Raw genomic sequence first — 143,822 nt, 5'->3', positions numbered from 1 at the left:
AGAGCTGTTGTAGGGAGCACTGAAGTTCATCTCTACAGTGGTGATGCCTAGAAGAGCTGGGCATAGGCTTCATGGCTGTAAAAGATTTCTGCTCTTGCCAGCTAATACCCAGTAAGGGGGTTATCCATGAAGCCTAAGGCAGCTGATGTCCCCCTTCAAGGAGCTTTTCTTAACTGATTATAGAGGGACCCTGGAGAAACCAGCTTTCTTATCCTACCTGCAGTGTCCATGCTGTCACGAATTTAGTGATTCAAGCACTCATCCTCTGCTGGAGTGATGTTTTCCCCCTTGCTGCACAGATAGCAAATCATTATCTGATTAGAGCCACTTTTTCACATCTCATCAAGACTGGAAACAGCAACCTAGATATGAAAGAGTTTATTGTTCATGCTCAGCAGTGCTACTTTCAGTCCTGGTGTGTGCCCAAAGGCACAGGTGAGCAGGGCATACTGGAGCAGAGAGGCTCAGTGAAAGAGCTGCAGTATCTCTCTGATGGTGTTTTCCTCTGAAAAGAGTTAATTCCCTACCATGGCATTCCTGATGCGCTTATCTATTTCCCACAAATATCTGAGGAAAGCACATAAAGGAAAGCTTGTCCAGAGAAAACATGCATCTATTTGTGCAGGGCATATTCCAAAACGCTTGGAGAGAGGGGAAAATGATGTGGGTATCACGCTTACCTGGGAAGAAAAACAATAGCACTCCCACATTCCAACAGCGCAAGTGCTTGAAAGTCATTAATCAGCACAGTTAGGGACTGTCTGTGTTGAGAGTGTCCACGCTGATGTGCTTGAAGGATCCATTTGGCAAGCATTTCAAAATGGGAGGGAAAAAAGGCATTTACTTTTTGGTGTTTCACAAATCCAAAAGGAAACTAAATCCTGCCAATAAATGGATCTTAGAAATTAGCTTGGGCTTCTCTAAGTCCATTCAGCTTTCTGAGTTTGTTATGCCCAAGGGCTTGGGAAAATGCCTATGAATTTCTCCATGTTGGAGGTAACTGAAAAGAAATGGATTTGGCAGAAAGGGCTGAATACAGTCACCCTGAAAGTGAAGTCCAGTGAAGCTCTGTTTGCTAGGAGCCTCCAAATTATGGGTCTCTCCAGCTTTGGCCCCCCCACACTGAACAAGGGCAGCAGCACCTGTTCAAGGGGAGCAAAGCCCCTGCTTGGAAATGGCTGGTGGAAAACTCCCTCCACATACTCACCTCTTCATGTTATCTTCCTGCAGATTTTTTCTTTATTTAATTTTATTTAATTAATTTTAATTATTAATTTTATTTCATTTTATTTCATTTTATTTCGTTTTTAACTCTTTTAGTAGGCCTAAAACCAATCAATTGCCTGGTATTATAGAAGAAGATGTTTATAACCACTAGAAATGGAATGTTTTATGAATATATGAGTAGTATATGAGTACTATGTATATGAGTAATGGCTTCGCATGAACATCTTACATCATCCTTGCTTTAGTTAAGCTAAGTGGAGTTTAGATGATGGACGAATACTGAGGTGAGAGACAGAGTGAGTCAGGATTTTCCATGAGAAAAAGGTCAAAAGAGCCAGCTTGCTGGCAAGTACTAACAGACATACTCTTCACCTTATTTAGGCCAAGGTAGGATGGTAGAAACATACTTAATTACCTCAACTGGAGTCCAATATTTTGTATTATTGATTAAGATCATAAAAAAGGGGTCTCGCTGAGTTCCTCTGGCCTGTGATCCTGCAGAGGTTCTCATCTGCAGCAGCTGAGCCCTTTCTAAAACCTAATTGCTGAGTTTAACTGAGATAACACTTCCTTCCTGTGCAAGGATTCCCGTTTAGCATTCTGAATTAATCCTTACTTTTGATTATTTTTACATTTCTTTCTTATTTGCATTATACAGCCATATAGTCTCCATTTGCGTCAATTCCCAACAGACAAGCACATGAACCTGCTGTGCCACGTCTGCAGCACATTGCCCTTTGCTCCTCAGCTTGCTATGCAGTCGGACTGTTAGCTAATCTTCTACTCACCTGCTTCCATGAAAACCAGTTGTCTTTGAGGTGGCTTATGTGAACTTTTGTGGCTTTCCATCTAATGTCTGAGAGTTAACACACCTCTCCTCCTGAAGGCAGGAGACAGACTTTAAATGCTGGAGTCTGCGATGAACACACAGCTGCATGTTTCTATTTATACAGATAGGCTGTCTGTCAAATACAGAAAATTGGCTATTTATCCATACATTTGCATGAGGAATCCGAGGAACTGTCTACAGAAGCAGAGACCCTGAATTTCAGGGACTAGCTTAGATCCCTTCTTCCTTTAAGATGTCTGTCCCTGGTAGCTTGCCAGAGGGTGACTCTGTACCCAGAGCAGTTACAGCTACAGATTTGAGCTAAAAGTTAATTATGAATAATTAAAAGAATAGAGGAAAGAACTCTGTACTCTGTCCTTTTGGCATTAGGCAATTACTACCTAGCTCATTTCAGAGGCTATGCTTTTTTCATTCAGCAGTGCCTGGCTGATTTCTCCTCATGTGGAACTAAAGAACACCATATACCATCAGTATTTACCTTTTAGCTCAAGAACCCTCTTTTAAACCTGGTGCTTGTGGCTGCCTCTGGTACATATGTTTAATAAATATTTAAATTCTGTAAGAACTTTATATTCTGTGCACTTAATATTTTAAAATCATGTTGTTGTCAGAATGCCCCTCCCATGAAGTGCTGGTGGCAAAGTGCCTCATCTCTGAAAGCTTTTTTGACTCCCAGCTGTACTCTTTTGTTTTTTAGCCAGGCTTTCAAAATGACTTACACAAACAACCAGCTGCTAGATATTATGGTAGACATTAGCCTTGTAATTAAAGGGAGAGAAAAGGAAGATTTACTTTGGGGTCCTTCAGAGTTTCATTATTGCCTGTTCTGATCCATTACTGCATTTCTTTGAAAAGAGAACCGCATTAGGGGGCCCAGCTGCAAGCAGGTCCTATTGATCACCAGCTGCCTAAGGAATTATCCATGCTAAGCAGGATGAGTAAAGTCATGCTGAAGGATATGAGTGACTCCCCTATCCACAGCTTCTTCCTTCTGGTCAAATGAGCATGCTGAAAAAAATGTCCCAGGCTGGAGATGGAGCCCATCTACAGACACAGAGGCTACACTGTCATTGTCCTGCTAGTAAGGTGCTTATCTATGTCTTAAGCACAAGAAGGCTGCAGTGTTGGTGCCTCCTGCTAGGATCAGACCAATCCATATTCCCAGTCCTGCCATTTCAGCCTGTATCTCTTCTGGGCAGGATTTAGCTTGCCAAATTTCAGCCCATGCTGTTGGAAGCAATTTAAAAGCACTTATCACTCAATCCTAACCAAGGTCTGGGGGTTCCAGCAAGCAGAGGTAGAAGGAATTAACTTTGAGGAGCAATGACTAGCAATGAAAATCCTATAATCTGAACCATATACCAAGCAACAAGAGAAGGCTTTAAAAAAATAATAAAGATTGTAAGGATTAGGATATTTTTCAAAAATATATGGTAACTAGTTGCTGTGATGCTGTAGCAATGGCTGAGGGATCAGAAGTGAACCCTTCTCCCAACAGTGGTGTGTATTCTGATTTCAGAGAGAGCTACTGGGGGAAAGGAGTGCCACTGCCTTGCTCATTACACTGCCTCCAGTTGATGAGCAACCAGACCTAGGCAGGAAAGGGATCACCAGGCCAGCAGAAGGGGCCAGTTTGGTGTTGTGTATCTGGCATGCAGAAGGAATTCTCCCATCACCCACCCAAAAGATGCTTGACAGGCTCATTAAGAGTAGCTTTGTGGCTGGCAGGAGTTCATGGCACCCAGTAAGAATTAGAAATGCAAATTACACATTTCCTTAGGATGAGAGACGTGAGGGTACCTTCCCATTTGCTGTGATCCATGGGGGAGAGCCAATGCTAACCTGAGCATGGGAGAAGAATATGTTTTCCTTGCAACTTTCCAAAAAATGTCACTACCAAAACCTCACAATGCTCCTGTACTAATTTTATTATTTCCATTTCACACATGAGGAGGATGAATGACACAGTGACACACAGAGTGAAAAATAAGTTTCCTGGTTTCCATTTCTAGCTTTACATCTAGCTGTTTGTCTGATCTCCAGACTAGATACTTATCCTGATCAATAGTACTTCACACTCTCTCTCTGCAAAATAGGAGTAAAAAAGAGCTGACCTGTATGGGAACTGTGAATATGCCCTTTGTTGCTCTTAAAGCAGTTGCTGATCAGTTTTGAACAACAATGTATATACAAAAATAATTTCATTATTATGAATCTATACATTGTAAAGAGGGAGCTCACATGGCAAATCAATGCAGTCAGGAATTCCCACACCTGCACTTGAGATCTCTCTTTGTTGGGCTGCTTTCTGCCTAGACTGAGAAATAGCTGGGATTTGGACTCCAAAAACTTTGCCATCTGACAGGATTTAATTAAAATCTGCTTCTACACAACAGGGTGGCTGCCCCCATCCCCACCCACCATCAGCCCAGGCCACAGTGCTCATGGGAGAGCTGCGCAGGGCCGTGCTGGGGACAGATCTTCTGCTTTCTCCCTTGGTCCAGGGCATAGATGTGTCCCCAAATGACTGACAACTGCTGAGGAGGTTCTTCACTTGCAGCAAGGCTGGCAGGGCAATTCAGGCTTCCATTCAAGTTGTAGATAGACAAACGGAGTTGACAGTACAGCATCAGAAAACACTGCTGCATGAAAACTGAGATACTTTGTGGGAATACTTCATGGCAGTTTTAAGAAAAATGTTGACCAAAAGTGTTTCATAAGCAACTTCCTGATTTCATTTTGTTTTGATTTTTGTGAACTACTTTGCTGTCTTTTCAAAAAGTTTTAGCTATTAATTTATTTTAATTGTGTGCACATATTACAACACATACAATGTTTATTAATAATTACATGTTATGTTTTTATCTATACTATGATACGTGTTCACATTGTGGAAACAAAGTATTTTAAAATTTTAAAATGCAACTGTTAATTGAAGGTTAGAACCTTTAACCACTCTGTGGTTAGAAAATGGAACAGCTGGGATTTGCCTTTCCAAAATAAATTTTGAAAATACATTTTGCTCCAACTCAGAAGTCCAGATCTCCAGCTGTAGAGCTTCCTTGGTTCCAGGCAGCTCTGCATTCAACCCTTTGTCCTCAGCAGGTGGGGCTTTCAGAAGTGATCTGTGATTATGAGGGTGTGACAAACACAAATCAGGCATCCAAATTCCCACAGGTTTTACGTCTACATACCTGGGCTACAAAACCTTTAGTAACACTTTGTGATGCTTCCACATCCCTGGCCCACTAATCATTTAGCTGGGGCATAGAGAATGCATACTCTTCAGATGTGACTCCAGTGAAAATCTGAAGTTTTTAGCAAGCAAGTTTCAGGACAGTAATTGTTCTGTTTGGATTCCCTTTGCTTTCTTTCAGAGTCGTTCTCTCCAATTTGTGTGTGGAAGGCAAAGCTTCTAATTATACACTGCAATAAGTGCATTTTTTATAAATAGTACCAATTGTTCTGCTGGGACATTCTCATATGAATTGGCTCCTATTCAGCTTTGCAGTCTCTGTCATCCATGTGCAAAGATAATGTATTTTTACTAACGAAACCCAAGTGGATCACACGTGACACAAAGGTTGAGGCACTAGAATGGTATTTGGGAAATCTGGATTCTGCTGCTGGCCAACAATGATTCCACCTGCTGTGTCATCCTGAAGTCACTTCAGTTCCCTGTAATTCTGCCCCTTAGACACTCTTGAGTCCCTGGTATCCCTGGTACAGAGCCCTCTGGATTAGGGTTGTTGCTACCATGACTTGTCTCACTGCTCATGGAGGTGTTACTTGTAATATAAAAAATAACTATTTCAGAGCAGTCTTTGGTACGCTCCCCAGTTGTGTTGTCCCACAGCAGATGTTAACCTCAGGGCTGGCAAGCATCAGCCCTGAAAGATTTGAGTCGTGGGGTGCTTTGCTTCTCACCCCGCAGGACAGAACAATTTGTGTGACCCCTTGCCAATTCTGGCTGATGAGAGAGGGATGCTACTGGGCTGGCAGGAAACCCTGATGGTATGCAAGAGAAGTGATGACTTTCAAGTAGAGGGGTAAAATGATACGAGAAAGAGGGTCTAACCGGGACTAATTTGGGAGATAATTCAAGACAAGATGACAGAGGTATTCTTATTTGTATTTTGTGTTACCATATTCCTGGCCTGCAACCTTCTTCTGATTTAACTAGCTGCATCCTCAGCTGTCAGCTTTCTGCAGAAAAACCTCATGGATCCATACAGGGAAGAGGGGCTCTGGACACCCACCCAACTACACACAGGCTGTTAGCAGAGGGCTTCTTGTGTGCCACCATGGATCACTCTTAGCCACTGCCTGTAGGCAAAGGCCCTGGATGTGTCCTGCTACTACATGGAGCTGTGAAGAGAAAAGCATTTCTTAGCTCTGGTCAAATGGGACACAGATGCCTGGTTTCACAGCAGGGACTGTTTTCATCCTGGTAGAGGGCTTTTCCTCCCCTCCCCTCCCCTCCTCCCCTCCCCTCCCCTCCCTTCCCCTCTCCTCCCCTCCCCTCTCCTCTCCTCCTCTCCCCTCCCCTCCCCTCCCCTCCCCTCCCCTCCCCTCTCCTCTCCTCTCCTCTCCTCTCCTCTCCTCTCCTCTCCTCTCCTCTCCTCTCCTCTCCTCTCCTCTCCTCTCCTCTCCTCTCCTCTCCTCTCCTCTCCTCTCCCCTCCCCTCCCCTCCCCGTCTCCCCTCCTCTCCCCTCCCCTCCCCTCCCCCCTCTCCCCTCCTCTCCCCTCCCCTCCCCTCCCCTCCCCTCCTCCCCTCCCCTCCCCTCCCCTCCCTTCCCCTCTCCTCCTCTCCCCTCTCCTCTCCTCCTCTCCCCTCCCCTCCCCTCCCCTCCCCTCCCCTCTCCTCTCCTCTCCTCTCCTCTCCTCTCCTCTCCTCTCCTCTCCTCTCCTCTCCTCTCCTCTCCTCTCCTCTCCTCTCCTCTCCTCTCCTCTCCTCTCCTCTCCTCTCCTCTCCTCTCCTCGCAGATCAATAAGGCCTCAGTGTATATCACTGCTTTGTTTTTTTTTCTCTGAAGATTATGGCTAAGGTTCAAATGCCAAAACAGACAGACATCCTGGCTGTGCTGCAGTAAATGTAAGTTACTCTCTCCCCATCGCCCTTAGAGCTTCACCCCAGCCATGGGGCCTAGACGCCACTGCCAGTGTGGGAGCCCATCTACAGAGGCTGAGCCAGGTTCCACCAAGAGGCTTTCACAGTCCTCTGGTCAGCCACTGTGTCCCAGCTGGGCACTCAGCAGCACCCATCCCAACAGCACAGTTGTCTGCACAGGTGGAACCTGCCCATAAACAGCCATGGCTGTTTGCACAGCCTGTGCCTGTGTGCACAGGAGAGGGGACAGGTGTCTAGGGGACACCACCCAGGCCCTGGCAGCCACTGCACCGCTGGGTGGCAGCTTTCCTGCAGCCAAGGGCAGGGGAGAATTGCCCAGCCTGGGGCCAAGCCCATCCCACCCTGACAGGTCCCCAGAGCAGTTCTGCAGAGTCCTTACTCTGCTTGAAAGCCAAACCATCCTTGATGCAGCCCAGTATCAGAGGCTGTGTTTATGTGGCAGTGAATATGTCATGGAGATGACATCTCAAGTGTGCTTGAGGCGAGTGATTCACAAGCTGCTCAGTTTATGAACACAGCTCAGCCAGAAGCGTGTGTTTAATTGCTCAATGTACTGTAACACCCATTGCTTCCTGCATTATCCACTTGTCCCAGTACTAGAGCTGTCACCTTCTCAAAATAGTAATTTCATGAAGTGAATTGCCTTTCTGTGATTATCTTTTTATGCAATTAATATTTTCTCAGCAAATCACAGCTTACTCTGCCTCCTCAATATCTAAAGCAATTAATGAGGCCCAGATGGCAGCCTTGGCTGAATGAGTCACTCTGCTGGAGAAAAAGATATCTCTATTGCATATTGTCCCCTTGTGCTGTCATTTGCTGGTTGATATTTTGGACTGAGGGTACTTGTCTGTCATTCCCATTATGGAGCTGGATCAGCTTTCCAAACTTGCCAGGTCAGGAGGCTGTGTGTTCAGAGGACTTGGTCCCCTCTCCCCCCTTGTCCTGACTGTCACCTCTGCCCCAGCTGTGGCTGGTAAGGAAACAATGCTGCAGACTTGCTCCTGGACAAGCAATAGGTGGGGAAGGCGCTTCCTATAAAATCACAGCCCACTTTACTTCCCTAACAGGGTTTATGAAGTTCAGAGAGCTACTTTGTGCTCCATACTTTATGAAATAAAAGCACTTTTACAGCCTTCAAAGAAAACAAACTGGGACATTACTGGGGCAAATTCTGGGCCATTCTTGAAACATATATATGTCAGCCCTATATGCCTTTCAGCATGTGTGCCACAGGCATGTTTCTGTACTTTCTTCCATCCCATTACTCTTACAGCCTGCCACAGTTAGCTTTTCTGACCAAGGTCAAAAAAGCTTTTTTGAACTGTCTGTGATGATGCCTTGGTATCTTCCCTATCTGACAGAGCTAATGTGGAAACTTTTTCCGTGTACAAACAGTTGAAGTGCCTTCTTGCACTGAGCCTTTAAAGAAAAAAAATAATGCTGAATTTCTTTTGTCTGATTCTACATGAAGTTGCTTTGAGTACCCTTTCATCTCCACTGACTAAAGAGACAGCTTTGTCGTCAGCATGTTGTTTGGTCTTTCTGTTCACTTACTGTCTTTCCAAACAGCAAGAAATGTAATTTGTAGGGGGGCACCTGAAGGAGATGAAGGCTCCTGGCTTAGCTCAGGAAAGCAGCTGTATGTCTATATCTCAAGAGAGCTGGAAACCTTTGTACATCTGCAAGAAGCAGACAAGCAAAGCATTTAGGCCAGCATAACCAGCAAAGAGGACAGACAGTCTGATATGTTATGATTGCTGATGAGTGGGATAAACAGAAGTGTTAGAGGCCCTGGAGGTAGAGGTCAGGACTGGGAATTTGAAACCACACAAAATAGGACCATGGTGGGGAGCAAGCAGCAGGGGCAGGTCAGGAGAGGGAGAGGTGACCAAGTGTGGCTGGAGAGTTCAGGGAGAAGCATCACCCAGGCTTTAGTAAAGCCTGAGAAGGAAATCCAGCAAGAAGAGGCACAGGTTGCTGGATGTCAGTTTAGCTGGGAAGCAGAGGAAAATCCAGAACTAGAAAAAAATAACAATGAAAAAACCAAGAATCCAAGGTCTGATGGTGTAGAGCTGTAGAGATAGAATATATTGGTTTGCTAATATAGACCCTTGACATCCATAGACATTTCCTAGGACACAAGAGCGTTGTATTCTTGTACTGCTTATGTCACCTACAAATCCAGGAAGAGTAAAGAAACCTTCTTGTGTGTCTGCTTGAGTGTAACTTGATTTATTTTCAAGGCAGACAACCCAGCTGCAGGCTGCTGGCTTTCTGACACTTGTGAGGTTGCCTACATTGTTGTCAATAACTCTTATCTCTCTCCTCCAAATGGCTCCTGAAACATTACCCAGCGTTTCAAGCCAGCATCGTATATGCTCCTTTATTTTGTGTTCAGGAGGGAACAACTGAGGGCATAGACTTTCATTTGAGCGCACTATATTTCCTTTCCTGTGAAGGTCTAGATACTGCTGCTTCATAAATACTGCCCCAAGGGCTCTCCCTAGCAGCGCCTGGGATAAATTAATTTCCTTCCTCACAGGGGTTCCCATATTAAGGAAATAAACATGAGGTTTCTATCCAGAGTCCTTTGCTTTTCTTTTTGGGTGTTCTGGAAGCTCAGATGAGAGGGGGTTAGAAAGTGGTCCTCTCCTCACTGTGCTGCTGACAGCCTGAACTTCTCTCTTTCTTCTCTCTGTCACATCCTGCAATGTTCATTGACCCAAAACCCCTCCAACTGCTCCATCAATAAGCTGTTTGCTGCCTGTGGCTCAACATGTCACCATGTTGTTAGGAGAAAAAGGTGGCCGCATATCCCTTTAGCAGGCTGGTTTTTTCAGTGTCTTAACTGTGCACAGAGATTCCCTGATTAGGTTAAGGGATTATGTCCATCACCCAGTGAGGGTTGCAGATAAAGTCATAACTGCAGCTAATGGCAGTGTAAAGAGGGGTGGACAGGCAATAGATAGGAACTCTGTTCTCTGAAAGCAAAGCAGGGGAATAATCTTTCAGGGCTAGATCACAGCTTCAAACTTTTGCCTCTTTTGGAGTTAGTTAAGATAAATGATGTGGTGGGAGCAAGTCTATGAGGAACTGCAACAAAATGCCTCCAGGAGAAGCATGTTTTGGGGGCTGGCAGCCTGCACGCTACCCAGCCGGGCAGGTCCAGAAGCACTGTGTATGGCAACGGCAGGCCTTCTCCATGGTGGGAAACACAAAGCGTCAGAAATTTTCTCTTTTTGTGGGTTTTCCAGTCCTGTTTTGCAGATGCATCAGTTTGAGCCAACTTGGGAAGACCCAGAGAAGTCTCAGAAGCAGACCCTGGTTTGTTTGGTGTGTAGGCGTGGAGCTGGTTCCCCTCCTCAGCTCCAGGCTTTCTGCCCCAAGCCAGCAAGGCTGCAGCACCTGGGTATCAGCTTCTGAGAGCTTGCTGAGGTACAGTGGAGGACTGTGGAAAGACCAGCTACCAGACAGCCAGCACCCCAGCAGCTTGGGCCTCACCTTTGCAGAGTCTTCTCAGGAAGGACTCTGAATTGCTCACAGACCTTCACACATCACATTGGCCCCAACACTTTGCAGTGCTGGAGGTAAAAATAACCAGTGTTAACACAGACTGGAAATAGAAATGCAAAGAGAGAAAGAGGCTTGGTAAAGGTCAAGGTAGTGACAAGTAGCAGAAAACTCCACACCACCTCCTTACAGTCTTCAAGGAAATCTGACTTCCAGGCCTGAGTGGTGCATCTTCTCCCTGCTTGTCTAGGCAGCCTCTCCACTGATGCTCCTTTCCCTCCCAGCCACCTCCTCCCCACCCTTGCATGCCTGTACCTTCCCTCACTTCTGCAAACTCAGTTTCTCTCTCGGTCAGTGCAATTTCTCCCTGCACCCAGAGATCCCCATTGGGCCCAGAATACAATTACCAGCCCGAGGGAGCAGGCACTTGCCCAGCCACAGAGCACGCAGGCTGTAAGAAACTGCAAGCAGATAAATACAAGAAGTACCATCCATCAGAGCACACAAGCCGTTAATGTCTGATACAGGTCTGTGCTTCTGTGCTTTAACCCAAAAGCAGATGGTTAAACATGTGAATGTTGGATATGGCAGTTCCAGTTCAGACCTATTCTCATTTCTGAGAATAACAGCATAAGTGTTTGGCTGAACAATTTCCAGACCATCATTTCTTTTCAGATTGTTTTTGCTTCCATACATCACTGTTCATGACTGCGGATGTGTAACTTGTCAGTAGGTGTTTTTTTCCTTTCACTGATTGTATGCTTGAAATGTTTAAACTGGAGAATAATGACTAGCAGAAGGTGAATATTTGGTATCAACTTCCAGGCAAATAATAACTCCTACTAAATATAGTGGATCTCCAAGAGTTTCTGAATATTTTCACCAGTTTATGCACAAGGATATAATTGCTTGGGCTTTGGGGGTTTTGGTGTATTTTTTTAGTGTTGTTTGTTTGTTTGTTTGTTTTCCCTGAGAAGTCCACGTTTCACTCAGTAGGTTCCAGGTGGAAAGCAGGGGTTTGGAGTTTTCCTTACCACCACTCCTGCTCCTTCTACAAACTAAATCTAGAAAATATCCAGATGAAAGTAAATATCTTTCACAGGATTTTAAAGAAATCCCTTGGTTATACTGCACATGGACCACTGCATGTATGCAGGGGCCATGGCTCCTGTGGCCCACTGGCCTCTTCGCTGTGTGTTCACACAGACACACATGCATGCATGCACACACACACAGAGAGCTGCTCTCACAACAAGCCATGGCTCAGCTCTGTCTCTTGTCCCTGTTCCCATCTCATCCCCTTACACCACAGCCTGTTAGTGCTGCTGTGGTGGGGAGCGAGCCTGGCTCCCCCAGGGGAGGAGAGCCTCTTTCAGCTCTCTTCTACAGCCCCAGCAGGTGAGGACAAACAGTGCTGTAGCATGAGCATTGCTGCACATGCCTCCCCTAGTGATGGGTGCCTGAGGAGGACATGGAGGGACTGCATACCTTCCCCCATGGCAGGGTGGAGGCTTCAAAGTACTGAGCTGTGTGACACCTCTCTTCACACTTCAGCCACCCCCTACACCTCTTAAAGATATCCCCATTTCTTCCACTGCAGAAGCTCACTCTTCTTTCAAAGGGAAACAAGGGCTGAGCTCAGTGCTGAGGTGTCCAGTGCTACCCTTCCAGCTGAGTGCTTGCATTCAGGAATTTGCTCACTCTTTTTTCAGGGATGCCACCAGTGGCTGGCTTCACTGAGTTACTGCTGGGTGGCCCTCAGGGACCAGGAAAGAAGACACCAGGCCACGCGGTAAAAGCCCTGTTCCCCCTAGCCTGTTTCCTACAGATGTTCCTACAGACAACAGAGGCAGGATGCTGGGTTAAGGGCCAGAATATTGTGTTAGGTCTGGATGGTACCATGGGGAAAATTAGCAGAGTAATTGTAACTGCTTCAGGTGAAACAGAGCAAAATATAAACCTTTTTTTCCTCTTCCCTTCTCACATATGTACTTCGTGTTTTTAATAAAGACCAGCTTATTTTTTAATTGTCTTCTACTTATTGACTAAGCCTAAACCTCTACAGAAAAATGTGTCATCCAGACAAGACAACCAAATGCTGCCAGCTGTATTTATGGCTCCACCACCCTTTGCTGAGATGCGGCTTTGGAACAGTGCTGTCCCTGAAGAAGCTGTTACCTAGTCTAGCAGTTACGGAGGCAAGCTTTATTGTGTCTGCCCAGAGGTGCTGGCACTTGCAGAAGGAGGACAACTGGCATCCCTGGAGAAGGATGCTTGCTCCAACCCCTGTCTGTCACCCCCACACATGTGCCCTCTTCCTTTTCCCCAGGGAGACATTGTGCAGACACTGAAGGTGCTAGAGCAGAGGCAAGACTATATGGAGGGGAGGGAGCATTGAGCAGAGTTGTTAAATACAAAGAAGCATCTTGTGGTGGCTATAAAGTGCCACTAGTTGAATATATAACCACAAGCTTGTCAGGCCTTTATTTATTTTGGTTGTCTGCCTGATGCTAAAAACATATACATCTGTTTCTTAAATTACCACATGGTAAAATGCCACTGTCCTCACCCTGATTGTATGGGAAAACTAATTGACTTCAAAAAAGAAACTCAAGGCAGGGCAGAGACCACATCTCACAAACTCCCTCCCCTGAGCTGCAGTGGGATGTGAGGGACCCAAGGGCACTGGCAAGCAGTCCCTAACTGTACACAAGGCCAATGAGATTGTTAGCATGGGTCGGAGTATATGTTCTTTCCAAAGTCCTAGCTGTCCTGGGGCCTTCTCTGCATTCAGCTCCTGATGGTAGGGCATTCAGGGGCTTCAGGACTGCCCGGGACCCTTAAGGTTTAGAAGATTAGTGTCCATTACATTTTACGTGTGGGCTGGGAATGGAAAAACCTCCATCTATCTTCCCCAGAGGAAACCTATTGCATCAGCATACAGTCTTCCTTTGTCAGGGAGTGAACATGAAACAGCCCTAGTAGGCCCCTTCTGGACCATTTCCCTGAGAAAAGCCGGGGGGGGGGAGTTTGTTTTTTCTGATGCTCATTTTTTCTGACACTCTTTCAATCTTGCTTGAAATTTGGCTTGCCACCTTATCCCTGTGATACTGTCTCACAACTACACATCCAGCATCCATATGTTCCTTCCTAAATCTTCCCTGTACTTCCTTGCTTTAGTGCTGTCATTTCCAGATGGAGGTTTCCCTTCAATTCAGCTAGATGCTCTCCCTCCTCCCCTGCTTTCCATTGACTGATGGATGCTGTACCAGTGCTCAGCTATAGCTTACACAAGTGTTGTAACTTGGCCTCTCTTCATCTTACTTCATCTACATCTTATGGCTGTCCCTGAAATGCTTTTGCAGCTGCTCTCTAGACTCAATTCAGGTTGCCAGCACGCTTCTGCTTCTGGCACCACATGTCTTGGACTGTCCTCCTTCTCCCTTCCCTCACATGAGTGTGGCCTCTGCCCAGAGGATTTAATTTGGACAAGTCCAAGGAGGAGGCTCTGAACAGATGCCTGTCATCCCTTCCCACACTGGGAGTGAGGCAATAGGACTGCTGTTGGCTGCCAGACTGATATGACACATAACCAATAAACCCAGTGATTGAAGAGATTATGAGCAAAGGGGGTTAGCTGGGAAAGAAATCCTTTGTGGATCAGAGGCCGCTCTGTTTGCTTGTGTGTGATCCATTCAATACCATGAGATCCTGCAGATATATAACTCCTTTGCCACCATCTAACACTCACAACATACATAGACAGTTACTGCTTTGGGCAGAAGGATCCTCCCTGCAGCTTGAGAAAGGTGTGTGTTGGTCCCCAGGGCACCACCTCTTAACTACCTCTGCTAAAATAACTTAAATGAACTCTGCGGCTTGTAGAGTTGAGGCTCCTAAGGATGCTGTGATGAAGACATGGTCAGGGAAATACTAAGACAGCAGCAAGGAGATGGCACTTTCCTGCTTGGAAGGGAGAGAAGAAAACAAAGAAATGGAGCTCCCAGAGGCAGCTGAGATGCATAGGAGAGGCCACCAGCTGTGGGCACACACACACACCCCCTCACGGACATGGTCCATCGCCCATCTAAGGGCACAGCATCTTCCCACCCCTCAACCTTGCAGGAACAAGGTGGGAGGTACTGACAACCAGTCACACCTCTCCACTGCTGGCACCAACACCACACTCTACTGCCAGATGCTACCAAGTGCAGAGCTGGTCATGTGTCACCAGCACAGTGGGGGAGGTGGAATTGGTGCTTTGATGAGTTGCCCCCAAGCACAGTGATGCAGGGCAGGGATGAGGACCATACCGGCAGTGCCCTCGCAGTGGGCTGCTCAACCGGGGAGTTTCATCTTTTGGATGCATCAAGGCCTGAAAGCTTCAAAGCAACCCAGGAACGTGGTCATGTCTCATGCAAAAGTTTTAATGGTAGCTGTGTGGATAAACCCCTGGACTGCTTTGAATATAACAAGAAAAATCTGGAACAGTGATTCATCAAAGGGATTATTGCATTTCCCACAAGAATTAATTGTCCACCAAGAATGGGCCCTGGCGACATCCACCTGAGGGTGTTGAGAGAGCTGGCTGACGTCATTGCAAGGCCACTCTCCATAATCTTTGAGAAGTCATGGAGAATGGGGGATGTCCTAGAGGACTGGAGGAAGGCAAATGTTACCCCTATCTACAAGAAGGGCTTGAGGGAGGATCCGGGTAACTATAGGCCCATCAGCCTTACTTCAATCCCTAGGAAAGTTATCGAACAAATCCTCCTGGGGGCCATCACAAGTCAAATGAAGCACGTGATTGGGAAAAGCCAACGTGGCTTCACTAAAGGCAGATCACAAGCCTGGTGGCCTTCTATAAAAAAGTGACTTGCCTGGTTGACATGGGGCAGGCAGTAGACATTGTCTCCCTGGTCTACCAAGACATTGTCTACCAAGGCCTTTGATACGGTCTCCCACAGTCTTCTGGAGAAATGGATGCGTTATGGCCTAGACAAGTGGTCTGTGCAGTGGGTGGGGAACTGGCTGACAGGCCGCACCCAAAGGGTGGTGGTAAATAGCTCTTTCTCAAACTGGCCACCTGTCACTAGTGGAGTCCCCCAGGGATCGATATTGGGCCCAATGTTATTCAACATCTTTGTAAGTGATCTGGGTAACAGGATCAAGTGTAGCCTGATGAAGTTTGCTGATGACACCAAATTGAGTGGGGAAGTAGACACTCCAGAAGGAGTGTCTCCCCACTGCTCTGCGGGGAGATCTGGATAGGCTGGAAGAGTGGGCCAGCAAGAACCTTATGAAGTTCAACAGGGAGAATTGTACAGTCTTGCACCTGGGAAAACATAATCCAGGAGTGCAGCACAGACTGGGATCCATCTGGCTGGAGAGCAGCTCTGTGGAAAGGGACCTGGGGGTCCTGGTGGACAGAAAGCTCAACATGAGTGAACAGTGTGCTGCTGCGGCCAAGAAGACCAACAGGCTGCTGGGTTGCATCAAAAAGGGCATCACCAGCAGAGGTAAAGAAGTCATTATCCCGCTCTACTCAGCACTTGTCAGGCCACACCTGGAGTACTGTGTACAGTTCTGGTCCCCGCTGTACAAAAAGGATGTGGACAGGCTGGAAGGGGTCCAGAGAAGGTCCACCAAGATGATCAAAGGATTGGGAAGCCTGCCATATGAGGGTAGGCTGGGAGAACTGGGTTTATTTAGCCTTGAGAAAAGGAGGCTCAGAGGGGATCTCATCACCATCTACCAGTACTTAAGGGGTCGCTACGAAGAAGATGGAGACTCCCTTTTTACAAGGAGTCCCATGGAGAGGACAAGGGGGAATGGACACAAGTTGCTCTTGGGGAGATTCCGACTGGACATCAGAGGAAAATTTTTCACAGTGAGGGAAGTCAACCATTGAAATAATCTCTCCAGGGAAGTGGTTGACTCGGCCACGTTGGACACCTTCAAGAGTCGTCTGGACAGGGTGCTGGGACATCTTGTTTTGACTGTGCTCTTCCTAGAAAGGTTGGACTAGATGATCCCTGAGTTCCCTTCCAACCTAAGATTCTGTGATTCTGTGAATTCCAGATCAAGAAACCACATTTTGCTTCCACTTCTCATGCTAGACGCATGCAAGATCTAACTCATATTCTGCTCTGAACCTCTGTTGGGTACTGTTAGCCAGCCTCTGTGATGTGCTCCAGCTGCAGAGGATGAAATAGTGCCAGTGTATCTCCTACTTTCCCTTTGGGATGTCGAGGCTTTGTTCTGGCAGGCTGCTCTATGGTGGTGAGCAGTCCTGCTGAAGTCAGTCTGACCACCCAGCTGTGGCAGCAGATGCTCTTGCAGCTCATCCCAGCTCAGCAAGCAACTCTGAGCTTCTTCAGGCTGAAAACTGCTCAGAAGGGGGTCAAGTGCATTACTGATACTGCTGCGAGTATTTTTATGAGTTGCTTCCTGCTAGAGCCCCATCCCCCTCCATTAGCCTCCAGGCCACTGGCAACAAGAAATGTCTCCCATTTCTTCCATCTTCTGCAAGAGTTTCACTCAGTATGAGCAGGGCAAAACTGCTTCTAAATCCCTTTACTGTTCATGAAAGTGGATTACATCAAAGATAACCTTCCCCTCCATTTCTGAGAAGGAAATGCTATCACCCTGCAGACTGGCTCCTTACAGTTCTTTAAATCCTCAAAGAAAGGACCATTTTTCAGTCCTTTCCACACAGTGTTTCTTGCTTTTCCACCACTCCAGATCTCTAGCCCCTAAATATCTTCAGTTGGCAGGGCAGAGAGCTGCACAAAGAATTTAGGCATTGCCTTGGCTTAGTTTTCCTTTGCTTCCATTCAAGGGTCCCACAGGAGCAGACCATGAAGTTCCATATGCCTGCAGACCCCAGGCAGAAAGCACAATTGTCCTCGAGCATGACAAATGCTAGTTTGGGCCATATATTAGCAGGGTCCTTCACAGAGCGTATCTAGGCCTCTGTTTCTCAGAGAATAGGGAACTGTAAAGGCTAAAACTTACTTCTACTTCCTTTTTAATCCTATTGTAATTCCAGTAAGAGATTGGGAAGCAGAAAAGAATGGCTCTCTTTCCATTATAAAAAGCTGAATAATTCAGACACCTTCTTTAGGCCTCCTTTTCTCTTCCCAAGGTAATAATCATCCCACATTTTAGTGCTGCAACAAAACCAGCCACCCAGGACTTCATCATAGTCACTATGTTTTTTACTAACAGGAAGAGAAAGCATAGATCCTCTGCCACTGGAGTGAAAGGAGAATTTTATTTAATTGCTGGAATGTGAGACTTGTGATGTAGTTGCGCATTTCTGGTTCCCGTGGAGGATGGGCAGTGGTGGGTACCCACATGTCCAGATATCTGCTCACACGTGTCACATTAGGGAGGATGTCCAAGCAGCCCAAGACTGGGGACTCAGCTGAAATGGGAAAAAATCTTGCTGCAAATTTCCTCTGTGATTTTGGCCACATCACTTTGTCTGTGACTCATTTCTCCACCTGCAAAGAGAGCAGTAAAAGCACTGCCTGCCTGCAGGTGGTGGCTACGAGAAGCAGCATATGCAATGAGTGCCAAGGACTCGACCACAGTGATGGAGAGTGTTAAAGTTATTCCTCACCCTGTGTAACTTGTCCCCAAACCTCCAAGCAACAACACTGCCCTCCTCTGGGACTTGCCAGCAGTGCTGAGGGCCTTGCTGATCCCTGCCTGCAGCCCACATGGCATGGATTGGGCTAGGCAGGTTCTGCTGTGGCTGCCCTCACTCCTGCATCAGGCTTTAAACCTACACAGCTGGAGATGAACACAGCAGGTCCAGCTCGGCACCCTGCACTCTCTATATTCCTGAAATGGGAACTGAGAAGCATGGATTAATTTAGCTGAGGAGATGAAAGTTTAGGGGCCATTAAATTATATGTAATCAGAACCAGGTTAAGTTGTAACAGTGTACAGACTACAGTCCTTATCCAATAATTTAAAAACAAGTGATGCCTCCAGGATAAAGTAATTATGAGGAACAAATGAGAAGGAACAAGGGAAAAGTGGCAGTTTAAGAAAAGAGCACACCTTCCCTAGCTATTACAAAAGTTACCATAGCTTTACAGTAACTAAACAACTTCTTGTTCCTTTAAAAATATCCTGACTGAGGGGAGCTCTACAGACAGGCAGTTTCAGTAATATGTATATAGGGAGTCTGCGAGTACCTGTGCAAATGCATAAAAAAGGGAAGACAAGACTCTAAAGGGAGTGGAAGAAGCAGTGAAAAATCTATGACAACACTATTGTGACAGATAATGTGGAGAAAAATGTTCTGAGAACAAAAGAAATCCTAAAATTGTTATAGATCTTTTATCAGATGGAGACAACGTTGTATCTAATATCTAATATTCCTGCAGAAGAAAACCCAGCAGCATCAAATATTTATCTTCTGTATTCTGGCAGAAACTGGGTGGCATATTAGTATCCCATGAGATCAACGCATTATTCTACACAATTCTACATTAACAACAAAAGTTGTTGAATATCCTTTACTAGAGATAAATATTTCTAAATCAGGACATCTAGATAAAGCTCAAGAGGTTTCTAAAAGCTGTCTGAAGACCTCTCTAGATAGTTAATGTCAATTTTTAATAAAATCAGGGAAAACAGAGAATTGTCTGCAAACTGTAAGGAAGGTGGTGTTCTCTTAGAACTTTTAAAGTATAAATGGGACAGCAAAGCAAGCGGGAGAGGGAGATGAGAGGGAGATGAGAGGGAGAAAGAGAGGGAGAGGGAGAGGAAGGCTGTCCCCAGTGCCTTTCCCTAGGCCACCAGCCCAGCTCTGGGGAGAGGGATGTGAGGAGGAGGCAGAGACTCGTGGGGCTGGGTTATTATTGCACAGAGCAGGGTACAGAAGAGAGTTTACAGATACCATGATGTTGCCTTTGTATCTGAAGTCATTTGGAGGAGGGAGAATCGCAAATGTTCTTTTGTCCTGGAACAGAGCCATCACTAAACTGGCTAAATTATACCCGATCTCTAGGGCCGATATTTCTTGCATTGCAAACTCACTAACTGATAGACCTCAAAGCATTTTCACCAACCAGGAATGGTCAACATGATGTCTACTATCTCAAGAGGTTTCACAGAGGTGCATTCCTCACCTGCTGCTCTCCCACACTCCAGCAGCGATCCAGAAAGGAACCTAAATTCAGTGCCTACAAACTTCTCATCTCCCACTGCCTGGTAGGCTAGTAAATAATGAAGTTGGTGTATTTACACAGGTAAATTTTGGTTACACTGACAGAGAAAACACTGCTCTCTTGAAAACAATATGTTTGATCAGCACGGTGGGAGCATGAACACACACGGTGCAACAGTGATGAGCTTCCAGAGCACTACTGTGACCAGAGGCAAAGCATGGTCTTTGATGCACAGGCATGATCCTGCTGAGCAGGTGCGTTTGCTGGGTAATCCTGCATGTATCTGTGCAAGATACTGGCCAGACCCGCAATTACTGGGAAATGTGGGCAGCTGAAAAGCCGGCAATTTTTCTGCCAGAGAAGCTCTTCAAAAAAGCTCTCCTTGTTTCAAGATGTTCCTGATGTGAATTTGAAGAAGGCACATCTTTTTAAGCATTGCATAATCTGAGCCAGCAGGAGAAGCAGTCTGTGTCCTGGGAAGGACACATACATAGTGACAAGTTGGTATTTTGGTTCCCTAGTACCAAGCAAAGCCGAAGCAGCCCACATCAATGTGCACAGTGTCCACTGGCTGGAGAGCAGCCCTTGCACAAGCACCTCTGAGGAATGCCAGAAATTTGGTGTCACATCTTCTTTCAGTATTAAGACTTCCTCTGGTTATTGAGACCAGCCACTTCTCAAGCCAGTCGGGGGTCTGTATCCTTCCTTGTGACCCTTTTCTTCTCCCAGCCACCCTTCTCACAGGTATCTGACCTTGCATGTTCCCTCATAAATCAGAATGTCTGGACCTGGGCCCACTGGTTAAACCAAAGGTAAACACAGGTAAATAGATTACCCTTGGTTTCACTGTCTAGCCTGAAACTCTGAACAGGTGAGATTAACCCTTGCCTGCCTCTATCCCTTTGTTTGGGTTGAATCCATAGTGATCATCCCCTCTCCTTACTCAAAGTTTCTTTGGTAGCATATGACCACAGAAGAGGCAGAGGTTGTGCACTCAGGCATGAGAAAGAAGATGGTCCTTTCCTCATTTTTCCATGATGCTGGGAGTAGCTTTTGCTAATGGAGGAAGACCTGGACACTTGAAAAGTCTGAAAGTAGAGATATTCTAATGCACTTGCCCAGAAAAGAGAAAACCTCAAGTTTCCTAAGCACTGGGAGGGGCGCAAGGAAATAATCTCTGTGGGTGTGTCTGTGTGAGCGGCACTGCCTGAGAAGATGCATTGCTCTCTTTCATGTACGTGAACACTTCCTATTTCTTTTGATACTTGCTCCTGTCAAGCTCCCAGTATAGTTTTTTCCCTTTGAATGCAGTTTCCCTGCTCCCTTCTGGGTATGAGGGCTGACTTGTCTACCCACTACATCAGCTTCTCCAGGCAGAGAGATAAACACAGGCCTAGGGAAAAAGCTGTCAGCTTTTGACAGAAAGATTAAATGCAAGTCATTACTGTACCTAAGGCAGTGCCAGTGCCCAACTTGTGAATCTCAGTAAACAACACAAATCCCTCCATTTCAGAGGCTCCAGTAGAGTGAGAAATATGTGCCACTTAACTGTGGCAATCGGTCTGACCCCTGGGGAACTGAAGATCAGTCAGCCACAATGCTCCTTATTCTCTTTCCATAAGTATTGTTTGCATGGTCTCTCCTCTCTCAGCAGTTGCTCAGAAAGTGGCTACAGAGGAACAGCCAGCTGGTCCAAGCTATCTCACTGTCTGTCTGTGATGGGAGAGAGAAGAGTAGTATAAAGTCAGAGAGGATCAAGGCATTGCAAAGAGCAGGTTCAACTTCTCCATCCAGTGACAGGTGAAATCAAGTTCAATCAGAATATACAAAAAAGCATCTTAACAGGAAATCCCCCTCCATCCTGGAAAAGGGCTGGAGAGATTTACCCTGGGAACAGTGAAGCGCTAGCACCAGACGCAATGACAGACCTGCCAGCTCTGCCGTTGGCTGAATCCTTCTGCTTTCTGCTGCACAGGCTCTTACACAGTACTGTGGATCAGAATTTGAGTGATTACACCATGTCTTGGATACCACAGCTGGCAGCAGAAACGCAGAAGCAGCGCAGCTCTGGTTTGCTCTGCAGGCCCTGGGTGAGCCCTCAGTCAGCAATGCCTACCCTACACCAACAAACTTACTGCAGTAGCTGAGACTGTACCTTCCTCTGCCACCCAACCTAGTGCTTCTAACTGCATGGTGGAGAGATGCCTGACCCTTTGCAGTTCCCCCATCATTCATCACCCCTGCAACATCATCGAGGCTTGAGCTATACACACTGTACTCTGTTGATGGTGCATGTGAAGGCAACCAGCAAGCAGGTAACACATACCTATGTCCTTGGATTTGGTGATTGTATTTTCCAGGGCAAGTGTGTCACTGGGGAGCTTGAAGGACACAAAGAAAGGAAAAACTGAAACAAACCTTCCATGAAATATTGCTCATAGCGGGAACATCCAGGGCTTTCACAGTGTTCGCTGAGTCCACTTCAAGAGGGACTGCAACTGATTTGAGGCTACAGAGGTCAGCTTGCTGCTCAGAAAGTGAAAGATATCATCCTTCAGTAACAGTGCCTGTGAAATTGTGCTTTAAGATACACACTTACAAAATGGTATGTGTTATGCCACCACAAGTACCCAGGAAGCCTGTAAATGCATAAACAGTAAGGAAAGAGGAATACTTTATTTTCACATCTACTCCATATCCACCAGTTTTTGACCCAAACTGGTATAAATGATAGCATGTGGGTAGCGTCAGAGAACAGCCTGCCAAGGTATCTTGAATATTGATTTCATTCAGTGGCTCAGAGATGCACAGAAACACGCGCTCTCTGGACTTCTAGAAATAGCTTTTCCAAGAACCCAGCAAGCCACGGTCTAGTGGCTCAGGCTTCAGCTGAAGATCTCCCACTCCCCTTGCTGGAGAAATAGTGCAATAACAGAGCTCCAGACAGCACAAACTTTGTGAAAACAGTAAAGTGGAGAAATACAGAGGGCAAAGAAAAGCCAAGTACATCATGGATCTATATCACCATGGATAAAAGGGTTGCCCAAACCTCATTTCCAGTAGTAAAAATTAACAAATAAAACAATACAACTTAAAATGTAAAATAGGACAGGCCCACCACTATATGCCTGATGAAATACAGTGCATATTCTCCTGTTTTTAAAACTAGAAGGAGCACATCAGAGCCTGTGGTATACAGGAAATTATATTAGATGCTCTAAGGAAGATGTCATAGAAATTACTGTGTTGTAATATAAAGGCACCAACATTAGCTTTGAAATAACTACCTGGCACCCTGATAGCTCTGCATTGCCACAGACTGTTTCTATTGCTCAAGTTAGCAAGCTCCAGGCCAGCTCAGGAGCCTCCACTTGGAACCATGTGTAGTGCTGTGACTGCAGCGCAGAGATACCCAAACTTTCTAAGAAGCTCTTGCACAGAACCAACACCCCCCAAGTCCTTCTCCGCTGTGGAGCTTTCCAGCCACGCTTCCCCAAGCCTGTAGCGTGGCATGGGGTTGTTGTGACAAAAGTGCAGGACCTGGCACTTGGCCTTGTTGAACCTCATACAGTTGGCCTCAGCCCATCGATCCAGCCTGTCCAGATCCCTCTGCAGAGCCTTCCTACCCTCGAGCAGATCAACACTCCCGCCCAACTTGGTGTCGTTTGCAAACTTACTGAGGGTGCACTCAATCCCCTCATCCAGATCATTGATAAAGATATTAAACAAGACTGGCCCCAACACTGAGCTCTGGGGAACCCCACTCGTGACTGGCCACCAACTGGATTTAGCTCTCCAGGCTCAGACATCCAGCCAGTTTTTTACCCAGCGAAGAGTACACCTGTCCAAGCCGTGAGCTACCAGTTTCTCTAGGAGGATGCTGTGGGCGACACTGTCAAAGGCTTTGCTAAAGTCCAGGTAGACAACATCCACAGCCTTTCCCTCACCCACTAGGCGGGTCACCTTCACAGAAGGAGATCAGGTTGGTCAGGCAGGACCTGCCTTTCATTAAGCCATGCTGGCTGGGCGTAATCCCCTGGTTGTCCTGCACATGCCTGGTGAGTTCACTCAAGATGAACCGCTCCACAACTTTCCCTGGTAGTGAGGTCAGGCTGACTGGCCTATAGTTCCCTGGATCTTCCTTCTGGGCCTTCTTGTAGATGGGCATCACATTGGCAAACCTCCAGTCATCTGGGACCTCCCCTGTTAACCAGGACTGTTGATAAATGATTGAGAGCGGCTTGGCAAGCTCCTCCACCAGCTCCCTCAGTACTCTCGCATGGATACCATCTGGCTCTATAGACTTGTGAGTGTCCAGGTGGAGCAGTAGGTTGTAAACTGCTTCCTCCTGGATTATGGAGGGGAATGTTGAATGTTGTATATATTTTATGTATTATATGTATGACATACTACATTAACAGGAGCCAGCTGCCCACGTGGGCAGTTGCAGCTCTGTGACTGCCATCCAGAAGGTGGAGGGATCAGTGTTGCTGGGTAGAAAAGGGCATTGCAGGGTTCAGCATTACCATGTGATGTGAAACTATGTCCACACCCTGACCTCTCCTGTCAGTGCTTTTGTTTCCCCTCTCCTCTGCTCCATACTTCTTGCTCTGCTACAGGCTGTCCCTGTCCCAAAACACCTTCCTGACAATTCCCTGTTGCTCTGGCTTGGTTTGTGTCCTCAGGAAGACACCTTCCTTGGAAATGAGCTTGAGTAGGAAAAATAGGGAAAACCCCATATTTAGAGACACAACTTTGTTCACAAATTAATTTGCACCTGATGATTCACCAAAGGTAGGAGAAACAATGCCATCCTTTGCAGGAGGAATACTGTGCTTTACTTGCTGTGATTCAGGTGAAGGAGGAGCTCCAGGGAAAGCCTTGCAAGATCCTGCACCAAAGCTGCCATTCTGCCTGCATAGTCTTCAGGAAGCTTGAAGAAAGCCCAGTTTGGGTTAGAATATTTATTTTTAAATTATTTGGCAAACATGATTATTCCTATTTGTTATTTAATGTGTTCCTAATGGAGCATAAAGTGATGGACTCATTTTTAAATATTTCCTCCTTTATGCTTTTTCTATTGGTAGTGAAGGCAACCAAGTGGTCTAGAGGGAACTGGTAATGAAACTTCTGTAGCAGTCCAAACAAAAATTGATTTTAACCTAGGTCCTGTGTAAACCAATGGCTAAATTTCTGTCATCCTTTGTTTTAATTTTCCAAAGTTAAAAGCAGCATCAGCCATACATTTCTGACAACTGCAAAGGCAAAAAAAAAGGACTTTTACTCTCAAAACAAAACTTCTGCATTGTATGAGAAAATAACAAATTTTCTAGTTTTATCAAATAATAAAAACTTAAAGAAATAAATAATAAAGACTTGTCTCTGGAATAAGTATGTCAAGCAAGAAATTGGAAAGGAGAAAACACATTTTAAAATGGCACCAAAAACCACCCAGATGCAAACAAAAAGGAAATGTTTAGAAACTTCCAGAGATGTCTCCTGTATAAATGGTTTCAAATCACTACATGTTGATCATGAGAGAGGGACAATTCCAGGGATGGGGCATCCACAACTTTTTTGGGCAACCTGTTCCAGTGTCATCACGCTCATAGTAAAGAATTTTTTCCCTATATCTAATCTAAATCTACCCTCTTTTAGTTTAAAAGAGTTACCCCTTCCCCTGTCACTACAGGTCCTGGTAAAAAGTCTCTCTCCATCTTTCCAAGCCCCCTTTAAGTATTGAAAGACCATGATAAGGTGTCTGGATCAATGGACATAGAGCAATGGAAGTTACAAGATGATTACTCCTGCTTTTTGTAAAATGAACGCCAAATCAGGCTTGGTTTTGTGGCTCGCTTTTCAGCATTGCTGAGCCAGCTGAGCCTCCTGACACCACCTATCCCTGGCACAACAGAGAGTGCTGAGGGTGCCCAGCTGTGCGTGGCTCCAGGGGCACCTCCAAGTGCTGGTGGGTTTTGGGCATCAGGTGCCAGTAAGGTCAACACTTTGCCTCCCCCGCATGCTAACAGGCACCTCTCCCTCCTCACAGTCTGCACCCCAGGTCCCACTACTGGCAGTGCAGGCTGCAAGCCCAGGGATACCTGGCAGATGGAGGGGTCTTGCCGACTGTGGCAGCCCCCCAGCTCCACAGATGGGCCGGGGCGCAGCCAGAGCCTCACTCATGGCTGTCACATCTGGAGGGCTGGCATGGAGCACAGCAGCCACTCAGAGGCAATGGCACAGTGGGTGAATATACAGCACAAAATTCCGGATGGTAAGGAAAGTTAGGAATATATGAAAAATAAACAACATAGGACTTGAAAAAGTTGGGACTGGCTACGGCAAAGCTGGACCCCACACATCTGTGAGTGCCTTGGATGGGAGTGTGTGCCTGGAGGGAGGGTGAGCAATGGGCACCTGCAGTCTGGCCCTGGTGACAGTGTGGGTTTTGCTAGGAAGGAGCCAGCCTGCATCCCCAGCTGGCAGAGTGGGAAAGAGTGAGAGGCATCCTCGCTGGTGGCCCACTGGCAATGCCTCTGCATGAGAGTTGTGGTTGATGAAACTGACAGGTATATCAGGATCTTTCCATGGACCTTGGCTTCATGGCAGTGATGGGGTTGGATTTTGGGCCCAGGTGGGCAGTCTTCAGTTCAGCAACATTGTGGAACCAACACGGCAAGCAACGCAGGTCCACAAGAAGGGTGTTCAAAACCTTTGGCCCTGGCCAGTTTGAAAAAATCACAGAGTCACAGAATCACAGATTTGTAGGGGTTGGAAGGGACCTCTGGAGATCATCTTGTCCAAAACCCCTGCTTGAGCAGGCACACCTAGAGCAGGGGGCACAGGACTGCATCCAGGCAGGGTTTGAATGTCTCCAGGGAAGGAGACTCCACAACCTCTCTGGGCAGCCTGCTCCACTCTGTCACCCTCACAGGAAAGAAGTTTTTCTTATGTTTACATGGAACTTCCCATGTTCCAACTTTGCCCATTGCCCCTTGTCTTGTCATTGGGAACCACTGAAAAGAGTCTGGCCCCATCCTTTTGACACCTGCCCTTCAGATATTGATAAGCATTGATAAAATCCCCCCTCAATTTTCTCTTCTCTAGGCTGAACAAACCCAGGTCTCTCAGCCTTTCTTCGTAAGAATCATAGAATCATAGATTAGAATTATTAACATTGGAAAAGACCTCTAGGATCATCAAGTCAACCCAATACTACCATGCTTCCTAAACCATGCCCTGAAGTGCCACATCTCCACATATTTGGAATACCTCCAGGGATGGTGACTCCACCACCTGTCCGGGCAGACTGTTCCAATGCCTGACCACTCTTTCAGCAAATAAATTTTTCCTAATATCCAGTCTAAACCTCCCCTGACACAGCTTGACGCCATTTCCACTTGTCCTATCACTAGTGACCTAGGAGAAGAGACCAACACTCACCTCACTACAACCTCCTTTCAGGTAGTTGTAGAGAGTGGTAAGGTCTCCCCTCAGTCTCCTCTTCTCCAGGATAAACAACCCCAGCCTGTGAGTGTCCAGGTGGTGTAGCAGGTCATAAACTGCTTCCTCCTGGATTATGGGGGGTTTATTCCGCTCCCTATCCCTGCCTTCCAGCTCGGGGGGCTGAATACCCTGGAGATAACTGGTCTGACGGTTAAAGACTGAGGCAGAGAAGGCATTTAGTACCTCAGCCTCTTCCTCATCCTCGGTGGCAAAGTACAATAGAGGATGGAGATTCTCTTTGGTTCTCCTTTTGCTGTTAATGTATTTGTATAAACATTTTTTGTTATGCCTTACAACAGTGGCCAGATTGAGTCCTAGCTGGGCTTTTGCTTGTCTAATTTTCTCTCTGCAAGGCTTAACGAGATCTCTGTACTCTTCTTGAGTTGCCTGCCCCTTCTTCCAGAAGTGGTGAACTCTCCTTTTTTTCTTGAGTGCCAACAAAAACTCCCTGTTCAGCCAGGCTTGTTGTCTTCCCCGCTAGTTCGTCTTGTGGCACATGGGCACAGCCTGCTCCTGCGTCTTCAAGACTTCCTTCTTGAAGAATGTCCAGCCTTCCTGGACTCATTTGCCCTTCAGGACTTCCTCCCAAGGGACTCTTCCAAACAGTGCGCTGAACAGGCTAAAGTCAGCCCTCCAGAAGTCCATGGTGGTTCTTCTGACCCCCCTCCTTACTTTGTCAAGAAATGAGAACTCAATCATATCATGCTCGCTAAGCCCAAGACAGCCTCCAACCACCACATCTACCACCACAGATGCAGAAAGATGCTCCAGAGCCCTGATCATCTTCATAGCTCTCCGCTGGACTCTCTCCAGTAGTTCCCTGTCCTTGAACTGGGGGCCCAGAAATGAACACAGTACTCCAGATATGGCCTCACTAGGGCAGAGTAGAGGGGGAAGATAACCTCCCTCAACCTGCTGGCCACACTCTTTATGCACCCCAAGATACCATTGGCCTTCTTGGCCACAAGGGCACACTCCTGGCTCATGGTCAGCCTTCTGTCCACCAGCACTCCCAGGTCCTTCTCAGCAGAGCCACTTTCCAGTAGGTCAACCGCCAACCTGTACTGGTGCATGGGGTTGTTCCTCCTCAGGAGCAGGACCCTACACTTGCTCTTGTTGAATTTCATGAGGTACCCCTCGGCCCAGCTCTCCAGCCTGTCCAGGTCTCGCTGGATTGCAGCACAGCCTTCTGGTGTATCAGCCACTCCTCCCAGCTTGGTATCATCAGCAAACTTGCTTAGGTTACACTCTATCCCATCATCCAGGTCATTAATGAATATGTTGAACAGGACTGGACCAAGCACAGACCCATGGGGAACACCGCTAGTGACAGGCCTCCAACTAGAGATAAAATAATAAAATAAGAGATAAAATAATTGGAAGCCAGTAGAGGCTTATACCTGCAAGGGTTTGTGGGCTGGCTTGGGCATTTTTCTCAATTCTTCTTTAAAATAGGAAAGACCCACACAAACAGGGGAAATTGTCTAAATGCCCATACTGGGGAAACAATGACAGGGAACATGCACAATGTACTACCATATTCACAAAGTAAATTGGAAAAAAAAACCCAACCTCTTACTTATTTTTTTCTTCCCACTTGAAGGGCTAGTTATAAAAACATGAGACAAAAGATTTTCAGACAAGTCTGGATGAAACCGATAGTGGAAATTTAAAATGAAATAAAAATATTCTTGGTAGGAAAATCCACTGAATCTACCCCACACTTCTAAGGCATTTCTTTATCCACATGTTCTCAGAACTGATCAAAGCATGAAAATCCATTTGGGTGAAAATTTTTAAAAATGTTGATGCTGTTTTAATTTTGAAACAGTAAAAGAAAAATTCTGAAGCTTTTACTGATTTCACCTTCAGTTTGAATCTATTTTTATTGAAATAGTTATTAAAAACACTTTTGACACTTTCTATTAGCCAGTCAGCCTTTTCTTTGATAAGCAAGTCATTAACAATGTTACTAGCTAAAATAAAAAAACATTTGAGGGAATCTAAAGCTTTCACTTGGCAAAACCATGATATTTTATCTCCGAAAAATTTCATTTAAAAAAATCAAGTTGGCATTTCCCCCTACTGATACAAGGTGAAACACACCTAAAAATGAACCTTGTGTGCTAAAAAAGAAAAGTTAAAGAAAATCAGAAACTAATCTTTTCTCATTTTGCAAAAAAGATATTTTTTGAAATATGTTATCCATGCAAGTCTTATCCATGGAAACACTCTTTTCAGCTCAGTGGGACTTTTTTGATTGAGTTCTTCATTTGAACAGGTTCTGCATTTTTAATGTTCCTTGCTTTTGATAAAGTACTTTGTTTTGCTTTAAAAATATCCTGCATCATAGCCATTGTTATTACTGATATTAGTCATTAATATTATTTGTATTAATGGAAGATGTAGAGACTGTAAAATGACCCAAGTGCTACTGAAACACAGAATACAGAAAGGTGGTTCTTGACTTAAACATACTGTCGTTAGGCAGGAGCGCTCGTAGCCTGGGGAGTTCAGGAGAAAAAAGCCAGCCACTGAGCAGCCAGAACCAACTTTAAAATCATGACATTTAAAGTAGCAATAAAAAGGTGGCTGCCTTCTATTTACTTCTAGCTCAGGAATCTTTATTTTGTCCATAAACTCAGATTTTCTGCAACTTCTTAGCCAGAGGACAAATGAAAATGAAAGCTGAGAAACTAATGTAATCAGAAGCTTTAAGGAAAATAGCAAGTGTCATGAGAGTTGGCAATGCTGTAGCTCCCTACCACTGCTTTTCTTCAGATCCTGTCTTTAATGCAAAATTAAAGGCTATTTTCCCCTTACATTCTTCAATATTATAGTTAAGTGCAGTGTGTTGCCCTTTAAGAAAATCCTCTTTTTACAAAACAATTTTATTCTCTTCAATTATGTTATTATCAACAGCTGAGATCAGTAAAAGAATCAAAGGTTTATAATTGCATATAATTTTCTTCTCATTACAGAAAATAAGGTCTGGACAGTCGTTTTGCTTTTTGTTTATTATTAGCTTCCAGTTACAATAATTTTTGGACTCTGTTGCATTAAAACAACATGAAATAGCTTGGACTGCAAAAAAACCCAGGTGACAAATTACTTGCTGTAAAAATCTTTTTTTTTCTCTAGGACATTAAAACCACACAGAAGTATTTATTTGATGTAGAATAATTTCCTTACTTGAAATAAAACTTTAATTCAGAGCTAAATTTGATCTATGCACCTCTAATTTGGAAGAGAACCCTGAGATTTATAGATCATGTCCTCATGATGTAGTGGTTGTAACGTAACACACCAGTGCAGCAGTGAATAGCGGAGGCTCCGCCTGCAAAAATCTACTGGAACTATTTGCTTTGGAGCTCTCTGCTCCGGTCATGCAGTTGAATTAAGTTATTTTAGTAAAATGGCCTGTTAAGGATAACATACATCTAATAGATAACCAGTACAGACTGCCTGCAACATACCGCGTTAGCATTTGTGGAAGTACAATACTCCTGCTCTCCCAATAAAATTAAATATTAATAAATGATGTGTGCAGGAGGCATTCAGTCTGGTTGTCTTAAAGTCAAACTGTAGGAGCTGCCTCACAAGGGCTGTCCTCTCACGATAAAGCAAGCAGCAAAGGGAGTCCCCCAGCCTTCCCAAAAGCAGCAGGGAGTAGCTGCGACTCCCTGGTAAGTAGAGCAGGTAGAAGGTTCAGCAAAGGTGGATGTGGCACAAAACTAATACGTGTACTGCAAGACATGGGCTGGAGAGACAACCACCTCTCACAAATTGTGTCCATCCCTCCCCCCACTCAGGAGCTCAGCCTCAAAGGTACTGTGATAAATAAACAACTAGCACTGAACTGATAAATGTCCCTGGGAGAGGATATGCAGCTGAACAAATGATGCAGCAGCATCTGGATCTACCCCCATGCCAGAGATAATGCCATGGATCTCAGGAGGGAGCTGAAAGTGTTCCCAGCTCTCTTTGCAGCGATGTGCTGGTCCTGTGGAACAGAGGAGCAGAGTACTGGGGTGCTACCACTTGGGGTGCAGTTGGAGGGAAGCAAACGTCGAACAGCACCCAGCACCAAGCTAGACCTGCAGTCATGCACAGGTGCTGAGCCCGGGCAGTTGGTAGCCAAATGGTTCAGGCAGGGCGCCGCTATGCCAGCTGCATGGAAAGAGCAGCTGGGATATGCACTCAAATTCGGCATATCCTGAGCAGACAAAACCCACATAGCCGTGCATAAGAGAAGAACTAGCTTCTCTCTAGCTCAGAAGCCAGTCAAGGAGTTTGTACCAAGAAATCCTCCAGGGTAAGAATAAACTGCATATTATCAGCATTATAGAAACCTCCTAACTTAGTATGATGATGTTTTAATCAATGCAAAATAGCATTATTTATGTTAATAACATAACCATTAACTAGATTAAGAACTGGTTCCTTTTGGGTCTCAAAACTAAATTGTCAGTGGAGAATCCCCAGCAAACAGAGATGGTGGTGTGGCAGGACTTTCCAAGAAGGCGTATTTACACCTAACCTATTCAGTATTTCAATCAGTGACCACAAAGTTAAATATAAAGTTACTGCTGATAAAACTCACAGGTGACATCAAGATTAGGAAGCTAGGGAGGAGGAGGTGTTACACTATCTGATCTGAGAGCACTTGATGTCAGAAGCATGGGCCCATTCCCAGAAAGGGGTTTTGCAGGCAGTGCCATGCACGCTGATGCAGGCACAGGCCATTCCCACGGAGTGATGGAACATCCCCTGGGCAACCACAGCTCTGGAAAGGGTAAAAGGATAAACAGTTCATGGGGAGCTTGCAGTGTCGTGACATGACAAAATACTACTGTGATCCTGAAATTGTAGCAGTAAGTGAGAAATGTTTGTATGCATGTGTATTTTTGGTTAGGTGGACCCCATGCTGCCAGAGGCAGTTCAGGCAACAATATTTTAAAAGGGATGTTGAAAAACTGAGCAGGGTTCACGGGAAAGCAGTATAAGGACTAGCAAAAAAATATCTTTAGTTGAGAGGTTTAAAGAGATCGGTTTGTTAACTCACCCAGAATGAAATATTTTGAGTTGACTAGACTACAGCATAGATGTATCTTCCCAAAAAGAAAATATCAAGAACTTATCGAAGTATACGGAAAAGCATAAAAAGAGCCAGTTGCTAGGTGGATGCAGCCAAATTCATACAGAGAATTCAAGCCCACATTCAGAATGAGAAGGGTGAGGACAAAGGGAAAGAGAAATTATTTATCTCTTGACTTCTTCAGATCAGAACTCTGTGTCTTAAAGACATCTTTATAGTTAAGCACAAGTTTTTTGGCTCAAGACAGGGTAGCTGCTTGTGATATACAGAAGTGCGCATTCCTACGGACTGCCAAAACATGTGACTGATGCCTAGAAACAAACCACTAAGTTTTGAAGTGCTTGTGAGCGGAGACATTCCTCACTCTCCCGTGTTTGGGCTAGCTACAGAGAGACTATTTCATATGGAAAAGCAGTTCTGATTATTCATTAAAAAAACACCAGTGCAGATTCTCAAACCCCAGTGTTCGAAAAAGGCACTATTTGTATGTGGCTCATCTTGTCTGTAAGATTTCAGGACTGCTCTTGGGCAGGTAATCTAATCTTTGGGTTTCTGGCTACAGTTTGAGTGCTAATTCCCGCTGCCGTCCCTGCAGCCTGAGACATGGACACCAATCTGGGTAAAAGGCAATCCACATGCATGCACCAATGCTACAGTAACTAAGCAGCTTTCTTCTTTTTTTTGTGGATTATTCTCAACCCAGTTCAGCTCTCTCCTCCAGTTCACAGCCTGCAAACAGCCTTCTCAGCACTGCCAGGGATGGGCAGCCATGGCAGCACCATCCACCACAGAGCAGGAAACCCCAAAGCCAGCACTGCTGGGGACACAGATGCTGAGGCTGATCTGGTGGCTCACTGTTGTCATTGAAGAGGTCTGGATGTCCTCCTTTCCCCCCACAGCACAGTCCCACCACCTCCTTTTACTGGTGTTGGCAACTATCTGGCTAATTCTCTGCTCAGCTCTGAGCCAGCTCAGAGAGGGCAGCAGTAGCAGGCTAGGGGACTGTGCCTGCTGGAGCAGCTCTACCTACCTGCTGCATCACAGCATCTTTATCATCAAACCATACCTCAAATGCTCATATAGCTCTACACTGTTCCCAGGGAGAGCTCCCTGGCTCCATATGCTGATCTAAACCCCAGGAAGGATCATCCCACCCTCCCCACTGTCTCTAACAGTGCCTTTTCTTCCTCTCCTTTTAGCACTGGAGCTGCTGTGGCCAGGGGGTGAGCAGGCTTGGGTTAGCTCCCGAGACAGGCTCAGCAAGTGGTGGCACAACTGCCAGGGCCCAGAGAAGATGGAAAAGGAGAGAAAGTTGCACTCAGAGGTTTCCTGCTTTCCAGTTGAACTCAGCAATGTTTATCTGCCTCCTTGGGGGATGGTTCATTGGGCTTTATCCAGTGACATCCATAAAATTCATGGAGAGCACTGCATCACTAAAGCATTCATATTCTTCTACTGATAACGGTGAAAGACTCGTATAGCACGATGAGGAAAAAGACACAGTGCTGCTAGGTAAAGGTCATTGTCAGTTCTACTGTACAGCAGAAATAAACACACGCTGCAGCTCTTGCACAGTTGTGCACCCTTCAAAGAGCTCTTCCCCCGCACCTCTTTTGGGGCCAGTCCCACCCTGCTACAGTAATTTGTAACTATGGGTTTCTGGCTGAGTTTCCTTTTCAGTCATGTAATTTCCTTTTTCTTTTCTGCTGTGGGACATTTTCAGATTTTCAAAGGGAAAAATCTTGTATTCTGATTCACCATCCAACAACCCATAAATGTGGAAGAAAAATGTCCCTAATTTTGTCGTGGCTTCTTACCAGTGTTTTTAACACAAAAAGCCGGTTATCAGACTTAACAGCCAGTGAACTTCACACTGATCATCAGTGCGATGGTCCTGCAGATTCGCATCTTTTCCATGTGCAGGAAAGGTGTTGTCTGGGTAATGGCAGTAGGATTTTCTTTTTTTGCTTGCAACCGAGCAACCTTTCCTGACGGAAGAGACAGTCCGGCCCCAAGCAACTCATTCCTCAATGTCTGGGAAGCAGACACCAGCCTTTTGGTATTGATGTGGTTATGTAGGATATTGATAATCTTAAACGAGAGAATATTCAGTAACGTGATGGCTGCTGCGCCTGTCACCTTGCAGAAGAACCTAAATGCTTTGCTACCTTTCCTTGGGCACCCCACTGAAGGCAGCCAGGCATCCCCGCAGGAGGCAGCCCCTATCACCCCACCTCCAGCATGGGTCCTGACTTCCCCCCTCTTCACTGTGTTGTGCCTGAGCCACTGGACATTTTTAGGCAATGACATGGTCATTACACAAAATACACACAGTTGCTTCTGCTGCAGGTAACAGAGGTAACCTGCCAACTCCAAGCACCTTGAGCTCTGGAGACCATTTAAGCGCAGTTGTTGACAAGCTGGATTCTGTTTTATCCACTTTTGCACACATTATTTTTTATCCCATTGGCTAAAAGCTCAGTGTCAGTAGAAGCAACCTTTTACCTCTCTGGGAGACTATCCAGCATTTCAGGGAGGAACAGATTTGACAGTCTAACACTGGAAAGTCGACACCTAATTACCTCATTCCTAATTGATGTTGTTGTTTGTGAAGTTTTTTCTGGGACCCTGGCAGAGAGAGGGGAATAGCTGTGGGGCTGAAAGCAAGGAAAAAGTGCTGAAGGACTCATTAAAAAAAAATAAATCCTATGTCTTCTTAATTAATGAGGGGGCAGTTTGCTGAGGAAGGGGGACCCTTTGCAAGCCCCAAAGGTAAGATTTTTGCAGAGAGAGTACAAGTTTGCACTGTCTTCCTTCTATAACTAGTTTCTAGACAGAAAAGACACAAAATCCTTTTCATGGGGATTTTATCGCCCGACTATTAAACATCTAGAGATAACAGGCACACATTAAGACAAGGCAACTCCCTCCCAATAAATTAGCATGCCCCATTTGCAAGGAGACATAATAGCTGTTATTTATATTGTACTTACATGTTTAATTTTCTTTATAAATAAAAGCTTTATGCCTCCCTTTGAGCCGGCTCTTACAGCCTTAGACTACAACAAAACTATTACTCCAAATTAGCACGGCATTCGGCATGCATTTTTATAACTTCCATGATTTTTATTGTGTTTTTTAATTATCTTTTTTTCTCTCAGTTCTTTCATCAATCATATTTACAAGGCCATTGTTGTACTTGCTGCCAGTTTAGTGTTCTCACACATTTCAGCACACAGAAACTGCAAACTAGGGCAGCTCTATTAGGATCTCTAATATTTCTGAGGAGTCTGAAGGTGCTGACAGCATATGGTATGTCTTTCCCAGGCAAGTGCAAGTGCCTTTAAGTCCATCTATCTGCGATTACCGGGAAGGGTAAAATTACACAGCATGCTTACCCTCCGAGTAGAAATCCTCTCCCCAGAGGTTAGAAACAGGGAAGAAACAAAAACTTTTAGAAACAAGAAGCATACCACAGCTGGAGATCTGACAAACAATAGAACAATCATCTGTGCCGCGCTGGCTGCCTTTGCAAAGACAGCTTGTTTTGAACTCGAATTGATTACCTTCCTCGTTGTTTTGCCAGACAAATTATCTTTTGCTGAGTTAAGTGATATATCAAGACCTGATCCAGAAGCCCTGCCACCCCCCAAATTCTCAGTGAGGGCAGCAGAAGCAGATCAAGGATGGCAGAAATTGGGCTTCTATTTCACTCGGGCAACATTCTTTTTTACCTTGTGCCCTCACTGATTTTTCTCCACTCCGCACCATCCTTCTATAGTAGGCACCTCAGGGGGTGGAGGATATTAGGAAACAATTTTATACTTTTGGGACTGCAGGAAAGGGTATTTCTCAGGGCTGCAGAAGAAGGGAAGTAGTTCCAAGCATCCAAGAATGCACATTGTCACCGCAGCCCTGTTTGCATACAAGCCCATCGTGAACTGGAAAATTATGGCTATTTATCCGTCCCTCTCTTTACCCCCTGCTGCGCCTCATTTGGCAAAGCGGCTAAACGGTTTGCATTTTTGAAACCTAACGCTCGCAGATGGTTTTATTTAGAATATGGTTTATTGGTGAGACATGCTTCCTCCGTTTATTAAATTATGCCTGCTTTTTGTCATCCGTCATGTTGCCCGTAATTTCTGCACAAAGCTCGAGGGTAGGGTTTGCTGTTCCTGCTGCTTGTCGGGTGGGGGTTGCTTTTTTTTTTTTTTTTTTTGGGGGGGGGGGGAAGTAATTTGAAACACGAGGGAGCTGCGAGCGCCAGGGAAGCACCCCGCCTCCGCGATTGCTTTTTGCTCGCTGAAGGGGCATGTGGCGGCAAAGCGGCGGCGAGCGGCGGGGTCCCGGTGCGGGGGGGGGGGCCCTCCCTGGCTCTTCCCTCGGGGGATGGCGGAGCCCAGGGTCGCGTTCCCCGGCTGGGGGGGCCGGCCTTGCCGCCGTCTTTCCCCCCAGAGGCGGGCGGGCGGCGGCTCCGAGCTGGGCGCCCGGCTGCTCCGCCGGGCTGAGCTGGGCCGGGTCCCGGGGCTGGTAGCTCCCCCACGCCCAGCCCGGGCGGGCTATGCCCTGAGGAGCCCCCCCTCGAGGGACCGGCGGGCGGCGGAGCAGGAGGTGGGAACAGGGGGCGGTTTGGGTTTGCTGGCCTTTTCTGGTTTTGTGGGTTTTTTTTTCCTCTGCTTTGTGCGGCTGTTGGGTTTAATTTTCTCCCCCCCCCCTTTCCACCCCCGGCGTTCAGAAGTAAGGCGGGAGTGCGGCGTCCCACAGGAGCTCCCCAACGGGCCGAACGGGCCGGCGGCGCCTCCCCCCCGGTTCAGGGGGTCCCCGGGCTCGGCCCCCGAACGCCCCTCTCTTCCGTTCGCCATGTCATTTCCTGTGCTAATAAGATGGTGGTCACGGCCGGGAGGGAGGGAACCGCCGCTGCCGCCTCCTCCGCCAAGCCCGGCCCGACCCCGGGACTTGTCCTCGCCTCGGAATAGGCAGCGGGGCTGGCGGGGAGGGAGGGCGCAGCCAGCTGGGCTCTCCCCGCCGCTCCCCTCCTCGGGCGGAGCGGGGCGCCCCCCCCCCCCGCCCCCAGACACCGAGGCGGGCCCCCTGCGCCCGCAGCGCCGAGGTGAGTCAGCCCCGTTAGTAGCCACGGTGGCCACGAAAATGGCTGCGGAGGGCGGAAGAATCTAGGGCGGGTGAGGGGTGCCTGGGTGAGGGGTGCCCGGGGCGGCGGTGGCGACCGATATCGCCCCCCTCTTCTTCCTCCTCCTCCCCCCCCCCCTCCCCCCCCCCATCCCGGACCCGTAGTCGGACCCGTCTCCGTCGCTCCCGCCCTTCCCCTCACGTGTGTGTCGTCGTACGCCCTCCCTCCCCCCGGCGGCCGTTAGTGGTGCCGGTGAGTGACGTGGCCAGCGGCCAATGGGCGGCGGGGGTGGGCGGGCGCGCGCCACATTGGCACGCGGCAGGGGGGAGGGGGTGTGTGGGTGGCCGCCCATTGCAGTGCCGCAAACGGGGCGATCGTTCGGTGGGGATCGGTTGTTTCGCTGTGGGTTTCCCAGCGCCCCGGGCTTCCCCGCGGCGCCCGGAAATCCGCAGTAGTTGCATCCTGCTAGCAGGTATCACGCCTGCAGCGTCTCCCGGGTCCCTTGCAGAGTGCAACGAAAGAGTTGCCCTTGTACCACTTAGCCAGGATACTTTCTTGACTTGCGTGGAAAAACTTCACTAGATGCATTTTTTTTGTGTGTTTTTCCTTTTTTTTTTTTTTTAAGTTACTGTATTTTTCTGGCTTCTTTGCGAATGCTCCAGAAGAGCATGAATTTTATATATATAACTTTAACCAAATTCCTTTATCTCTTGGCGTATTCCAAAGGGAAAAGGAAGATGCCTCCGGCGCCCTCTTTGCGAATGCTCCAGAAGAGCATGAATTATATATATATAACTTTAACCAAATTCCTTTATCTCTTGGCGTATTCCAAAGGGAAAAGGAAGATGCCTCCAGTGCCCCACTGCAGATACTGGAAAAAAGAAGCCAGGCCATGAGCAAAGCTCTTGGCTCGTTGTTGCTTCCTCTTCTTTCAGTGACTAATGCTTCTCATTAACAGGAGGAGAACTGGCACAACCAGCTTAAAAAAAACCAACCCTGACCATAAGAAAGGGTTGTTTTCCAGCACTGCAGGTGTGCACGGTGTTTTGTTGAGTGGCATAGCAGCCCCAGTCCCAAACATCCAGCAGCCCCCTGGTCCTGCCAGTGAGGTTTGACTCCCCGTGGGACTGGCAGAGTGTGAGCGTGCTGCTTGGGTTGGGCTTCATGTTGCTTGAATTTCCGTTTGTGTGATCAACAAGATTATAAGCAATGAAAGTGGAAAGGGAAATTACACTTTCAGCTTTCTAATGTATTGTGTATAAACCCCACAATAGACACACATCCCTGATGAGGATGGTGCATTTTTTGTTTTCAAGCGCAAGCTGCAGTCAGAAACGAAAGTATTCAGGTGATGTGTATTTGCTTCCTGCAAGGGGTGCATTGAACAGAGGTACTCCTGCTCCAAAAATAATAGCTTAGTATAGGGCTGAACGATGAGGGCTCTGGAATCGTGACGTTTGCAAAGAGTTCAAGCGTCGGGGCTGTTGGTGTGGCAGGTGGAAGGACTGTGTTAACGAAGCTACCGTGCCCCTGTGGTATGGAGTAGCAGGACCAGGCGAAGCTGTTGTTCCCTCCTGCTTGGGGGTCATGTCAAAAACTGCTGCTCCTTCTGGCTGTCTGTGGGCAGCTCCTGTGCTCCCAGCTTGGTGCCAGCTTTGGTGTAGAGCTTGCTGGTTTCAAGAGAGCAGCCTGTTGCTTCTCTAGCATCTTTGGGGGACCATGCATTAAGGACAATGCTTTCCAGGCTGGTTTATGGGGGGTTCTCTCATTCCAAGCCTTAGTGGTCGCTGGTAGCAATTACTTATGATTGTTGACGGTCATACCTGGTTTTAAATAATAAGGACAAAAGCAAGGACTCCTCTGAAATCTTATTTCTGATATACTAAGGCAACATTGGTCTTATTGGGATGGGGTGGATGCCCATTGTTTGCTTGTAATGCTTGCTGGAAAGGGATGGAACTGCTCAAAATGGGTAGGAGGGGGGTAAGGTTGTGTCCATGAACACTGCAAGAGGAGCCTGAAGTGGGAGGGCTCCTCTGCTGCAGCAGGCTGGCACTGCAATTGGGGGAGCTGCAAGCACTGCAGTGAGTGCAAGTTGCTGCCCTGAGTCAGGAATCGGAGTAAAGTATATGTATTGAGGAGGAGAAAAATTACAAATCGGGACAAGAGGGGTATTTGGTCTTTATGTACAGAGTACCATATACACTTTATCCTTCCGGGTTGGTTTTTGGTTTTGTTTTTTGTTTGTTTGTTTTTTTAAAAAAATATTTTTCCCCTTTTGTAACTTGTGTCTCATACTGGTTAATTCGCAAGCAAAGCTTGTGTTTTTTGGAGTTTCCCCCCCCATGTCCATTTATGCAAGAAAAGCGTGTGCTTTTACGTATTTATTTGTTCTTAAAGTTGCTATTAGCAGGGCCTCTTTTGCTATAAATGCTACTAGCCATTTCCAAAGCTCTTAAAATACTGCTTTGGCCATCACAAAAAGCCTGATATTCATGACATTTCAGAGTAGCCAATTTAAAATTGTTATTGCCAATCCAGTGTTGTTGGCATGTGTGTGAAGGTTTGCATGGAGAAACTAAACATAGTCCCAATGGAGAAATGTTTTTGGTTTAGTTTTTTTTGGCAACCAACTAATAATACTGTAGATTAACTGGGGGGCATCCAGAAGGAAGAAAGAAGCTGCTAACACTTGATCTGAAGATACTAAGCTCTGTAGCTGTAAGAAGTAATGGCTCCTGTTCCCATTGGTGTGACGCAGGTGAGAACTTTTGATGCTTACTTTGCATTGGGAACATGTAGCTGAGACTTATGAACAACTGGTTTTCCTAAGAAAGCCAAAACAGGCAAATATTGCTGCCTTTTTTTTTTTTTTTTCCCCTCCTCAGTTTGGATTGCAGCTTTTTGCCGTTTTAGGAAATCTGGAGTCAGTTGGACACACATCTGGGTGGGCTTGACACATCCTCTTGCATCAGTGTTAAGTTCTCTCATCGGGGCTCTCACCTGAGCGTAGCCCAGGGCTGAGACTGCTTAGGGCACAGGCGTAGCCAATGGCAGAATTCCTTGTGGCCTGCCACTGAGCAGCACCACCACAGGATGCTATTTTTCCTGCTCTGCATCTTGTCATGTTTGTCGCATGTTTCATCGCGAGCACTTCTGTATGGCGCTCCTGCCAGAAGCTCTGTCATACAGGGTGAGATTTCTTGGATCAGAGCACCTGTACAGCTGCGGACAGTTTTAGTGCCTGCTTTTGCACCAACCTTTCTATAGTAGTGGAGTAAAGAGGGCTTTAATTTCACAGGCTGTTACATTTTTCCTGTGACCTCTTCTCTGCTATCGAAGGTGTTTTTAAACAAAGCCTCTAGAGCAGTGGTCCTTCTAAAGCTACATAGTGAAATCTTATTTTTCAGGAATCCCTGATAGTTAAACTTGCCCATGCAAGGGGATTTCGGTAGCAAGCCCAACCTCCTGAAGAAAATGCAGAGAGGACAAGGTGAGAGACTTGCATCGCCATGTGTGGCATCTTTAGAAAGAAGGTGAGGGAAAAGTGCTTCAGAAAGGGAGGAAGCTTGTAGGTAAGAGAAGCCAAAGAAAGAAAACACAGAGCAGGCCTGTAGCTTCTTTGGAAGGTGGGAGCAGCCAAGGTGGTTGGTGAAGAAACCTGGTGATGAGGGCAACACAAGCATCCCATGTTAGGGAAGTTTTTCTTTAACATACCTACTGCATGATAGGCACCACTTTACTAATAGAAAAGACCAGGAGGATTGAGAGCAAGGAGGGAAAAAAGCAGAGGTGAAGGAGGTAAATTTTGACTTGACACCTAGACTCATGCTTATAATATGGGCTTTTAGAGGTCTCATCACTGCCCTTACCATTTAGGCTTTGGACTTCAGCTAGAGTCAGTGAAGGTGGTACTAGTGCTGGTGTTTTGCCCTTTTCCATCCCAAACTCTGCACATAGTTGCAAGAACCCGTGTTTCTGCTGAGACAGACAAGCAATTAAAAATGTTGACACTTAAAGCTTTGCTATAGTGCTTACTGGTCATTGGTCCATTTTTGCGAGTGGGATAGCTAGTATCCTTGACAGTTGTTGTTCAAAGGCCTTGTCTCTCTTGCAAGGCAAGGAGGCAGCACTCTGCTGTTTCAGATTCGGAGTGGTTTCTGTGCAGTCAGAAGGTAAAAACATTACACGTACAATTTAAGGTTTAAGCTGCAGAAACTGGCAGCCTCCAAAGACAGATCAGTAATGCATACTGCAGAAGACCGTTTCAGTGCAGTCCTTTGCTCATGGACAGCCATCAATAAGAGGCCCATCAGAAGGGTATTGTAGGCAAAGTTGTCCAATTTGAGAACACTCTGATAAATGGCTTCATCTCTCTGCCCCCTTTCCTCTCTTCTCCTTAGGCTTTGGCTTTTCAGCAAGACTAGTTTTGCTTTGAATGTAGTGACTTGTCCTGGAGGAGGGACTGCCATTCCAAAATAAGTGCTGGTGTCGAGCCTTGTCAGGGCCAGCATTCCCAGTGACTGAGCCAGGCTGCCTGTGCTGCAGTCAGCTGAGGGCTGGGTTTTGCTGGTGGAGGCTTGACCGTGGGTACTGGGGGTGATGGTGAGAGTGCATGGGAGGCGACGTGGGGGAGTATCTTTTGTGGCAGCTCTAGAATTGCTTTAATTAGCTACACCTGAGAGCCAGTGGTGCTCCGGCCTTGCACAGTGCTGGGTGGTGGGGGGAGCTGATGCACTGAGCGTCCTTTGCCAGTCCCCAAGCCAGGTTATCGCTGTGTGCTGGGGAGCACTGGCTCCAGGCTCCTGAGTGCAGATCTGGGTGCTGTGGGCACGCAGCTCCTGTGGCTGCCTGTGAATGCCCTTTCAGAGTATTTTGGAGTATTGAAGGCTGGTAATTGGAACTGATGTTGGTCAGGGACATCAGCTGTTTCCAGGCTGATAACGAACGTGAATTATTGTCCAGTACATTCCTTTTCAGTACAATGAAGCTTTATTTTGAAAATTATCATATAAGCAGTGTCATGCTGAGTGGAGTTAAATGTGGTCCTTCAACTGCAGACTCAAACAGCTGAGCAGGCTAAGTGTACATAGCATCTTCCTCGAAAGACGCCATAAGTTTGGCTGGGATTACCTTTCTACTCCTAGCATGCTCCTCTTTACACGTTTCATTTGGATAAATCTTGACTTCCTCATGTCTCTGTATATTGGGGGATTTTGCTGTTTGCTTGGTTTTTTAAAAAAATTTCTTTAGTTCTGAGCCTGCTGGAGTACTTCATGTGGTCTCTTTAAATTGGAGACCTTTTGCCTGGAAAGACTAATGCAAATGTTAAATACACCACGGTTTGCAGAGTCCCGTCCTTTTATCCCTTCAAAGGAAATCAATGAAAACACTTGGAAACTGACTGAAGGAAAAATCGATATTGATGACACACGAACATACTTTTGTGGACAATAAAATACATTCTAGAGTTGTCATGAGTACATACCTAGGCATGTAGATTATCTTTTTTGAGCTCAAATGGGATCAATTAGCTCTTGAAGAATAGAAGCTTTTTAATTAGTGAATTTCTCTTCCCTTCATGACTGGGAAGGGAGCTGTCTTACATACGGTATGAGTGTAAGTTGCTTTGTTCCTTGAGAAATTTTTCCTAAATCACATAGTAAGTGACCACTGGATGGGTATGGTGGTACCTGACCCTCAGTGCAGAATCCCACCAGCTAACTCTACATTGCTGTTGCAAAGGCAGTACTTCCAGACAGGTGGATCAACTTACTACACCTCCTGGATGTCTTGAGAGCTAGCAGCCACTAAATCACATGCTAACATATCCTCTTTAGGTCTGAAGGACTAGTGGTTGGGTGGGTTTTTTTAACTAGGTCTCTTTCTGTAGTCAGTTGTTGAAATGCTGCTTTTGAACTCCCTTGGAGGAGTTGGTGAACTTTTGTAGTCCCTAGGTGACTTACATATGTGAAGTCCCTGTGATGTCCTCCCTCTTCTTTTTGTACTGGAATTGAATGGGTTCTTGGGCTCTCTCCATGCTTCTAGTAATGAGCATTTTTAAAACATCCACAGCATAGAGGACCACGTATTTCTGTACAATCCAGTACCTTTATGTAGAAGACACATTTGAGGAGCAGGAGGCTGAAGGAATGGACCAGAAGTGCTTGGCCCCTGCTGGAAGGTTGTTGTTTTTTTTTTTCAGTTAGCTGTATTAGGATATACAAGGTCTAAACATACCTCTCTCTGTATGGAAGGCAATGTGCAGATCAAATGGTGGTGGTGGTGAATTCAGCACATGGATATCTGATTTCTTGGCAGATCTGACACTGGGACTGCTGCCTGCCCCAAGGAAAAGGGGGTCAGTGTGATCCATGCCTAGCCAGTACTTATCCAAGTGGTGTAACATGAGCCCCGAACCTGTAGACAGATTTACCAGCCCTGAATAATGTCTGCTGTACTGTGAGATCTTATCTCCCTAATGGCCTGCAAGAGGGTACAAATGAGGAGAAATAAATATGGTTCTTGCTTTTGCTTCCTCTGCATTTTGTAGAACAGTTGATTTGTTCTCGATCTGGCTGGTATGTTCATTAGTGCTTTTAAAGGACTGAGCTAGTTTATTAGACTTTTAGGAACAAATGAAAATATAATTTGCTCCTACCTTCTTGTCCCCTCCCTCCCTCTCCCCCCAATATTCTTTCCCTTTTTGCTGAACAAGTAAGAAAGGAGTCGCTTGCTGTGTCCTGAAGCCCAAGTTAGAGTCAAACCACTGTTACAAACATAGAGGAACCATCATGTAACGTCCTTCAACAGAAATGAACAGGCACCAACTGGAGAAATTGTACAAAAGCAGGATTTAATCTTTATTTTGTGTCTGTACCTATAGGTCCCAACTGAATGAGGATCCCCCTGCAGCTGAGACTGCCTGCCTAGAGGTGTTGGTGCTGCAGAGGCTTTACAATTTGACTGTAGATTCCTGAAGCTTTTGAGTTAGGTGGCGGGAAGGGGTATTGCTCAATACCAAGTGCCTACTGGAAGTGCAGAGATCTCTAGGAGAGGTGGGGGTTTCTCATCTGCCTTTGGGGTAAAGAGCTTTGGGTTGCGATTTGTAAGTAATACCAGCTTCTCAAGAAACTTGCTGTCCTGTGTCTGTATCAAGGGTGAAACTGTGTCTTGTGGTTCATGCTTTTTACGTGACAGAATTTAAGGGTAGTCTTGCAAAAATCACCAATGTGTGTAAAGGCAGACCAGCACTCATTTGTCGCTGTTGAACACGTTGTTGGCTTTGTGCAGGAAAAGGGCACTCTGGTGAAATCCACTGATCTTTCTGACTTAGTGGGGCAGTTTGAATTACATGCATAGCTTGGCCATGGCTTACAGATGTGTGTGCAAACCTGTCCATCCTGTCAGTCCATCTCTCTAACACCAGTGGAAAAAAAGACAGAGTACTTCAGGTAATCTTTTGTTTTGTTTAAAAAAAAAAAAAAAAAAAAAAAAGAGAAAAAGCTGGAACTTCTAGAGAAGTGTTGAGTGAAAGGCTGTCTCGTTAAAAGATGGATGTGCTCTCCAGAGGGGCTAATTTAGACACTAACAAAATATATGTGGAGCTGATTGCTGGCCGGGTGCCAGCCACTGAAGGGCACCGGAGGCTGAAATGCCAGGCAGCACTGGTAGTGCTGGCACTTCAGCCCATGATGGTTGGGTTGCATGAATTATCTCTCTGCCTTCCAGCTAATTTTATCCTGTTGGTTTTTCATGAATCATTTCCCATTTCTGTGGGTAAGAAATGAAAGTGGAAGTTTGCTAGCCAGGATAGCCACATCTGCTATTTAGAAAGTAGCATCTGGGGTTTGCTTCCTGCCCACCCCTACGCCTTCCCTTTCCCTTTTTACCTCCGTTGATGTTCAGATACATGAATCAATGGTGTCACTCACCCACAGAAATTTTTAGGCTGGCCAGCCTGTACAATGCAGGGGTCCTCTGGATGCATGTGAGCTCGTGGTGGGAGGCTGGGCGACATTGGCAGTGGGTGGCAGGCAGGTGCTGAGCGCTAAGTGGCAGGGTCCCAGGCTCATAGCAAGGCTGGCAGGACTTGACCGGGGTGTGTTGAATATTCTGTGCATGCTGTGTAAAACATTAAAAGCACTCCAGTATCTTTCCCTCTCCCAGCACAGCAGAAGAGCAGGAGCACTGTGGTAGCCCAGCCTGCTGCATGCACTTCCTCACTCCAGCCTTTTTATCTGACCACGGATGGGAGCAGAAGGTCATGTAGGCAGTAAATTCACATCTCTGCTTTTTATAAAAGCATCTAAGTGGTAAAAAACTTAACTTTTCCAGACCCAAACATAGCTTCTCTTTGTTGAGTTGCATGCTCTTGATTGTCGTTGAAGCTTCCACCTGGGCCAGCAGCAAGGAAAGGATAAGCTGCCTATCCAAAAGCTGAGCCCTAGAAGAAGGGATCCAGGGACCCACATAGCAGTTGTGTAGCACAGATCCTGTGGGTAAGCAAAGTTTTGCTGACGGCTGCACTTAGGAAAAAACACATTCCCTTGAAACAAAGTGAGCACTAGGTAAATGAGAGGAGGTCTTTAGCTCGCTGATGTTCATTTTTAATTAGTCTTGGTGGATCACAGCAAATCCAGGAGCCTGGAAGAGTGATTGCTTTGGGGCCATTCTGAAAATGGCCAAGTGGATGGCCTGGGAAGTTATAGGTTGGGTAGCATGACACCAATCCTGGGTAAATATAAAGCAGGTCATGCTTGAAACTTGATGTTATGGAAGGTGTCCTGTACTTCTCAAATGGGTTTGATTTTGTTCTTTGAGAAGCTTACCGTTGGCTTAAAGAAAGATCTGTAGATGTGATATACTTGGGTATAGAAGGCAGTTAACTCAGTGCACAAGAACCCAATTTATATCTAATACCAAAGAATATCAAGAAAATATGAGTGACTTAGGAAGTGAATGTGGTGATTAATAGAGGGTCAGCATGCAATAAATAAACTGAAGCGTCAGTATGAACAGTAAGGAGAATGAAGGATACTCTAAGCTAAAGGACAGTATTAGCACACTAATGAATCTGGATTAACTTTAAGTTGAACATAGAAGATGGTTTTTCAGCATCAAAAGATCAAGGCTCTGGCATTGCTGCCTTAGATGAGGGGAGCTATAATCCAGCTATTTTAAGCTAGAGTTTGATAATTTGGCAGAAGAGTCTCTGCAACATGATATGTGGAGACTGTGTTTTCAAAGAAGTAGACTTGATGACTCTTCCCTTCAAATGAGGGGAAGGGAGAAGTCAATGCTGCCTGACACTTACTCAGTGATGCAGAAGAAAGCATGTCTCTAAACTGGCAAAATGTGTAGATGAAACAAGTTTGGTGAACTACAGGTATTGATAGGGGCAGGATGGAGTAATGCAGTTTGTTTAATAAACGAACCCATTGAAACAACATTGTTTTCATTCAGACAAGCAGAGAGTTATGAACCTGGAAAGACATGTCCTTAATGTGATCTGCAAAGGGGGCCTGGGTCCCGACCAGTCCCATGTGAGAACATGAGGGTCGGAATGGACAGGCAACTATGGGGAGCTTTCTCTGTCTGGTCCTTGCTGGAAAAGATGGCTGTGATTTTGGACACACAAACAGGGAGGTAATGAATCAGGGTGATGAGGTAGTTTCACCATCTCTAACCCTTATATTTACTCCAGACGCAGTTTTGTACCAGTGTGGCTTTCTGGTGCCAGCATCTTAAAATAACGTAGAGAAAATTGGAAGAATTACACAGAATGATCAAAATTGTTGGAAAGCTGAGAAGGTACTGCATGGGTGCATACCCAGGGGTCTGCTATGTATGTGTTTTTACTCAGTGCTTATCACTATTGCTATCCAAACACCTTTCATTAGTGCCTTAAGGAACAAGGCTTACATCTTCTCCTTGGTTGTAGTCTTATTCTGTCCTTGGGGAGAAAAACGGTAGTGGAATAGGATCTTGTTTTAGTACTGGGGTTTTGTGCCGGTTTGTTTTATCTTTAAAACTGTAGGTATATATATTGAAGAAGCCAAAGGCAAAGAAGTGCAACTGGCAGATCAGACCAAAGATGGTGAGGTTTGTTACAGCTATTAACCTGGGAAGCGATTCTTTCCATTTGCTCAAAGCAGCGTCCCAACATGCCGGGTATTTCAGCTTTTCCCACAGGGTTGCAGGGCTTTTTGAAAGAACTGCTGACTGATGCCCAGAACTAGAGAGATTCACATATAACTTGTCCATGATGGGGATTGGCAGTTGAAATAAACTGCTGGTGAAGTGTTGGCTTCTTCTACCCTGGCTAGATTCAGATGAAGATTTTGCCCTGTTTGTCGGCTAAAGGTAAGGGCATGTGAAGTGCAGGGGATCTGGTTGACCTAATTCTCCATTCCACCCTTATGCTGTGAATCTGTGAGACCAATGCAGAGAGCTGAATACAGCAAAAATGAGAAATTTCTGGTTCAAGGGAATTATTTTTAACGTATTTTAAAAATGCAAGTCACTTGCTTATTCTTTCAGCTGTAGTGAGTAGCTGCCATGGCTCCATGGCATGCCGCACTGTTTCAGAGGCTTAGGCTTCACAGGAGCTTTATGTTGTCAGCATCCCGCTGTATTAAGTCGTTATTCAACACTCAATGTAGAGAAGTTGCACCAAATAATACCCAGGCTGCAGAGGCTTGTGCTGATCCATGACACTAGCTTCCTACTCTGACATCAACAAAGGGCAAATGCTCCGAACTGACCATAACACAGAATTTTGTGTCAAATCCTGTATAAAGTCAGCAGCATTTTGTACCTTCACTAGAAGCCACCATAAGACAAACTTAAGACTAGTTCAGGGATTATTTCAGAGGTTCTTTTCCTTCCTCCCCCTCTGAAATGCATCTGTCATAAAGTAGATCATGGCAGCTTTTAATGGCATGTTTTGCCAATGAACCATGTAGGAGTTGACAGTGTGAACACATCTTGCATCCCCTTGAAATGACAGGAGGAGTTCCAGGTCGGCAAATGGGAATTTCCCTGTCCCTGGCCTGTCTGCAGTTGGGATGACAGTGGGAACTTGGTGTCGTGGCACCCCAATGCCATTTATTGTGTCAGTTGCTGGTCTTGAGCAAGTTGTTGAAACCAATGGGAACTCTTGGCCCTCCCTGTTGTAAAACAAGTTTAAGTCTCGTGGTTTTGAAGCTTGCTCTCTAAGCTTCTTCAGAAAGCTGCAGCAAAACTGGTGGTGCTTCCAGGTATCTTTCTTGTTGTCCTGAAATTCTTCAGTGTTTTGAGAATTTGAAACTGAAGTAAAATATTTTATCATCTCTTCTGGTGTATTTATGGCTACTGACTGTAGTGGAGTAATTGGCAATGATTTAAACAAGTCCTAGTTGCAGCCCATGTTGCTCAAATCCTGCATCGTCCATGCCCTATAATTTTCACTGATTTTTAATTCTTGACTGCCCCAGCCTGTCTCCAGCTGTGCAGGCTGCATTCAGCTCTGCTCTGCAGTTGTTGGGGAAGAGCCCTGGCCTTGGATCAAGCTGGGAGGCAGGTCATCAGGTTTTGCCCTGTTGCCAGCCTTCACCGTGCTGGGATGCTGCTCTGCTGCACCGCCGGGTGGGGGACAGCTTCGCCCATAGGAATCCTGTACTTTGGGGGGGAAAGTTAAGCCAGTGCTGTGGCAACTGTCAAGGTGAAAGTAATTTTTGCTTTCACCTAACTGGAGCATGGGGTTAGTGTCTGTCTGTGGACAGTGGTCCTCCTCTGAGCAAACTGGTTCTCCCTCTTATTTTGTGGGATCTGCTGGTATTTGCACTGGTTGCGAGCATGAGCTGTGTAGCCAGATGGTACTTCATAAAGTGACCTGAAATGGTTGGCATGGCTGAGGGCTGTGGTAAGTGAATTCACCTTGGGGAAAACAGTTAGCTGGGTCTTTTGTGTCTGTTTAGGGAAGAACTTGGAACTTTGAATACTGTGCTTTATTCCCCATTCTCAACTCATCAGTAGCTGACTGTTCTGGATTACTATTTCTGGCAATAATATGCAACTGTACAAAAAGCATATGAATTCAAGTCTATCTTTCACCATGGGCCTGCACTTTAAAACTAAAATGGGGTATAAGCTACACAAGATCTTTCTTAAGAGGGGATGATATCCAGAAGGCTGGCAGTGAGAAACTGAGTGAAGGAGCTGTGTGCTGAGGACGGGATGGATTCCTATATGGCTGTTTCACATGCAAGAATGTCCCAATCTGGGAAACGTGCCAGTAAAATGTAAAATTGAAGCTCTGTTCTGGAGGCTGATCTACGCAGATAAGAGTCTGTGGCTGTTAACTAATAACTACAAGAGGGGCAGTGATAAAGGTGGCATACCTGAGGACAGGAATTCACAGGTTTATTCATGCTTAACTCCATTTGGACATTTTTTTCCCCACATTAGAGATTAACAGCTCAGATGTTCTTGTGTTTTCTACTTCCCTGGTTGTGAGCAACATGGTAAAGCCACTGGAGATCTTACTGTGTGTCATGCAGAAACATGGCAGGTGCTTGCCTACTTTGTAAAGAAAATGGGAGAGGTTATGTGACACTGCCTGTGAACCTGGGGATGCCTCTTGGGATTTGTTGCAGTCAGGCTGGTGTTCTGGGCCTGCCGAGGGGCATTGTGCCTCATACCACAACTGGCTTTGCTGTACAAAAGACTTGATGTTGTGTGCAAACAGCACCTGGATCTTCACAGCATCCGTCTCACCTGGGGATTGTCCTCTATGACATGCTGCTAGGACTTTGGAGTAGGCTGTGTACACACTGACACTGGGAGGACTGGCTGTCCTGGTGGCTGCAGGGACACACACACTGGAGGCCAGGCACCCCATGGGAATACCTTCAGCAGTAACCGAGGAGCCTGCTCTGCTTATGCTTACATGGTGCTTCTCCATATCATCTGAAATCTTCAGAGGATCTTCATATTTAGCTATTAGAACAAACACCACTATAAAACACCACTATAAAAATCCCGGCCCCCCCCCCAAAAAAAACAAACCCAAAAACAAACCCCAAAAACAAACCAACAAGGAAGTGGAGGGAGTTAAAAGTGCAGAAAGTGAACTAGAACTCTTGCAGTTGTGGAAAACTAAAGGGGGAGGAGAAGGGGAAAGAAACAGAAACTAATGGGCAGTGAAATTAGGAAAAACTAAAAGCAACTTTAAATACATCAGAAGCTAAAAGAGTCCTAAAAGCACAGTCGTCTACTGATGCCTAGAACTGGAGAAATGTTGAATGTTTCTTTTCTGAGGCTGCTGGAGAAGCTAGATGATGGTATCAGTTACAGCAGCAGTGTAACATGCTCTGTTGTAGCAATGGCTTGGGAAATTACCAAGCAGCAGCTACTATAGCAGTACATTTTAAAGATTGCTGTTCTGGCTAACTTGCATCCATGGATTTTAAAAGGGCTGGGTGAGCAGTGCTTTCTGGGCAGTAAATGCTAATTTTTTTAAAAAGTATCCATAATGAGTTAGACTGAAAAAAATATTGTGTGTTAGTCATAAACAAGTAAGCTACTCTCAAGTCTAATCTGGGCAAACTAGAATACTAGGCTACCTGCAGTCTGATATTGACTTCCAGTAAAATAATGTAATAGCTGATAGGGATTGGGTCGATCATGATTTAAGGGGGTGTTAATTGTAATAATCTGTCTGTATGGATTTTTTAAAAATAGGTCTTTTCTAACACAGTATGATTTTCTGATGTTGCTGTAATTTTGCTTGATATAGGTAGAAGTGTTCATATATCTTGCATGTTTAATGCACTGATGTCATGGTTTAGCCAGCGACTCAGTCCCGCACAGTTGCTCACTCACTCCCCCACCGGTGGGATGGGGGAGAGAATCAGAAGGGTAACGCTCATGGGTTGAGATAAGAACAGTTTAATAATTAAAATTAAAAAAAAAAAAAAACAAGAAAAATGCAATGAAAGGAAAACAACGAGAGGCACGAAACCCGGGGTGGGCAGGGAGAGGATGATAAACCACTGAAACAAACCGCACGCAATGCAGCCACTCACTGCCCAATGCCGCCCCTCCCCCAGCAGCAAACTGCCCCCCTTAATATACTGGTCATGGTGTCACATGGTATGGAATGAACCTGCCATTGGCCAGTTGGGGTCAGCTGCCCTGGCTGTGGCCCCACCCCTCCCAGCCTCCCACTGAGACAGCAGAGCACGGGAAGCTGGAAAGGTCCCCGACCCGCACAGTGAAGAGAATTAACCCCTTCTCAGCCGAAACCAGCACAACTGAAGTTGTGCCACAGGTCATCGGAATAAGCAGCTAGGATGATTCAGTGTGTCATGTACTGTTAAAGTGGGTCCAGAGGACGGCCACAAAAATGATCAGCAGGGTGGAACAGCTCTCCTACGAGGACCAGCTGAGAGGGTTGGGGTGGTTCAGCCTGGAGAAGAGAAGGCTTGGGGGAGACCTTATTGTGGCCTTTCAATATTTAAGGGGGCTTGTAAGAAAGATAGGAACAGGCTTTTTAGTAGGGTCTGTAGTGATATAACGATGGGTAATGATTTTAAACTAAAGGAGGGTAGATTCAGACTAGATATAAGGAATAAATTTTTTTCGATGAGGGTGGTGAAACACTGGCATGGTTTGCCCAGGTGGGTGGTAGGTGCCCCATCCATGGAAACATTCAAGGTCAGGTTGGATAGGGCTCTGGGCAACCTGGTCTAGTTGAAGATGTCCCTGCTTTCTGCAGGGGGGTTGGACTAGATGATCTTTAAAGGTCCCAAACTATTCTGTGATTCTATGAATAAATGAAAACCTGACTGAATGACAGGTCACAGCGTGACAACAAAAGGAGAGCCATTGCTCATAGTGTATTGCTAGAAGTGTCAGCTGGGAATTGTTCTTTTGGCTTGATGCTAATCAAGAGGTGGGTGTCAGTCTCTTTTCCCAGGTAACAAGCAATACAACAAGAGGAAATGGTCTCAAGTTGCACCGGGGAGGTGTCGTGGTTTAGCCAGCAGCATAGCCCCACACAGTCACTCGCTGACTCCCCCCACCAGTAGATGGGGGAGAGAATCAGAAGGGTAATGCTCGTGGGTTGGGATAAGAACAGTTTAATAATTAAAATTAAAAGAAACAACAACAGAAATGCAATGTAAAGGAGAACAATGAGAGACGCAAAGCCCCGGGGGAGGGTGGAAGGGAGGGGAAAGGGGGAACGAACCGCCGAAACAAACCGCACGGGACGCAGCCGCCCACCGACCCGACGCCGCGGCGCTCCTGAGCTGTAACCTGCCCCCCCCTCAATATACTGGTCATGGTGTCACATGGTATGGAATGAACATCCCATTGGCCAGTTGGGGTCAGCCGTCCCCACCATGGCCCTGCCCCTCCCAGCCCCCCCCCGCCACGCAGCAGAGCGCGGGAAGCTGGAAAGGTAGCCGACCCCCACAGTGAAGAGAATTAACCCCTCCTCAGCCAAAACCAGCACAGGAGGTTTAGATGGGATGTTAGGAAAAATTTCTTCACTGAAAGGGTTATCAAGCACTGGGACAGGCTGCCCATGGAAGTAGTTGAGTCACCATCCTTGGTGGTATTTAAAATACGTGTAGATGTGGCCCTTAGGGACATGGTTTAGTGGTGGACTTGGCAGTGTTGGATTTACAATTGGACTCGATGATCTTAAAGGGCCTTTCCAGCCTAGATGATTCTATGTTTCTAAGTTTGTCGGTGTCCTGGAAGAAAACACAAAGGTAATTTGAATCGTGTCTGTGGGCAACAGAAAGTTTGGGCAAGTCACAAGTAATAAAAAGAGGCAAGTTAGTGGTGGAGTTACGATCGCATGTATACTGGGTGAGACAACAAGAAGTTGTGTGGCTGTCTTAAAAGTGGGCACCTAGTCACAGAGCAGGTGGGAGGGCTGGCAGGGGCTGTGTGGTGGCCTGGGAGCTGTTGCAGGAGCTAAGGCTCTTACGGCAACATGGTGGTTCACTGAACACAAAACCCCAGCTGAGGCATGGTGGCCAGAAAGTAAACGCGGTACTTGGACGCACCTGTGGAAGTCCTGAGCATGGGCAGGGAGGGTGTTATCTTGGCACAAGGTGCCACTCCCATCAGCGCAGGAGTGCCACAGCCAGTGCTGCACAGGAATGTTGCTGATAAGTTGGAGGGAGTTCAGGGAGGACCATGAGGAGAGAACTGCAAAATGTGCTGTACAGTAAAATGAGGAGCTCTGTGTGTAAAATAAACACTGGATTTTTTTTTTTTCCTTGTTGGAGGTCTGCTGTAGTTGAACCAGGAGTTCACTGAAGGAAGCGTGGTGGCCTGCCTTGCACAGGAGCTCAGACTGGGTCATCACAGGGTCTCTCTCGCTCCATAATGGAGGAGTCTTCTTGAGGGAAGAATGGGAAGGGAAAAGCCATTTTCTCTTCTAACAGATGTTTGCATCTCTTCCTACTTGGGGGTTGTGGGTGTTTAAACTCCAGGTGCCTTGTACATCAGGCTTCCCAAACTGGTGGGTTTTCTGACTGAGCATCTGCCCCGCAGCCAGCATCCGTCTCTGCTGTGCCAGCACAGGTCCCACAGCTAACCAGCTCTGGGGCAGCACCTTTACTTCTTTTTTAACATTTCCCCCCTCCCCCAACTGCTGGTTTTTTCCCTGCTGAGCTGCTTTACTGCAGACTTTTGAAGAAAGTCCTTTGCTTCTCCTCTGGGAAGGGCAGGTAGCCCCTGCCTGCAGCACTGGCTGGTGCATGGGGACAGGACTGGAGAGCTTCCTTCTCGCTCTGGAGAATGAGACCATGGGCTCAGCCTGCCAAAATAATGAGACTCTCCTTACCCTTAATATTACTTTCCTTGTGACTGGCTGTGGTACTTCTGAAAGAAAATGTGTCTTGTTTGGGGCATCTTGTAAAGGCTTGAAAGTGTGTGTGTGTTTGCATGTATCTAGCTGTACTTATGCTGAGGCTTTGCTTTCAGAGCACTATATGAATATTAACTAGTGCTTCCTTGACACAGGCTCGTTAAAGGTCTTTCAGGCTGCACATTGGCATGTGAGAAGCTGGGCTAAAAGAACTAACCATTTGTCCATGGCACAAAGAAGAACCACAGAGGCTGAGAATAGTATTCCTTCTTGCTGTAAACAGGGCACAAATGCAGACCAGACTTCCATGGTGCTCAGTCCCATACAAGCATGTGCGGAAGAAGGAAATTCCTGTCTTCAGGGGTTTGTGACCTCAGAACGTGAATTTCAGGATGCCTAGAGCCAAGTTGCAATGGGGATGGGCTCTTCCACCAGCTCCCCTGACAGAAGGGGTCTGCTCAGCTGCTGAGGCTGTTCTATCAGGTGTTGCAAGTATGCAGTGTAACAAAGTGTGCCGTCAGGCAGCAGACATGGAAAGTGGGATCACAGGGGATGTTTGGGGGAGCAGCTGTGAAGCCTGTCTGATCTGGTATGGTGCCTGAGGCAGCCAGTCTGTGTGCCTTGGAAGAAGACTTAAGATGAGTGCAATGAAGAGATGAGCAGCGCTCTGCTTTATTCCTTGTCTCAAGCTGGGATGATCTGAAGCTTTGTGGCCCTTCCAAATATCTTAATATTAACTAAACCAATTCCAAATTATCATCACTTGCCTTATCAATATTTTCTCTTCCACACCGTCCCATGTCATCATTTTGGAGCTTGCTGTCCTTAGACATCATTGGGTGACAGAGCAGTGGAACAGGCTGCCCAGAGAGGTTGTGGAGCCTCCTTCCCTGGAGACATTCAAAACCCGCCTGGATGCGGTCCTGTGCCCCCTGCTCTAGGTGTGCCTGCTCAAGCAGGGGGGTTGGACAAGATGATCTCCAGAGGCCCCTTCCAAACCCTACCGTTCTGTGATCATTGAATGGTTCCTGGCTCTTGCATTGAGCTGAAGGAGAAGTGTTTTCACCACTCGCTTGCATACCAAAAAGGTGGTGGTAGCTCAGCTCCTGTCATCGCAAGAGACAGGAAGGTGGAGAGCATGACTCATGCAATTTTGGTGGAGTCTTCCAGGGGACTGTAGGCCCCTACCTGTTTGTCAGAGGTGTCTGGAGCACACAGAATGCTCCATCTGCAGGGGTGTGGTACACCATACTTAGTTCCTAGATGGAGACTGGCATATGTTATATTCAAAGACTGATCCTGGTTCGTGCCACAACCTGTGTACCTCTTTCCTGTCATATGTCCCCAAAGACCTGCTCTGAGGTCATAACGCATCCCACCCATCAGTCTTAAATTCCATGCGCAACATTTTTATTCGGTGCTGTGGAGCATACTTCAGATTTCCTGTGCTTCAAGTTGCTCCATGGTGTCTCACGCTCTTCACCTGACCTGCAACTGAACTGCTTTTTCCTCCCTGGCGGAGGAAGGGGTTTCCACCTGTGTGCGCACGTAGGTGCCCCAGCACATGATGGCGGCACTTGGTGCTGGGAGGGAGCCTGCTCTGCTAGCTGCCTCTTGGACTGGGGGAGGAAGGTTGTAATTTCCTGGCCACTCATTTTTCTCCTCCCTTCATTCTTTTTCAGAACATGAGTGAAAACTTAAAAGACTGTTTGATCCAGACCCAGGCTTCCTTAGGAGAGATGGTGACGATAAAAACAGAGGCCTGCTCTCCACGCCAGGACCAGGAGTATGGACAGCCTTGGTATGTGGCTGAGCTTTGGTTTGATGTACTTTAACCCCTTCTCTCCACTTCTCTCCACAGCTTAAAGTTGGTTTTGAGGGATATACTTGAACCTCTCAAAGTTACTAAAACCCTTCCTTGTAAGGTCTGCCTTGAGGTGCATGACAGGGGTGCTCACCTACTCGCGTGTTAGGCACAACACATGCTATGTATGCTAGCTCACATCAGGCCTTGCGGTTCTGGTATGCATTGAGGGTCATGCCTTGCCTTTGAGCAGCACATTTCCCAGGCTGTAGCAGAGCCTCTCTGCTGGTGGGAGTCCTCTCTGCCACTCTCCTGCCCAGAGTGGGACGTGCTAGGTGTGTGCCACTGTCGTGGTTCAGCCTCAGCTGGCAACTGAACACCACGCAGCCACTCGCTCACTTCCCCCGCCACCCCTGTGGGATGGGGAAGAGAATCGGATGAGCAAAAGAACTTGTGGATTGAGATAAGCACAGTTTAATGATTACAATAAAATGATAATAATAGTACCAATGATTATGATAATAATGACAATAATGTTAATATAATAAAAGGGAAAAGGAAGGGAAAGGGAAAAAAAGGAAAAAAAAACCATGGAAACACAAATGATACAACCGCTCCCCACCCACCGACCGACGCTGCCCATCCCCGAGCCACGATTGCTTCCTCCTCCCCCGGCCAGCCCCTCCCAGGTAACATACTGGGCATGACGTTACATGATATGGAATATCCCTTTGGTCAGTTTGAATCCGCTCTCTTAGCTGTGCCCCCTTCCCTCCCGGCTTCTTGTGCACCCAGCAGAGCATGGGAAGCTAGAAATGTCCTTGACTAGTACAAGCGCTACCCAGCAACAGCCCAAACATCTGTGTGTTATCACAACAGGTTTTTTTTCCATGCTAATTTCAAAGCACAGCACTATACCAGCTAGAGTGAAGAAAATTAACTCTATACCAGCTAAAACCGTGACAGTATCCACCCCTTATTCCATATCATTTACATCATGCTCAAATCCCATACTATTCAGTACAAATTCAATAATCCCTACCCATCTTCTTATCCTTTAACAGTATATGCAGATTTTTCATTTATCATTCCCCTAGTCTATGGACCACCCCTGTAAAATGCCTGTGAAATGTCCATTGAGTTCATTTAGTCCATGACGTTGGGTTTCATCTATTGTAAGAGTCTTTCAGAGAGGTGGTGTGTGTGGGGTCAGGTTGTTGCACATCAGTCCTTGTTCCATCACCGCTGCACTGGTAGTTCTTGTTCTCTCACTGCTGCACTTTGCTCGGTTCCATTGAAAGTTCATTTGCTATTATTATTAATTGGGAGATTCACACCATGATAACATTCCACTGATATGGCATATAGCAACCATAGTAGTGATGAAATACAACATCATATAGCAATTAACAGCATATTATTCAGTTCATTGGCTGTTTTCACCCAAAATTAAATCCCCCTGAGGTACACACCGGATTTCTCCATCCTCCCGCATCACCCACCAAGTGCACCCAGGTCCTCAAGCAAAAGTAGTCCCACAAATGGGTTTGCCTTTGCCTGAGGCAGGAAGAACCCAGACTGTTTTGCCCAGCATACTTTTTGTGTGCACTACAGGGACTCTGTCCCTTTCCACAGTATGTAGGATTTCTGACTGGGCAGGGCCAGCTTGATTGGCAGACACCCTCATGTTGGCTAACCAGGTGGCTTTTGCTAAATGTGTATCCCAGTGTTTAAATGTTCCACGCCCCACTGCTCTTAGCGCAGTTTTTAACAGTCTATTGTACTGTTCAATTTTCCCAGAGGCTGGTGTGTGACAGGGGATGTGATACACCCACTCAATACTCTTTGGGCTCTTTGGCCCAGGTGTCTCTGAGGTTATTTTGGAAATGAGTCCCGTTGTCTGACTCAGTTCTCTCTGGGGTGCCATGTCGCCACAGGACTTGTTTTTCGAGACCCAGGATAGTGTTCCGGGCAGTGGCGTGGGGGACAGGATATGTTTCCAGACAGCCAGTCACTGTTTCTACCATTGTAAGCGCATGGTGCTTGCCTTGGCGGGTTTTGTGGGAATGTGCTGTAGTCAATTTGCCAGGCCTCCCCATATTTATATTTCAGCCATCGTCCCCCATACCACAGAGGCTTTACCCGCTTTGCTTGCTTGATTGCAGTGCACGTTTCATATTCATGGATAGCCTGTGCAATAGTGTCCATGGTCAAGTCCACCCCTCGGTCACAAGCCCACCTGTATGTTGCATCCCTCCCTTGATGGCCTGAGGTGTCATGGGCCCACCGAGCGAGAAATAGTTCACCCTTATGTTGCCAGTCCAGATCAACCTGACCCCCTTCAATCTTGGCAGCCTGATCTACCTGCCGGTTGTTTCGATGTTCTTCAGTGGCCTGACTCTTGGGGACGTGAGCATCCACATGCATACCTTTACAATTAGGTTCTCTACTCGGGCAGCAATATCTTGCCACAATGTGGCAGCCCAGATGGGTTTGCCACTACGCTACCAGTTGCTCTGCTTCCACTGGTGTAACCACACCCACAGGGCATTTGCCACCATCCATGAGTCAGTATAGAGATAGAGCACTGGCCACTTTTCCCGTTCAGCAATGTCTAAGGCCAGTGGGATGGCCTTTACCTCTGCAAACTGGCTCGATTCACCTTCTCCTTCAGCAGTTTCTGCGACTTGTCGTGTAGGACTCCATACGGCAGCTTTCCTCTGCACCTCTGGTGCTTTCCCACAAGGCGACAGGACCCATCAGGGAACAGGGCATACTGCTTTTTGTCTTCTGACAGTTTGTTATAGAGTGGGGCTTCTTCAGCACGTGTCACCTCGTCCTCTGGTGATATTCCAAAGTCTTTGCCTTCTGGCCAGTCCATAATCACTTCCAAGATTCCTGGGCGACTGGGGTTTCCTACTCGAGCCTGCTGGGTAATCAGTGCAACCCATTTAGTCCATGTAGCATCAGTTGCATGGTGTGTAGAGGGGACGTTTCCTTTGAACATCCAGCCCAGCACTGGCAGTCAGGGTGCCAGGAGCAACTGTGCTTCAGTACCAACCACTTCTGAAGCAGCTTGAACCCCTTCATATGCTGCCAGTATCTCTTTTTCAGCTGGAGTATAGCGGGCTTCGGACCCTCTGTATCTCCGACTCCAAAACCCTAGGGGTCGACCTTGGGTCTCCCCTGGCGCTTTCTGCCAGAGGCTCCAGGTAGGGCCATTCACCCCAGCTGCAGTGTAGAGCACATTTTTTACATCCTGTCCTGCCCAGACTGGCCCAAGGGCTGCTGCATGAACTATTTCCTGTTTAGTCTGTTCAAAGGCTTGTCGTTGCTCAGGGCCCCATTTGAAATCATTCTCCTGGGTCACTTGAGAGAGGGGGCTTATGATCAGACTGTAATTTGGAATATGGATTCTCCAAAAACCCACAATGCCCAAGAAAGCTTGTGTTTCCTCTTCGCTAGTTGGTGGAGGCATGGCTCTTCTTTTGTTGATCACATCCATGGGGATCTGATTATGTCCATCTTGCCATTTGATTCCTAAGAACTGGATCTCTCGTGCGGGTCCCTTCACCTTACTTTGTTTTATGGCAAAACCAGCTTTCAGAAGGATTTGGACTATTTTCTTTCCTTGCTCAAAAACTTCTTCTTCTGTATTGCCCCACACAATGATGTCACATATGTATTGAAGGTGTTCTGGAGCTTGTCCCTGTTCCAGTACAGTCTGAATCAGTCCATGGCAAATGGTAGGGCTGTGTTTCCACCCCTGGGGCAGTCGATTCCAGGTATACTGGATGCCCCTCCAAGTGCAAGCAAACTGTGTCCTGCACTCTGCTGCCAGAGTGATTGAGAAGAATGCATTAGCGATATCAGTTGTGGCATACCACTTGGCTGCCTTGGACTCCAGTTCGTACTGAAGTTCTAGCATGTCTGGCACAGCAGTACGTAGTGGCGGAGTGATTTCGTTCAGGCCATAATAGTCTACTGTTAGCCTCCACTCTCCATTAGACTTCTGCACTGGCCATATGGGACTGTTAAAGGGTGAGCGGGTCTTACTGAGGACTCCTTGGCTCTCCAGTTGGTGAATGAGCTCATGGATGGGAATCAGAGAGTCTCGACTGATGCGATATTGCCGCCGGTGCACTGTTGTGGTGGCGATCGGCACCTGTTGTTCTTTGACCTTCAGCAGCCCCACAACAGAAGGGTCCTTCGAGAGACTGGGCAAGGTAGACAGCTGTTTAATTTTCTCTGTCTCCAGAGCAGCTACACCAAAAGCCCACCTGTACCCTTTTGGGTCCTTGAAATACCCTCTCCTGAGGTAGTCTCTGCCAAGGATGCACAGAGCCTCTGGGCCAGTCACAATGGGGTGCTTTTGCCACTCATTCCCTGTTAGACTCACTTTGGCCTCCAATACAGTTAGCTCTTGGGATCCCCCTGTCACTCTAGGAATACTGATGGGTTCTGCCCCTATATAGTTTGATGGCATTAGGGTGTACTGTGCACCAATGTACACTAAAGTTTTATACTCCTGTGGGTCGGATGTGCCAGGCCATTTAATCCACACAGTCCAGTAAGCCTGGTTATCCCTTTCCTCCACCTGGCTGGAGGCAGGGCCCCCCTAGTCCTGATCATAGTATTCATCACTCACTTTCTGTAAATATGAATCATGAGTGTCTCTGTTAAGGTCAGTCAGGACATCAGCGCTTCTGCTCCTCTGTCTGGAGAATTGCTTACGGGAAACTGGAGCAGCAGCTTTCCTGCAGAAACTCCCCTGAGTTATTGTTCTTCCTTGCAGCTCACGTACCTGTGCCTCTAGGGCTGAGGTAGGTTTTCCATCCCACTTCTTCATGTCCTCTCCGTGATCACGCAGGTAAAACCACAGGGTGCCCCGTCATGTGTATCCCTCCTCTTGAGCCAAGGGACGCTTACTCCTAATGGCTGACATAGTGGTCCGTACTGGTGGGGAGTAGGACATACCTTCTTTGAGTTGCTGGAACTCTCGGGACAGTTTCTTAACAGCAGAGATGAGCGAGGAAGAGAGATTCACTTCATATTCATATTCAACTCAGCCACCGTTGGTGTCTCGTCATCTTTCCAGGACATCACTGCCAATGAGTTTGCATACAAGGATGGTGCACTCTGTACAAACTTCCGCCACATGGGTCGTGTGCACTCGGCTTCATCTGGATCTTTGGATGACCATTGATGGTCCAGGTCACCATAAACCACCTCAAGCACGGCTAATTCCCTTAGATGCTGAATGCCTTTCTCCATGGTCATCCATTTTCCTAGGCGAAATGCAATGTCTTCTTCGAAGGGATACCTCTCTCACCGCAGACAGGAGCCACCTCCAGAGGCTGAGGGCTTGTGTTCCTTTTCCAATTGCTTTATCAATGCCCCCTTCCCTAGAGAGGGATCCCAATTGTTTGGCTTCCTTCCCCTCTAATTCCAAACTACTGGCCCCATTATCCCAGCATCGGAGCAGCCAGGTGATAACGTGCTCACCTGAATGACGCCCGAAATCTTTCCGTATATCCCACAACTCACTCAAGGATAGAGATCAGGTAGTTTCCATTTCTTGTACACATCCTTCCTCCTCCTCTTCTCATGATGGCCCTGGTTCCTCGTAATCTCTTTCTAAATGAGTTGACCTTCTCTTCCATGATTTCTTCTTGCGTATAGGGGCGACTGATACTGGCACAGGTTGCTCCTCTGGTTTAGCTGCAACGCTTGGCACTGGGGTTGGAGTAGGTGCAGTATCTGTCCTGGGGGTTTGAGTGGCCGCAGTGCTTGTCACTGGGGTTGGAGTAGCTGCAGTGTCTGTTGTGGGGGTTTGAGTGGCCGCAGTGCTTGTCACTGGGGTTGGAGTAGCTGCAGTGTCTGTTGTGGGGGTTTGAGTGGCCGCAGTGCTTGTCACGGGGGTTGGAGTAGCTCCCTTCTCTTTCCCTTGGGGGTACTGAATAGTGTTAAATAGGGCTCGATGAGCATAAGCCAGGCCCCAGCACATTGCAGTGATTTGTATCTCTCTGGGACTGCCAGGGTGACAACATACTTCCTCCAAATGTTCTACTAATTTTTCAGGATTCTGCACTTGTTCAGGGGTAAAGTCCCACACCACGGGGGGTGCCCACCGTCTTAGGCATTTGCCCATACTATCCCACATACCCTGCCATGCATAGCTATCGAGCCTTGGCGCAGATCTCTGGATTATATTCTTAACTTGCTTACTAACCTTAGGCAGATCTGATACAATCTGCCAAAGCAATATCAACAGATGTATCTTAACTACACAAGGATGTTCAAGATACTGAAAAGTTGTTGTAGTGAAGGAGGAGACATTATATAAGATGGCAGCTATGGTGCCATTCTGTATTTCCTCCATCAAAAACTTCTCAGAGGAGGAGGTATAATTGCTAATTGCCTCCATGAGGTGGTAGCTGAAGTACAGTAACGGCTTCCATGCAAGACCTAAATAACCGATAACAGTCAAGGCCAGTGTTTTAATAACAAGTCTCCTAGGCAAAATATCTCTAATCACTGCAGAGCACAGCAAACAGACAAAACCAACAGCAAGTTTTAACGTGTACTTTACAATCAGCATGGTAAAGACTGGACAAACTAATACTGAGAGCAGATGAATCAATGCTGTGACCAGCAACTGTTATTATCACAAACCCTTCGTGCCCCACGTTGGGCGCCAAAAATAGACTGTCGTGGTTCAGCCTCAGCTGGCAACTGAACACCATGCAGCCACTCGCTCACTTCCCCCCCCACCCCTGTGGGATGGGGAAGAGAATCGGATGAGCAAAAGAACTTGTGGATTGAGATAAACACAGTTTAATGATTACAATAAAATGATAATAATAGTACCAATGATTATGATAATAATGACAATAATGTTAATATAATAAAAGGGAAAAGGAAGGGAAAGGGAAAAAAAGGAAAAAAAACCATGGAAACACAAACGATACAACCGCTCACCACCCGCCGACCGACGCTGCCCATCCCCGAGCCACGATTGCTTCCTCCTCCCCCGGCCAGCCCCTCCCAGGTAACATACTGGGCATGACGTTACATGATATGGAATATCCCTTTGGTCAGTTTGAATCCGCTCTCTTAGCTGTGCCCCCTTCCCTCCCGGCTTCTTGTGCACCCAGCAGAGCATGGGAAGCTAGAAATGTCCTTGACTAGTACAAGCGCTACCCAGCAACAGCCCAAACATCTGTGTGTTATCTCAACAGGTTTTTTTTCCATGCTAATTTCAAAGCACAGCACTATACCAGCTAGAGTGAAGAAAATTAACTCTATCCCAGCTAAAACCATGACAGTCACGCATGGAGGTGCTCTAGCTGAAGCCACTACCTGCTGTAGGCTTTAGCCTTAAACCATCTCAGGTACCAGCTTTTTTAATATTGGGTGGCAGGTTGAATAATTTCTCTGCTGCAGTGCTAATTAAGAGTTTTTCAGACCCTGTTGCCTCTGCTCCTCTCTGTGTGCAGTTCCAATGTCTTGGTAGGTTAATGTTGTCTTTCTGTTGTTCCCTCCCCAGCTCTGGAAGGCCTGACCCACAGTCTATGGAGGTGGAGCCCAAGAAACTGAAAGGAAAACGGGATTTGGTCATGACCAAGAGCTTTCAGCAAGTGGATTTCTGGTGTAAGTGTCTTGTGAGTGAGGGAAAAGCAATGCTGATGCTTGTGTAGAGTTTGATCTTTCCTAGTCAGCGCCCTGCTGGTTTGGGGTGGGAAGCAGGGAAGGAAAAAGCCAGGGACAAATGTGCATGCTCTCTTGAAAAGACCAGCACATTTGATAGGGAGGCTGTTGCACAAAAGAGCTGTCCTTTGTGGGGCTATGCAGTGGTAGGAAGATAGGTGGAAAGCGTGCTGGAAACATAAAAATGCACATGGGAAAACCCCCAAGAGTCAAAGGCTTGAACTTGGAAACTGTGAAGGAAGCATTGCACAGATGACGATTTTTTCCCTTCCCCCAAGCACAGAATGGAGGCTGTATGACAAGGGTATTTGTTTTCAGGGATATTTGTTTTAGCTCCCCTCCGGTGTGTGGGGCATCAAACCTTTTGGCTAGAGGACATCTCTGCTAACCAGTGATGTGCAAGGAGCCCCCAATCTCTGTCTATGCAGATGGCGATGAGGCCTTTCCCTGTGTGTGTAGCCGTCAGTGGTGAATCTGTGTAGGGCACCAGGGCTCACACAAGCACAGGCTTTGGTTGGGCAAGTGTGTGCTGGGGCAGACCCCTTATTGAGAGATGTCTGGCGAAACAAGTGAGCAGCCAGTGAAGTGTCTGCATGTGTGGAGGGTTTGGGGAAGGGGCTCAGCCGGTCTGGGGGGAGGATGGGGAGCTGGGGCGTGGTGTCCCGAGTGCTGTGCGTCCTATGAGCTGCATGAGCCTGTATGGGCATCACGTCTGCCCAACCTAACCCCTGCTCCCCTCACACCCACAGTCTGCGAGTCCTGCCAGGAGTACTTCGTGGATGAGTGCCCAAACCATGGCCCCCCGGTGTTTGTGTGTGACACCCCAATACCCGTTGGCATCCCTGACCGGGCAGCACTGACCATCCCGCCTGGAATGGAGGTGGTGAAAGAGCCCAACGGGGAGAATGATGTGCGCTGTATGAATGAGGTGATCCCCAAAGGTCACATCTTTGGGCCGTACGAGGGGCAGATCTCTAGCCAGGACAAGTCCACAGGATTCTTCTCGTGGCTGGTGAGTGATGTGTCTCCCCAATGAAGTGATGCCCCAGCCTTGCAGCTCAGAGCTGGGGAGCTCATGGGTCTGTGGAGCCAGACCTTAGAGATATCACTACCTCGATGGATATTGATTATAATGAGTTATAGGTGGAAAATAAATTGAGAGCTGCTGATAGAAAATCTGCTCATGCTTTTCTGTCTGTAAAATAAATGTGTGTCTCAGTCCTGTCCTGAAAGGAAAGTGAATCTTTTTTATCTCAGGGCTGTTAACAATTCTGTCAGCTGCGTCCATAGTTAGTTATGGATATTTGTACATAGGAAAATGCGTCTCAGTCAGTTTGGAGTAGCCTCTGCACACATATCCAGGGCAGCAGCCTGTAGTACTAGGAGAGCTGAGATTCATGGTGTAGAGTTTCATGTCCTGACTTAAGCCTGGAACTGAAGCAGAGATTTGAGAGTTGTAGACCTTCTCCTGTCTGGACCAGCTAGTTGACAAGCTGCATCTGTCCTCTTGTTCTGCAGATTGTTGATAAGAACAACTGCTACAAATCCATTGATGGAACGGATGAAACCAAAGCAAACTGGATGAGGTGAGTCCAGTTCTCTTCTGCCTTCCCTTTTGGGGCTCTGTCTTCCAGAGAGAGGCCATCAAACACTCCTTGTTATTTTGTGTGACAGAAGAACAAACCAAAATGCCACCACTTCTTCTGTAAAAAGTGTGCTTGTGCTCCTTCAGTATTTATTGTGATGAGAATCCTTTGGAGTCAGGTTCAATGAAAAGGACTAAAACAAGGATGTGTGTATGGAGGATGACTATTTTCTGGAATGAGGACAAATGATAAAGATGATCCTATTTATCCACTCTTAAAAATGCTGACAGGTCTCACCTTTTTTATTTTTTAACTTTATGTTCAAATATTTGCAAAATTCTTTGCATTATTCCCAAGATAACATTTTATTCTGTTGGGGGATTTTTGTCCTTTCCCATTTGACAGGCATTGAAAGAGATGCTCTTTTTTTTTCTTTCTGGGCTTCACTTGAAATAGTTGTCTGTGTTGGCTGTCATTGGTAGTGTCAGCTTTACTGTGTTAGGAGAAATATGAAGTGAGTTGCTGCAGCTCCCTACGCAGAAATCATGCATGTGCTTGCGCTGCCTCTGCCAGCCCTGGGTCTCAACAGAGCAGAACCCAAATACCAGTCAGTACTGAACCAGGAGTGGGGCTGGCTCTGGTTTGTTAACTGCGGCAGCAAGGGAACATGTTTAACCACGATGCAGTGCTTCAAATATTGGCATAGGTCAGCAAAATATAGGTCACTTTTGCCACCTCCTGAGGCAGAGGTAAAGCACTGAATTTCGTGCGTATGGCAAATCAGTGGAATGGGACATCTCTGCATACTGTGGCCTGTCCCACTTCAGGACCAATCCTGCTTTCAGGGGTGAATTTTGGAAGCAGTTGTTGTCAAGAAGGCATTTCATACAAGAGTAAAGCAGCATGGGAGTTAACTGGTTCGTTGCCCTCGATGCCTAGGACTTTCAGTTGTTACTCACTAAGGGAAGAGCAAGCATGAAGCACAGGTAGATGCAAGACTGACCTAGCTGGTCAAAGCTGGTTGCACCACTTTTGCTCCATTTGAGTCTTCACATGGATAGCAGCTGCTCTGACACTTATATTCATAAAGTTCAGCAAAGGATTTCATTTTTTCTGTGAGAATTCCAGCCATTAACACTTGTTCACCCCTGGATGAGAGAAAATGCTAGAGCTGGACTAAAATCCGATGATGAACTCTTCTTCCTAGTGCCATGAACATAAGCTTGACATCTGGATTTAAATGGGCACTACTTACAGTTCCAGCACCAAAACCAAAATGTTCTTGCCTGAACTTATATTTGCCATGGTTAAGTCTTGAGGCAAGTGTGGTCTGGGCCATTCTGTACAGCCATGAAAGGCGAGGAGGTTACGGTTTTGTGGAAAGGTGATGTTTGCAGCTCTTATGGGGAAGTATGTATCAAAGGACCTATGTAGGCTATACCAGTCTTAGTGATCTCTCTGGTTTTACTCTTGAAAATTGCTTCTAATAGCAGTACTATGTAGAGTCTGACAGTTCAAGTGGGGACAGTAGTCCTTAAAAAGCTTTGGTTTTGTTTGTTAGTAGCTTTCAAACCGAGGTACACTTGATATCCTGTGCTAGAACATTACTTGTTATGGAGATGACCCACAGAAACCATACCTCCCGGACGCTGTAGACAGCGCTTTTTTTGTTTTTCAGATGGTGTTCTTTGCCATCACTCACAGATGGAGTGCTTTGCAAAGCAGATCTACTCACCCTCTGGGTAGGTGGGTATGGCATGGGGAGGGCAGCTTGGGCTGACTCCTCTCTCTTCTTGTAGATCTGGCTATTGTTTTTGTTGTTTGACTACCACATCCAAGTCCATTTTCATGTTCCCACTGAGGACAATGTGTATATTGCAGCACTTGCTGGTTTAATTTGAAGTGGCTGTTTACCCAGAGCAGTGGATGACAGGGAGGAAGGAGTACGAAGTGTAGCAGATGACGAGGCAATGGTAACATCCTCTTGCCCTTTCCCTCTTCATTCATTCAGTCAAGACAAGCTCCTGACGCTGGGAGCATGTTTTCCTAAGCTGGCTGCTGGCACAAGAATAATGCGCCCTTCATCTCTGTCCAGAGTAAAGTGCTGTTGTTTCTGATGCTTTATGAAACTCCATGGTTTTGACCTGCAGGGATGTGTGCAAACTTCTTCCTCTGTTTTTATTTTTCTGGGGGCCCAGGGTGACTGATTACCATGGATTGCAGCAGTCCTCAAGCGAAATTGGTGCTTTCTCAAACACAAGCCATAAACTGCTGCTGATGGGAGTTCATGGGGCTTCTGAAAGATTGCACAGAACCAGGTGTTGTTCCTGGTTACTTCTGAGGAAATTCTGTTATGCAGTTGTTGGGGACCTTTAAGAGGAATGGAGCTGACCAAAAAGCAGAAGTAATTCAGAAAGTCCAGGAAACATCCCTCTGTGTGTATATCACTTGGCCCAGATGGAGATGCAGGATAGGAAGCACCAGCAAACTGGTGGTGCCTAAGCAAATTGTTGAAGTGCCTCACTTACGGGGTTTCCAGGCTCATTTTGGCATTTATAGTCTGTATCCCATACACGTGAGTATCCAAGTTCTTAGGCTTTTGGAGCAGTTCAAATTCATCCTTTCCCTCAGCCCATGTGGAAAGGCTGGTGCAAGACTTCCTCATTTCTTTCTCCTTTGGCTTCCTCTCTGCTTCTTTTCCCCTCCAAACATAGTAACAAAGAGGTCAGAGGGAGCAAGATTGTCTTGTATGTCTTCCTATGCCTCCTTATAATGGAGATGTCAGCAATTTGATCTCCATACAATAACAGAGCTTAGAAGGAAGCTCTGGACAGGCACTCCAGTGGCCTGTTCAGAGCAGCACCAACTTAGATCAGTAGATCTTTTAAGTACTGAGCTGCTGTTTTGACTTTACAGAACCTTTTAAAAACAAAAATTTAAAAAAATTCAGGGTTACTGTGGCTGCCCATGTGTTCGGGGGAATAAAAGCCACCACCATGTGCACAGGTCATTTTGTTGAACTTCATAAACTGGTCTCTGTTACCTTGCAGCAAATGTTCTTATGCATTGCAGACTGAAATTTATGCAGAGCAAAGGGATCCTAAAGTACTGCAGGACTGTGATCCCTGTAAAAAAAATTCTTCAGGGCTCGAAGTGGTTATATGCTTGCTTCTTAGAGGCCAAGAAAAGTGGAGTCAGCTGATATCTTTGTGGGGTAATCATTAAGTGCCCACTGTCACATAGTTTGCAACATCACATGTGTTTTTAAAGAAACAGCTGTACAGTCTTGCACTTTCAGATTGACCTGGGCTAAGGTGTGAATTCGCAGGCCCACAGGTGGGGCTCCTCTGGAGCTTGCTAAAACCCGCACAGCATCCCCAGAACAGTACTTCCAAATATCAGTGACTGCTTCTAGAGGCATCCTGCATGCTAGAGGAAGTGCATGAGGGGAAAAAGATAAGGAGGCTGTTAATGTTAATGTGCCTGCTGGGAACCTAACATTAACTGAATTTGTGATTAAAAGTGGCCATAACTCATTACTCTCTGTGTGGTGAGTTTGGTGTTGGAACACTTAAGTTATCTTAAATAGTTTTGACCCAAGTCATGCTGGACTGAATGAGGGGAAACCCTGAAATCTGGATATCCAGGTCTACCACAGGTTGTTCTAAGTGTACTTGATGGGGTACCCTGTCTGGGAAGAGCAAAAAGGGCTCTAATTCCCCATTGGTGCAGCTCTGCTTGTGATAGCAGCCATGGGTTCACCAGAGAAGGGTGGGCGCAAGGTCTCCTGACCCTGCCAGTGGCTCTGAGCAACTCCGGAGAGCCTTCTGTTCTGCAAGCTTCCCTCTAGCCAGGGGCACTTTGCAAAATACTGCTGTTACTCCTTTTCACCAGAGCAGCTTGTCAGTGGAGGTTTGTTTCCACAACATGGAGGCACTGATGACACTGTGCAGTTGTGGGTACCTGAGGAGAATATACATGAAACCCAGTTTTGCTGAATGTGATAAAAATCAAACTGTAAATCTTCCCCTCCTCAGTGTTCCACGTAGCCTTTTCCCTCCTTCCGATATTCAGCTGGAGAACTCATTTTCACTTTTAGGTTTGAGATTTTCTTTTCCCTTGAGGTCGGTGTAGCAAGTGCTTTGCTGGCTCTCCATCATTTCATTACCATCTTCCCTAAATGCTTCTATCCCTCCATAAATAAAGCTCCACCAAAACAGTTTCTCAAGGATGCATTTACGTTTGTCCCATTGAAATGCATCTGTGCACTTAGCTCCCAGCTCTCCCTGTATGTGGCCTGGATTTGAGCAGCATCCTACTAGTTTTTCAGCTTTAACCAAGATTAACAGGTTCTGAACACTTACCCCGATGGAGGGCAGCAGTGTCAGTGAGATTTGTTAAACAGCAGAGTAACAGCACTAAGGAGAAACTAGAATGACATCTGACAAGGGTCACTCTGCCTTTCAGTAGATTTTTCTTAGTCCGCAGCCCACAAGCACCTTTCACATGAGTGCACCCCAAACCATCTCTCTTCTGTTGGGCCATGGCAGCGCTGAAAGGCACCTACCTCTGAGGAGGTGCCAGCAAGTGGGGAAGAATGCTGACGCCTTTGCTTATACCAACTTTTCAGAAAGTATTCTGGGGTGGCTACAGTCTGCCTGCCAGAGATAGGGCATTCAGCCAAGATTTTAGGATTAAAATAGTTTTTTGAACGAGGAGGGTCTGACCTATCCCAGCCAGAGTTTATTCCCCTAACACTGCAAAGATGCTAATAGTATTACTATTAGATAATGATATTACTCTTAGATAGCATCTTTGGTTTCATTTAATTTGAGACCATAAGTAGAAAGAAAACTAACACATGGGGAAACAATAGATTTCCCTTCCATGTTGTCACTTCAGAGTTACAGTTGTTAGGTGTCCTAATCATTAAGATGTCTTATTTCTTGTATGTTACATCTTAATATCCTTTTTAAACATTAATTTTCTAGGCTTGTAGTGAGGTTTTTGAGGTGATTTACATTAGCACTGAAGTGTTCTACCTTGCATGAGTGTTGTGTTCTCCACCATAACTCCATGCTGATCTAAATTTCTATCTGAGAACTTACTTTGAAAATATTAAGAACTGTATGATGTAAGCACCAAAAAGGTTTACCTCTTTCAAAAAGTTCCCAACATCCCGGCTTTTAATTGTTTGAAGATGTGTAAAAGCAGTCTTTTGTAACGTGTAGCACTAGAATAACCATTCTGGCATTTTACTTCTCTCTGCTGTAATTCAAATCAAGGCATACACCAGGTTTTCCCGGCAGTTCTATTCCTCTCTGGCCTCTGATCTCTTCTGTGCTGTTCTGCGTTCTTATATACAGGCGTCCATTGCCCAGGCTGCAGGTTATTCCTGTGTCCACAATCCCACCTTGGTATGTGCAAAGCTACGTGATCACACAGTTTGTTTTCTCCTTCCCTATTGAATAGATCTGCTGTTGTGGTTCAGCTGCAACTCAGCCCCACACAGTTGCTCGCTCACTCCCCCACTGGTGGGACAGGAGAGAGAATCAGAAAGGTAACGTTAGTGGGTTGAGATAAGAACAGTTTAATAATTAAAATAAAATAAAAAAACAAACAAACAACAAAAATGCAATGGAAAGGAAAACAATGAGAGGTGCAAAATCTGGGGTGGGTGGGGTGGATGAACCACCAAAACAAACCGCATGCAACACAGCTGCTCACTGCCCACCGACCCGATGTCGCCACTCCCCGAGCCACAACTGTCCCCCTTAATATACTGGTCATGGTGTCACATGATATGGAATGAACCTGCCATTGGCCAGTCGGGGTCAGCTTCCCTGGCTGTGGCCCCGCCCCTCCCAGCCTCCTGCCAACACGGCAGAGCGCAGGAAGCTGGAAAGGTCCCCAACTACCACAGGCACCACAGTGAAGAGAATTAACCTCTTCTCAGCCAAAACCAGCACATTCTCCATCCCTTTTTCCATACCATTTACACCATGCCCAGGTCCCGTACGATCCAATACAACCTCACCGATCACCACCCCTCCCGTTCCCATCCTTTAACATAATACACATGGACAAGTCTATGGACCTTCCCTGTAAAATGTCCATTGAGTTCACCCAGTCCATGACTCTGGGCTCCATCCGTTGTATCAGTCTTTCAGGGTGGCAGAGATGGTGTGTGTGGCGTTGGGTTGCTGCATACCGAGTCAGTCATCGTTCCGTCACTGCTGCACTTTGCTTGTTTCACAGTTTATCTTCCATGGATTGGGAGGCTTGTACTATGATATCATTGATACAACACAGAGATGACACACGATATTATACAGCAGTTCGCATTGTGCCATTCAGTTCATTGGCTGTTTTTGCCCAAAATCAAATCCCCTTGAGGCACACATCGGATTTCTCCATCCTCCCGCATCACCCACCAAGTGCACCCAGGTCCTCGAGCAAAAGCAATCCCACGAATGGGTTTGCCTTTGCTTGAGGCAGGAAGAACCCAGACTGTTTTGCCCAGCATATTTTTTATGTGCACTACAGGGACTCTATCCCCTTCCACAACTTGTAGGATTTCTGACTGGGCAGGGCCAGCTTGATTGGCAGACACCCTCATGTTGACTAACCACGTGGCTTTTGCTAAATGTGTATCCCAGTGTTTAAATGTTCCACGCCCCACTGCTCTTAGCGCAGTTTTTAACAGTCTATTGTACTGTTCAATTTTCCCAGAGGCTGGTGTGTGACAGGGGATGTGATACACCCACTCAATACTCTTTGGGCTCTTTGGCCCAGGTGTCTCTGAGGTTATTTTGGAAATGAGTCCCGTTGTCTGACTCAGTTCTCTCTGGGGTGCCATGTCGCCACAGGACTTGTTTTTCGAGACCCAGGATAGTGTTCCGGGCAGTGGCGTGGGGGACAGGATATGTTTCCAGACAGCCAGTCACTGTTTCTACCATTGTAAGCGCATGGTGCTTGCCTTGGCGGGTTTTGTGGGAATGTGCTGTAGTCAATTTGCCAGGCCTCCCCATATTTATATTTCAGCCATCGTCCCCCATACCACAGAGGCTTTACCCGCTTTGCTTGCTTGATTGCAGTGCACGTTTCATATTCATGGATAGCCTGTGCAATAGTGTCCATGGTCAAGTCCACCCCTCGGTCACAAGCCCACCTGTATGTTGCATCCCTCCCTTGATGGCCTGAGGTGTCATGGGCCCACCGAGCGAGAAATAGTTCACCCTTATGTTGCCAGTCCAGATCAACCTGACCCCCTTCAATCTTGGCAGCCTGATCTACCTGCCGGTTGTTTCGATGTTCTTCAGTGGCCTGACTCTTGGGGACGTGAGCATCCACATGCATACCTTTACAATTAGGTTCTCTACTCGGGCAGCAATATCTTGCCACAATGTGGCAGCCCAGATGGGTTTGCCACTACGCTACCAGTTGCTCTGCTTCCACTGGTGTAACCACACCCACAGGGCATTTGCCACCATCCATGAGTCAGTATAGAGATAGAGCACTGGCCACTTTTCCCGTTCAGCAATGTCTAAGGCCAGTGGGATGGCCTTTACCTCTGCAAACTGGCTCGATTCACCTTCTCCTTCAGCAGTTTCTGCGACTTGTCGTGTAGGACTCCATACGGCAGCTTTCCTCTGCACCTCTGGTGCTTTCCCACAAGGCGACAGGACCCATCAGGGAACAGGGCATACTGCTTTTTGTCTTCTGACAGTTTGTTATAGAGTGGGGCTTCTTCAGCACGTGTCACCTCGTCCTCTGGTGATATTCCAAAGTCTTTGCCTTCTGGCCAGTCCATAATCACTTCCAAGATTCCTGGGCGACTGGGGTTTCCTACTCGAGCCTGCTGGGTAATCAGTGCAACCCATTTAGTCCATGTAGCATCAGTTGCATGGTGTGTAGAGGGGACGTTTCCTTTGAACATCCAGCCCAGCACTGGCAGTCAGGGTGCCAGGAGCAACTGTGCTTCAGTACCAACCACTTCTGAAGCAGCTTGAACCCCTTCATATGCTGCCAGTATCTCTTTTTCAGCTGGAGTATAGCGGGCTTCGGACCCTCTGTATCTCCGACTCCAAAACCCTAGGGGTCGACCTTGGGTCTCCCCTGGCGCTTTCTGCCAGAGGCTCCAGGTAGGGCCATTCACCCCAGCTGCAGTGTAGAGCACATTTTTTACATCCTGTCCTGCCCAGACTGGCCCAAGGGCTGCTGCATGAACTATTTCCTGTTTAGTCTGTTCAAAGGCTTGTCGTTGCTCAGGGCCCCATTTGAAATCATTCTCCTGGGTCACTTGAGAGAGGGGGCTTATGATCAGACTGTAATTTGGAATATGGATTCTCCAAAAACCCACAATGCCCAAGAAAGCTTGTGTTTCCTCTTCGCTAGTTGGTGGAGGCATGGCTCTTCTTTTGTTGATCACATCCATGGGGATCTGATTATGTCCATCTTGCCATTTGATTCCTAAGAACTGGATCTCTCGTGCGGGTCCCTTCACCTTACTTTGTTTTATGGCAAAACCAGCTTTCAGAAGGATTTGGACTATTTTCTTTCCTTGCTCAAAAACTTCTTCTTCTGTATTGCCCCACACAATGATGTCACATATGTATTGAAGGTGTTCTGGAGCTTGTCCCTGTTCCAGTACAGTCTGAATCAGTCCATGGCAAATGGTAGGGCTGTGTTTCCACCCCTGGGGCAGTCGATTCCAGGTATACTGGATGCCCCTCCAAGTGCAAGCAAACTGTGTCCTGCACTCTGCTGCCAGAGTGATTGAGAAGAATGCATTAGCGATATCAGTTGTGGCATACCACTTGGCTGCCTTGGACTCCAGTTCGTACTGAAGTTCTAGCATGTCTGGCACAGCAGTACGTAGTGGCGGAGTGATTTCGTTCAGGCCATAATAGTCTACTGTTAGCCTCCACTCTCCATTAGACTTCTGCACTGGCCATATGGGACTGTTAAAGGGTGAGCGGGTCTTACTGAGGACTCCTTGGCTCTCCAGTTGGTGAATGAGCTCATGGATGGGAATCAGAGAGTCTCGACTGATGCGATATTGCCGCCGGTGCACTGTTGTGGTGGCGATCGGCACCTGTTGTTCTTTGACCTTCAGCAGCCCCACAACAGAAGGGTCCTTCGAGAGACTGGGCAAGGTAGACAGCTGTTTAATTTTCTCTGTCTCCAGAGCAGCTACACCAAAAGCCCACCTGTACCCTTTTGGGTCCTTGAAATACCCTCTCCTGAGGTAGTCTCTGCCAAGGATGCACAGAGCCTCTGGGCCAGTCACAATGGGGTGCTTTTGCCACTCATTCCCTGTTAGACTCACTTTGGCCTCCAATACAGTTAGCTCTTGGGATCCCCCTGTCACTCTAGGAATACTGATGGGTTCTGCCCCTATATAGTTTGATGGCATTAGGGTGTACTGTGCACCAATGTACACTAAAGTTTTATACTCCTGTGGGTCGGATGTGCCAGGCCATTTAATCCACACAGTCCAGTAAGCCTGGTTATCCCTTTCCTCCACCTGGCTGGAGGCAGGGCCCCTCTAGTCCCAGTCATGGCATTCACAACTCACTTTCTGTAAATGGGAATCAAGAGTCTCTCTATTAAGCTCAGAAATAAAATCAGCACTTCTGCTCCTCTGTCTGGGGACCTGCTCACTGGAAATTGGAGCAGCAGCTTTCCTGGCAGAACCTCCCTGAGTGACTGTTCTTCCTTGCAGTTCACATACCCGTGCCTCTAGGGTCGTTGTAGGCTTTCCATCCCACCTCCTCATGTCCTCTCCATGGTCACGCAGGTAGAACCATAGGGTGGCCTGTGGTGTGTATCCTCTCCTTTGAGCAAAAGGGTGCTTATTCCTAACAGCTGAGACACTACTCTGTAGAGGTGGGGAGCAGGACATGTCTTCTTTGAGTTGCTGGCCCTCTTGGGATAGTTTCTCCACAGCAGAGACTAGTGAGGAAGAGAGATTTGTTTCGTAATCCCGGAGTCTATCAGTCACCTCTGCCACCGTTGGTGCCTTGTCCCCTCTCCAGGACATTACTGCCAATGAGTTTGCATACAAGGATGGTGCGCTCCGTACAAACTTCCGCCACATGGGTCATGTGCACTCGGCTTCATCTGGATCTTTGGATGACCATTGATGGTCCAGGTCACCATAAATCACCTCAAGCACGGCTAATTCCCTTAGATGCTGAATGCCTTTCTCTGTAGTTGTCCATTTTCCTGGGTGATATGTAACATCTTCTTTAAAGGGATACCTTTCCTTCACTCCAGACAGGAGTCGCCTCCAGAGGCTGAGGGCTTGTGTTCTTTTTCCAATTGATGTGTCAATTCCCCCTCCCCAGAAAGGGAACCCAGTTGTTTGGCTTCTTTTCCCTCTAATTCCAGGCTACTGGCCCCATTATCCCAGCATCGGAGCAGCCAGGTGGCAATGTGCTCACCTGAACAACAGCTGAAATCTTTTCTCATATCTTGCAACTCACTCAAGGACAGGGATCGGGTGGTCTCCATTTCATTTATGACTTCTTCCTCCTCTCCTTGTGATGGCCCTGCTTCTTCATCATCCCGTTCTAAACAAGTTGATGTCCGCTTCCAATATTTCGTCTTGTGTATGGAGGCGACTGATACTGGCATGGGCTGATTCTCTGAGTCAGCTCCAGTACTTGTCGTGGGGGTTTGAGTAGCCACAGTGCTTGTCCTGGGGGTTTGAGTGGCCACAGTGCCTGTCACTTTGCCTTTCAATCCAGAGACCTTCTCTTCCCCTTGGGAGCACTGAATACTGTTGAGCAGGGCTCAGTACGCATGGGCCAGGCCCCAGCACGTTGCAGTGATCTGTGTCTCTGGAGTTCCCAGCGTAACAACATACTTTCTCCAAACATTCCAGTAGTTTTTCAGGATTCTGCACTTGTTCAGGGGTGAAACTCCAAAACACTGGGGGTGCCCACTGCCCTAGGTATTTGCCCATGCTGTCCCACATGCCCTGCTATTCATCACTATCAAGCCTTGGGGCAGATTTCTGGGTAATATTCCTAAATTGCTTAGTCAAAACCAAAACAACATGCCCAAAAACTAACAATAAGTATACCTTAACCACCCAAGGATGTTCAAGATACAAAAAGGTTGTTGTAATAAAGGCAGAGACATCATAGAAAAAAGTTGCAAAGATACCATTCTGTATTTCCTCCATATAAAATCTCTCCAAGGAGGAGGTATAATTGCTAATCACCTCAACAAGGTGGTATCCAAAGTACAGTAAGGGTTTCAGCAAAAACCCGAAATACCAGACAAAGCTGAAAACCATTGGTTGCGTAACAAACCTCGTAGGCAAAACGTTACTAATCACAGCAGAACACAGCAGGCTAAACAAACCAACACCAATCTTTAACACAAACTGCAAAAATGACAACATGGTGCTGTGACCAGCAGCTGTTATTATCTCCAACCCTTGAGCCCCGCATTTAGCTGGCAACTCAGCCCCACGCAGTCACTTGCTCACTCCCCCACCGGTGGGACAGGGGAGAGAATCAGAAGGGTAACATTCGTGGGTTGAGATAAGAACAGTTTAATAATTAAAATAAAATTTAAAAAAACCAACAAACAACAAAAATGCAATGGAAAGGAAAACGGAGGCACGAAACCCGGGATGAGCAGGGGGGATGAACCACTGAAAGAAACCACATGTGACACAGCCGCTCACCACCCGCCGACCCAACATCGCCCCTCCCCGAGCCACAACTGTCCCCCTTAATATACTGGTCATGGTGTCACATGGTATGGAATGAACATCCCATTGGCCAGTCGGGGTCAGCTTCCCTGGCTGCCCCTCCTGGCCTCCCACCGACGCAGCAGAGTGCGGGAAGGTGGAAAGGTCCCCAACTACCACAGGCACCACAGTGAAGAGAATTAACCCCTTCTCGGCCAAAACCAGCACGTCTGCCCCTTTCTCTTCCCCGCCCCTCCCCCCCCAAAAAAAAACCAAAACCAAACAAAACCACAACAAAACCCAACCACAGCAACCCAACCCTATTTAGGACTAATGTCTTGTTTATTTTTCAAGTTTCCTTTGACTGGCTGGAAATATTAACACAAACACACACCCCTCTTTGGAAAAACTTCTTGTTCTCAGGATGGATGCCTCTTCTCAATGGGCTGAGGCTATGAATTTTTCACTTGAAACACTGGGAACTGGGAGCAGGCATCTGTCAGTGGCAGTGACAGCAAAGCCTAGCCAGGCAAACCAAGTGGGTGGCCTCATTCCTTTTGAGAACAATAGGAAATGGCAACCATTTCTGGGTGAAACAAGAGCTTGCTGTGCAGCAGACAAACACGGGATGTGCAGTACCCCTGATGCTGAAGAAAAAGACTTTTCCTTAGGAAGTGAGTTGTAGAAGTTGCCTGTGAGTCTAGTCGAAATCTCCCTCCCCTGAAAAAAGTCCAATATAATGTAGCGTCTGCATGACATCCTGCAAGTTTTAACAGAAAGGGTGGTGTAGACGTTTCCATTGCACGTTGTGCTAGGCAGAACAATAAGATATATTTCAGGCCTCTAAACTTCCTCAAGGACCCATTTTTGAGTAATGTCACCGTAGAAGCTAATTCATCAACATGAATGCAAGTTCTCATGCTTTTTTCTGTGCACAAACTGAAGCAAGTGATGTGAGACTCTACTGAAACGCTCATACCTAAGGGCATCAGACGAAGTGTAAAATTTCAGTTTAACTGTAAAGCTGAGAAGGTTCCTTCATACTGCTGTCACTTGGTGGTTTTTGTCTTAAGCTTGAAAATTGCCTCTTAAAAATAAAATGGCTGTCATTTCCTGTGCAATTGAGGAAAATTGAGACGTTGTTGCGGGTGGGGGGAGCTGGATCCCACCGAACTCCTCTGTGTCAGTGCCATCCTGGCGAAGTGGTTGGAATCAGGGGGATACTTTGCACTGATTTCCTTTTACCCAGTTGTGCTTTGTGGGATGTTCAACGCAAGGAGCATGGCTGAATGAAAGAGGAAGCCCAAGTTTTCCAAGGAAGAACTGGACATTCTGGTCACTGAGGTGACCCGGAATGAAGCCGTGCTGTTTGGGAGGGGTACAATCATCAGCATGGGATACCATGCTGACAGGGGCAAGATCTGGGAAAGCATAGCCAGGCAGATCACATCAGTCAGCCAGGTCCCCAGGTCTCTAAAAGACATTAAACACAGATGGGATGACATGAAGAGAAGGACCAAGGACAAACTGGCAGTCATGCAGAGGTCCCTCTCCAGCCCTGGCAGCATGGGGCAGCCCTCAGCCATCATCCTGACTACCCACAAGAGAGTCATCGAGTCGACGCTGCATTCATCACACCAGATGCAGGGCTTCCAGAGAGCGGATCTGGACGTGGTTGACAGCCCGTCAACAAGCTGTAAGTATCATTGCCTTAACACCTCTTTGTCTTATGCTTGCATACCTCAGTTTGACACCAGAAGAGCATTGTGTGTTTTGTGAGGTGCTGGGTTGCCTGTCAAGCCAGGTCCTACTGCTGTGTTTGGTTTCAAGACAGCCTGCTCTGGTGGTCATGTGGTCTTGAGATGGACTGAGGGAAAGCTGTTTCCAAGTTAAGATCATCTCCTTTATCTATTTAGTCCTTTTCCATACTATCTTCCAAGGGTAGATACTGTTCAGATTCCACTTTCTTAATGGGTCATAAGTCTGAACTAATCCTACAAGTGAGGGAACGTCTGTAGTTGAAGTGCAACTACTTCCAGTCTGTGAAAAAGTGTAAGGGATTAGGAGTTCTTCATCTTGCATGTACCCCAATAATACAACAGTGCTGCCGAGCTGAGAACCATGTGCCAGTCACTAATGGATCACTGCATGGTAACCATCTTCCAAGAGGGCTGTTGGGTGGGCTCGGTGATTGCGGGTGTTTATGCTTTGAACCCAGGCCACTAATGATTTCTCACTAGTGGTCTGAAGGCTCAGCACAAATGCTGTGAAAAAGGTAGATGGTAATGAGTCCCTTCGTTACTATTTTTTAAGAAACTACTGGCCCTGCTTCTTCTAAGTTAATCTTCTGACACCACAACTCTTGGACATCTTCCAGTGCTGAACCACAAGCTGCTTTTTGCAGGTTCTTTCCCCAGTTGCATACATACAGTTTTCTTGTGTAATGGTGCAACTTCTTGAGCTTTTAGGGATACAAAGGAGAGAAAGAGGGGATAGCTTATCGGGAAGTGCGTGGGTGGCACTGTCCTACAACATTAGATCTTATCTTGTATCTGAAGCAATGTTGTTAGTGGGGAAGCAAGGACAAAAATCTTCAAGAACTGACAAAGTGGGACTTGGTCATTCTGTGCATTTCTCTTGGAAGCCAGTTGTGCTATTTCAGAGGTAAAATGAATACAGCTTGTGCAAGGAGATAGTGGGCATTTGCAACAAGTCACAAGTCAGGTACCGTCTCTTCTTACACTTGATGTGCCTGTACCTGTGAACTGGCACATCACTAGATATTTATCAGACTAATGAGAACTTTCCCATGGTGTTTTGCTTTGGTTTTGGTTTTGCATCGAGTATACTTGCCCAATTAATGTAGGATCCTGTTGCTGCTACACCTGACTGCCTGGTTCTCTTAGCGATGCCAAGCCACATAGTGGCTTTGCAGTACAGACTTTCTGAGCAGCAAATACTATGCCTTTGCTTCTCTCAGTGCAGAGGATGAAAGAAATGACACAGGACCAGGGTTTTGGCAGGAGGAACCAAATGTGTCAGGGTGTTCTGAGCCTGGACCGAAGGCCAGGAGCTTTTGCCCCTCTGAAATGTTGGAGTGTTCTAACTAGTTATGGTTTTGGAGAAGGGGAGTCATTGCTACTGTCTGAAATGGATTTATCTTCTAGTAATGAAAAATACTGTGTACGAGATACCATGACAGCTTGGATTCCTCTTTGGTTAACTGAGTTTGCCTGCTCTTCAGGCCTCTTATGACTGAGCTTGTCACCCAGATGCTAATGTTGCAGCACATGCATGTTGAGTTATGCATCAGGAGCTACAGGCTTGTCTCAACTGGCAGACCGCGGGGAGGGGTAAACTCTTTTTCCACGTGCTTTGAGATACCATGAAACAGAAGTCAGAGTTGTGAGGGATTTCACATTAATAATTCATGCTTCCTCTTCTGTTTAAGCTGATGAAGATGAAGAGATGCCAGGCACTTCTTGGGAACACCGCTTCTCATCCCTGCAGAGGGCCGGTGCAGGAGCCAACCAGCTCTCTGGGCCCTCCTTCCTCCACACTTCTTTCTCACCAGAGCACTTGGAAGCTACCAGCCAAAGTCGGGAATTGCACCATCCGTCCCTGCGCACCACCTCATCCTGCAGACCCCTGCACCCCTGCACAAGGAGCCCACCCCTCTCCAGCTTCAACTGCCAGCTTCTCCATTCCCACACAAAGCAGACCTGTTCAGGCAGTTCGGTCAGGAGCTGGTGGCTATTCACAGGGACATGGCAGACAGCATGCATGTCATTGGGCAGAGAATGGCTGACCTCACCAGCCAGGTTGGCCAGATGTGCCAGACCCTGTCAGAGATCCATGATGGGGTCCAGGCTTTCTATAGGATACAGGATCCTAGTGTCATGCAGGGGTCTCTTCTGCAAGCAGCTTGCTCAAAACAACCACTGGAGCCCAGTGCAGAGTCTAACCAAAACCCCCCAAAACAGACTCCTCCTGCACGGACTACCAGGTCACGAAAGGGAAAACACCATTTTTAGTCTGCTTCATGTAAAGCAAAAAAGGGTGCCCCTTCATGAGCTGCTGCATGTTGATGTGGCCTCTCCATGTGTATCAGTACTCTGTGGGGAAGGTTGACAGCTGCCCGACCCCATCCATCCCTCTGCTGGCTAGCAGAGCAGTATGAATTTTGGCAGCTGAATAGTAGGGCTGGCCCTCTGCAGTGGCAAAGAGGAATCTCAAATCTTACAGAGCTTGGGATGTAGGACATCTTTCTGCTCATAGAGATGAAGAGTTTTCAGTGGCTTCCCCATGCTTTGCACGCTCTATAAACTAAGAGATGCAATAGGAATCATTATCTTAATCTCTCTCATGCCTGTGAAACATTATTTACTGAGACAGTGTACTACAGAGCTCCCTTTGCAATCAACCCACAAACTTACCCTATTACTGCCTTCTCATCCTCTTCCTGCAAATTAGTACATGCACTGTGCAGAGGTATATCCTTATGGCTCTAAAGACTCTTATTGCTCGTTATTTTTATCTTGTGTTCAGCAATAATGGGCAATCCAGGGCTTACCTTGACTTACGCTCAGTTTTGGGGAGAGGGGTGTAAAAGCAGAGCTTGTACAGGGCAGAAGGCATGACGCTAAGGACGTGAGGACAAGTCTGAGCACTTTGTGGTTTTAGACTGCTGAGAAGGGCTGCTATGGCACGTGCCTGGGTGCTGCAGTACGACATGCACGTATATAAAAAAGTATAATCTTTGCTCCAGTCTCAAACCTGTACCTACCCTTCACAATTGCATCTAAATTGCTATTATTTCATAATATCACGACATTTAAACAGAATTGTATGATATTATTTTTTTGCATGTGATAATCTTCAGTTTTGAGCCACTCATCCTCTTCAAAATATGAGAGACTACACAAAAACAAGGAAAGATATAGGGCCTGCTTCTGACCTTGTGTTTGGTTTGTATCGCTGTAATTCTGCCAATTTCAGTACAGTTACTTTGCACTTTCTCAGTGTTACTTAGGGTGGAATCTGTACTGTGTTCTCCTATCATGAAGTTTATAATCTAAATTCACAGCTATATAGGTTAAAATCTTAGACATGTTGGTTTTGTACTGCTTTCTTTACCCCCTACAGACGCAAGAAAGAACTATTTTACAACATGCTTTAGTGCTGTATGAGGCTTCTATGTACAACGCTGATTCTGAAACTAGGCTTTAATAATGTCACCCTAGGTGCCATAACATATATGTGGCAGCTTTTTTACAACACATCTGTCTTCTACTTGATTTGCACATCTGCGCCTACCATGCTGCACTCATATCTGGAAAAATCTGGACCATCATCTTGTCATGTTTCAGCAGGGAAAATGGCCAAGGTGTTACACACGCATACTTAGCACACTGCTGCTCTGTGGGCTGTCCGATTGTATATGGAGGTGGGTTGCAGGAAGATATTCAAGTTAATACGAATGCCTGTCATACGATGTCTGGGCTACAGACTTGGCAAAAAAGTTGGGTAAACGTCAGCGGGACTGAACATAGGCAGCGCAGTGTAGCAGAATGATGGCTTGTTTTATGTGATCTTGAAGGATCTTTAATCTGTCTGGCCTGTCCTTTGAAAGTACAGTGCACTAGCTTCTCTTCTGGAAAGCTCACTGTATGCTGTCTGCTGTGTCAGGCATTCCTGACGTGGTTTTCCTTTTTTTCTTTTCCATTGTTCTGTAATTCTAATTCAAGTAATTTGTTTTTAGTGGTGCAGTAAAAGGCTCAAGGAAGCAGAGGTCTGGTAAGGAGAAAAAACCTCCTTCCTGAGGAATGAACAACGCTGGTTTCATGCAGAAGACATTCTTCATAGTGCAGGTGCCAGACCAGGGCCATACTCGCTCACCTTCCTCTGAGAATGTCGTTTTACTTCTGTTGTAACATTTGTATTCTGCAAAAGTCACAGTCTCTCTTCAATTGAAGGGAAGATTGGGAAATCTGGTAGAAATGGATCTAATTTATGAATCACAGAGAACTGAAAAAATGGTGATATGTTTTAAAGGCTTTCTGAGTCAATACAGTGCTGCTGCTATATATTAGAAGTAATATTTTATATTTTTATATTTGATCCCTGGTGATGTTCTCCCATGGATATACTGATAGGTTTAGTTCCTCTGATGTTTTCAAGGGGATCCAGTCTGGGAACTCTCAGGTCTGCAGAGGAGGATACTGCCACTGGTGCTGGGCACTGGAGGGAGTTGGCATTGTCGCTGCCATCAGTTTGCCCACAATGATGTGTTTAGAGAGAGAATCCTGTTGTCCTGGCGTAGGATGTGCAGCCTTCAATGCAAACCCCCGGAGGCGGGGCTTTGGTCTGGAGAAAGGACCTTGTACTATAAATTGCCTGATGTCTCCCCCAGTTTCCTCTGTAGACTATTACAGATTGGCCCAGATGTGAGGATGTATCTCCTGCCCTGTGTAGACCCCTCAGTGGAGTGGCTTTTCTATACTCGCTCGCAAAGGATACTCCCTCCTGCACCCATCACGTTAACTGGCTGTTGAAGTAAGTGCCCATGTCAAAGCAAACTGCTGTGCTCTACACTATATCTCCATGTCTTGTACATGCTGAAAAAATTCTCTCTTTAAAAGTATTTTTGTTAAGAATGCAATAAATATATGACACTTTTAACACAGCTGTTGCTGAGTCTTTTTTTCTCTCATAATTTTTGCCTGAACTGGTAACAAGCCTGTCACAGATGCTGGGTCTCCTGGAGGCACTTGATGTCAGAGAGCTGAGGCAGGGTTTGTGGTATGGCACCCTGTCGTGTCTGCCTTGGCTGGTGGCAGCTCTCTTGTTTGGGATCTCCTGCCTTGGCTCTGTACCTGATGTTGTTTTGGGAAAGGCCACTGGCCTTTTCCCTGCAGTACTCTGCCCTGGCAGGGTGTCAGCGGAGCACCCCCAGGGCCAGCTGGAGGGTGAGCAGCAGAGGAGCCAGCAGGCATGGGGGAGGCATGGGGCAGATCGGGGGAAGGCGGGCAGAAGTCTGAACCTCCCTCCAGCTGCGGGGCTCTCCTTCCTCCTTGCTCTCTTTCCTGGCTGCTCCGTTCCCATCCTGGGGAGGAATGGACCTAGCTGCCAAAAAATTCTTTCATGTTTTTCTGGGCCTGCTCACTGGGCCATCCCAAAACTTGGCAATTTGGTGTCCTGAGTGGACTGTGGCTTAGAAAAAAGGGAGATGGAGATATTTTTTTGCTGCTAGCTAGAAAGGCTGTGACAATGCTGCCTTGCAGATCAAGGAGCTGTGCCTGCAACAGCCATGGGGTTAATCCAAGCCCAATCGCTGCAACAAGTCATAAATGGTCTCCATTGGTGCAATGGCTGGTCCTAAGTAGCCTGGGCAGAATCCATGGTGTTCTTGAGCCTGGCTTGACCCAGGGACTGAGCAGGACTTGAAATGACCTATTTGCAGCTGGTGGCAATGCCTGTCTGCAGGAACAAGAGCAGGTCTGGGTGACTGGGTCTGCCCCAATGGCAGTCCCAACCCTGCTCTTCCGCTGGGGATCTCTGTCCCCTGGGAAACCTGCTGTGCAATCGGGGCCGTGCCCATCTGTGCACAGTACTTGCGTCAGCCTAGCTGTGCCTGTCCTGGGCATCTAAACTGAGGTAGCCTTCTTGCCTCAATTCAGCTTGAGTGTTTGACATCAGGAGTGGGACTGGCTGCTTTCCAGCCTTTGCAGGAAGGGTCGCTCAGGACATGAGCGCTTCAGCCTGGGGAAGATGTGTCTGTGAAGGCAGGCTGGTACAGCCTTTCCTCAGCAGGCAGTTTGTGCCCCTGCCTTGCCAAGCAGACTGCTGTTTTGTGGAGTGATTTCCTCTGTCCTTGGGTAAGCACCTGCCTCTAATCCATGGTGTGCAGCGGCATGAGGTATCTTAGACCAACAGGTGGAATTTGGGTTTTATGCAGTACTTTGTAAGCTGTGTCATTTGTGCCCCTGGAGCCCAGGCTGGGCAGCGCTGGTTCAAAAGCAGTTCATTTATATGGATGATCTCATCTCCATTTAACAGTACCTCAGGGAAGTATCACAGATGTAAAGCTTCCTCTCAGAGCATAAACCAGTTACTGGCTGCGAGTAGCTGTGAAGAAATGTGTTTATGACTGGATTATTCTACAACTGTCTGTTAAGGGCCTTCTTCATACCTCCTGGTGAAATCAGCAGCAGCGGTCACTGCAGGATGCTAGATGAGAGTGGGTGGCTGGGCAGCATGCTGCAGAGCTGCAGCAGTACTGCAAGCTCACACCTGCCAGCCTGTGCTCTCCTCCCAGCTCCCCACCATGCCAGGAGGTAGCTGGAGCCACAGGACATGGGCAGCAGAGGTGGCGGACGCTCTCAGGCAGAAACTTGGAGAAGTTTACAGGCAGTAGGAGAGTGAACAAGGAAAAGCAGGCTCATGCTTAATAAACTACTTCATAATAAAAGTGAGCCCTGGTGGGAATAGTTAACCAGGCTCTTCCCTTCCCACGCAAAGTTGTATTTTAGAGAATTTTCTAAATCTTGATGTCAAATGCAGTTTGCTGGGAATGTACTGGACCGTTCTACCGCTGCCCTGTGAATTCCTCAGTGCCACTGTCTGTGAGGATTCGGATCCTGTATGTTGTGTTAAGGAGCTGTGAGCAACTTCAGGGTGATAAATCTCTGCAGGTAACCAAGCTCCTTCACAGGGGCCACCTGGTCTTGTCATTGCTCCAGCTCATGTTTGGGCAGCAGGATGCAGAGCAGCCGCAGGGTCTGTCCTTAGCTCGTGCTAGGAAGCATCCTGGCATTTTGCTTGGACTGGGGAGAGCTTTTCCTAGGATCTACTGTTCTACAGGGCATCAGACAGCACATTGCTGTATTTCAAGGGTTGTATATCTCACGTCTGTCTGAATGCCTGATACACCTTTGGTGGAGTGATTACTAACACCCAGAAATGACAGCCTGGCAGTGCAAGCTGTGTGCCATTGCAGGACCTCCTTCCCACCATGCTACTCCAGGCCTCTGTTCCGTCTCAAATATACAAACTGCTGGTTTAAAAGTTCCTCTGTTTTGTGACAAAAAGTAAAATAAGGGTTAACAAAAGCCAGTGTTCGGCTAATTGTGGCAGTGCCAGAGCCTGCTGTTTAAATAATAACTGAAGATTGCAGAGCATACTGGGTAGCACACATTAGGAAAAATACAGCTGACAGCAGGCACATGCACAGTTGCTTAACATTAAAACCAGAATTGCTGGAGCCCTAGGCAGTCTGAGACACTGCAGACTTGTTTTCTGTGTTTTGCAGGAAGTTTCACCAAGTTTGTGACCTTATGTGTGTGGGTTAGCGTGATCAAATGCAGGAGGGCTTGTGTCTTTATCTGTGCATGCAATGGCCAGAGAAGGCGAGAGCATTCAAGAAAAAATTAGTGGATTTCTTAAGCTGAAGAAACACCTCTGAGCTATTAGGGAATGTTTGGGCAAGGACCAGTAGCAGCAAACATCAGAGGAGCCATATGCCACTTGTCTTCATTAGTGTTGCTGTGGCAGGGTAATAAAGGCAAATGGCATAACAGAAGAAAAACCTTTTAGCTGTGAACTGTTCAGATCTGCTTTTGGGTCTGTACGTACCATGACAGAGCCTCCTCCTGGTCCTGGGTGGGTGTTATGAGCTCATGTTGGTGGCAGCTGGAACTGGTATTACAAAGCCTTTTCCATGTCCTCTAAGTAAGAACACGGGGAGTATGAGAGCAAATAGTATAATCCTAGCTATAGATCTCTTCTTATCAAGCTGCATGGAGAGCCAGTTTGTAGTGTGAATTAATACGTTTCTGTTGAGCTGAAATTTAGCTGTTTAAATCAGGAAAACAAACCCCATGCCCAGAAAGTGATCTTTCTGTCAACACTGCCAGGAGATGCCCACAATGTGGTACTGGGCTTTCCTGAGACTTGCAGGGCTGCTTCTATTTTTATGTTACACCCCACTGAACACCCAAATGCAAAACCTCCCAGTACTGGCATGTCCTTTGTTTCCTTTTGGACAACCAGCGAATACCCCCACGCACATTAGGTGTCCCTGTTTCTGTCCTGAGTATCTCAGTTCTGCTTGTCAGAGAGGAGAGAAGCAAGTAAATCTGGTTTCTGCTAAAAAGGGTTTAGGAAAGACACAGGTAGAAGGACCCTGCCATTTCCAGATGCTCCTGAGAACAAAGAAGGAGGCCCTGGGATGTGAAGCGATGGTGGGGAACCCAGAAGTCCTTGTTTCCATCACTAGGCAAAGAAATTTCTGCCCATGAGAGTCTGTCACCATTACTGGCAGAGGTACTCCTTCAGATTGGATGTACATTGCTGTCATCTCTTCTACAGCAGAAATGGACCCACTGGCTTAGTGTTCCTCAGGTGTCCATGCTCATTGTCCTGTATCTCTGGCAATTTGCACACCATTACTTATGATTCATGCTTTCCAGTCTGGCTGTGTTGGCGGCTCTCTCTGAAGATCATTCTGGCTTCATCATGGTTGTCATTCTGATACAAGGGGGGCACAGGAGAAAAGTTTGTGCTTCACGCCTCCCTTGTCATCTTCCCCTCAGGTACGTGATCATCTCCCGGGAGGAGAGGGAGCAGAACCTGATGGCCTTCCAGCACAGCGAGAGGATTTACTTCCGTGCCTGCCGTGACATCTGCCCCGGGGAGAAACTGCGGGTCTGGTACAGTGAGGATTACATGAAGCGGTTGCACAGTATGTCCCAGGAGACCATCAACAGAAATCTCACAAGTGGTAAGTCTCCTTTCCACCCTATCCCTGATGCCCTTGGGCTGCCACACTTGTTGGACTGAGTGTGGTGCATGAAGCAGGTGATGCACAGGCTATGTGAGGAGAGCTGCATTTCTAGAAGCAGAGCACCTCTGGGTGAGAGCTCTACATGGCATGGATGGGTGGGTGCACAAGAAGAATAACATAACCCCTGTCATGGAGACCATGAAAGAAAGATCTATGCTGTGTCATGCCGTGTCACGTGTCATTTTGTGTCATGTCATGTGTGTGTTGCAAGGGCCTGGTGCAAAGCCCAGGGATCACAATGCTCCTCTGTCACAAGACTTTCTGGCCTGAAGATTGCCAAGCTGGTGGTCCTATAGACAGGCATTAGGTTTTTCTTCTGAATATGCTGCTTCCTCTGGCTCCTGTGAGCAGCCTGTTTGAGGGAGCTCTGGTTGGTTTTGTGTGCATATGAAAGAGAGATTTCCTTGGTGTGTTTGTATGTCCATTTCTTCGCTTAATTTGTCTCCTCTTTCTTCAGAAAGATAATTTGGGATCAGCGCAACATCAGCTAGAGACTCCTTAGTCTCACAACCTTAGAGTGTGTGTACAACGTACAGGAGGCTTTGTTCTTGTTAGGCTGATTCTTCCCTGGATAAAAATTGTTATCTTTTATCTTCAGAGTAGCCATGCTAGAACAAACCCAGCGGTCCTATAGGTCAGTGTAATGTTCTGTAATACAGGAAGCTTTAGAGGAAGGCAAGAATTCTTAATGCATCTCTTCATCTATACTAATCTATACTGAAGCTAATTAAAGGCATTTCTTTCCAGGCCTAGCCACAGAATGGCAGGGCCTCAGAAGGGCAGCCACACTAAATATAACTTTCTAATTAAGATTCCTATGTATATTGTTACACAGCTGCTGTTGCTGCCTTGACTTGGTAAAAGGTGTCTCCTCTTTAATCATGGGGTGGACAAGATGTCCTGAAAAAGCTTGTATCCTCCATCACCTTGGAGTTATTATGCATTTGCAGTGTTACATATTGATGACTGTAGTTGGGCAATTCCCACTTCTGAATTAATGTTTGAATGTGCTTTTTTATGTTAATAGACATCACTGAGTGATTAGGTACAGGCTGCAGTGATTTTGCTGCATCCCATGCACACATTAGTTGTCCAGATGCCTTAGTACTTTCTGAAAGTATGGCAAGAGAAAGACTGTGCCCTTGGAGCATCTGCTTTTGAGGGGCATGAAGGCTACGAATGATTGCCCTGCCATACAAACATGCCTTTAGTCATGATGCCATGGTTTGCGTGAGCTGAAATTGTAGCTCAGAGCCTGCTCTGTGCTATGAATGTGGTGAAGATCAGCTTCTGGGCTCCTCAGGACCTACCATAGCCTACCACACACTCAGGTAGAAACCCATGTGACTGCAGACATCATCCTAGAGACCCCCTGATATCTTGCTGAGCTCATCCTGTGGCAAGCTAGGCTCAGCCTGTGTTCGCAAAAGGAGTGCAGAGACGTTATTAAAATGGAGCATCACTTGGGCTGTTGCTAGACTTGCGAGACATCACAGCCTCAGCTGGGAGGACACTGGGAGGCAGTCAGGGAGTGGCACCAAAATCTGTTGAGTCACCTCCTATTTAAAAGTTTCCAAATCCCCTGCAGATGAGCCTGTCGAGTGAAGTGGCATGCTTTATTAACTCACAGAAAAATAACATGGTTCCCAGGTTTTGTTTCTGTTGGTAGTTTCTGACCCGCCTCATCAATGGAGTTGAGATATGAGGGATCATCTTGCAATTTCTAGCTTTTCTATAGGGCTGAACCACTTGGTTGGCTGAGGGAAAAAAGTCACCAAAAAAGAAGGATCCATTGCCTGAATCCCTACCTCTGCCAGTAGTCATTATAGTCCATAATGGGAAATACTAAGACAGAGGCTCAAAGCTTTGCCCATAGAAATTCTCGTCAGTGTGTTGAAAATGAGATTTGTTTTTATGGATTTACTCAAGAAGTGGCTGAGTTTGCCAGCCAGTATCAAAATCCAGTGCAAAATCGCTGCCTTTTGGGCCAGCCCTTTTTATGGTGCCTTACTCTAACTCTTTCGAGTCTTGCATCTTTTCTGCATTCTTAGCATTGCTGTCCTTAGAGAGGGAATGGTAGCTTTTGCTCCGTAAGTCTTATGAAAGCAAGAATACACTTTAAAAGCAAACAAAACCAAAAATCAGCATAAAGCAGCGTCTTGTTTGGGAAGCCATCAATGCTTGAAGTTATTTACAAGATAGAAGAATGATGGAAATTGAGCCAAACCTATCGTCTTTTGAATTTCCAGGTAAGGAAATCTGGCTATTCCCTTTATTTTAAGCAATTAATAATTTATATAAGGTTGCTTTTATTATTGTTTGTTGTTGGTTTTTCTTTTTTAATTACTGAATGGCCACTCTCTTAAAGAGACTCCACCAGGACAAGCTAGATGTCCCATCCTTGGAGGGCATTCACCTGTTGTAGCTCAGTTGACAATGAGTACCTTGGGGTTTAAGAGTGCAAGTTATTTTTACTTGAAGCAGCCTCCAAACTGAATGAGAGTAAAGGGGCTTGCAAACTTTGTGCTGTGTTGTGCACAGATGCTGGGGTTGTCATGACACAGTCCAAATCTCTCACTGCACTGCTGTACACTTGATACCTTTTACCAAGTCAAAACAGACACAGGTCTTCCAGCCTGCCAAAATGGCACTTGGGCTCTGGGCTTTAGGTTCCACTGCGATCAGTCATTCACCTTGTAGTCCTCTTTCAGCATAGGTTGGTTATACCTTTAGGTTAAACAAGCTGCCTGTAGTTTCTCTTCTCTTTAAAGTGTGTGGGTCCTACTCTGCTGTGGCTACCCAGGACTGTCTCTGTTTTTGCAGATGTGCCCATTAGCAGGGCTCCTCCTCTCATGAGCCTCGGTTTCCACTGAGTTGTGTCAGTTCCCTGGTTTGTAACGTGCAGACCTGCAGGGATTCAGCCTGCCTTTTTGGTTTTTTTTCGTTTGAGTTTTAGATTGAGGGATGTTGCTCGGTTCCCAGTGATAATCCCCACCCCTCATTTTCCTTCCCAGGAGACAAAAAGTTGCAGAGGGAGAAGTCAGAAAAGAATGTGGAAAATCAAGAGGACATGAGGGGGCCACTCCAGCTCGCCACCTTAAAGCAAGGGAAGAGCCCCTACAAGCGCAGCTGTGAGGAGGGAGAATCCCACCCCCAGACAAAGAAAAAAAAGATTGACCTCATCTTCAAAGATGTCCTGGAAGCTTCCTTGGAGTCTGCCAAATTTGAAGAGAACCAGTTAGCAACAAGTATGCCGCTTTCCATCAGAAGAGCATCTAGATACCCACCTGAAGACATTTTTGAGAGGTGTGGCAGTGCCATGCAGCACAGCTCCCTGAACCTCAGCAGACAGCGGAGTGAGGGGGAATGGAACGTCCCTCACAGTTCCTCTTTCAGCTCAGCCAAAGAGGTGGGCATCCTTGAAGATGAGGAAGAAGAGCCCCTGTCACTCAAAGCAGACAGCCCGACTGAGCTGTCATTGGCCTCTGCACAAGGCAACTCCCATGAAATCCCCACTACCTCCTTCTGCCCCAACTGCATCCGGCTAAAGAAGAAGATCCGGGAGCTGCAGGCTGAGTTAGACATGCTGAGATCTGGGAAGTTACCTGAGCCACCCGTGCTACCACCCCAGGTACCTGAGCTCCAAGAGTTCTCAGACCCCACAGGTAAGCCTTGCCGAGTAAGAGCGTTCTCCAAACCCTGCCTAAGGAGGGTAGTGAGATGCCTGTGTGCTGTGTACCATCTAAAGCATTTGCTATGAGTATTCAGGTGAACACATGGTTCCATGGAAGGCTTGTTTTCAGGTTTTGTGACCGGGTGGGCCAGGAGCTGACACAGCTGTGGGCACAGTGGAAAACACTGGCTGGGAAAGACTCTGTATGACAACTTGCTCTATTTGTTGCCATTGTAATCAATAATGCGCTGCCAATAAAAAAGACATTCCATTGCAGACAGTTTGTTTGCTGTATTTTTGATGCATTCTCTTTCAACGGAAGCCTCTCTGCAGTGCCTCACATGCTACCAAGAAATTCTGAATGACTCTGTGGTAATACTGAAATGTGTGCTCTTTGTGTATGAAATGATGTCCTGCTGTGACCCATGTTGGAAAGCCCTCTCTGTTTCCTCCACTGCCTTAACACAACCATGTGTCCCTTTCTGAAGATATGTTTCATTTCCTCCAGGAACCTGCTGTTGAGCAGCCAGAAGTCTTCACCAAAAGGAATATTTGGGTCACACCATGTATTGTGCAAGTGGCCAGGATGTAGTGTCCTGTCTTGCTGTCCATTGTGGCATGTTGGAGACAAAGTTCATATGCAGAAACACTGATTTGTTTTCCCTTCAAAGCATGATTCAAATTCTACCCATAGTGCATTGTGGGCAGGAGAGGGCAGGTTATGGCCAGCTCATCAGGCAGTGTTCTACTGCCACCAGTAGGATGCTTCTCTAGCTCAGCAACTTTGTAAATACCATATTTTTTTCCTTTTTTTTTTTTCTTACAGCTTCAGAAAGCATCATCTCTGTTCCCACCATCATGGAGGACGATGACCAAGAGGTAGATTCTGCTGATGAGTCAGTTTCCAATGACATGATTGCTGCTACAGATGAGCCTTCCAAGATGTCTTCTGCGACAGGCCGGAGGATACGGCGGTTCAAGCAAGAGTGGCTTAAAAAGTTTTGGTTTCTGCGGTACTCCCCAACATTGAATGAAATGTGGTGCCACGTCTGTAGGCAGTACACAGTGCAATCCTCTCGGACTTCAGCCTTCATCATTGGCTCAAAGCAGTTCAAGATACACACAATAAAGCTTCACAGTCAGAGCAACCTCCACAAGAAGTGCCTGCAGCTTTACAAGCTCAGGATGCACCCAGAGAAGACAGAAGAGATGTGCCGAAATATGACCCTGCTCTTCAATACAGCCTACCACTTGGCCCTGGAGGGCAGGCCCTACTATGACTTTCGGCCTCTGGCAGAACTACTGAGAAAGTGTGAACTCAAGGTGGTGGATCAATACATGAATGAGGGAGACTGCCAAATCTTAATCCACCATATTGCCCGGGCTCTTCGAGAGGACCTGGTTGAACGTATCCGACAGTCTCCCTTCCTCAGCATCATTCTGGATGGGCAGAGTGATGACTTGCTTGCCGACACGGTTGCGGTTTATGTACAGTACACAAGCAGTGATGGGCCTCCAGCAACTGAATTTCTGTCTCTTCAGGAACTGGGCTTTTCTTCAACAGACAGTTACCTCCAAGCGTTAGACAGGGCTTTTTCCAGCCTGGGAATACGATTGCAGGATGAGAAGCCAACTATTGGCTTAGGAGTTGATGGTGCTAACATTACCGCCAGCTTGAGAGCTAATTTGTTCATGACAATCAGAAAGACCTTGCCCTGGCTTCTGTGCCTGCCCTTTATGGTGCACAGGCCCCACTTGGAAATTTTAGATGCAATCAGTGGGAAGGAACTACCGTGCCTGGAGGAGCTAGAAAACAATTTGAAGCAACTGCTCAGCTTCTATCGTTACTCTCCCCGACTCATGTGCGAGTTGAGGGTAACTGCTGCCACTCTGTGTGAGGAGACTGAGTTCTTGGGGGACATTCGAGCAGTGAAGTGGATCATTGGGGAGCAGAATGTGCTCAATGCTCTAATTAAGGATTACCTTGAGGTTGTGGCCCATCTCAAAGACATCAGCGGCCAGACCCAAAGGGCGGACGCTTCCGCCATTGCCTTGGCCCTCCTGCAGTTCCTGATGGACTACCAGTCAATTAAACTCATCTACTTCCTGCTGGATGTGATTGCTGTGCTTTCACGCCTCGCCTACATCTTCCAAGGGGAGTACCTTCTTGTGTCACAGGTGGATGATAAAATAGAGGAGGCCATCCAGGAGATCAGCCGCCTAGCAGACTCGCCAGGGGAGTACTTGCAGGAATTTGAGGAAAACTTCCGGGAAAGCTTTAATGGCATTGCTGTGAAAAACCTACGGGTGGCTGAAGCCAAATTCCAGTCGATCAGAGAAAAGATCTGCCAGAAGACCCAGGTGATCCTAGCCCAAAGGTTCGATTCCCGTAGCCGGACATTTGTGAAGGCCTGTCAGGTATTTGACCTTGCAGCTTGGCCCAGAAGTGCTGATGAGCTCATGAGCTATGGGAAGGAGGATGTGGTACAAATATTTGAACACCTGGAGATGGTCCCATCATTTTCCAGAGAGGTTTGCAGAGAGGGGATGGACACCCGAGGGAGTCTGCTGATGGAGTGGCGAGAACTCAAGGTGGATTATTATACCAAAAATGGTTTTAAAGACTTGCTCACTCACATTTGTAAATACAAACAGAGATTCCCCCTCCTAAATAAAATAGTTCAGATCCTCAAAGTCCTTCCCACCTCATCGGCCTGCTGTGAGAAGGGGCGCACTGCTCTGCAGAGAGTGCGCAAAAACAACCGCTCTCGGCTCACGCTGGAGCAGCTCAGTGATCTTTTGACGATTGCTGTTAATGGGCCGCCCATTACCAACTTTGATTGCAAAAGGGCACTAGATAGTTGGTTTGAGGAGAAGTCAGGCAATAGTTATGCGCTGTCAGCTGAAATGCTGAGCAGGATGTCGTCTCTTGATCAGAAGCCGATGTTGCAGAGCATGGACCATGGCTCTGAGTTTTACCCCGATATTTAGGAAGGAATGCCTCAGATCAGAAAGCTGTTGAATAATTTTTTAAATCTATACTCTAAACTTTGATATATTATATAAATATATATATTATATATATTAAGGAGAAACCCACACTGAAAATGTAAATGTTAAGACGATGTGCGTCTGATAGAAGCTAAGCAGAATTTTAAAGATTTGAGACAATGTTTAGACATTTACTGGTGTCTCCAACCATGGCAGCTGCAGTGTAGGTGGCAACATTTCATTCTTTAGAAGTATGTGCTGGGGCCATACTCTACATGTTCAAACCTAATGATTGATAAGCTAGACGACGGGTCTTTGTTAACCTCATGCTCCTGGTGGTTTCCTTTGTATGTGTGTTGTCGGTTTGTTGGGCTGTTTTCTGTGTTGTTTTGGTTTGGGATTGGTTGTTTTTTTCTCCACAATTTTAATCTCTGCCTCTCTTTCCGTTATTCAGTCCAGTTATTGAGCCATTTGAGCCTTTTGTTGACAACTGTCAGATTTCTGATTTCCAACAGAGCATCCCGTGCATTTATGTTGCCCCCAGCTCTCCAGCTCCACCCAGTTCTCTTCGCTGGAGTGGGAGCTTTTTTCACTCAAATGATTACTGGCAGGAGGGGAAGGCTGGGAGCATGATTTTGGGTTTTTCTTCTTATTTAGAAACAAATGCCTCCACCAAACTGTGAAGCCCCTTTCTCAGTTCTCCCTACTTTTGGGCTGTAGAGTAATACTTGGCTTTCAGCATCTTTTATGATAACAGTAGTACCAGTCTATCATGCATATATTATAACATGATGTCATGTGCAGACTATAAATAACAAAATAGAGAAGGCAGGGGGAAATTTTTGCATTTATATTTTTATATTGTAGGAGATAAATATATATATACACACACACACACACACAACTATTCATTCAAAACCAGGGCTGCTGTGGAAGCTAGACAGCCAATGAGTCAAAAGCCATCTCTGGGCAGAAGATTCAAAGGCTTAAAAAATTTTATTCTAATTTACATTATTTATACTATGTCTTTATAATCCTAGATTGTTGTGGGGTTTTTGTTTTGTTTTATTTTGTTTTGTTTTGTTTGGAATGACTGAAAGAAAAACCTGCTACGGTTTGGTGGCAGGAGCTATCAATGCAAGATTATCTTGGATTATATTCATGTGATGACGTCCTACAAAGGTTCATGTATTCTCTTGTGACCAAGGTAATATGTTCCACATCACAGCAGAGTGATGACAGCAGGAAGAAGGGGTGCTCTGCTTCTTCTTGCAAAATATTTTTTCCTTTCTTGAAGGGATGCTGAGTCCAGATGAATTGTGAATGGGGGACTTGCAGCTTCCATCACAAAGAGATTTTTCTGTGGGCTTCGGATTCTTCTTTGTTTTATTCTTTTAAAGTAAATGAGCTCCAGGCATTCACACAATATCACTTCAGGTTAGAAAAGAAAAAAAAAAAGGAAAAAAACACAAACAAAAAAGGTGCAAAAAACTCCACAGATGCTAGTGCCTTGCCCCACTGATGTGGCATGGACAGCACCAACCTGACCAGACCATCGTGGGAGTGAGAACCTGTTGTCCAGAAGGTGTCCAAGCCAACATGTTCTCCCTTCCCAGAGGGATGAGCTTTGTGCCAAGCTGTGTTGTTTGGAAACATGATGGTGGTATCAGCAAGACTGAACTTTTCCTTTCTCCTGTTACACCCCTGCCCTTGGTCTTGGTGCTAAGATATCTCTAGAACCGTTGCTGCTAGTTGATAGCTTTTCATTTATATAAATATATATATATAATATTATTTTATTTTTTAAACCTTTTTGTTTGTTTTCAATGGAGATGTAGCATGTTTGGAACCAATCTTTCTTGGAGTCACTTTCACTGCCAGGGTTCACGCACTGTCTTCCCCGGGAAAACACGGACTTCTACCCAGGTCTTGCTCACCTCCTGCTAACCCCTTTGCCCTGAGCCGAACTATGCTGGGCAGAGGTGCGCAGCCAAGCCGCTACGTACTGGTTTAGCTTTCAGACCCCACAAGAACAGCTAGACCTGTGTAGGTCAGAGTTTTGGAAGTGTTTCCCCTCCATCCCTATGGGACTGAGGAGGGACTGAGCCTGCCCGAAGCACTAGCAGTGGCCAATCCTTGCGTCCTTTGCTGTAAAAGGGGGCTCTTCGGCCAGACCGTCCAAGGGTAGTAGAGCAGACCCCACGAATGTAATGGCAAGAGCTGGGCAGACAGCATACTCTTGTTGCACTTACTCCCTATCCCCTCTGCCTTACCTCAGATGGTGTGTGCAGCCTGTGGGCTGGCTCGGGGAAGAGAGGGCACCTGCGCCAGTGCCAGCCACCTGCTGCCAAACTGCTGGTGGGGATGTAGGTGCCGAGCGCTTCTCCCTGCGGTACTCATGGAAATGTCACGAGCTAGGTCAAGGCATCGTGCCATCACAGCGCAGGGGTATCAGTTGCATATGCAACACCTAGCGAGTAAAAAAATTTTGTTTGCATTTTTTCCTGTCTTTCCCAAGAAATGATGTGACTGAATTGACCCATTCATCTAGAGGAGTTAAAATTAAACTGAAAACCCTCCACCAGCTGTGCAGACTTTGGCAGTTGTTTGCCTGACCATAAAATAGAGATCTCCCTACACAAGGTGCTTGTAGCCTTCCAGGCCTGGTGAGTCAGCTCTGCTCAGGGTGCTGCCACAAAGCTCACAGAGCTGCTCCCTGCCGGGGAGATGACAGGCTCCTTCCTTAGTTAAAATTTGAGATGTAAAAAGGAAAAAAAATTAAAAAGATGAAAGAATTGCTGCTCCATTAGTCTCTGACCTGAAGACGGGCAAGATGAATGTAGAGAGGAGACAAAAAAGTGAATTGATGCACCAAAGGGGAATGGGCAGGTGGGGGAGAGTCTTCCTTGTTGAGTATGCACACAGCAGCAGAAGCAAAAGTAACAAAGATATTTGATGCAAGGTGCTGTTGCTGTTGGAGAGGCTGTAAAGACAGTTTCCCTCCTCCCCTTTTCTTTTATTTTCTCTTCCCTTTGCTCAACTCCGTAGCTCTTTGTGGGGGAAAAACATCACCTGCCTCTCTGCAGCAGTGCGAGCTCCTTGGCATGTGGCTTTCCATGTCACAGAGGCCCATCAAAGTGCCTGGTCTATGTGGAGGGAAGGGACACTTGTGGACAGTCTCCAGGCACCTTTGCAGACAGAAGCACTCTCCCAGGGCTTGTGCTGAGCCATTTGAGAGGCCTGTTTACAGCTCCTGCTCTGAGCCTCTTATGCCACTGGGGAGAAAAGGGTGCCTTGCCTTGTCAGCGAGGTAAGAGCTGCCAGAGGCTTGTTCAGAAATTATTTCTCTAATTCATTTCTCCTTTCCTTTGGTTCGTTTGCAAATCCCACTCTCATCAGTGACATCTTTCACTAGCTACTCGTATTCCTAATGGCAGAGCGAAACATGCAGCAACTGCCAGGTAGCCAGCTGGCTAAGGGAAAGCACTTGTTTCTTTTGCAGATAACTTTGTGTGCACGGATGAGTGGTGTCGGTAGGAAGCATGATTCCCTGCCACAGGATGTTGTGGGTACCCATGATGGGAAAGGTCAGAGACCCCTTGCATTGGTGATGGGGAGAAACAAGCACTTGGCAGAGCAGTCAGCCTGGCCCAGCCCAGCTCCCCCAGCACAAACAATTCCCCATTGTCCCCATGTCAGAAAATAAACCTGGCCTTTGTCCTAGACAAATGCAGATGCTTTGTAAGCTTTCCCTCTGGATTTACCCACCTATTACAGATCTGTAGCTGTTACTCCCATGGATAGTCTACGGATGGAAACGTGACTGCCAGCATGAGCAAGGAGGGAGAAATACCAATGCAAAGTGTCCCAGGCTGCCCTGTGCCCCGCCTGCCCATCCTTTCCCCTGAGCAAGTGCATTTCTGTGCCCTGTTTGCAAACCTCAGGGCCTTGCTGAGGGGCAGCAGCAGGCATGGGGAGGGCTCAGCATGGCTCAGAGAGAGGCCTCCTTGGCTCAGACATCGCCATGCGTCGGGTTTAATTGATGCCTTTCCTGCTGTGCTGAGTGAGCAAGAGGAACTTGATCGCAGCAAGCATTGCTCGCAGCATCTTGAACTGCTTCGGCTGCAAAGGGACCTCATTCTTCTCAAATGAGCTCTTTATTCTCTCCTTCCTCCCAGTGTCTTAACTATGGCATCTTGACTGTGAATAATGCACACTTCTCCAGACTCTCGGGTTTGTATTTCTAGCCCATGGGCTTTTTGGTTGCCAATTTCCCTTCCCCACATTTGGTCAGGCTCCTTGCCTCTTTTACCCTGCTGTGAAGCATGAATCTGTGAAGCACATGCAGACATGTCCTTCTGCAGAGCTCGCCAGTGGCCACAGGGGTCCAGGCCCTCTGGCCACGAGACCGAACTTAGCAGGGATAATCCTCACAAGAGACCAAAGCTCTTCCCATACCAGCAAAAGCACACAGGAGCCACAGAGGGTTGTGAGGGGACACGGTGGGCAGGGTCCCAGTGTGTCATCTGCCTCGGGTCTCGAGCTGACCATGGCGATGTCCCCTGTGCTGGTCGCGCTTTTGCTATAGGACTCCTCAGACGTAATTCAGGCTTGGTCCATCTCTCTCTCACAGCACAAACTCAACCAGGTGGCCCGCAGGGTCTTCAGGGTCCCCTTTCTTTCTTGTCTCATGAGGATTGCTGTTTATTTGACTAGTGGGTAACACAACCTAGACAGCCATCTTGGAAATAAGCAGCAACAGCCTCTGCTTTTGCAGATTCCCCTCTCAACCCTGTCGAAAGAGGTCTTAAAAGCAGAGAAATGGTACGTTGCTCCCCCAGCCATTGTATTCAATGCAGTAATGCCTATGCAATTCCTGTCTCCCTTGGAGACTCATGATGTGTGTGCATGTAAGCTAGTGTATGTATACAGTACATATGCATATTGTCTATATATTGTATATACGCACATCCCAGTACATATACACACAGTACAAAAGATTAATGTGCTTATATATCTATAAATAAAATCCTATATATTTATATATTTCTATGTTTTCGATAGATATAAAGATATAATACAGAGATAGACTCAACCACCCTTGTGTAAGGCTGGCCCTGTGTTCTGTCACAAGGCATGTAACACTGAAGACTTTGGACTTTGGGATAGCTTTAGCTATACACTGGGGCCTACATTTATGTGTATAGCACTCTATGGAGAGGGACTTTGCTGTGGTTAGGGCAAGGGATTTCCTTGCTGGCATGTTAACCAAGTGCTAAATAAGGTTCGTGTAATAGGGGAATGTCGTGGTGGTAAAAATGCTTGAGTGTCCTTGTCTTCTCCTGAGTAAGCCTCTGGCTGAGGTCCTGTGTGTTCACACTTGGACAGATACATATCCCACCCTCATATGCACTTTTCTCTCTCTGCATGGATGCAGTTGGCAGCTGTGGGTACCGATGCCATGAAAATGTGGCTTTCTGCTGTTCCACCCGGTATTCCTCAGCATTTGCCAGTATGCTGCCAGGGAGATGCTGTTCCTCAGCAGTTGCCAGCACACTGCCATGGAGACACTGCGCCGACAGCTGTTCACACAGCACCCACTGAGAGTGTGGGTTCACTCGAGGGCGTCGGTCAGTGACACAGCCAAGGCGCTGGCATAAAGGCAGCAGGAGGGCAAAGGCGTTACTGAGTGGAGGGAGGGTCGCTGCTGCACAGTTGGAGGTGGCAAGGATGGTGTAGGAAGCTGGAGCAGCATGAATGAGAAGGGACCACAAATTTGGAGCCATAAGGATGGGAATGTGGGAACGCGCAAGACCAACTGGGGAGGCACGTGCAGCTCTGTCTGGTCAGGCTGGCCACTGCTCTGCTGCAGGAGCTGCTCGGCTCCCTCAGGTCTTGCAGCTGCTCCTTGGCTGGCGAACATCCTGCCTGGTCGGGGGCACAGGTGGTTTTTCTGAAGGAAAGGGAATAGTGTGATTGTGTGGAAGACATGGTCAGTGGCGCACGTGTGCCTTTGGGCCCCAAGACATAGCCAGACTGAAGCGTTGCAACGCTTTTGCCCTGCTGATGCAAAGACATGACAGGCATTTCCATGCCAGGACTGGGGGTGGATACAGGCAATGGATCAGCCTTCCCTAAATGTCTGCCAGTGCCTGCAGGATGAACAGCTGTCTCATCCCTCCATCCCTCCCTTCGCACAGCCACTTGTAGGACACTGGCCCTGCTGCGGGGTGAAGTGCTTGGCTGGCACCTGGGGGGACTCAAGAGGCACCTCTGACTGGGCTGGCAGCGGGTGGTAAGTCACCATGCTGCTTCCCCATGAAGGTTGAAGGGGAGGCATGATGGTCTGGCTTTGCAGCTCCACGCTGGGCCTGGCAACCACTGCAGTCCTTGTTGTTTGTTTTAATTGTTGGTTTCGGTTGGGAGGAGGTTGAGTTGTGATTCTGAGGGCCAAATGACTCATTACACTGGTATTGCATGAGCAGATGCTGTGCAAGCTCCCCCCAAGCCCTGTCACACACCTCAGCACCCTCTCACAGGTGCCTCTCCTCCACACAACTGGTTATCCACCTCAGCCACAACCCACCTGCCAGTGGCTCCCCACTCCACTGCAGCCCCTCGGCCACACAGCACTGGCGGGGAGCTTCCTGGCGTGTGTTCTTCATGAACCTCAGAGACTCTTTCTTCACTCCCAGCCCCCTCCTTTGGTTGCCACTAACACTCACGTAGGCTTAGCCTGTGGCCTTGCTGCTCATGCCAGCAGTACTGCTGCCCGGTGAGGAGCTCGCATGCACTGCACCTCATGTTGAATAAGCTCGCTGGGCTATGTGGGGGAACCATGTCTCATATGCTGTGATGTCCCAAATTCTATAGGAGGCCTATGGAGTTTTCTGCCAGTTATGGCATCCTCACCCAACTGTTGGCAAAAATGCATTTTTACTTCCAGAAAACAGGAGGTTTTGTCTCACACCATATCCACATCCAAGCACAGCCCTGCTGAACTGTTTCAAGCGATCTCTTATGCACCTACCCACCCACCATACACACACGCGCACGCGAAACGAGAGAAAAATATCTAGACATCTATTACTACATATGTATTAATATGTTAATATCACTCTTTTGGAGAACATTAAAATATTATTACTTTACAGACTATGCTTTATAGTACCTGTGTGAAAGGACCTAGGACACTGGATACGAATAGAGCTATGTTGATATATCATAGTATGTACACGAGAACCTTCCTTTTGTCATATCCTTGTAATGTAAAATGATTGTTAATAAAAACATTTAAATTTATCTAGTTGGGTTGCTAATTATTTACATTGTTCTTGGAGATTAATGTAATTTTCTCAGAGCAAGGGCATCTAAGCTGATGCACTCCCTCTTCCCCAGCCCACAACTGTAAGGAGCTGGTCCAGTGCTAATTCATCCAGAAGGGTCAGTTGCAGCTCCCTTCTAGGTGACTCACTTCTCTGTGTCCTGGGTGTAACCGCAGCCCCTCAACTTCCTCCTATGGTGATCAGGTCCAGCATGTCCTGCAGTGGAGCTGCATCATTTCACCATGGGCTGAGTTTTCCTGGTGTTGTGCCAAGGCTGCAGTGGCGCAGAGCAGGAGCTGCTGCCTCCCAGCAGCCATGGCTGCCCTGGATCATCACCAGCGCACCTGTCAGCACATGCCACGGGCAGGTAGGGGTGCGGAGTGGGTGCCTGTGCTGGTTTTGGCTGAGAAGGGGTTAATTCTCCTCACTGTGGGGGTCGGCTACCTTTCCAGCTTCCCGCGCTCTGCCGCGTGGCGGGGGGGCTGGGAGGGGCAGGGCCATGGTGGGGACGGCTGACCCCGACTGGCCAATGGCAGGTTCATTCCATACCATGTGACACCATGACCAATATATTGGGGGGGGGGGGGGGGCAGTGGCAGCGCCAGCGCGGAGGCGGCGCGGCGTCGGGTCGGCAGGTGGCGAGCAGCTGCAGCGCGGGCAGTTTGTTCCGGCGGTTCGTTCCCCCTCTCCCCTCCCTTCCCCCTCCCCGGGGCTTTGCGCCTCTCATTGTTCTCCTTTACATTGCATTTCTACTGTTGTTTTCTTTTAATTTTAATTATTAAACTGTTCTTATCCCAACCCACGAGCGTTACCCTCCTGATTCTCTCCCCCATCTACCGGTGGGGGAGTGAGCGAGCGGCTGTGTGGGGCTGAGCTGCCGCTAAACCACGACAGTCTTTTTGGCGCCCAACGTGGGGCTCAAGGGTTGGAGATAATAACAGCTGCTGGTCACAGCACCATGTTGTCCTTTTTGCAGTTGGTGTTACAGATTGGTGTTGGTTTGTTGAGTCTGCTGTGTTCTGCTGTGATTAGTAATGTTTTGCCTACAAGATTTGTTATACAAACACTCGTTTTCAGCTTTATCTGGTATTTGGGGTTTTTGCTGAAACCGTTACTGTACTTCGGATACCACCTTGTTGAGGCAATTAGCAATTATACCTCCACCTCAGGAGAGATTTTATATGGAGGACATACAGAATAATACCTTTGCAACTTTGTTCTGTGATGTCTGTGCCTTTGTTACAACAACGTCTTTGTATCTTGAACATCCTTGGGTGGTTAAGGTGCACTTATTGTTAGTTTTTGGGCAGGTTGTTTGGGTTTTGACTAAGCAACTCAAAGAAGATCTGTCCTACTCCCCACCTCGACAGAGCAGTGTCTCAGCTGTTAGGAATAAGCGTCCTTTGGCTCAAAGAAGGGGATACACACCACGGGCCACCCTATGGTTCTACCTGCGTGACCATGGAGAGGACATGATGAGGTGGGATGGCAAGCCTACCTCGACCCTACAGGCACGAGTGCATGAACTGCAAGGAAGAGCAGTCACTCAGGGAGGCTCTTCCAGGAAAGCTGCTGCTCCAGTTTCCAGCGAGCAAGTCCCCAGACAGAGGAGTAGAAGCGCAGATTTTATTTCTAAGAGTAATAGAAGGACTCCTGATTCACATTTGCAGGAAGTGAGTTGTGACTGCCATGATCAGGACTAGAGGGGCCCTGCCTCCAGCCAGGTGGAGGAAAGGGATAACCGGGCTTACTGGACTGTGTGGCTCCGATGGCCTGGCATGTCTGACCCACAGGAGTATAAAGCTTTAGTGGACACCGGCGCACAGTGCACCTTAATGCCATCAAACTATATAGGGGCAGAACCCATCATCATTGCTGGAGTGACAGGGGGATCCCAAGAGCTAACTGTGTTGGAGGCCAAAGTGAGTCTAACAGGGAATGAGTGGCAGAAGCACCCCATTGTGACTGGCCCAGAGGCTCCGTGCATCCTTGGCAGAGACTACCTCATGAAAGGGTATTTCAAGGACCCAAAAGGTTACAAGTGGGCTTTTGGTGTAGCTGCCTTGGAGACGGAGGAAACCGAACAGCTGTCTACTTTGCCCGGTCTCTCAAAGGACCCTTCTGTGGTGGGGTTGCTGAAGGTCAAAGAACAACAGGTGCCGATCGCCACCACAACAGTGCACCGGCGGCAATATCGCATCAATCGAGACTCTCTGATCCCCATCCATAAACTCATTCACCAACTGAGGAGTCAAGGAGTCATCAGTAAGACCCACTCACCCTTTAACAGTCCCATATGGCCAGTCCGGAAATCTAATGGAGAGTGGAGACTAACAGTAGACTATCGTGGCCTGAATGAAGTCACTCCACCGTTGAGTGCTGCTGTGCCAGACATGCTAGAACTTCAATACGAACTGTAGTCAAAGGCGGCCAAGTGGTATGCCACAATTGATATTGCTAATGCATTCTTCTCAATCACTCTGGCAGCAGAGTGCAGGCCACAGTTTGCTTTCACATGGACGGGCGTCCAGTATACCTGGAATCGACTGCCCCAGGGGTGGAAACACAGTCCTACCATTTGCCATGGACTGATTCAGACTGTACTGGAACAGGGACAAGCTCCAGAACACCTACAGTACATTGATGACATCATTGTGTGGGGCAGCACAGCGGAAGAAGTTTTTGAGAAAGGAGAGAAAATAGTCCAAATCCTTCTGAAAGCTGGTTTTGCCATAAAACAAAGTAAGGTGAAGGGACCTGCACGAGAAATCCAGTTCTTAGGAATCAAATGGCAAGATGGACATAATCAGATCCCCATGGATGTGATCAACAAAAGAAGAGCCATGCCTCCACCAACTAGCAAAAAGGAAACACAAGCTTTCTTGGGCGTTGTGGGTTTTTGGAGAATGCATATTCCAAATTACAGTCTGATCGTAAGCCCTCTCTATCAAGTGACCCGGAAAAAGAATGATTTCAAATGGGGCCCTGAGCAACGACAAGGATTTGAACAGATTAAACAGGAAATAGTCCATGCAGTAGCTCTTGGGCCAGTCCGGGCAGGACAAGATGTAAAAAATGTGCTCTACACTGCAGCCGGGGAGAATGGCCCTACCTGGAGCCTCTGGCAGAAAACCCCAGGGGAGACCCGAGGTCGACCCCTAGGGTTTTGGAGTCGGGGATACAGAGGGTCCGAAGCCCGCTATACTCCAGCTGAAAAAGAGATATTGGCAGCATATGAAGGGGTTCGAGCTGCTTCAGAAGTGGTTGGTACTGAAGCACAGTTGCTCCTGGCACCCCGACTGCCAGTGCTGGGCTGGATGTTCAAAGGAAACATCCCCTCTACACACCATGCAACTGATGCTACGTGGAGTAAATGGGTTGCACTGATTACCCAGCAGGCTCGAGTAGGAAACCCCAGTCGCCCAGGAATCTTGGAAGTGATTATGGACTGGCCAGAAGGCAAAGATTTTGGATTATCACCAGAGGAGGAGGTGACACGTGCTGAAGAAGCCCCACTCTATAACAAACTGTCAGAAGACAAAAAGCAGTATGCCCTGTTCACTGATGGGTCCTGTCGCCTTGTGGGAAAGCACCGGAGATGGAAGGCTGCCGTATGGAGTCCTACACGACAAGTAGCAGAAACTGCTGAAGGAGAAGGTGAATCGAGCCAGTTTGCAGAGGTAAAGGCCATCCAGCTGGCCTTAGACATTGCTGAACGGGAAAAGTGGCCAGTGCTCTATCTCTATACTGACTCATGGATGGTGGCAAATGCCTTGTGGGGCTGGCTGCAGCAATGGAAGCAAAGCAACTGGCAGCGCAGAGGCAAACCCATCTGGGCTGCCACATTGTGGCAAGATATTGCTGCCCGGGTAGAGAACCTGGTTGTAAAGGTACGTCATGTGGATGCTCACGTCCCCAAGAGTCGGGCCACTGAAGAACATCGGAACAACCAGCAGGTAGATCAGGCTGCCAAGATTGAAGGGGGTCAGGTTGATCTGGACTGGCAACATAAGGGTGAACTATTTCTCGCTCGGTGGGCCCATGACACCTCAGGTCATCAAGGGAGAGATGCAACATACAGGTGGGCTCGTGATCGAGGGGTGGACTTGACCATGGATATTATTGCACAGGTTATCCACGAATGTGACACATGCGCTGCAGTCAAGCAAGCGAAGCGGGTAAAGCCTCTGTGGTATGGGGGACGATGGCTGAAATATAAATATGGGGAGGCCTGGCAAATTGACTATATCACACTCCCACAGACCCGCCAAGGCAAGCGCCATGTGCTTACAATGGTAGAAACAACGACTGGCTGGCTGGAAACATATCCTGTCCCCCACGCCACTGCCCGGAACACTATCCTGGGTCTTGAGAAACCAGTCCTGTGGCGACATGGCACCCCAGAGAGAATTGAGTCAGACAACGGGACTCATTTCCGAAATAGCCTCATAGACACCTGGGTCAAAGAGCATGGCATTGAGCAGGTGTATCACATCCCTTATCACGCACCAGCCTCTGGGAAAATTGAACGGTACAATGGACTGTTAAAAACTACACTCAGAGCAATGGGGGGTGGAACATTCAAGCACTGGAATACACATTTAGCAAAAGCCACGTGGTTAGTCAACACGAGGGGATCTGCCAACCGAGCTGGCCCTGCCCAGTCAGAAATCCTACAAGTTGTGGAAGGGGACAGAGTCCCTGTAGTGCACACAAAAAGTATGCTGGGCAAAACAGTCTGGGTTCTTCCTGCCTCAGGCAAAGGCAAACCCATTCGTGGGATTGCTTTTGCTCGAGGACCTGGGTGCACTTGGTGGGTGATGCGGGAGGATGGAGAAATCCGATGTGTGCCTCAAGGGGATTTGATTTTGGGCAAAAACAGTCAATGAACTGCATGGCACAATGTGAACTGCTATATAATACTGTGTGTCACCTCTGTGTTGTACCAATGATATCAGAGTACGAGCCTCCCAACCCATGGAAGATCAACTATGAAACAAGCCGTGCAGCAGTGATGGAACGATGACTGACTCGGTATGCAGCAACCCAACGCTATACACCATCTCTCCCACCCGGAAAGACTGATACAACAGATGGAGCCCAGAGTCATGGACTGGATGAACTCAATGGACATTTTTAATGGACATTGTACAGGGAAGGTCCATGAACTAAGGGAATGATGTCTGTGTATTATGTTAAAGGATGGGAAGGGGAGGGGTGGTGGTTGCTATGGTTGTATTGCATCATATGGGACCTGGGCATGGTGTAAATGGTATGGAATAAGGGGTGGAGAATGTGCTGGTTTTGGCTGAGAAGGGGTTAATTCTCCTCACTGTGGGGGTCGGCTACCTTTCCAGCTTCCCGCGCTCTGCCGCGTGGCGGGGGGGGCTGGGAGGGGCAGGGCCATGGTGGGGACGGCTGACCCCGACTGGCCAATGGCAGGTTCATTCCATACCATGTGACACCATGACCAATATATTGAGGGGGGGGGGCAGTGGCAGCGCCAGCGCGGAGGCGGCGCGGCGTCGGGTCGGCGGGTGGTGAGCGGCTGCAGCGCGGGCAGTTTGTTCCGGCGGTTCGTTCCCCCTCTCCCCTCCCTTCCCCCCCCCCCCCCCCCCCCGGGGCTTTGCGCCTCTCGTTGTTCTCCTTTACATTGCATTTCTACTGTTGTTTTCTTTTAATTTTAATTATTAAACTGTTCTTATCCCAACCCACGAGCGTTACCCTTCTGATTCTCTCCCCCATCTACCGGTGGGGAGTGAGCGAGCGGCTGTGTGGGGCTGAGCTGCCGCTAAACCACGACAGTGCCCTTGCAGCTTCTGCACTCCATTTCTAGTTGGGTACAGTGGTGATATCGTTGGCATTGCTGTGGTGGGCTGTGCTTGTAATGCACATTGACAAAACCTTGCGTGTGTGCCTAGTTTAGTTTGGAGCATGGAGAGGCTTTTCCTGAGCTCTGTGTGCTCCAAAGCCAAGGGAAGCTGGACTTGTTCTACCCTTAAAAAGAAAGGTCTTGTTTAACTTTGAATTCTTCTTCGACATGAAAATTTTGTTTGAGGCTGTGTCCACAGTGGATTAACTAAAGGTGCAACTTTTAAAACAGTTCAATGAAATAAGGGTAATATTGTACATGAAGGTTCTTTCATCTGCTAAATCAGCGTGGGTGAGAGACCCAACCTCTGAAACAAGTATGAGCGTCTGTGGATTAGCACTGGGCTATGAGTTGTGTTGTCTGGCCAAACAGCTGCCAAAGCTGAAAACATTACCTCCTTGGACTCAGTGTGGCTGCTGCTGGAGAGATGCCTCACAGCGAAGGCACAGCAGGGACTATGGGCTGGCCTTCCTTTGCTGTGGTTCAGGTTTGCACAGCAGTGCAAGCAGGGAGGACCTTGCAAAGGTTTAGGCCAACCCTGGCACAGGGTGCCATCTGCAGCTACAGAGAAACACAGGCAGAAAAAAACCAAACTCTTCCAGCTCAAACAGTTGCTTGCTAAGCTGTAAATGTGTCTGTGTGTTAGTGGAGGGAACCAGAAAACACAGGAGGAAGCTGTGCAGCCAACCATGTAGATCCCATATGTGGCTCTGCATACTGCGAGTGTTGATACTGATGGTGTTGCTGAGCTTCAGTTAGAGGTCAAAGCTCTCATAAACAGGACTGGCTCTTTAATTTAACCAGGTCTGAAGGGATCTTGGTTTTCCAGATGATCCTGGGTATGGGTACCTGGGAACGGATACCAGCAGATAAGCCAGTGTCAAATAAGCGAGCAAGCAGTTTAGCCCTTTATGAAATGTTTAATGCAATGGATGCATAAGTATAAAAAGGTTTTTGCTCCCCCTTTGAGGCTCAACTGTCACATGGATGCTCGTAGTTTTGGACTGCAGCCTGATGCCCAGCTGTGTCCCACTGGTGGCCGTTCTGGTTGCAAGGTGCCAGTGCTACGCAGCTTGCAGTTCCTCCCAAAGGATAGAAAACTTGGGTGGAAATTCTGGCCTTGAAGGAGGTTTGGGCTTACAGAGCTCTGGGCCTGGGGGAAGTTTGCATGTGTGTGCGTCCATCCCCATGGGTGATAGGCTATGCAGAAGCTTTGCTTTCAGAGTGAAGGTCCCACAAGTCTAACCAGGGACAGGGGCTGGAAGCAAGAGGCAATTTCCAGACTGAGAAGTGAAACCAGCCCAGAATTAGTGATCCAATAGAAAATGTTGCTTTTAGTGACTTCCTTGAAGTCATCGAGCGGTCCAAGTATTACAATTTGCCATTTTCTGGCAGCTTTGACTGTAGTGATTTAAAACAGCTTATTTTTGAGCAGCAAGCAAGCCCAGCAACATCCTGCTGGGTGTCAGGGCTTAGCTCCAACTTAATGGGCTCCAGGTTTGCTGGGCACCCAGCAACCAGCAGTGGAAACCTCATCTCTGAGGTTTTGCCTTTGCCAGTCAATTAGCAGCGCACAAAGCAGGACAATGCTTCACTTTCAGCAGCTAAACCATGTGTAAAGGGTAAGAGTGTCCTGTGAAATGCATTGCTGATTTGTAATTAATTTCCTAGAAGTGGTTTTGTGCTGTGGACACTTGACTGCCACCATTGGCAGTATCAGCCTCCTTGCTGGTAACTTCAAACCAAGGATTTAAAAGCAAGATCCCTTCAAGCAAAGTGCACGATCTGAGCCAGTGTCAGGAAGGGAAACTTGCACAAATTTTCTGATCTAGGAATAAAGGTGCTCTTCATTTTTAGTGCCACTGATTCTCATGTTGCTATGAGTGAAAAGGAAATTAAAAAATTCCTCCATGATTGTTGTCATAGTATTAAAGCCTGGAATGCTCTTCCCCTGCTCTGCTGGTGTCCTGGACATGCTCCATGGAGATGGCTGTTGTTTGCAGCTGGCAATTAAAATGATTTAGTAAAAAACCCCAATATGTTGTTTCTTCCTGGAAACAGGAGGACTGTGGTGTCTGCAATGCTGAGGGCTTGCAGGCATAACCAGAGGGGATTTGCAGCGCTTCCTGGGGGCTGCCTTCCTTATCTGTCTCTCCTGAGGCAGGAGGGAAAATGTGGGCAGCCAAGCACATCAATGTGTTTAAGGGGGTGGCCCCCCGAGGTGTTTAAATTGGAGGGCTGGTGTAGGCATCGGGGTGGTGCTGGGACTAGCCCTGCAGTGGCACAGAGCAGTGAGCAGAGGCGGCCAGAGGCTGCTTCTCCAAAGCTGTTGCCACATGAACTGAGCCACAGCTCATTCACAAAGGGCTCTAAAAATATCTGAAGGATAATCAAAGGCTCCCGCAGAACAGCACGTGCACTAGCTAGACTTTTAGGCCCTCTGAAGTCCCCTGTTTGAAGTTGTTTTGATTCAAGGGGAAAAATAAGTGTGCTGTCTGGGCTGCTGTCAACCACTCCATTTTTGGGGAGACTGGTGGTGCCTCTGGAGGCACGCAGGGGTGGGAGAGCAGCGTGGCAGTGCCAGGGCTGGGGCAGGGAGCCATGTGTGGTGTGGGGATGGGATTTGCAGTGCCATGCTCCAGGGTGCTTCTGTGTCTCATGACACTTGGGAGAGCTGTCCTGGAAAACTGGGTAGTGGGTAGGTTTCAGGTCTGAGCTGACTTCTCAGGGGCATCTTGGAGACCCTTCCTTTCTGGGTTTATTCCACGTTCAGCTGTCACTAAGAGTTCAGGGAAGCAGAGGAACCGTCTGCAAGCCTCCAGGCCTTGCACTGGTAATGGCTGCGACACAGCTACTGGATTAGGTGCTTCAGTCTCATGGCAGACAGAGGGTTACAGGCCAGTCCCATTTTAATTTTTAAATACCATGGGGGGAAAAGCTTCTAATAAATCTGAAGTGACAATGAACAGCAGGATTAGGAGACGAATAGTTCTGAGGTGGCTATCGCTGCTTTTCAATACACTGGGCTGGGAATTACTGAGTAACCCTGTGCTAATCCCCTAGGTGGGAAGGATTGTCTCTGGCAAATGCACCACCCATGTTCAACTCTCTGTGCGGCAAAAATACACCTCCTTTCCCTCCATCTCTACAGCAAATGCTTAAGTAGCATCAGCCTCACTGTACAGCTGACAGGCTGGTGGCAATCCTCTGCGAAGCCAGCAGCAGCCTGGGGCTCCGACAGACTCGCTTTGCTGTTTCTCCTTGTGCTTTAAGACTGACTGTGATGAGTGAGAGAGTGCCCCAGACTGTCAATGAGGTAAATACTTCCCACTCCTGCCACAAAAATCTGGTTTCTCTTACTTTTATGTGCAATTTTTGATCTCTTTGTCTTTTGAGAAACCAGCTAATTCCAGTGACGGTATTAGGTCAACTAAGTAGTTATTCCTTCTTACAGATGATGGTTTACAGAGTAACATCAGCCTTACCTTGAAACTACTGAGTGGCAAAAAGACTGAATCCAAATACACTTAGTTTTGTTTCTAAGATGCAGCCAGTATCTGGGAGGAAACTGATTCCCTGACCTCCTCGCAACTGCAGGAAAGCCTTTACAGCTTTCTTTAGCTGCCACCTTGCTGAAAAAGCCAATAGATTTCCCATGCTTGGCCAGGATAGGACTCCATTGCTGACTTCTCCCCTTCCACCCATCCCTTGATGACACCTTTCAGAGGATCTTCTGTTGACTCACCCAAGTACTTTGTACCCCTGACATAAGCTGCAAGCAGAGGGGACTTACTGTAAACAATGCAGACACACTGTTGATACAGTTTGGAATTCTTTAATTGGGGTGATTTACCTGTTGTGCTGTAACATTAGACACAGTGGCCGAGCTTCATGATCTGTTTTTGTGCTTTGGACTGTGTGAACAATATAGAAACCATGACAAATAATATCTGGCCCTGGACAATAAACACACTGGGACACTAAAGGACCAGAAAAGCCTTCTCATGCTGGAAGACCACAAAGCACTATTTCACTTTGCTACTATTCTTGTGCAATTTGATTACCAATAGAAGAAACAATATAAACTGTCAAGTATTAGTATTTACTCATCATGCTTATCTTTCAGCAAATGAACCAAATACATTTTGAGACCTAGTTAAATTTTGAAACACATAAAAAATTATGCCAAGGCGCTGCCCTTCATTTCAATCAGACTTCGAACTGACCTTCAAAAGAGTGCAAGAAGCATGATCCCAGCCACCTTAGCTCCCAGTTCCTGCTAAATATCACTGTGCTCAACTCATCTCAGATATAAGAAAAATTTGGGCAAACCTTGGACTGCATTTCTAGAACCTAGATTACCACCTCCTCCATTCTGGGGGAAAAAAAGGTGTATTTGGACACTACTGCCAGATAATACTGATGAAAAATGCTAGCAAAATACAAAGTACTTTTGTTCAAGCTGTTGAAAGCACAGTAATGCCTGGGAGAATAGATGAGCCTGAAAATTTTCCCAGCCCTGTTGAACGGAATTTTCCATAAATTTCTGGTGTATTACATCTTTGCAAAGCAAAGAGGGTTCCTGTTACCATGCAAGGCTATTTGGGACAATAAATGAGGGGGAAACTGTGCACTGAAAGTGTTACTCTTACAGGCACCAGCTGCAACGACTCCCCATTACAGCTGAGGAATGGGGCTGAGACTATCCATGACCTGTGCACTTTTTAATCTCTTCTACTGTAGCACAAATGGCCTAAAATCAAACTAGAGCATTTCTCTGGGAAGATACAGCTCTGAGGGCAGGTCGAGGCAGAACAATATATGGCTACTGTCTATATTTTAACCAAGTAACTCCTTAACGTAGTCACAAGTTATTTCTCTGGCCTCTCAGTCCCCTTGTCTGAACAGAGGCCACAGCAGGAGACCACCTCTCGCAGGTGATGCTGAATACAATATGGGAGCTGCATTTCTCATTCTGATTTACAGCAGTCGTGTTGTTTGGTTTCTGTCAAGGGTTGTGGATCCCTGTCCTTAAACTCCCAAGTCTCTGGCCCTTTGTGAAAAGGGTTGTTCATTCTGACCAGGTATACTGCCCTCCCCCCCTTTTTTTTTCCTTCCTCCCTACAGTCTCCTCTCTTCCAGCTTCTTCATGTTAATGGGTTATAGAAGGAAAAATAATCAGTTCAACCACTGAATAGCCATTGGGGAATCTAATGGATATTGTTGATCACACATGTAGCTTAAGAACATTCACTTCCATAACTGGTTTTTTGCTTCTTCTCTTATGATGCAGTTTATAAGCAGCACCTTTTAAATTAAAATATGTTTGTGGTGCTCCCTGATGCTGCTGTATTTACAGCTTCAGGAGCTGAAAACCATGGGGCTGTCTGGCTCTGGTCTCTGGCCATATTGCCCTTAAGTGATACTTTTACAGCTCATGTTGCTGAAGGTGCTTGATATGATGGCACTGAGCATTTCCAAATAGTTCACTTTTATATTTGTGACATTGTCATCTACCACAAGAACTCCATCAGTTTTTCTGCCTGGGCCAGTTTAGCGCCTCTGTCCCTTGGTGTGCTGGGGCTCAGGGGCATACAAGCACTGCTAAACAGGCGATACAGGAGGTTCAGGGGGATAAGGGCAGGACCCTGGGCAGGCGCTGGAATGCAATGACAAACAGCTCCTATTAACAGAGTTCAAAAGGGCCAGGGCTGAGCATCCCTGCCCCTCCGGAACCACACGTACGCAGCATTCCTCCTGTTTGGGACAGCCAGCACCCTTAACCATGCTTGCTTTCAGGCCCAGTGCAGCAAATGGCTGCCTCGTTAAATAAACACCTGGCAGTCTTTGTTCAGGCTGTGCTGAATGTGAGAAACATTCTTTCCAGGCTAAAATGCCAGACAACAAAAATGATCCAGCTGGAAAAGATGCATACGGGAAAGGTGCATACGTTTTCATCTTCCTCTCTTCCCCATTTAAATCCCATTGCAGCAAAGGAGGTAACAACACCCTACTTCAACACTGATGGCACCACTTTACCTGTTTGCTTGTAAGACAGATTTGCAGTTAAGTAGTGTATATATGTATTTTTCTGCTGTAAAAGAGGACATTATTTTGTCACAGCAAAATCAGATTGTGAGAGGCTATTCCTTTAGATGCTATAGTATTACTATCTATTTACAGGGTGTGCCAAAATCACCAGGGGCAGAGGTAGATAATGCTGTTTACAGTCAGTCACCAAGATGTTATAAAAGGCTCATTAAAACAAGCAGGAGGCAGAACTAGAGAAATCTCTTGGCAGCAAGGCAAATATTTGGCCCTTCAGGCTTTCCAGTGCCAGCCTGCCAGCCAAACAACATCATACCATGAAGTTATCCTTCTTATCATTAACCCAAAAAGAAGGAAGAATCACAGCACTGACAGGAACCTATCTGTAGAATAGGCCAACATCACAATGAATTTTGCACTTAAATGGAAATAGTGATTCCAAATCCATAGGAATATCTACAGGCAAATAATGAACACAGCAACTATTAAGAATTTACTATCAGCTATAACCCTGTGTCTATTTTATTACTAGTATCCTACAGCTTTTTGTTAATAAACAAACACCCATAGAGCAAAACAAGGAGTCAATTCTCTTTTTGTTTAAATCCCCTCTAGCCAGTGGAGCAATATCAGAGATTAAAACACTGGGTATAACATTCATTGGCATAGTTTGCTTTTCTGTTTGTTTCTTTGTTTGTTTGGTCAAAGCTGTTTTTATCACTCACTTCAAAATGATCCTGTAACTCCTGGCTACACCACCTAGAAAGGGAATAGCAGTGTAAACACAACAGACTTTTCAGTATGCATCAACCTTGTCGGTCTCTTCACAGAATCACAGCATCATTGAGGATGGAAAGGACCTCTGGAGATCATCTTGTCCAAACCCACCCCTGCTTAAAGCAGGGTAAACTAGAGCATGTTTTTCAGTGCTGTATCCCATCAAAGTGGCTCCAAGGATGGAGACTCTCAACAATGTCTCTTGGCAACTTGTTCCAATGTTTGACCAAAAGGGGTTTTTGTTTTCTTTTTCCATGTCTTTAAATTTAATTTCCTGTATTGCAATTTTTGCCCTTGACACCTGTGCTGTCACTGGACACCACTGAGAAGAGTCTGGCTCCACCTTCTTTTCTCCTCTCCCAGATCAGCTATTTATATATATTGATAAGTTCCCTCCTGACCCTTCTCTTGATCAGGCTGAATAGTCCCAGATCTCTCAGCCCCTCCTACAGAAGATGCTCCAGTCCCTTAATTATCTTTTTACTGCAGTCTCTCCAGTAAGTCCATAACTTTCTTGCACTTAGGAGCCCAGAACTAGACACAGCACTCTAGATGTGCCCTCACCAGTCCTGAGTAGAGAGAAAGGATCATCCCCCTTGACCTGCTGGCAATGCTTTTCCTAATGCAGCCTAAGACACTGTTGGCCTTCTTTGCTGCAAGAGCAGATTGCTGGCTCGTTTTCAACTTGGTGTCCACCAGGACACCCAGGCCCTTTTCTGGAAAGCTGCTTTCCAGATGGTCAGCTCCCAGCCCTGCACTGGTGCATGGGGCTGTTCCTCCTCAGGTGCAGGACTTTGCACTTCTCCTTGTTGAACTTCAGGAGGTTCCAGTCAGCCCATTTCTCCAGCCTCTCCACACCCCTCTGAAGGGCACCACAACTGCCTAGTGTATCAACCACTACACTCAGTTTTGTGTCATCTGCAGGCTTGCTGAGGGCACGCTCTGCCCCATTGTCCAGGTCATTTATGAAAATGTTAAATCATGTCAGTGCCACTACCAGCCCCAGTCATTACTAGTGACTGACTTCCAGCTGAACTTCATTTCTCTATTCATAACCATCTGTGCCTGGTGCTTCAGCCAGTTTTCAGATACTGGTTCTGGTGGTTTCCCTTTGCCGACAGGATGCCAGCCTTCACTTGACAGTCTACTAGACTTGTTTGACTAAGTCATCAAAATGGGATGGATACTAGATAAAGCCTAGCATAATATTTTGAATTAAACAGAGGATCAAACAGACCCTGCAAAAAATGAAGTTCTCTGAGTTTTTCAGTGCTACAAACTATGGTTCTGGTTTTAGATTGTTGGATGCCTTGTCTCCATGCAAGTCCCTTAAAGCTGTATCTACGACTTGAAATAAACTGTTAGGACAAGCAGTACACTTACGGGTTTATAACATCATCACTGCCAATGACAGACTTTCAGTCCATCTAGACACACAAAAAAGGACAGTAAACAGTAACATTTAAGCCACATCAAATCTTGAAAGTGCACACAAAAAAACAAACCCTGGAGAGTCTGTCTTGTCAGTGAATTCATTCTGTCTGGAAGTGATGAAATACATGGCAGTTCTTAAGGGTTGTCTTCGAGTAATGCTGGCATGTGGATTTGAGTGCAATAGTTAACTGTCAAACCAAAACCATCAATCAACTGCTGAGTGTGAAGTGATCCCACTTCTTTTGTCTAGTCTTAGATGTTGCCTGCAATATAATTAGAATATTTGAAACTTTCTAGCTCAGAAAAACCCAAACAGAAAAGTGGACAGTAAGCAGAATGTTTTGGTCCAAGTTTTTGGAGGGAACATCAACAATAACTTTTTGTCCATGTTTAGGGTCTTCCTGGGTGACACTGTAGAAAGATAGAAGATACAGGTATCCTGCTAAAGGATCCCAAAATGTTCATATTTTCAGCAGTTTTCCTGAATCCTAAATACAAGATATCAAACACTCTAGGAAACAAAAGTAAGGGAAGGTATTTGACTTCTTGTTTGACAGTGTTTGCTTCAAAGGCTACATAGGATGATAGTGTTGACTTGTCTCTCTCTTCTTCCTTTATTCTCCCTTAGTTCTGTATCTTTTTTCTAGGTATCCATCTACTGCATATTGGCTTCACTCTCTCTTTTATACTGATACTTTGGGTCTGCAGTGAAAGTTAAGTTTTGTGATCTTCATCTCTCACAGTTTTGTAAAGTAGTATGAAAAACAGTGACTGGTAAAACGTCTGTCACGTGTTTGTGATTATGGAACCAGCACTCACCAAGGGACTTGGGTGACAGTGCCGAATGTCAAGGAGTGGCTTACATTTCTATGATACCTTTGGTCCCCTCTGCTCCTCTACAGAAACAGGGACCTCACAGAAATTCCAGTAGGCAGGCTAATAAAATTAATTCAAGTCATCCAGACAGCCAAATCCCTTGTTTGAGAGAACCACCTGATTAGGTGAGAGATTGTCCTTTTAATACATTTTCCAGACAGTTTCCTGGGCTAGGATGAGGCAGGAAAATCAGAGAAGGTGGTGTAAGAAGAATGCTGTCCTGAGGAACTTTGTGGAGGGGAAGGTGGAAGGTGAAATGCAGCTTATTCAGCGAGGCTCAGAGGTCTGGTGGAAATCTGGTTGGCAGTAATCATTATGAGCCTACATGTGGAGCTGGTGCCACATGGCTATCTGTCTCCTGGGGTTCCGCAGCATTTCTTCCCAGTGGTTCCTCTCTGTGCCTGTGATGTGCAAGCCCAGGCTGCACTTGCCAAGCACGTGGCTCTGCCCACCACCATCCTGGCTCAGCATTTCCAGCTCCATGCCAGAAGCACGTAGCAGCTCAGGAGGCAACTCAAACAAGATCATCTCATTCCACACAGGGTTGATCTTGTGTTTTACACATTTGGTCTGCTTCTTCTTCAGCTTCAAGGACTGATGCCTCAGTGTCACCTTGACAGAAACATCTGTATGGGAAGTGGAGAGATACACCATATTAATAAGCATGCAGCAAAATGAATGCAAGAGAATTTTAACTGGTGACATCAGACTGACAGAGAGAACATAAGAAACATTGATCTTGGTGGTTTTGGTTTTCATTTTTAGAAATTATTCAAATCTCTTTGGCTTTCTAAGCCAAAGATCTATTTTTTTCTGCCAAAAACCACCCTTCCCACTTTCTTTCTAGATTTACATAATAGCAGAAACAAGAGTCTCTGTTTTCTTGCTATTCTACTCACCATTGCCAAGTAGGTCTTTCAGCTGCTTGGAGTGGAGATTCTTAGCCTTAATAATCACCACCAGCAGTCGGTTAGCTGCTGGCAGGTAGCTGATAGAGAGCAGAACCTCCCCATGGCCCGTAGATGGCTTCTGGAGGTGGAGGCAGAGGAAGGGTTAATTTTTTATACAATATTGGCCATAACATTAGGAAAACTAGATAGTACAAGGTGATGGGTGGATGGTCATGGACCAAACAAGTGTCTCCCTGTCTTTGTACAGGAGATCTTTCCAGTTACATTGGATGAGCGTAAACCTGGCAAAGATGACTGAGAGGGCTTCTCCACCATAAGGCCCCAGTCATTTGAGTTACTGCTTTCTTTTGTTGCTGGCAAGTTAACTGCTTCCTAACATCTACTTTGAGTGAAACATTTAATCAGAAGAGGAGGATTTGGGGCTGAACTACCTGCAAGTAGTCAGATACTCCTTTTCTGAGAGATTATCTAGCTGCCCTGCTTTTCATAATTCACTCTTCATTTTAGCTGCTCTTTTTGTGAGAAGGCTTTGCCCAGAGGTGGATGCTGGTCCACACTTCCTAGCAGGAGTGTAGAGCTCCCTGGGAAAGAGTAGATGATACCCAGGTCTGTGCCACACAGCCAGACCCTGGAGCTGGAGTTGAACCTTCTCTGGCACCCTCACTTGGTATGGGAAAAAACCCAGCCAACCTGAAATCCAACATGAGCTCAAGCTCAGCACAGTACTTTTCCTTCCTGGCCTGTCTTCCCACTGGCCTCTGAGCAGCTCTCTGTGCTGCCCCTGCAGGATTTCCTCCAGGGAAAATGCTTTGAACCATCAGGTGTTCACTCTGGGAGGCCACACTTTCATTTTGCTTTTCTTAGTCTTTTCTTCCCATTAGTGATTGGCCTTTTAGCCTTTTGACCTTTCTGCCCTTCCTTCCCACTTGCCCTGGACAAGAACCCCGGGGAGGGGGAAGCAGAGGGACATAGCCACACTGCCCATGGCTCTCCCCTGGGAGAGCAGTGCCATTTCCTCCCTGGGAGCCGGTGGCAAAGGAGAGAAAGCCCACGTCAGTATGTGCAGAGCTGGCAGCCTGTGGCAGGAGGCAAAAGGGGAGCAGTTATTCTCTCAGTGAGTAGGATCTTGTGACAGCAATCCCATTTAGTGTGAGGTTAATGACCCAGAAGAGTCCCAGAAAGCCAATGTCAATTCAATAGACTCCTTAGTGTAATTTACATCTTTTTTACAGGACAGACAGTCCTTCTCCAGATCACTTCTGTATTCTGCATTCTCACTTCTAAGTGAGCCATAAATATCTCAAATTAAGTTTTCACCCAGTTACTTGCAACAGGCAAGGACAGGCCCCTGTATGCTCTGCATGAGCTGACTGACTCTCCAGAAAACATGGCTGTCATTGCTGTCTGGTCTGAATGACTTATTTGTCATGCACAAATCAGGTAGGAGGCCATTAGCAAGGTGGCCTGAAATTCAGTCCCAAATCAGCTCAAGTAAATTTTTTTTTTCATGCACTGAGGTAGCAACTAAGGGCTCATATGCATTTCACTTAGAAAAATCCTGCCCTAAATCTAAGTGGATCATAGAAAAACCCACCAGAGACAGGTTCAAATGGCTGTATGTCCATTACAAAAGAGTAGGTGTTTGTACATGGAGAGGCAAATACCACCTCAATACAAAACCACTGTTTAAGCTTTTGTTTCTTTATCCCCTCTACATCTCAGCAGGTCCCACTCTATAGCTCTTGGCTAGAATTTGATTCCTGTAGCTTCAGGCACAGGTAGATACAGTGGAGATTGTGGGGGTAGGGGATAGCAGGGCCCTGTAAACGTGCACACACACATGCATGCATGCATGCACACATACAAATGCACATACCGTGCAGACATGTCACATCTTGTGCTTATGGCTTTCTAGCTCTATTTTGATCAAGTTTTTGACTAGCCTGTACCCACACGAAACCAAAACCCACCATGGTTGGTTTCTGCTGGAGTTTTGCATGAAAAGACCAAGCCAGAGGTACTCTTCCTTGCTCCTTCTGGATTTTTTTTGTTTGGTTGGTTGGGTTTTTTTTCTTTCTCCTATCAAATCCATAACCTGCACTTCGTGCTGCAACCTTGCAAATTCACACAACCACCAGAGCTTCAGTCTTCCTTTCTGTGCAATAAGGGTAAAAAGCATTAGGGGGTTGTCAATGAATTATGTGTGCAGGGCACTGTGAAATTGCAAAAGGGAAGGTACTATGCAAGGAGCCACTATCATCACTGTGATTAGAAAAGCACTGGGAGGGAAGGAAGGCAAGATAAGGATATCAGTCTGCAGTATCTATGCTTTGCATTGCTCACAGCAGTCCAGGAATACCTGAATACTAATTACATTACCTGGTTACTGTAAGCTCCCCTCTGAGCTTCTTCCCTTGTGTGGGGGAGAATTACTGGGAAGGGAGGAATGAAATTTCTGCAGCTCATGGCTTTTAAAGGAAATGTCAGACTTTAAACAAATGCCAGCAACTTTGCTCCTAGATGGATGCTGTCAAAAATAGCTCCTCTTTTTTGCCCAGCTCTTCCTCACTTCCTCCTGCTCTGGTTCTTGAGGAATGATTCAGGATCCATATATAAGCTATCTGTGCAATGGTTGGCTTTCTCAGGTCCCAGATGACGCAAATTCAGCTTTCACTGCACATCCTCAGCTCAAACTGGGTCACTGTTCAGCTGTACTGTTAGTGTTAACCTTGTGATATCAGCCTGGAGAAGAAATGAATGCTGCCCTGTTTCTATGCATATTTGTGAAGCTGGACCAAACCATGCTACTCAGTATGTCAGGACTCCATCAGGTGTACCTGAGTGACACCTAACCATTGCTGTGAAAAAGGCTGTTGCTTAGTTATTGCTTACAAAGGAGAGACCACAGTAGATTAGGGGGGTGGTGGGTGGGACCTCATCTATCTCATTTATCTCCATCATCTATTTAAATCATTATATTGGAATAATTTCTTTCTGACATCTCTTTTTACAGCAGCAGTCTGGGAACTCATTCAATTTACAGCTATTAGGCAAATATTTAGCCTTGTGCTTGAAGTTTATTAAACTGATTCATACCACCTCTTTGTTTCTGCTGCCTCTCTCCACCAGAGGTTTTTTTTAGAGTGGCCAGTCCTATTATCATTCAAGTGGTGATCAGATAAATTAACATTATTGGAAACCAGAAATGCTAACTCTGTTCTCTGTGTCTGTGGCCAACTCAGTGGAGAGCCCTCACCCCTAATGGTGACAGGCAATAATTTATTTCACATGCTTAGCAACAATGCTAGTGTTGTTTTGCATTGCTCACCCCGTACTATACCAGAGTACAATAGGGTCCGGGTTGTAGCAATGTACATGTAGCAACAATATCAGTGCCCTAATGCCATGTTAAATGTATTGGTGCTGCTAGAGGAATAATCGAGCTCATGGCAGGGAAAAGGGCCCTGGGGAAATATGTAAGAAGTGCACATGATGTATCCCCTGTACCTACTTCAAACTGTTGGAATCCTTCCCTGCATTTTCCCTGCCTCTGCAGCTGGGAAGGTGTGGATAAGGAAAAAAAATAGAAGTTTTTACATTTAAGAAAACCAACACAATGCAATGAGTGATATTTGGACATCTCCCAGAATGAATAGCACTGCTGGACTGATCCCAGTAAGGATAAGTGGTCATCAGTCAAACATTTCATTTCCAACAATGTATTTCACTCCTAGCTTAAGGCTTCCTGGGGTGCCACTGAATGCCCTACCAACACCCACCTCTGCAGAGTCTCTTTGTCCTGCTCTGTAGTCACTCTCTGGAATTTCAGCTCTTGCCACCATGGTCCTGCATTGCTAGTTCACAGAAATGCATGTAACCTTTTCTAGATGTAGGCTTTGAATTACACATATCAGTGTCAGATTGTCATGTAACTGAAGGAGGAGGAGAGGGAGTTTTGACGCATCCTAACTGCCAGGAGCTGTAAGTAGAGGGGCTGGGTTGATGGTCCTTTGATCACTTTCTGAAATGATTATCAACACGGAGCAGTGCTGAGTGACCTCTGCAGTCACAGATCACCCCTCTAAACCTAGTTCCAAGCAAATAAAGCCACCCACTGGCATGCAGCTGTCTTGGAAAAGTGCTTCTCTTGTCCAAACAATTAATCATTAGAGTTTCTGGACTACTGACACAGACTGAGTCCATACCTTCTCTGGGATCTTTAGGCATTCCCACTGGGCCACCCCAAAGGACTCCTCCATGTTAGCAAGGCTCATTTTGAGTTCCCCCACAATGCTGTGTCTGGAGAACTTGTCGCAGTTTCTCAGAGTGAAAGTCAGTGTTCCCTCTGACATCTCCTCCTCCACTAATGGGAATCGCAGGATCTCCTCCCAGAGGCTGTGAAGCACCTTCTTCTTCAGCTCTGTCTGGGCATCAGCAATACTGGACTTGCTCACCAGTGTGCCCAGTACATAGCAATGGCAGCCAGCGTCTTGGTCCCTACTCATTCTTCCATGCATAGCTGGAAAACAAAGATTGATTGTAAGGACCTCTCACAAAAGACAGCCCTGAAATATCTGTGGCTAAATTGCTTATTTCATAAGAGCCTTAAAATAAAATTGCTACATAGACATTGAACCCTCTTCCTGCTTGCATGGGGTAGACTAAGCTGCCAGCCCATGCTGTGGTGTTTTCCTCATGCTGCACAATGCCCTTGTCCTTCTGCCATTGCAGAAGGATTCTGTTAATGTTTGGGAGAGCAACAGCTGAGGTCAAGGAGACATGCTTTCTTGAAAGATGCAGAACAGCAATGAGGTGAGACACAGTATGGCACAAGGATGGGCAGCTCTCATTTACTTTTACCTTGGCACACAAAGAAAGCATCTTACAAAGGCTTTAAAAGTAGGATGGTCAGTCACAGACATCAGAGATGGGACAGACCTCTATTTTGGCACAAATCCATCTCTGCAGGCCAGTGTGGGATATCCCTAAGGGTTATTACATTCTGCTTGTCCCACCTTTGGTAAATGACTCCTTCAGAAGCATCCCACAGCCCAAAAGATCTCTGTCAAGCGACATTAATCTCTATTTTTTTATCCTTTTTATGTGGAAAAGCCTAGAGTGAGAATGGTATTTCACAATCCTCTTCAGTTGCATCAACAGAATTGCACTGGCTTCTCTGCAGCAAAAGGAGCACACTTTCCTCCGAAGGGTCGTGAAACAGTATGGCTTTGTGGGCAAAACTGAAGTCCTTCCTGCAGCCAGTTCAAGGGCAGCTGCTTCTGAGCTTCCAGGTCTCTTGGTTCACAGGGGTCTCGTGTTTTCTTGGGGGAGTGGAGCTGAGGAGCAGAGCTGAATCCTGTGTGGGTGCATTGGGACACCCAGGGAGGAGCATGTGTACAGAAGAGCCAGGGTGGCAGCCTGCAGGTGTGGTTGTCCACTCTGGAGGGAAAGTGTGGGCTTGCTGCTGGCAGGCAACCTACAGCAGTGGCTGCCATTTATCACCCTTTCAATTCTTGCTTCATATGGTGTGATTTGATTAGGTTTCCACAGAAATCTGCACTGTGCATGAATTATTCAGTCAGCTTATTTTACTTTCCCAGAGGAACTGATGATGCTGCAGCCCTGAGCAGAGAAGCTGTTATAGTTGTCGGTTCCCATTTCAGAGAGTGGCACAAAACCTGGCTGTCTGGCCTGGTGCAGCCAGAGGGACCTTCCTCAGTGGCCAACAAGATAGAATCATAGAATCGTTAAGGTTGGAAAAGACCCTTAAGATCATAGAGTCCAACTGCTAACCTATCACTGCCAAGTCCACCACTAAACCATATCCTCAAGCACCACATCAACCCTTCCTTTAAATACTTCCAGGGATGGACACACAACCACCTCCCTGGGCAGCCTGTTCCAATGTTTGACAGCCCTTTCAGTGAAGAAGTTTTTCCTAATATCCAACCTAAACTTCCCCTGGTGCAGCTTGAGGCCATTTCCTCTTGTCCTATCACTTGTTACTAGGGAGAAGAAACCAACACCCACCTTGCTACAACCTCCTTTCAGGTAGTTGTAGAGAGCGATAAGGTCTCCCCTCAGCCTCCTCTTCTCCAGGATAAACAACCCCAGCTCCCTCGGCCGCTCCTCATAAGACTTGTTCTCTAGACCCTTCACCAACTTTGTTGCCCTTCTTTGGACACACTCCAGCACCTCAATGTCCTTCTTGTAGTGAGGGGCCCAAAACTGCACACAGTACTCGAGGTGCAGCCTCACCAGTGCCAAGTACAGGGGCGCTATCACCTCCCTGCTCCTGCTGGCCACACTATTCCTGATACAAGCCAGGACGCCATTGGCCTTCTTGGCTGCTTGAGCACACTAGCAGCTCATGTTCAGCCGGTGTCAGCCAACACCCCAGGTCCTTTTCCTCCAGGCAGCTCTCCAGCCACTCCTCCCCAGGCCTCTACCATTGCATGGGGTTGTTGTGACCGAAGTGCAGGACCTGATACTTAGCCTTGTTGAATCTCATACCGTTGGCTCTGGCCCAATGATCCAGCCTGTCCAGGTCCCTCTGTAGGGCCTTCCTGCCCTCCATCAGATCAACACTTCCACCCAGCTTGGTGTCATCTGCAAACTTACTGAGGGGATCCTCATCCAGATCATCAGTGAAGATATTGAACAGGACTGGGCCCAACACTGAGCCCTGGGGAACAACACTTGTGACTGGCCACCAACTGGATTTGACTCCATTCACTACTACTCTCTGGTTTTTAACCCAGCGCAGAGTGCACTTGTCCAAGCCATGAGCAGCCAGCTTCTCCAGGAGAATGCTGTGGGAGACAGTGTCAAAGGCCTTACTAAAGTCCAAGTAGACAATGTCCACAGCCTTCACCTCATCCACTAAGCAGGTCACCTTATCATAGAAGGATCTCCCTTTCATAAACCCATGCTGGCTGAGCTCGATCCCCTGGTTGTACCACGTGTGCTGCGTAATGGCATTCAAGATGATCTGCTCCATGACCTTTCCTGGTACCGAGGTCAGGCTGACAGGCCTGTAGTTCCCTGGATCCTCCTTCTGACCCTAGTTCGCTAGTTTCCAGTCATCTGGGACCTCCCCGGTTGACCATGACTGCTGATAAATCATGGAGAGTGGCTTGCCGAGCTCCTCTGCTGTCTCCCTCAGTATCCTTGGGTGGATCCCATCCGGCCCCATAGACTTGTGAACATCCAGGTGAAAGAGCAGGTTGGTGACTGCCACCTCTTCAATAACTGGGACTTCTTTCTGCATACTGTCTCCATTTCCCAGCACAGGGGTCTGACAACCCCGAGGATGACCAGTCTGACTATTAAAGACTGAGGCAAAGAAAGCATTAAGTACCTCAGCCTTCTCCTCATCTTTCATGGCAAGGTTACTTTCCGCATCCAACAAAGGAGGGAGGTTCTCCCTGGCCCTCCTTTTGTCACTGATGTATTTATAAAAACATTTTTTGTTATCTTTAACGGTGACAGCCAGTTTAAGTTCCAGCTGGGCCTTCGCCTTCCTAATCTTTTCCCTGCACAACCTCACAACACCCTTGTAGTCCTCCTGGGTCACCTGCCCCTTCTTCCAAAGGTGGTAAACTCCTTTTTTTCTTGAGTTCCAGCCAAAGCTCACTATTCAGCCAAACTGATCTTCTCCCCCACCTGCTCAATTTATGGCACATGGGGACGGCCTGCTCCTGCACCTTTGAGACTTCCTTTTTTAACAACATCCAGCCTTCCTGGACAACTTTGCCCTTCAGGACTGCCTCCCAAGGGACTCTGTTAACCAGACTCCTTAACAATCCAAAGTCTGCCCTTCTGAAGTTCAGGTTAGTTTTGCTGACCCTCTTCCTTACTTCTCCAGGAATCAAGAACTCTATCATGTCATGGTTGCTGAGCCCAAGACAGCCTCCAACCACCACATCACCCACCAGGCCTTCTCTGTTTGTAAACAGCAGGTCCAGTGGGGCATCTCCCCTGGTTGGCTCGCTTACCAGCTGCATCAGGAAGTTATCTCCCACACACTCCAGGAACTTCCGAGACTGCTCTCTCTTTGCTGTGTTGTATTTCCAGCAGACATCTGGTAAGTTGAAGTCTCCCACGAGAACAAGGGCTAGAGATTGTGAGACTTCAACTAACTGCTTGTAGAGTATTTCATCTGTCTCCTCATCCTGGTTGGGTGGTCTATAACAGACTCCCACCAGGATGTCTGCTTTATTGGCCTTCCCCCTGATCCTTACCCATAAGCACTCAACCTTATCATTACTGTTGTTGAGTTCTAGACAGTAAAAACACTCTCTAACATACAAGGCTACCACTCCATCTCTCCTTCCTTGCCTGTCCCTTCTAAAGAGCTTGTAGCTATCCATTGCAGTGCTCCAGTTGTGCGAGTCATCCCACCATGTTTCTGAGATGGTGACCATTATAGTTTCCCTGGCATGCAATGGCTTCCAGCTCCTCCTGTTTATTGTCCATGCTGCGTGCATTGGTATAAATGCACTTCAGTTGATCTAGTGATCTCTTCTCCAACACAGGCATGCCACCCCCAGGCTCATTCCTAGCAAGCCTGGTTTTATCCCCTTCCCCTTTCATATCTAGTTTAAAGGCCTCTCAATGAGGCCTGCTAACTCCTGAGCCAGAATCCTTTTCTCCTTTTGCAACAGGTGAACCCCATCTGTCTCCAGCAGGCCTGGTGCCATGTAAACTGCCCCATGATCAAAAAATCCAAAATTCCACCACTGGCACAAGTCTCTGAGCCACGTGTTAATGAGGTGGGACTTCCTGTTCCTTTCTGTATGTCTCCTGGCTACTGATGGGATGGAGGAAAACACTACCTGTGCTCCTGATCCTTCAAGTAATTGCCCCAGTTCTCTAAAGTTCCTTTTGATTGTCTTTGCACCTGTCTCAGCTACCTCATCACTGCCGACCTGAACAACTACTAGTGGATAATAATCGGATCCTTTTACTAGCCTAGGGAGCTTCCTGGTAATGTCTCTTATCCTTGCCCCAGGGAGGCAGCAGACTTCCCTATGGGATGTGTCCGTTCAGCATATCAGGCCCTCTGTTCCCCTCAGAAGGGAGTTGCCTACAACAATTACCCTTCTTTTTTTCTTACCAGTGGCCATTGTAATGCGTGGGGCTGACTGGTTCCCTCTTGTCAACCCCTTGGGTGGATCACTGTCTATATCTTCGTCCTCCTGGCCCTCAGGTTGCAGAGTCTCATACCTATTGTGTAAGGGCACCTGGAGGGCAAAGTCAGCCAGGAGAGGATTCGCCTATTGCGCCGAGCAAGGATCCACATCGATCTTCTGTCTCTTGGGTCCCCTCCCTCTGCCTGGTGGCATGAGGGCAGGGGAGCCACTCCTTCTCTTGATGCTTCTATCATCTGGTGCGCTCTTCTCAGTGATGGTAGGGAGTGCCTCCACCAGTCTTTCTCCCTCTTGCATTCCCTGATACTCCTCAGGGAACTTCTTTCAGCTCTGCCACCATGCTGAGCAGACCCTCCACCTGCTTACACCTCACATAGGTCCTGCCTTGGGAGCCCTCCATGACTGGAGCAAGGCTCTGGCACTCCCTGCAGCCAGAGGCCTCGGTGGCTGCATGTTTTAGTGGGAGTTCTGTCTGTGTCACCACATGCCTCCTGGTGATAGCTCTTGTCCGAGCGGAGACCATGGCTAAGTCTTTTCCGGGAGAGCGCAGAACACGAGGAGAGCTCGCCAGCTGCCTGCTTGCCCTGCCTGCGCAAACTGCTGTGCCATGACCTTCCTGACACGGCACGCCCTGTTTGCCTGTCCTGTTCGCCGTGCTCCTGGTCGCTTGCGCTCCCTAGGGGCCCGTTTAAATCTCCCGCTGTTGCCCCAGCAACGCCCAAGCCCCGTTTGTCTCCCTCGTGAGAGCAGCCGTTTGTTTTTGACGTGAGGGCCCCACCAGGCTCTTTATCGCGTTCCCTGTCACAGGAAATCCCCTTTTCTACCCCAATCTAGCACCCAGTCACAGGACTTACCGTTGCTGCTGCCGCATGCCTCACTGACTGAGATAATCACAGAATCACAGAATCACAAGTTAGAAGGGACCTCAGGGATCACCTAGTCCAACTTTTCTAGGGAAGAGCACAGTCTAGACAAGATGGCCCAGCACCCTATCCAGAAGACCCTTGAATGTGTCCAATGTGGCCGAGTCAACCACTTCCCTGGCAAGATTATTCCAATGGTTGACTGTCCTCACTGTGAAAAATTTTCCTCTGATGTCCAGTCGGAATCTCCCCAAGAGCAACTTGTGTCCCCCTTGTCCTCTCCATGGGACTCCTTGTAAAAAGGGAGTCTCCATGTTCTTTGTAGCGACCCCTTAAGTACCTCTAAGCCTCCTTTTCTCAAGGCTAAACAAACCCAGTTCTCCCAGCTATCCTCATATGGCAGGCTTCCCACTCCTTTGATCATCTTGGTGGACCTTCTTTGGACCCCTTCCAGCCTATCCACATCCTTTTTGTATAGCAGGGACCAGAACTGTACACAGTACTCCAGGTGTGGCCTGACAAGCGCTGAGTAGAGCGGGATGATGACTTCTTTACCTCTGCTGGTGATGCCCTTTTTGATGCAACCCAGCATCCTGTTGGCCTTCTTGGCCGCAGCAGCACACTCTTCGCTCATGTTGAGCTTTCTGTCCACCAGGACCCCCAGGTCCCTTTCCACAGAGCTGCTCTCCAGCCAGGTGGATCCCAGTCTGTGCTGCACTCCTGGGTTATGTTTTCCCAGGTGCGAGACTGTACAATTCTCCTTGTTGAACTTGGTAAGGTTCTTGCTGGCCCACTCTTCCAGCCTATCCAGATCTTCCTGCAGAGCAGCTCTCCCTTCTGGATTGTCTACTTCCCCACTCAATTTGGTGTCATCAGCAAACTTCATCAGGCTACATTTGCCTTCCTCCAGTCCTCTGGGACATCCCCCCTTCTCCATGACTTCTCAAAGATTATGGAGAGTGGCCTTGCAATGACGTCAGCCAGCTCTCTCAACACCCTCGGGTGGATGGTGTCAGGGCCCATTGATTTGTAGGGGTCAAGCTCCTGTAAGAATTCATGCACTAACTCTTCCTTCACTGATGGTGGGTCGGTGTTTGGATCAACCAGCAATTTCATTCCCAAAGCCTGGAACCCGACAGTGCTGGTAAAGACAGAGGTGAAGAAGGTGTTGAGGACTTCTGCCTTTTCTGCATCATTGGTGATTGATTCTCCTATTCTGTTTAACAGTGGGCCTATGTTTTCCTTCTTTTTCTGCTTGTGGTTGACATGTCTGAAGAAACCTTTCTTGATGTTTTTGACATCTATGGCCAGTTTAAATTCAAGCTGGGCTTTTGCTTTTCTAACTGCATCTCTGCACACTCTGGCAATGCCCTTGTAGCTCTCGACAGATAATTCTCCACTTCTCCATCTCTGGTAGGCTTCCCTTTTGGATTTCAGTAGAGCCAGGAGGTCATGGTTGAGCCATGGGGGCCTCTTGCTCTGCTTACTTCCCTTTCCTTTGTAGGGGATAAATTGGCTTTGTGCTTCCAATAGAGAGTTGTTGAAGAATTCCCAGCACTCACTAGCTCCTTTGTCTTCCATGGAAGCTTCCCATTGAATCCCTCCCAAGTGAGCCCTGAATGAACTGAAGTTTGCTCTTCTAAAGTCCAGAACCCTTGTCTTAGAGCTGACCTTCAGCACACTCAGCAGGATCCCAAACTCCACAATATTGTGGTCACTGCAGCCAAGGCTATCACTAACCGAGATATTACAAAGCAGGCTTTCTCGGTTTGTGAATAGCAAGTCCAGCAGTGCCTCCTTCCTGCTCAGCACATCTAACATTTTTATCAGGAAACAGTCCTCTATACATTCCAGGAACTTGGTGGATGACATGCGAGCTGCCGTATTGTTCTTCCAGCAGATGTCTGGGTAGTTGAAGTCACCCATCAGTACCAGGCTCTGTTGGCCAGAAGCTTGCTTTAGTTCCCCAAATATCGCTTCGTCAGCTTCACCATCATGGTTAGGAGGTCGATAGCAGATACCCACTGTGAGGTCCTGCTTGCTGCTGACCCCTTTGACTTCAACCCTGAGGCATTTGATAGAGCAGTCACAGTCACCATAGTTGACTTTGATACATTCAAGGTTTTCCTTAATGTAGAGTGCAACTCCTCAACCTCTTCTACCTTGCCTGTCTCTATGAGAGAGCCTATAACTGTCCATTGTGATCCCCCAGTCATCTGAGTTGTCCCACCATGTTTCAGTTACTCCTATGATGTCATACCCTTCTGAGTGGGCACGGAGCTCCAGTTCCTCCTGTTTGTTACCTAGACTGCGTGCATTTGTATACATACACTTGAGGTGATTACTCTTCTGTTTCACATCTTGGGAGACAGCTAAGGAACCTTTGTCGCCACACTGCTTGGCCTGACTTACTCCCGTGTTGGATGTGCTGGTATGAGCATTTCCATAATGGATCCCACCACCTAAGTCCTTCAGTTTAAAGCCTGCCTCACCAAGTTAGCCAGCCTACTGCTGAAGGTTCCATTACCCCTTTTGGACAGGTGGATTCCATCCCTCCCTAGCCTGTTGTAGTCATTGAAGAATACCCCACTGTCATAAAAGCCAAACCCCTCATGGTGGCACCAGCCACGTAGCCAGGAGTTGATATACATTATGCGCCTGTTTCTGGCTGCTCCCTTCCCTCAAACTGGCAAAATGGAGGTGAAGATAATTTGGGCACCAATATTTTTCACTTGCTCCCCCATGGCTTGCAAGTCTTCCTTGATTTTACCCAGGTTGCGGCTCTCAGTGTCGTTCATGCCTACATGAAATAGTAATAGCGGATAGTAGTTTGTTTTCCTGATGAGTCATGGCACCCTCTTGGCCCCATCTCGAACCTTGGCTCCTAGAAGGCAGCATACCTCTCGTGGTTCCCTGTCAGATCGGCAGATGGGTGCCTCAGTACCCTTCAACAGAGAATCACCCACCACGAGCACTCGTCATTTCTTTTTACAATGTCCACTGTATGTTGCTGGTACAGTTTCCCCTTGCAGGGGACTTTGCAGACCTTTCTCATGGGTATCCTCAGTTGTTAAGGCTTCATATCTGTTTCTAATTGTGATGGTGGAGGGGGAAGGCTGATGTGGAATCCTGCTTCTGTGAGTCACCAGGGTCCACAGTGCCTCATTCTTGGCATGTCTGCCACAGGAACATGATTCTGAAGCCACCTGTCTATCTCTGTCTCAGTTCCTCTAATACTGCACAGCCTCTTAACCGTTTCCTGCAGTTCAGCCACCTGACGTAACAGGTCATCAACTTACGCGCACCTCGCGCAGGTACTTACCTTTTCATCAGGAGAAAGGTTTGGGCATTTGCTGCAACCTGCTGCCTGTACTGATGTTTCCTTTCTTACCAGATTCATCTCAGTGGATGCATCAGACATCTCAGGGGCTTTCACTGTAGGAACAGTGGTTTTAGCTCTGAGGCAAGTGCCCACCATTTTGCCAGAGACCAAAGCACTTGCCTGAGCTGTAGACCTACAAGCAGGCTGTGGCATCCCTCCTGCTCACCCTGCCTGCGCGAACTGCCACGCAAACTGCTGCGCCACACCCTTCTGACACGCCACAGCCTGTTTTTCCGTCCTGATCGCCTCGCTCCTGGTTGCTCACGCTCCCTAGGGGCCATTTAAATCTCCCACCATTGATTCTGGCAATGCCCCACGCCATGTCAGCTGCATGTCAGCCTCGCTCGTGACAGCTGCCGGCTCCTGACGGGTCCCTCTGCTCACCCTCGGGCTTCTAGGTTACGAGGAACCACCTTGCCTGCCCTGATCTAGCGCTGAGCCATGGGACTTGCCCTTGCCGCTGACTGGTATCTCCAGCTCAGCCTTTGACTTGACGAAGAGGCAGTAGGGAGTGGGTCAAGTTGAAGAATGAAAGTTACAGAGAGGAAGGAGATAGAAACCCCCTTCCCCCACCCCCAAAGGTGGTTGCTTAATACCATGTCTTTGACTGGAGGAGCCCACCCTGGTTCCCGAGTTCAGCTTTTGAGCTGTGCAAACAATTGTTCTCAAACCATGCCCTGGACACTCGCTTCAAGCAGTGACATTGCCAGGTATTTATATTCTGCAAGCCCAGAACCAGTGAAATATACAGTGGTCCTGGGGACACATATTAATTTTAAGGCAGGAGGGGAACTCTCTATAAAATCAACATGTGTCTTGTACCCTCCAGATGGAGAATCACCAGTAGAAGATCTCTGCCCCTTACCTTCCAGGAGGGCCACATGCAGCTCGGCTTTTTGTTGATCATACACCAGGGAGTAGCGCAGCTCAGGGGCCTGGTTACAGCTGACTACCCTCTCGGGATTCAAGTGCTCTATGACACACACGTCCTTCACTACACCTGAAACTGAAATAACCCCTTTAGCGAGCAGGACTTCACCTTCCAAGGAGAACAAAACCATGCTGCCTTGACTCGACTTTTCTAAATGTCTTACTATTCCTGCACCTTATATGCAGGAATATAACTTATGTTCTTTATTCCTCTACCACCTTATCTCCTTTTTACTCTTTCTTGCACTTTCAGCTCTTTCTACAGCACTTGGGCAAACCACCTGCTCTCTACTACTTTGTGCTCTAAGATGGTTCACACATTTGCTATTTCACCTTGTGTCTAGGCCAAGGTGTCTAAACTACCCTCATTGCTTGTTATGTTGGTTTCAATTGTTTTTAATTCACATTGGTGAATTAAATCTTGTGTTCTTTGGAATGAGAACATGAGTCTGCTTTTGAGCTGCCATGCAACTCTGTGTTAGTTCAGACCTCTCTAGATGTCTTTTAATTTTAACAATACAGTCTTTGTCATGCAGAAGACATCTATTTCCATAGTGCTTGACTAGGTTGAGATAATGAGCTTGGGAAGCTCAGCTTCTCCACATGTGATTTTGAAGTTGAATACATATTTTATACCGAAATAAAGTTACAAGGCTGAAAGGAAAGCCACAGTGTTTTGTCATCAAAAGCTGTTATCTGCAAGGTCAGTTCTGATTCATTCACACAGAAAACACAATAGTGGGACCAACACATTTCCTCCTAAAAATCTCAGCCACAGTCCAGACCAGTTCAGTGTGCACCAAAAGGAGAAAGCAACAATTCTTACTTTATTTCAGCAACACTTGAGCTATGAAGTCAGGCACAGCAGGAAGTAAACTTGCTTTTGTCATTAGCAGTGCAGGGAGAATCTTACACCAACACACTTATACAAAGCTTTAGCCTACATGCAGCCATCATCCTTCAGCCTCTCCACCCTATAATCTTCTCTCTGACACCTAAGGATGTGGCTCAGATGGTCTCTTCTTCCAATGCAGCTGCTTCCCATGGGACTTTCTTTTCCATTCTCAGAAGCCTCAAGGTGGAGGGGTAAATGTAGCAATCATCCTTCCAGAAGGAAAAAATATAATCTCAAGCAATTTAAAAAAACTAAAAAGAGTTCTCTTAATAAAAACAATGACAGATGGGATTGTATCTCTGGCAAACCTTCAGGAAGATTTTAAGGTGGTGACCATAAGAGTCAATCGTCCTGTTAAAAGATAGTTGTGAAGGTAAAAATCAGCATGGAAGCAACCCAGACATGCTGCCAGATGTATGTAATTAACATTGCATTTTCTCTTGCGCTCCAGGAATCTTATGTTCCAGGCTTTGGCATGTTACCCTTTGGGCCGGCTGGAAAACAAGAATTCTGTTTGGCAAAAATGTCTAAGGTGTCAGCCTTTGGTTTCACCTCACATTACAACAAGCCAAGACCATCTCATCAAACTGGTGGAAAAGAAGCAGCAGAGAAAATAAAGTAGAAGCTTGAACCCCTGCTGTGTCCTGACAAGGACAGTTGCTGGACAGCTAGTATTTGTCCTGGAAGAGATACTCTGCCTGGTTTTGGCCAGATACTTCATCCATACTCTGGCAACTGCTTTCAGTAAAACTACACTAAATACATGTTTTCCTACAAATTGTCTGCTTTGAGAGAGCCAGATTCTTCAACACAAAAGATGTTTAGGTAAAAAAAATTTACAACCAGACACAACTACAGCTCTGTTATCTGAATGTCCTGATGAGCTCCATGATTATTTTCTATCAAACACATGCACTGAAAACAGAACTCACATTGTACATTGTAATGTTCGTGATAAGAGAGTGAAAAGCACCCCACATCTTCATTTTCAGATTTATTTCTCTAACTACAATCACATTATGCTCAGAAGTATTACAGATCTACACTCAGAAAAGCAACCGTTAGTCTGAAGACCAAATGCTCCTACCATTTTGAGGGAGAACAAAGAGCTCTTCGTTGACTTGTATCTTCATCCTGTTCTCATCCAAACCATTAAGTTTTCCAGTTGCTGGTTCTTCTGTTGTTTTCAGGGAGTACTGCATGTAGTTAACAATTTCAGGTGAAGTTACTACTGGTTTGGGGCCATAAATATGGTGAAAATTCAGGTGTGCTCAAGGCTGGACTGGCTCAGCAGTTTTCTTAAAGTTGAACTGAAAATTAAAACCTTGTTTATTACTTTGCACTAATTAGACTAATTCTTCCAATTCTCTCAATGTTAAATGAGCTGAGACAAAGGGGAAAAAGATGGTGACTCTGGTCATTCTTACCATCATTGTTTCTTAGGTTCTAGAAACTGCTGCCTGAATGTCCAGAGATTTTCTTGTCAAAGCAAATACCCTTCTACTTGGTGTATGTCTTTTCAGATTTACTCCTCTGCAGATGTTTGGTTGCAAGAAAAAAAAATGTTCTTATTGTTTGATTATTCCTCTATTCCTGTACCAGTTAATCCTTCTTTCATAAGACTGTGTTTTCTCTTAGCACAGAAATCAACCCTGAAGTTCCTTTTGCTATGACTGAAGCATGGTATTTTTTCACTCCAATGTTTGAAGTAAAATCCAAAACCAAGAGGCAGTAGCCACCCACAGATTTCAGACCATTTTACATGAGTACATAGTAAGCATTAGAAAGGCAAAGAAATGGATCAATCACTTGAAGCAAGTACAACTATGGAGTAATAAGACAAAGGAGAACTGGGTGAACAAATGAGCCCTACAACACCATACCAAGAGTATGGGGGGGGTGGTGGTGGTATTCAATGGTCATCTCAGCCTCCTGGACTATCTCTCAGCTCTGTGGACCAGAGCTCCACCTCAGGCACGTATGGGCCTCAGGCACATATTTTCCCTTTATTATACCAGGATTGAAATTTGGATTTACGTCTGAGTTTGTTCTTAGCATTTCATTTCCCTGCTAAATCATGAACATGGAATGAGCAGAAGAACCTGAAAGGCAATGTAACACTCAGGCAGCCCAAGCAAAGGTTGTCATAAAGGCATTACTGTTCTCTCAAAACAGTGAAAAATATTTTAGTAGAATATAACAATCCTCTTTTCCTTATGCCCCAAGAAAGGATCCTGTCTACTCAAAACTGAAATAGTTCCTGATTCATTTGTATTTGGATTCATCAACGGGGAAGAACAAAAGCTGACTAGCAAATGACCCTGACCCTTGCAACATATTTTATTAACGTTTCCAAACACTAAAGACAAGAAACAGAAGTAAAACTGCCAGGTTTTGTTGATTATTGTGCAGTGGGCTTCTCTCCAACCCTACTGCCTGCCAACCTATTCTATATCAAGTTTAGATCAAGGGGGAGCCAGAAAATGTTTGTAATTGTAATTAAAGTTTTTCATTAGTCTCATTGTCTCCTATTAATAATGAATGCAGATGATGCCCTGAAGCACTTGTCTGTGTTGGGACTTTGTGGTCCCAGTTCACATGTCCTGAAGGAGCATACCTATTCCTCAAGAAATTGAGTTGAAGAAAACAGCAGTCTTGAAGTTTAGCACTTTAGTCATACTCTGCTTATGGAGATCACAACACTAAGGTTATATGCACTTGGCAGTAGTAAAGAACTAATTAGGTCAGTCAGAGCTAATTAGGTCACCTTCTCAAGGCAGGCAGTGCATCAGTGTTTAGGAAGTCTACTAGGTAACAGAGCATTTTGTCTTGTCTAATTTTAAGTGTTCTGGAAGAGAAGTGGGTTGAGAAAGAAAGATGTCACTGTGTGCAGTCCTTATGTAGCTGTGTTTAGATATTCTGTAAGTCATACAGTGCAAGTCTGTAAGTGAGATCCCTCTTTTAGCGATGTAAGCCTCATCAGTTCTAAAATACATAGGAAAATTGAAGTTACTCATCCAAACCTTAAACACAGTTTTCCATTCTTCTAAAATTAAAGCAGACCAACCAAGCAAAAAATGATAGGACCCACTAGACAATTGAAAAAGCAGGTTGTTTTTGTTACGCAAAGGCATTACTTCTAACACACATACTGTGCCTGCCATACAGTCTCTGCTGTTCTTTCTCTACTGAAGCTGCTGTAAAATGCTGCTGTCTTAACCATTCACTGAACATCACACCAGAGCAGTATGCTTGCATTGCTGTGTGCTGCCAGCACATGAAGTACTTTGGGATCCTTTGGGATGAAAGACACCATACGAGTGTGAGGTATTGTTAATACAATCTTTTCTTCCACTTGCTAAAGCCAGATATGCAGTCAGGAAATCCACCAACACACAGCAACCAAGAGCTCCACTGGGTCTAAATATTCCCCTTGTCTGTCTGCTCTGCAGAATTAAAGATGACATATGCAAGCACAGTGGGACTAGCCCACCCCCTCTTCCAACTTCCTCTGCCTCTGTGTATTATTTTTGCTGCCAGCTCTGTTACCAAGTGCTATCTGCTGATCTAGTTACATAGCAGTGCCCTATGGAAGGTCTCTTTTCAAATCAGCAGCAGTATCTTAAATAAAAAGATGAGCAGAAGAGTCCAGATATTTCTGCATAAAGTACATGAAAGCAAAGAAACCAAAAGTAGCAAGGAGTCTGCAAGCGACCCTTCTGGGTCCCTGCCCAGCATCACTCAAACAATGCACCAGATTGTAGCCGTTGCTGGATACATTTAGGCATCTTCATTCTTCAGTCTTTGCTGAGACTTTGCAAATTTACAGCAGTTTTTAATTGTTTTAATTTTAATTTTAATTGTTTTAATTTAATTTTAATTGTTTTAATTTTAATTTAACAGTTTTTAATCTTTGTGTTCAAACTCTTCCTCCTCATGTATGCAGGGCATGTCCATGGGGAGCCTCTGTCTATAGCAAATACAAGCATCACTCTCATAGAAGACATGCCAAGTGAATAAAATGCAGTCTTGCTTCATCTTTCATCATCTCTATTTATCAGAATCAGTGGCCCTGACAGGCTTCAATAATTATGTCAAGCACTTACTAGGACATACAGTGTACTAATGTATCAGAAAAAAGTCCCAACAGGACAATTTATAAACATAGACACAGACGATAAAACTTCACAAGCTCAGAACTCAATATGATATTAATCCCTTCAAGGTATATAGACTAATTCTGAATCAGTGACAGCATAAGAGAATGCATGTTCCTGGCAAGAAAACTATTTTAATTGGAAAGAATTGTTAAACATGCCAAATATGAAAACTAAGAACATTTTGCACTTTCTGTGACAGAATGTTCATTCAGCTGCTATAATTTGGCCAGATTTCCTTAAGAAAAATCAAAACCAGTAACATTAGAAACAATACTTCTAATTAGATAGTCCGCAATGGTAAAAGAACACCGTCGCTCAGGTAATAGTGATAAACTGAGGGCAGGCTGAATAATTTGATGCCCTGTTGGTCAAATACTGGATTAAGTTATGGCAGAAGTTGATGAATGTAGAATTACTGTGAGGACCATAATCTAATAGCTGCTGGGTACTAGAGGCTTAACTGGATTTCACAGTGACTTAGTGCTTCTTTCAGTCATGCAAGCAGGATGACACCCCAGTGGACAACTTGCAGGACAGATTAACACTTTCCCAAAATGATTTTAAATGTCTGTATAAAAGAAAAAAAATTCAGTCCAAGGATGGAGTTAAGCAAATATTTGGGAAGTTTCTGAGTTAGAAGATTACAACAACAAAAAGTCTCTTGTAGAAAGAGACTGATGGTAAAGTTATCTGTGGGTGGTGTTGTTCCAGACAACAGCTAGAAAAATGCTATGTAAAGTGATATGACTGTCAAAGTTACACATTTCTCATTCTTTTTAACAGTAAATCTGGAAAATCTCAGCTTTATTGTGTATCCTTATATACAGGAGTTGACAAATCCCCTGTATGGGTTAGAAAACACAAAGAAGGAGCCTGGAAAAGACAAGACAAAACTATCAAACAGTAGCGGGTGATTCATCCTAGGAAAATACAAACAGGTACTGGGAGGTATTCACCATACTCATGGATTATTACTCAGAATTAGCAGCAATCTCTTGAGAAGTCCTAAACTCAGTGCAGATATTCATCCATGGTCAGTGGAGCCATTCTCCCACCCCTCCAGGAACCAGAAGCACTGGTAATGGGATCCTGTGTATCTGCACCAGATCTTGCAACACAATTAGTAGACTTGGTCATCTTTCCTGAGAACAAACTGCAACAGTAGCTTGAGGGTGCCAGGGCGCTTTTCTACTAAAAGCCTAAGAGTGGTATCCAGAGAGGCACTGAATACGTAGTTGCAAACATTACAGAGAAGTTCAATTAGGAATCCTGCTACACCTTTAAGAATACAAAAATAATAGGCTCAGCTAATCAAAAGTCAAACAACTGCTATACAATGGATCACTGGGCTTTGGAACTCGCTGCTATGGCATAACATTTTGTTGAATGGCTAGATGAACGTGAAAAGGATGTAGGCACATACAAACATCAGGAGCAATAGCCAACAGGTAATACTTTCAGAGACTGACCAGTGCTGTAGCTCATGCTAAAGACCATAGTCAACTAAGGAAATCAGTCAAACATTTCCCTCTGAAGACAGCCTTCCCTTATAGGTATATTAGAAGGGTCCTATTATTCCCCTTGCTCTCCCTTGCACTGAGCTCAGGAGAAAATATAACAAGATTCTAACAAGAAATAAAGACCACAGAGGGATGCCTGACATAATCTGTACTCCACATTGCTCTTACAGGAAGTGAAGAAGCACTTCAGTGTGATGAGATTGTCCAGTCATCACACTCTAGATTCTTACTTGCATTTTATTATCAATTCAATGCCTTGTTTTAACTTCACACATAATTAATCTTCTCAGTTAGAGGGGGAGAGGGAGGAGGAGGGATGGTTTTCACAACAAACCAGCTGTTGACCGGGAACCAACCTTCAGGAACCATAAGATATCATGAATAGAGTTAGAGAAATAACTGCTATAGGAGATCTCAGCAGGAGTAATCTCCTCTTTACAATGCTGCATGCCACCTGCTAAAGTCCAGTTTTCTTTCCTCAGGAAATTATTTCCCTTGTGATCTAGCTTGACAGCTAAGCGGCTTTTCCCCTATTTTTGCCATTAGCAGCTTTCTCTTTGTCAGTGTGGCAGCTGTCTCCTGCTCCTGTAATTCTGTGGGTCACCCAGCCCATCTCGGTTTTCCCCTCACTCCTACTCCCATTAACATGTTGTTACATCCTGAACAGAGTAAGCAGATAAATAGGCAACATAAATCACATGCTGAGTAGCCTACCAGAGAAGTTGCATTCCCACCCTCTGCACATAAAGAAAAGCCACAGAGTAAATTAGAGACTATGTCTTACTTGCTGGACTGGCTGAAGCACACTGGGCTTAGCATTTTCCACATCCTCCTCTTGGTCCTTTTTTGAGAGCCCTTTCCCAGGTTGCTTGCATTTGCAGAAGCAGGTGAGACCACAGAGGGCAAGGATGCTAGTTGCAGTCCCTAAGGTAGCCCCCAGGGCTATTACTGGGGCAGATAAAACCATTGTCCTGGGCTGCACAGAAACCCTGTGGCTCCTTCTCCTCCCTGGGAAAGCAGCTCTCAAACATCCACTCCGATTTCTAGCCTGGCTTCATTCTCCTTGGAAGTCTGAAACAGTTCTCTTGTGCAGCAAAGAAAAGGGACCAATCTAGAGACAGAGATAAATCATCCCACCTTTGCTAGGCAACAAGGCTACCAGGTCAGGTAGAGGAAATAGTGATTGTGGTGCCTGCAATCTCCATACAGCTGCAGTTTTCATTGAAGCCTGTTCTCCAGCTCCACTGGAGAACACTGGGGAAAGTCTGATGTGTGACAGAGAGGAAAGACGTCAGCAGAAGGGGCTGGGCCTTGCTAGCTAACTCACAGAAAGTGCATCCAAATGTTTGATCAGCACTCTAGCAATATTTCTGAGGGCTAGCTAGCTAATTTGCTCAAGAGATTGAATTTTTCTGTCTTAAGGCAAAGATAGTGATTGCCAAAAGGTGCTTGCCTGAGAAGCACTGTTAAAATAGCATTGCACGATAACATTATATTCAGAATAAAGCCTGTGTGTAAGTCAGGTAAAACTTTCTCATTCTTCAGAGGCTGGGGAACAAACATATGCAAGAATTAAGCACTGTCCCACACCTCACCAGCTTCCCCTCAAAGCACAGGTACTGAACATTTTGGAGCTGCTTTCTGTAGCATCAATGCAGAGCAGCACTTCTATTTAAAAATACAGCAGAAAATCCTATCAAACAAGACACACTGGCGCATATGCTGCCTCCTCTGGAGAGGATGAGAGCAAGCAACGTATGCTAGGTATTAGTCATACTGCTTACTACACCAGTGTCAGGTGGTGGGCTGGTGAGCACAGCAGAAGAAACTACATGAATAGACCTGAAGGGCTGCATGTCTTTCTGTCATGGTTTTAGCTGAGAGTTAATTTTCTTCACTGCAGCTGGGAGGGGAAGGGGCACAGCTAAGAGAGCGGATTCAAACTGGCCAAAGGGGTATTCCATATCATGTATTGTTATGCTCAGTATGTTACCTGGGAGGGGCTGGCCGGGGGAGGCAGGCAGCAATCGCGGTTCGGGGACTCGCAGGGTTGATTGGCAGGTGGTGAGTGGTTGTATCGTCTGTGTTTTGGCTTTTTTCCCTCTTTCCCTTTTCTTTTTTACTATATTATCATTATTGTTATTAGTATCATAATAATTATTATTATCTTATTTTAATTATTAAACTGTTCTTATCTCAACCCACAAGTTTTTTACTCTTTTGCTTTTGCTCTTCCGATTCTCTCCCCCATCCCACAGGGGTGGGGGGAGTGAGCGAGTGGCTGCATGGTGTTTAGTTGCTGACTGGGGCTGAACCATGACAGTCCTTTTTGGCACCCAATGTGGGGCATGAAGGGTTGAGATAATAACATCTTCTGGTCACAGCATAGACTCTGTTCTCAACATTAGTTTATCTGATCTGCACCATGCTCTTGCATTTGCTGCGTCTATTAAAGATTGGTGTTGGGTTTTGTGGTCTGCTGTGCTCTGCAGTGATTAGTGATGTTTTGCCTGGGAGAGCTGTTTTTAAAACATTGGCCTTGAGTTTTATTTGGTATTTGAAGTTTATATTGAAGCCATTACTGTACATCAGGTACCACCTTATGGATGCAATTAGCAATTAAACCTCCTCCTCTGGGAGTTTTTTTATGGAGGAAATACAGAACGGCTACCATCTTCTATAATGCCTTCTTTTTCATTACAACAACTTTTCAGTATCTTGAACATCCTTGGGTAGTTAAGATGCATCAGTTGGTATTGCTTTGGCAGACCATTTCAGCTCGGTCTTATGTTAATAAGCAATTTAAGAATGTCATCCAGAGATCTGCGCCAAGGCTCAATAGCTATGTATGGCAGGGTATATGGGATAGTATGGGCAAATGCCTAAGATGGTGGGCACCCCCAGCATCTCAGGGCTTCACTCCTGAACAAGTGCAGAATCCTGAAAAATTAGTAGAATATTTGGAGGAAGTATGTTGTCACCCTGGCAGTCCCAGAGAGATACAAATCACTGCAATGTGCTGGGGCCTGGCCCAGGCCTATCAAGCCCTGTTTAACACTATTCAGTACCCCCAAGGGGAAGAGAAGACCTCTGGATCTAAAAAGACAAAGACAAGGAAAGCGACAAGCACTGCAGCCACTCAAACCCCCACGACAGATGCTGCGGCTACTCCAACCCCAGTGACAAGCACTGCAGCCACTCAACCCCCCACGACAGATGCTGCGGCTACTCCAACCCTGGTGACAAGCACTGTGGCCACTCAAACACCCATGACAGACACTGCAGCTATTCCAACCTGGGTGACAAGCACTGTGGCTACTCAAACCCCCTCAATAGACGCTGTGGCTACTCCAACCCCAGTGACAAGCATTGCAGCTGAATCAGAGGATCAACCTGTGCTAGTGTCAGTTGCCCCTATACACAAGAAGAAATCCTGGAAGGGAAAGTCAACTCATTTAAAATGAGATGATGAAAAAGCAGGGCCGTCATGAGGAAAGGAGGAGGAAGAGGAAGAACTTGTACAAGAAATGGAAACTACCCGATCCCTATCCTTCATTAAGCTGCAAGATATGCGAAAATATTTTGGCCGTTGTTCAGGTGAGCACATTATCACCTGGTTGCTCTGATGCTGGGATAAGGGGGCCAGCAGTTTGGAATTAGAGCCAAAGCAATTGGAAAAGGGACACAAGCACTCAGCCTCTGGCTGCAACTCCTGTCTGGAGTGAAAAAAAGGTACCACTTCAAGGAATATATTGCATATCACTGCTGTGGAGAAACTGTCCCAGAAGGTTCAGCAGCTTGAAAAGGATATGTTCTACTCCCCACCTCTACAGACCACTATCTCAGCCATTATGAATAAACATCCCTTTGCTCAAGAGAGACGATGCACACCACGGGGCACCCTATAGTTTTACCTCTGTGACCATGGAGAGGACATGGTGGCACCCACTTAGCTGGCACTGACACAGAGGAGTTCGGTGGGATCCAGCTCCCCCCACCCGCAACAACGTCTCAATGTTCCTCAATTGCACAGGAAATGACAGCCATTTTATTTTTAAGAGGCAATTTTCAAGCTTAAGACAAAAACCACCAAGTGACAGCAGTATGAAGGAACCTTCTCAGCTTTACAGTTAAACTGAAATTTTACACTTCGTCTGATGCCCTTAGGTATGAGCGTTTCAGTAGAGTCTCACATCACTTGCTTCAGTTTGTGCACAGAAAAAAGCATGAGAACTTGCATTCATGTTGATGAATTAGCTTCTACGGTGACATTACTCAAAAATGGGTCCTTGAGGAAGTTTAGAGGCCTGAAATATATCTTATTGTTCTGCCTAGCACAACGTGCAATGGAAACGTCTACACCACCCTTTCTGTTAAAACTTGCAGGATGTCATGCAGACGCTACATTATATTGGACTTTTTTCAGGGGAGGGAGATTTCGACTAGACTCACAGGCAACTTCTACAACTCACTTCCTAAGGAAAAGTCTTTTTCTTCAGCATCAGGGGTACTGCACATCCCGTGTTTGTCTGCTGCACAGCAAGCTCTTGTTTCACCCAGAAATGGTTGCCATTTCCTATTGTTCTCAAAAGGAATGAGGCCACCCACTTGGTTTGCCTGGCTAGGCTTTGCTGTCACTGCCACTGACAGATGCCTGCTCCCAGTTCCCAGTGTTTCAAGTGAAAAATTCATAGCCTCAGCCCATTGAGAAGAGGCATCCATCCTGAGAACAAGAAGTTTTTCCAAAGAGGGGTGTGTGTTTGTGTTAATATTTCCAGCCAGTCAAAGGAAACTTGAAAAATAAACAAGACATTAGTCCTAAATAGGGTTGGGTTGCTGTGGTTGG

The 143,822-nt window shown here is 46.7% G+C and overlaps 2 protein-coding genes across 8 annotated transcripts; one reads left to right on the top strand and one right to left on the bottom strand.

Moving 5' to 3' along the window:
* The first annotated feature begins 36,933 nt into the window (after window positions 1–36,933).
* On the top strand, window positions 36,934–102,133 carry PRDM11 (PR/SET domain 11). 7 transcript variants are annotated; one of them, XM_064452273.1, is made up of 8 exons: window positions 36,934–37,124; window positions 56,197–56,315; window positions 63,868–63,971; window positions 64,778–65,040; window positions 65,547–65,614; window positions 87,917–88,104; window positions 91,182–91,832; window positions 92,667–102,133. In XM_064452273.1, the coding sequence occupies exons 2-8, from the start codon at window positions 56,200–56,202 to the stop codon at window positions 94,829–94,831; spliced, it is 3,555 nt and encodes a 1,184-aa protein (XP_064308343.1). In that variant the 5' UTR covers window positions 36,934–37,124; window positions 56,197–56,199; the 3' UTR covers window positions 94,832–102,133. The 7 variants fall into 7 exon arrangements, with proteins under 7 accessions (XP_064308343.1, XP_064308345.1, XP_064308350.1 ...); XM_064452280.1 differs by lacking the exon at window positions 92,667–102,133 and adding an exon at window positions 91,971–92,116 and having other exon boundaries at window positions 36,960–37,124; XM_064452274.1 differs by lacking the exon at window positions 36,934–37,124 and adding an exon at window positions 37,365–37,623.
* Window positions 102,134–111,874: 9,741 nt separating this feature from the next.
* SYT13 (synaptotagmin 13) lies at window positions 111,875–140,227 on the bottom strand. The gene is given in 6 exon segments (XM_064452272.1): window positions 111,875–117,789; window positions 118,063–118,192; window positions 122,280–122,593; window positions 132,337–132,471; window positions 134,384–134,606; window positions 139,761–140,227. Coding segments are annotated over 6 exon segments (1,290 nt in total). The 5' UTR covers window positions 139,944–140,227; the 3' UTR covers window positions 111,875–117,484.
* Window positions 140,228–143,822: the final 3,595 nt, after the last annotated feature.

The sequence above is a fragment of the Phalacrocorax carbo genome, chromosome 5 (assembly GCF_963921805.1).
Source record: "Phalacrocorax carbo chromosome 5, bPhaCar2.1, whole genome shotgun sequence".
NCBI lineage: Eukaryota > Metazoa > Chordata > Aves > Suliformes > Phalacrocoracidae > Phalacrocorax > Phalacrocorax carbo.
The sequence above is the reverse complement of the archived record's forward strand: the minus strand, read 5'-3'. Positions and strand labels throughout refer to the sequence as shown.

Bases quoted from the DNA above. Each gene is read 5' to 3' on its own strand.
- PRDM11 (XM_064452273.1), top strand. From the start codon at position 56,200: ATGAGTGAAAACTTAAAAGACTGTTTGATCCAGACCCAGGCTTCCTTA. The intron at 65,041-65,546 runs GTGAGTGATGTG...CTTGTTCTGCAG, and splicing joins CAGGATTCTTCTCGTGGCTG to ATTGTTGATAAGAACAACTG. The intron at 65,615-87,916 runs GTGAGTCCAGTT...TCTTCCCCTCAG, and splicing joins ACCAAAGCAAACTGGATGAG to GTACGTGATCATCTCCCGGG.